The sequence below is a fragment of the Cuculus canorus genome, chromosome 15 (assembly GCF_017976375.1).
Source record: "Cuculus canorus isolate bCucCan1 chromosome 15, bCucCan1.pri, whole genome shotgun sequence".
Classification (NCBI taxonomy): Eukaryota; Metazoa; Chordata; class Aves; order Cuculiformes; family Cuculidae; genus Cuculus; species Cuculus canorus.
The window spans coordinates 10,658,515-10,791,240 of NC_071415.1; the positions used below are offsets into that span (position 1 = coordinate 10,658,515).

Here is a 132,726-nt window from a genome sequence, read left to right on the forward strand (position 1 = left end):
TGAAGCCTGCTAATGCCCCTGGTGCTTTTACCCCTGGCTGTGTCCATCCGTGGGCTCTCTCCAGCTTCCTAACTCGGGCAGGCTCCTGGGAGCTGCTTGGGATGAGGAAGGGTCTCTATTTTGCCTTTGGCCAACAACCGAATTTGGGGGCTAACCTGCAACAGAGGAGACTGGGATCCGAAACTTCCCAAGTGGTGTGAGCTGAGGGCTGGCAGAGGTCTCCAGGCTTAGCGTAATGCCTCCATCACAGAAGGTAGTTAAGGTCCAGCTGTGGCTGGGCTGGAAGGACTGACCTTGCTAGGAAGGGGTGCTGGGGTCTCCAGCTGCATACCCAACTTCCAGCTCATCTCCTGGAGGACAAATAGTTTTGAGGCAGAAGCGACTTGCCATTTTGGTCCTTTTTTCTGTCCTTTTTTTTTTTTCTACCATTGCAGATAGGTGGCTCTTCTCCATACACCAGGGTTTCTCCTGGAGCATGCCCTGGCAAAGCTGTGGAGAGGGGTCACCAAGGGATTCTACAGCCGTACAACAGGTACATGCTGAGGAAGGGTCCTTCTGTCCCCTTGGGCCACCTCTTGTACCTCTAGTCAGGATGACATTGCTGTTCATCAAGGCTGAACTGGATCCGACCCGGAGCCAGAGGTGCTTATGTAAGATATTTACTGTGTGCCCCAAGATCGCCTTGGGAAGAAGCCAATGTGCTGATTAGGTGACGTCTGCTCAGGACAGGGTGGATTTTGCCTCGGAGCATCTGCTGCCTGGTCTGGTGGTCTCAGAGGCGCTGCCCTGATGTCATTTATGTAAGAAGCCAGTTGGGCTCTTTGGCTGCAGGGAGCCCTTTGGGAAAAGCTCTGGTTATGTGGGGCACCCATCTGACCCCTGGGATGTCCAGACTGACTGTGTGAGCAGCCATTGGTCGGCTGGACACTGCTGCTCTTTCTTCCTCCCTATCCTAAAATAATCTGCCATGGGAGTGACGGAAAGGGGAGCCGAGTTCTGGTGGTGGAATGAGAAGAGCAGAAAGGGATTGATGGTTTCTCATGTCTGCTGTGGGCACTGCAGGAAGCCCAGGGAAGCTGCCCTTTGCCATTCCTTTTGGAGCATCCCATGGTAAAACGGTAAAGGCATGCTCATCCCCCCTGGCCCGGGATGTGGAGCTAGCACTAGGCTTACGCACGAGGTCTAGGAAATCCCATCTGCTGCCCCAAATCCTCCCCCCCAAACACTGCAGGTCACGACAGCAGCAGATAAGCTTCTTGCCTCCTGCTTTGTCCTATATTTTCCAGGCAAGGTCCCAGCATGGCATAGTCTCTGGCCTGACCTTGGGGAGGTGGTATGCTGAGGGCAATTGGTTTTCCCAAACTGGTTCTTTTCACGCTCTTCAGCTGTGGATAAGGAGCAGACCCCCACCTCTGGCCGTGGTGGGATGTTCTGGCCAAGGTCTCCTCAAGCATTTGTTTTACAGACGTAGCCTGGGCCTCTCTGCATGAGGTGAGGCAGAGTCAGCACCTCCGAAATCCTAAGAAGAATATCGTGACCTCTTGGAAAACGTACACACCATCAACTGAGGTGGTGTAGGTTTATATTTTATGAGCGATATGACAGTTTGGACCAGCACTGCTCATGATGGAGCAAGGATCAGCCTCCCCGAGGAGAGCAGCCTGTGTATAGAGAAGTGGAGGAACAGTCAGAGGAGGATGCTGGGGAGTGATATCCCCTCGGGACCCTGCTGAAACAAGATCTAATGGGTGAAATTAAGCTGAATAGAAAGGGAAAATTTCCTGAGGCTTGTTAAAGCCTCCCAAGGGACACGGTGCAATCCCAGCAGCGTGGTCCCCATGTCAAACACAGGGATGTGAAGGGTAGGAGCAAACCTCAGCTTGGGAGCTGCATCCTCACCGTGGGGCAGTGCTTGAGTTTGCAGTGAGCCTGAGCCTGCGGTGTGGCACAAGGCTGGCTTGGGAACGCCACTGTGGGATGCTATGGCTGATGCTGCCAGTGCCCGTGTTGTGGCTGGGGCTGGAATCCAGCTGGAAGCTGGATGGAGCAATCATTATTAGCAAAATCTGCAGAGTTTCACTGGCTACAAGTGGCATCTCATTTAGTCAGCTGGCAGAAATACAAATGTCTTTTTTCTTTTTTTTTCCCCCCCTGTGCTAGCCTTTTTGGGGGAGAAATGGCTCACCTGCTGCACGGCTTTTCATGGGACAGACTGTTGCTCCTGGCTGTTGGTTCCTCAGGTCCAATCCTGCCTTTCCCTTTGTTTCCTGAGTGAGGGGATGCAAAGATGCTTGGGCCAGGGAGCCAGAGCTGCTGGGCACGATGCCGCTTGCACCCAGCCTGTGCAGAGTCGCTCTTCACCCATGCATGACGGTGGCCAATTCTTGCCCCATCAGCACTTTCTGGTCCCTCCAACCTTGCCCATGGTCTCATAAAACTACCATAAGCGCTGACCTCGGCCATCGTGCTCCTCCTGCCGGCAGTCTGGCTCCTTCTCTGCCCTTCCTTCCTCCTGGCTGCACTAACGCACAGCCAGGTACCAGAGGCACACAGGGATGCGTCTGCTCTCAGTTTTCCAGATAAATCTCTGGCAGTGCCACAGTTCGTCGCTCCTCATGACCTCAGTTCAGCTTCTCTGAGCTGCTTCAGTCATGGTCCCTGCAAACTGGCTGCTGGTATAACCCTCAGGATGCTCTGTACCTGGAGACTAGGTCTGAGAACCCATCTCTCCATTATCCAACTGTTCCTTGATGACTGCGGCCACTCTTCCAGGATGACATCCCCAGGTAACTCATCATCCCTATTGCACAAGGATCTGTTCTTCTGCTTCAGGCCAGCACCCCTATTTTCTCCCTTGCTGGGTGACCGTGCAGCCCCTATGAGTGCTCTGGGAGTGAGAGCGATGCCCACAAACCCACGCCATCCTCTCATCCGTCTGCTGCATTCCCTGGCCCATTGTCTTCCTGAAGCCTGCCGGGACTTGGACCACCGCACCACTGTGCTGGCCAACAGTGCGGCCTGGCAGAGCCGGCATCCCGCCCTGACAGCGATGCCCGGAGCAGATGGTGTCAGTTGTCCGGTCCCTTCCTCATGGCTGATTTTTCAGCCGGGGGTTCAATGGCCTTTGGGCACAGGTGGGTGGAAAAATGGGAGCCAGCTCGGCTGGAGAATCCGGGGCAAGGAGGGTTAACAGCACAGACAACAGCTATTTTTAAGTTTGATAGATAAGATCTTATTTCCTGACTCAGTTTGTGCATCTCCCACTGCCCGCGCCCAGTGGAAGGGGATGGGGGGACACGGCTCTTCTGGGTCAGCAGACAGCAACTCAGAGCCCGAAAATAGCATTTTTAGGAGTAGAGGTGGGAAGTGAGTCACATGCTGAGAGAGCCAGACTGACATCCCACGGGGATGTCCCACGGCCCCGCAGCAGACTGGCTTGGCTGGAGTTGGGAGTATCTTTGCTGTGCTCTGGGATGGGTGATGCATCCATCAGCCCTGGGTGTTTCTCAGCTTGTACTTTCAAGTCCCAGTGACTGCGCCGTGATCTGTTGAGGGGCTTAAAACCTGTTTTCCCCAGCACGCTGTCTCCTTCTTGCTGTAAAACCCCTTGGAGCAAGCATGGGAGATTCCCATGGGAGCAAAACCCCTCCTTGGTGTGTGGGATCTGTAAACAACCCGGCACCTTCTGGAGCTTAGCAAAACAGGTTGCTCAAACTCCCACCGTCTCTAGCTTTCAGGATTTTGGAGGGGCTGGAGGATGGTGGGCCATGTCCCTGTGGCCGAGCTGCTCGCCATGGGATGGAGAGTGCTCCTGGGTGGTGGCATCTAATCTGAGCAACCCGGTGCTGTTGGAAAGATCGGTGACTTAGCATGATTCCCTGGCCTTGCTCCCTCCTCACCTCCCCCTCAGCCTCTTCCTCCAGGAGCCCTGACACTAACGCAGCGTGAGCGCGGGATTTATGGGCAGCAGCCCTCCAATTGGGCCATCCGTCTTGATTAAATTAGCCCTAATGGCTCTGCGCTGACTTGCTCACGGCCCCGCGCAGCCGCGATGCAGGCGTCGGGAAGGGGCTTGGTGGAGACCCCGCTGGGCTGCACCCCCTCGCTTCACCCTCTCACCCTCCTTCCCTTGTTTTGATGACTCCTAAGTAAATAGCTGAAGCTGCCCTGGCTGTAGGGTGAGGCCGTATCCTGACCTGAGCTTTTCCCCAGCTGAGAGCCATGGGGCTGTGGTCCTGCACCCCGGAGGTGATGGTCTTCCCAAAGCTCCCCCAAACCCTGGGGCAGTGGTACCCAGAGCAATGGCAAAACCATGGGGAGCCTCTCTGCTCCCTGGTGGGTTGGGTGAACCCCAGAGCTTGTCGAGAAGGAAATCCCAAGCTATTTCTTTCCATTTCCACAGCAAACCAGGGAGTGAGGGGTAAGCCACCAGCATGGCAGGGTGATGGGAACACCAGCCTCACCAGTTGTGGGTGCCCAGCTTGCTTCTGCCATCTCAGCCAGCCCAAAGAGATGCAGAACCCATGGTATCCCTCTGCGTACAACCCCCAAACATCTCCCACTCGCTGCTTTGCTGGAGGAACACCCTGCTCATGCAGCTTGAGATTGCTGCTGGCAGCCCTAGCAGAACGCCGTGCCGGGGAGCAGCCGAGACGGTGGACCCCACAGCCATTCCCCCTACTCCGGGTGGTGCCTCCCTGCCCAGCGCTGGCCCATGGCCAGCTGTCCATCCTAGCCCTGCAGCCAATTTCCGGCCTGCCCGGAGCGTTAATTATATTTATTGCTGGAGGGAGCCGGGGGGCCGTGTGCGGAGAGCCTGGGGCTGGCACTGCCGGCTGGGATGCAGGGCTGGGGGGATTCGGAAAGCTTTCCATGAGCGATGAGCATGGTGGGGTGGCAGGAGAAGAGGTGGCAGAAATGAACAAACTAGGGTGTGAGGGGCTGCCCAACAAGCAGAGGGAGCAGTGTTTTGGGGTCAGCATGCTGCTGCTCCCCTCTTTGTTCCCTTCGTGTTCATGACCACCGTGCCCAGCGTGCAGGCTGGCGTCCTGATCTGCGAAAGCCAAACCCCCGCGTGTTAGCCGAGCACCCATGGGAGTTTAGGTGTTCCCTGCCAGAACCTGGTCCTGCAGTGCTTCTCATCCAGTGATTTCCAAGTGTTGCCTAAAACTCTGTATTTGTGGAGTGGGTGCAATGAGATGAGACGGGGCAAGTTAGTGTGGAGAGGAGGCGGCGCTGCAGGCATCTCCCTGAGGTGCTTTGGGGTGCCGGAGGCGGTGAGAGGAAGGATGATATTCCATCACTGTGCCGGGGAGGGTCTGGGGACAGGGAGTCACCACTCTGGGATGTTAATGGGGAAGAAGAGAAAGAGGAGGGATTCCTGGCCTCAAACTCATAGTGGGGGATGAAGAAGACTGAAGAGAGGACTGGGGAAGGAGTGGGAGGCAAACCTCTTCACGTGCTGGGTGGGGGGAGGTTGTGTTTTTTATGTGACGTGCTGGTTGTGTGACAGCCGAGCTGAGCCCTGTTGAGCATCACTGCCAAGACTGGAGGTCTCTTGGCTGTGAGATTTTTTTTTTAATTTATTTATTTTTTTTAAACGAAGCCTGCAAATCCCCAAAAAGGAACAGGCAGCAGCCCTGGGATCTCGCGGGTGAGCGAACGTGGAGGAAGTCTAGCAAAAATTGCAGATGGTGGCTGGTTTGCATCTCCCTCTGGCTGGAAGCCAGCTGGGGTTGTGAGCCCACTGCACCATCCCTCTGCCACCCGCTCCCCTCCGCAGCCGGGGAAAGGCTGCCGGAGCAGAGTTTTGCTTTGACCCTCTCCAAAAAGGCCTTGCTGTTGTAAGGACAGGGTGACCCGGAGGCACCCAAAGCCTCCCAAACAGCTTAAAATAATGCTCACCACTAAGAAATAAACTTGGACTACAATCAATCTTGAAAAAAAAAAAAGACTTAAAAAAAGAACCCTTGCCTGCAATAAAAAGAAGTGGCTTCAGTTCCCAACCCTCCCTCTGCCCCTGGCACATGCAGACCCTGCCCCTTCAAACAGCCGAAAGCGAAGTGAAGCCTCCAGGGCCACAGTACCCATTGATTTTTCATGGAAGGAGCCCAGAAAGGATGGTGATGGACTGCGGGGCCACAACCCCCCGACCGCAGCAGCTGGTGCGGGGGAGCTGAGATGGATCCATCGGAAAAGGCTTGTTGCTTCGTGGCGGCTGTGGCTGTCGGAGCTGGGGCCGGGCTAGAAAAAGCAAGCGGAAGCCATCAAGGTGGAGGAAAGGAAGCGAGGAAGAAGAAGGGCCGAAGGACTCTGGTGAAGCAGCCATTAGGAAAGTGCTGATGCAGAGGTTCACTTGTGTCTACGGGCAGAGTTGGAGTAGTTGCTGTTCACGGACAAAGGCGGTAGGAGGGAGTGGAGCTTTGTAGAAGCCGGAGCTTGTCTCACTGGGTGTCTGTGTTTCATTCCCTGTCAAAAGGCTGGGAGCTGGGGGGGGAAAAAAAGCAGGGAAGCAGCGAGCTGCAGCGCTCGCTCAGGATCAGATAGCAAGAAAACCAATAGCAGCGAGAAAAAAAAAAAAGAAAACCAACCCACACCAACCAACCAACCCACCCACCCTCCACGCTGAGGCTGAAACAGGCAGGTCCCTGCCAACTCCACAGCACGCAGCAAGCAGGGAAGAAGTCCACCCTCCCGGGGCAGGAGCGGAGTTGAACCCGAAGGATATTTGATGACACTTTGGCGACGATGGGTCCCTCAGCATCTTCCAGAGCCCATTTGAGGGTGAAGGCTCTGAAAGCGCAGGGGGAGTTTGAAGCTAAATTCACCTGAGTCTGGATCTTTTGGTCGCTGGGATTTATCTATTTCGTTTTTTTTCTCCAGGGGGTGGCAGGGGGAAACCGAACCAAGAAAAAAAAAGTGGGTTTTTTTTTTTTTCAAAATCTCCCTTTTTTTTTTTTTGTCTTGGAATAAGATATTTTTTCTTCCCTCTGGTTGGAATGGAGGGGTTGGGTCTGTGCTTAAGAAGCAGCAGCCGAACATCGGTCCTGGGAGAAAACCGAGTGGATGTGGGGTCCCCCGCCAGCTAACTCTCCAGGACCCGCAGCCCCACGGCCGGGGGGGCTGGATGCAGTGAGAGGTAAGTGACGGCTCCGGCGCCTGCCTGCCTGCCAGAGAGCCAGTGCACCGGCTCCTCCAGCTCCGTCTTAATCCCAAGTCAGTGGCAAAAACAGCAGTCTCATAGTGAGTCAATCACTTCCACCTATTGCAGCCCTAATGGAGAAATAAGACGGGGAAGTTTCGCAGCAGCAGCCTCATGGGGTAAAGTTGCCCCCCTCGCCCCTGTGCCTGAAATGCCAGGTTTGCGGGGGGAGGAAATTTGCAAAACTGAGCCCTGTCGCTGTGCCAATGCCACGGCCCCCCCTCTCCTCGGCCAGCGGTGAGGGTTTGCCGCTGCCTTTCGGGGAGCGCTGATGCCTCACTGGGCTCCTGTTCCCCTCCGCTTGCTTCTTCTCGCTTCCCCCCGGGCCAGCTCGCTTTCTTGGCCAAAACTTTTGCACGCTGGCTATTTTTGGAAATGCCCATGTGGGGTTATGTCCCCGATTCGTGTCCACACTTATCTATACACACGCGTGTGTGCTTCAGGTGTGGGTGACCCTCCGATTGCCACCGCCTGCCCGTGCCGGGGCCACGCTTGGGCTGGGAGATGGGGCTGGGAGGGAGCGCTTGGAAGGCAAACTGCAAAGCGCAGGGGGGAAAAAGCAAAGCAAAACGACAGCAGCAGCAGCAGCATAATTGCATCACTGTAATAGTATCGGCGCTGAGCATGAGCCAGGCTAGTAAAATTGTCCAGAAAATGAGCTGTACTAAAGTGCCTCCAGTTAGCAGCACCTGCACGCTTTCGCTGGGTGCTTGAGGCTATTTGTATTTTTAGAAGTCTGTCTTAATTATAGAGCAAAGAGTGTTAGAGGGAAAATGGTGTGTATTTAGCAGCATTCGTTCCCGGACAGTTTTGCAGTGAATATGAGCACAAAATCACCAAATAGGGTTTTTTCTCCCCCGCCCCCCTGCACTTGTGATTTTGAACCACCTGTTTTGCAGTGGTGTCAGCAAAGGAGGGCTGGATTTTTTTCCTTCTTGTTCTTAGAAAGCGAGGTGATGACTTTGCTTGTGCGTGAAAAGGGTGAGAAGCAATCCCATTGCCTTCCCACGGTCTCCTCTGAACCCCAAATTGACCCCAATCTCATAAAGGGCTGAGACACCCCTGCTCCCAACCTGTGGGTGATACTGGGGGGAACAGGGGACTTGTGTGCCGATGCGGAATCTCCTGCAGCCAGGGATGCGTTACAGCTCGCTGTGAAAATAAACCCGAACCCTAAACCAACTCATTTTCCTTCTATAAAGCTCATTCCCTTCACCCTCTTCTCCACACTCACAAAACTTTCCAGGGCCTTTTGTTCTGAACAGAGGTGAAATTCCCTTTGTGTGAGCACAAAGCAGTGAAGCCACCAGAAAATAATGAAAACAAGACTTAAAAAAAAATAAAAGAAGTATTAAAAAAATCCTCGCCTGCTCTTTTCAGGCCTGGAATAACAGTGAGCATTTCCTATTCGTGCCTTACAGGCTTAATAAAACACCAGCTTTGCTGGGGAAGGCACCTTAAAGGCCACTTTTTTTATTGCCTCTGATCTATGACACACTTTGAAATCCTGTATTGCCTCTGCTGCTCTTTAACCGAAAGAGTTGCTTTACCTGTGAAGTTGAGGTGGATTTTTTTCTGAGCCCTGAAGTGACCCCGGAGAATATGGTGAGTCCCCTGGGACCAGTTGGGGTGGGATGGCATCGTTCCCTCTGCCACACGGCACGATGCCACGGTGCTCCGTGGTGCTCCGGGCACAGCCGTGGTCACCGTGTGTTCTCACCGTCTGGCCGAGGCTTTGCCGGCAGCGACGTGGGAATTGTTCCCCGCTGCAGATAAACTTTGGAGGAGCTGTCAGGAGAACAGCACAGCGGGCTTAAACTCGGCATTTTCTCCACGGTTGGCATCATGGTTTAGGGTGTAAATGTGTTTGAGCAAAGCAGGAGCCTCACCCAGCGTCTGTGCTGGTAGGAAAAAGGATAAGTTGGCAGTTTTGAGGATGCTGTCTCTAGAAGGAGCGGAAGCGCCGTTATGAAAAGGAATTGCTGGAGGGACAGATCTGTCCCCCTCTCCTGTCACCACTCGGGCACATGGCATGGGGAATGGGCACCTTATGTAAGCGGCGATGGCAGCATCGTGCCCTGCCACGCCGTGCCATCCTGCTCCGCCACTGCCAGGCCCCACGCAGCCCCAGCCACCTCCCTTAGCCCCTGGTTTGGGGTGTCCCCTCCGGGTGCAGGCGTTGTTGTATCACTGCAGAGGGAGCATAATCCATAATTACCCCATAAAGGGGGGCTGGGATGATGCATGGCTCCAAGCCCAGGGGTTTGTCCGTGGTTTCTGTGAAGTTCAGGACGGCATCTTTCCTGGTGTTGGCTCCAGGGTCCCTAGACCGGGAGAGGTGGCACCTGGGCTCAAGACCCTTTCTAGGCTCTTCTGTGCCTCTTGGCTAAGGTCCAGCCTGGTTTGAGTTTGACAGTGCAGGGCAAGGGCTGGATCTCTTGGATGTGAAGGGAGAAACCAGCCCAGCTTGCACCGTTCCTCATGCTGCAGGAGCGAGGGGACGCTGGCTGGCAAAGGACCCGTGTCTGTGTCCCAGGTCATGAGCCTGTCCCTCCAATCTTCCTCCCAGTGCCCACCCGTCTGTCCTGCAGCCAAAGTGCTTGAAATGGAGGAAAGGAGAGGAAAATAAGAGCATTAAGGTGCTTAGAGAGCTCCTGAGCCTCGGGGAGGGGAGCACGGCAGGCGCTTTGCCACCCCAGCCCCACTCCAGCTTCTGAATTAAGATGGGAAGGAGAAAGGTGGGAGTGGGGTTGCGGGAGGTCCTGGTGCTGCCTCCGCAGTCCTGGGTGACTGCAGGCCTGTCACCTCACTGGGACATGTCTGTCTTTCACCTGCTTTGTTCCTTCCTTCTTGCCTTTTTCTGGATCGGTCCTTTGGTCCCAGCTCACTCTTGGTTCCCAGCTCATTCCCTCGTTCCCAGCTTGCAGCGAGGCAGGACTGCCGGTGGGCGACGTTTTTTTTGCAAAGCTCTTTCAGATTCCCCCGTTGGACTTTTGAAGCATCTGGTATCACTATCTCAGCGTCATTATGAATTAATTAACATTAATTCCCCGTTCCAGTATCTCCTATTGCTAGCAGCCTTAGCCCTGGGCTTTTCCCCCCCCTCTTCCGCCAAAACAGCAATGGCCAGATCCAGACCACACCAACGGAAAGCCAGAGAGAAGCCACCTGGCTGGGGGGTCAGGGGATCCCCAGCCGTGTCCTCACCCTGCGCTGTGACAGGGGATGCTGCCAGACCCCTGCCAGTCCATTAGCCAGGATGGGGCTTGGTTTTGGGGGAGCCCTGGTCCTGCCTGCGCTGTCTGCCCGCTCCCCGTGTCAGCAGCACAGGGCACAGGTGCTTCACAGACGGTGACACTCATCTGTGTTCATGTCTCACCTCTCCTCTGAGGCAGGAGATGCTGGGGCTGTCCTGTGGGGGAAGGACATCCCTTTGAGTTCCGGGAAGCCTTGATTCTGGCTCCCCAGCCTGTGTTTGAAGGCACCAGGGATGCTCTCCTCAGGGATGCTGACCCAGGGATGCTAATGCCGAGGCTGATATTCCCAGGAATGCTTATCCCAGGGAAGCTGACCAGACGGATGCTGTCCCAGGGATACTAATGCCAAGGATGCTGTCCCTAGGGATGCTGACCCTGCAGAGATGTGGGGATGGGGATATAGCAGGTGGGTGCAGGCTGGAAGAGACTCTGGGATCCTTTGCCCCAGCAGCATTGATCCTGCTCTGTGAATCATCTTGAGGGAGGCACAACCCAGGGGTCCCAACCTGGTCACCCAGCTCCATCCCCGCACTCTCGCTTGCACAGGTGAGCCTCGGTAAAGTAGTGGCTGAGGGCTGCAGAAGACCTCAGAGGGAGGTGGGTACAGTACGGGCAGCCGCTCAGCCCAGTCCCACCCCATTGTTTGCCCCACTCCACGCCCCATAGCAACACAACCCTCTTGCACACTCTGTCCCCCCACTCTGTCCCCTTGCCACCCCCATGTGCCCCGTGGCGGGGCCGCAGCAACCCCCAGGGCCACCCCACAGCCCCCTGCTCCCCTTGCAGTGTGGGTTGAGTCGGTGAGGGTCCCCCTCATGCTCCAGGAGCCCCAGGGCTGAGGCAGGGTGGGGGTGGCAGCCCTTAGGTGGGCTGGGGGATAACCCCGGTGTCCTACCTCCCCAGAGCCCAGCTCGGGCTTACATAACGGCCGTGCTGCAGTCTGCTCTGCTCAGCTGCCAGTGCCACCGGCAGAACTGCAGCGTGAGCCCATCTCCCCTGATATTTGCTTTTTGAGGAGAGGGGGGAAGGATTCTTGGGGAGCAGGTGAGCCCAAGGAGGTGGCCAGGACCTCAAGGGGGTGGTTGGCAGGGCTAGCTGGGCACCAGGGCTGGGGCATCTGACCCCAGCCCCATCTGTCCAGCGACCTTGGGAGCTGAAATCCCCCCTGAGTGGCAGCACCCTGTGTAAGGAGGTGCTGGGGATGGGGAGAGGGGAGAGAGCCTTGTCCCAGTCCGAAATGAGGGGTCAGTTTAGAGACCCTCCTGGCACCCTCTGCCAAATATACTCCCATCCCTACCTTTCCTGGAGAGCATAGCCCCATTGTGCAGGTGGGGAAACTGAGGCAGGGGTTGTAAGTCCCCACAGGAAGCAGGTACCAGGGTCTCTCCAGATGGGGAGGAGGAGATGGGACATCACCAGCCCCTCAGATATCTCCAGGCTGGAGATGCCTTGGTTCAGGCTGAGCTCTGCCCCCAGATCTAGTATCCCGACTTGAGTCTGTCCCACAGGTGCAGGGAACCGCTGGCACTCGATGCAGCATCCTTGCAGGGAGGTGCAGCTCTGGTGCTCTGTGTGCTGTGACCTGGTGACATGGTGACATGGGGCAAGGGGCTGAGCACACTGGACTTGGGGTGGTACTTGCTGAGTGTCCCCTCTCCAGCTAAAACGTCCTCTCGTTGCAGCTCTGCTCCAGCACAGCTCTGCAGAAGGAGAGTTTGTGCCTGGGGGCATGCAGGGTCCTGACTCTGTCCCAGTGGTCACCTGGCAGTGGGGACCCGCTGGGTCTCTGTCCCTCCCCAGGAGTGTGGGCTGCGCTTCTGTGGTGCCTCATGGCCAGCACGGAGGTGGCCTCAATGAGGGCAGATGCCACCCCCCCTGGGTGCCACCCACCCACAGGGACACCTGGCAGGGCAGTGCGGGCATCACCGCTGCGCTGTAGGAAACCCCAGTATGAGCCTGGTGTGAAACATGGTGACACCCACCAGTGAGAGGCAGGAGTCCCGGGAGAGATTGAGTCCCGGGAGAGATTGAGTCCCGGAGATGCCTCCTCTCTGGCTTTGTCTCTTGTTCCCAGGCTCAGCTGGTGTTTCTTCTGGGGCTCGGTGGGATGGAGCCCAACCACCCCACAGCAAACCACCGAGCCGCTGCCCTCCCTGCACACCCAGTCCAGCCCCGGCGCCCGCAGCATCCTGCGCCCTGGAGCTGGGGGGATCCAAGGACACCAGTGAGCTCATCCCTCCTGCCCGGGCCGGGAAAATCATTGCATTGTGCTCACTGCAAGAGGCTCAAAGGACTTTGGTTCCCTTTTAGGACATGGCTGGAAAGGAGCCACTGAAACAAATGCCAGGAAAAATAAGCCTTCAGTAGCGGCTATTTTCTTTGTGGATTTGGAGGGATCTGAATGTAGACCCTTTGCCTTGGGGAGCCCTTGGGGGACCCCCTCAGTGCTCAGGCTGCGTGGGTGAACGTCCCCAGTGCTGGGCAGTTGGTGCTGGATCAGACTCATCTCTTTGGAAATGCCCAATCTGGCCTTGCCGGATGATTTGGGCATTTGGGAAAGCGAGCTCGGCTGCTGCCCTGGATCCTGCTGCCCTTTGTCTCCACAGCAGTGCAGGGGAGCCCTGGCACTGCGAGTCCCCCCAGGGGGCTGAGACACCCAGCACAGTGGGGTCCTGCCCCCCAGCCTTGGCCCCAGAGCCAGAGCTGGTGGTGTGGTTCTCAGCTGGGCTGAGAACACCCTCCAACTCATTACACGCGGGGCCAGCTAATCTGCATCTGACAGCGAGTCATCCTTCCTACCGCGCTGAGGACTGTAATGACAACGTACTTAAAGGGGCTGATGAATTAAGTGCGTCTTATAAATGCATCAGATATTAAAATTCCTGTATAATTACAGTGCAATGGATTATGTGTGGCACTGAAGGGGAAGCAAAGCAAAGGAATTACAGTTGGAAAGCCAGGGAAGCGTAATTACACACAGCTCTGCTCTAATGGTGGTGTAAAGCAAGGGGCTGGTTTGGAGCTGCAGTGGGAGCAATGCGGAGCAGCACCAAGGGCTTGTCCAGGCTGCCGCAAGGGTTAAGGGAAGCCAGAGGGACCAGAAGGGCTACATGGATGGGACAGAGGCTTTCTCCCTTTTCCCATTCCTTCTCTTCTCTTCTCTTCTCTTCTCTTCTCTTCTCTTCTCTTCTCTTCTCTTCTCTTCTCTTCTCTTCTCTTCTCTTCTCTTCTCTTCTCTTCTCTTCTCTTCTCTTCTCTTCTCTCTCCAGCTCACTCTTCCCAGGTCCCAGGTGGCTGTAGGTGTGTGAGCTCCAGGCAGAAGTTGCTATGTCACTCTACACTCAAAGTGACACACAAAGTGTCACCAAACAGGTCACCCACATCCTTGCTCCTCCATATTTTCCAGTGTTGGTGACACAGCCAGGTCTCCCTGGCGCTTTCAGCCCCCTCCCCACCCTGGTGATGGAGTTGCCACCCGCAAGTGGCCTTGGGGTAAGAATGTCCCCAGCACGATTTGTCTGTGGTTCTATTGGAGCAAAGGCTTTTCTCTAATGAGCTGGTGAAGGTTTTCCCGTTAATTATATGGAGCAGTGCCATCATCAAACAATTAAGTAGTGTTGACCTAGGCTCTAATAAGGGTGTGGAGAAAGCAGGGCGTGGGATGCCATGTGATGGCACGTGTGTGGACATGGAGTAAGGATGCATTGAGGCACCCACACATGGCCACCAGCTGGAACCCTGTGAGAACCATTGACCTGTCCCACCACCAACCGTGGTGCTGCTGCCTCCTTCTCCTCTTCCTCCCCAAAAGGGTCAAGAGTCCCACGGGACCACTGGCCCCATCAGGTCCGTGGCCACAACCCACCCTTGGTGGGGAGAGTGGGCTGCATGATGCCTGACTACACTTTTGCATTGGTGTTTGTTCACTAATTAACAAAATCTGGCAATCTGCGCCGTTCTCCCAGTCATTAATTATTATTAATTATTTGTTATGCAAATAAAGTTGAAGAGTACAGCACTGTAAGCAACACAAACAAAAGCAGTCCTGGCTCCAGGCAGTTTATGTAACAGCGAGTTAGTGGGCATCGCAGGCGTCGCTGGGGCTGTACAGCGTCCACGCTCTGTCCCCCGCGCAGGGGCCACCGCACAGAGGCATCTCCTGGGACCCGGGGAGGCATTGATGGTGTCAATGGCAACGGGCACTGCAGGGCTGGTGCTGGAGGGACTGCAGGGACACAAGACTGAGGGTGTAATGGGGAAAATCGTGCTTTTTAGGGTCCTGGGGGATGAGAGCGATGAGGAGACTCAAGGGTTGAGGAGGGAGAACATGTCAGTGACTGGTGGCCAAGGTGGATGTTGCTGGCAGAGGCAGAAAGGGCAGTCACTGAGTGGGTTTTGAGAGTGCTGAGGGGGTCCTGCCCAGCCGCTTTCCCTGTGATCTGTTCCTGATGGTGGTATCTGAGAGAAGCTGAGGTGTTTCACCAGATGATGCCATTTCAATAAGTGCAGTTCCCTGTCTCCATCCTCCCAGCTGGAGGGTGGATGTGGCCAGGACCTGGCCGTGCATCCCCTCTGTCCTGCTGCCTGGCTATTGAAAGCCCTGAGGTGTTATTCCGGTGCTCGCCACCCTCCCTTTCCCCTCTGCCTGGGCTCTCTGCTCCATCCAGGACTCCTTTCTCTTCATGCGCCTCTGAGCTCACCATCGACCCCATATGCAGCCACCCGCCACATCCCTGTGTGCTGGAGCAATAATCCTGGTAGCACCACGCTGCAGGGACACAGCCTGGCAGTGATGGGGCTCCCACCCAACCCCTACCTGAGCACTTGGAAAGGGAACAGAGAAAAGATGGAAACTAAAGAGAGGAAAGAATTAATAAGGATCCTGCCTCGACCACAATGGCTTTGTTTCAGGAGAGCTGATACCACACACTTGCTAATGCCGTTCCTCAGAGGCTTTTGGAAAGCAGTGGGGTTTTGGCGATGCTCAGGTGCATTTTTGGTGTGCTGTGGGTGACAGTGTGTGTTAGAGCTGTGCTTGGTTCCTGCCTAGCTGGTAACGTCCCCCGTCATCGGGCTGCTGTCCCTCGCTGGGCTCTGCAGCGCTAGACAGTTGTCATAAAGCAATGACCTGGCAGAAAGGAGATTTGGGGTGAGAAATGTGTTCTCACAAAACGATAACTTTCCTGAGGGGCGCTGCTGTGGGGCTGTGCCCTGGAATGCCGGGCTGCCTCTGATTACAGAGTCATCCTATAGTGGTTGCATAGGGCACTCTGGACACGCTGAGCACAAGGCAACCCGTATGCTGGTGACAATCCTCTGCCGCATACCCAGCTCCATGCGGGTTGCCCGCGTGTCCCTCCCCAGCCCTGGTGTTATTTGCCTTTGGCACTTACTATTTCCCCCTGTTATCACCCCATAAGCATTGTTCAGAGAAACCATGTATTCCCTCCACCCCAGGGTCCTTGCCCTTTAGGGGAACATTTCTTTGCGGGGCATTCAAAGTAGAGATGGGAAAGGAGTGGAGCTTTGCACAAGCTGCGGCTGATGTCCCAGCAAAACTCTCACATTATTCCTTTGCCTGATGTCTGTGGGGACCTCAGCCTCTTTTCATCCTTCTCTGCTGCAGGAATGAGCTCTGTTTGCTGCCAGGGTTATCTCCATCCTCCAGCTTGCTGCACGCTTTGCTAGTTCACCATCCCTCCGAGGGCCGGGGCTCGACCCTGGCTGGGCAGCACGTGCCTCCATCAAGGAGGACGATGTCTTTATTTTTCTACCACCGATGATGGATTTGGAGATAAAATCCAGAGAAATACTGGGGATTTGTGGAGGTTCCCCGCCTGCTGCTGCAGCTGCCTGGGCACTCGTGTGTGCTCGCTGCCCCATCCCGAGCCCAAGCCCGGGCCAGTGGCCGCGGGGAAGGCTGGAACCAGATGCCTGTTTCTAATAAAGCTCGGCTCCTGCCGTGAGCTCCTCACTCGCTCCAGATGATAACGGCAGGGATGCCGCTGCCGGACGGACCTTGTGGTAGACACAAAAAGTGGCTGAACGTGAAAGGACCAGCCTCTAGCTCTGCATCTGTGCACCAGCCTTGATTTGCTGAAATAAGGATGCTCTAAGGAACCAAAAAAATCTCTTGCCTGAGACCTGTCCCCGTGTTGGGGGCTGTGGGGGCTGCCAGGGGCCGCAGGCGGAGGGCCGGAGCGCTGCGTGAAACGCAGCAGGAAGGAAGCACTCTGCGAGGACACAGCCAGCACTGCGTGCACGTCCTTACATATGTGCTATTTTCAGCTTGATGGAGAGCAGGCCAAGTTCTCCAACAGATTGAGTTTGGAGCTGAAATCCTCTTCTCCGCCTCCCTCTTGCCCAGCACCCACTGCCTGCAGGCACGGGCAGTCCGAGTGCTCCCAGGGCATCTCGCTCTGCCCCATTTGGTCCGTATTCCCACCAGGGAGCTGCACGCATGCTGAGCACGTGCTCCCAGCACTGTTGCTGCCCAAACTCACCCTTGTAGCAAGGCCACAGGATCTGACCCTGACTCTAGCTTCTCCCCTTCCCACTCCACGCTGGTCCAGGCATCAGCATCAACATCCTCCCAAATCTATCCCCTTTCCAGCAGGGACTTGCAGCATCTCCTGCCTTTGGCTTCGTGCACTTGTGCACACTCCCACTTGCTCTCTCCTTGCTTTTTACCTGAGCAAAAAATATCCATCCTTCATTCTCTCCCAAATCCCCCCTCCTGTCACCTCCCCTTTCTCCCACCACTGTGACCCTCGCAGAAGTGCAGCTGCTTTTGCAGCCATGTCTTTGCCCTGCTTGGAATGCAGGAAAGAAACTCATGTGCAACTTAGTGTCTCGGCACCCTATAATAATTTTGTCAGCTGAAAAGCACTTTTGTCAAACCCCCACAGGCAAGCCAGGAGCGGATGGATTGGGGAGAGGCACTGACACCACTCTCCTCTTTCCCCCCACTGCTTTTTTCACCCTGGGTTTAACTTTACAGGTATGATGAGCGTTGGGTTTGTCTCTTCTTCCCCTCTCTGGGTGCTTTGGAGACTGTCCGGAGTGAATGAAAGGAATAAGGAAAACATCATGGGACGGTAGCGTGGCTGGGTAAAATGAATTGCCGGTGGCTGGGTTTGTTCAACAAAGTGCAATTACACAACAGGAGGAGAAAGCCATTCAGCTGGAGAGGGGTTTCCAGCAGGGACTAATGGAACCTCAGGCTCAGTCACCTGGGATGGCCCCGAAAGCAGTCCCAACCCCTTTTGGGTGCTGAGGGCAATAATTGGCTCCTTCTGTCCCACGCATGGGTTGCTCTGGGGGGTCTTTGCAGTGAAGATTAATGTCATTGGTTTGCTCCATCATGAAAGTAAACAAACCTGGCAGCAGTGGCAGTCCTGCCCAAACCTGGGAGCAGGTCCTTTCCCCAGGGCCAGGCTGAAGATCCCTGAATGGGATGTAGTTGTGGCTGACGGCAGCTCCAGCTCCAGGAGGTGGTCTGGTCCTTCCCTCAGCCCCTTCATCATCCCCAATGAGTGTCTAGGGTCACAGCAGTGGGTGACACCAGTCCTTGTCCTACTGGAAAAGGGTTGAGGGTATCTCATAGAGCAGGGAGTTCATATGGCCTCAAGGACAGACTCTGCTTTACTCCAGTGTGATGTTCCCAGGGTCAGGTGGACGGGATAGTGGGAACCAAACTCTTACTCCACGTGTAGGGACTTCTGATTTAAGTACCCCTGCACTGCAAGCTGGGACCATGGCTCTCCCTTTCTTGCTTTTTTTTCGGCTGGCACTTGCCCGAGCGTTGGGCGAGCTGCCTTTGCCACCCTGCGTCATGCGAGCACCACAAGGCGTTTGCGCGGAGCTGATCCGTTCTCCCTAACCTTTCTGCTAATGAGGAGGCGAATGCCTGGGATGGCTGCGGTCCTGGAAGGTCAGAGCGGTCACAGCCCGGTGGCCCTGCAGCTCTGCCTGTGGTCCCATTCTCCTCGTGTCTTTCCTGTGTCCTTAGTGATGTTTCGGGGTGCAAAGAGGGACTGCGGTGCTCTGTGGGAATCCTATTGTGCAAGCTGGTACTGTTGGCTGGAAAAATGATGAGCCATAAAGCAAAGCACTCTTTGAGCCTTGCCTAACGAACAGGCAGTCATTAACTCTGTACGAAGTGTTCACTGGTCTCGAACAGAGAAAAACACTCAATACCCCACTTGCAAATGCTGCTCATCTAATTAGGATACTGGGAAAGACTCATCCATCCTTACGTGTCCAGTGTGTCCTCATCTGTGCACGTGAAATTCAGGCCATCAAACACTTGCAGCCACCGTCGCAGCAAGGCGCTCCCGTCCGGAGACAGGTCTTTAAATCATCCCCGAGCACTGGGAAAATTGCAGACAGCTTGAGAGTGGAAAATGAAAAGGCGAAACATTGTTCTTGGAGCTTTTACCCTGAATTATTTGCTCAGCAGCTTTAATAATAAGTTACACGCGAGGAAAATTGAAGTGGCTCAGGTAATTTTCTAGGGAAAACTAATCCAGTGGATGCTGCGGAGCAGCTCCCGGTTCCTGGCTCCTCCTTTGGGGATGGGACCAATGTCCTCTGGGAATATGGGCTGGGACAAGAGGGGAAAAAAATAAATCCTCTTTTATGTATTGCAATTCAGTATCCGGATGCGGGAGATGGGATTGAAGCTTTTCATTCATTTTTCTGGAGGCGGTGGGGAAAGCAGTGGTGGGGATGATCCTGCTCTGTCTCCTTTCTGCTGGCTCCATCACTTCCGTGGGCTAATACCTGGCAGGCATCAGCAGAGCAAACTCCGGGCTGCTTTTCCTGCCTCATTCTAGGCTAGTTTGACTAAATCTAGCTTGTTTAGGATGAATCACTCCGGCACTGCTGGTTGTGACCTGCTGGCCACTGTTCTTGCTGAGCTTCTGCAATTCCCCTTTTATTGAAGAAAATGAGAAGTTGCTTTTTCTGCCTTTTCTTCCAGGATCACAGATTGCAAATAGTGATTGCTTTAAACACAGGCGATTTCACAGCTTGCTGGTGCCTTCAGGGATGGGATCGCTGGGTGTTCAGTGCTGGTGACACCAGGAGCCAGCCCAGTCCTGCGTTGGCATGGTCCAATGGGCACCGTAATTTAACTCTCCTTAATTTAACTCTTCTTAATTTAACTCTCTCATTTATCACCTTTATCTTTTTTAATGAAGCAAAGCTGATAAGGTCTTGCCGTGGACTATGCATTGCATATTGCACACCCTGCCCAGGGTTCTGAGTCAGTTTGCCTGGCTGCCTGGAGAAAGGCAATGACCAGGCTGGATCCTGCTCCGTTGAGCTGGGATGGATCCCATTTTCCCTGTGCCTGACTCTATGAGGTCACATGGAGCATGAGGAGCTGTTTGCACTCAGCATCCATGGCCAAACCCACCTCCTTGGACTTATTGCTTTCTATTCTTTGCTGCTTTTTGTCCTGTTTCTTTTCCACGGGGATATTTATAGCAGGGCCAACCCTGCTCCCCATCCTCCTCTCTTTCCTACCTCCCCAGGTGCTGCCTGGAGGAGGCAGGTAGCTTGTTCCCAGCGAAAGATGCTGTCAGGTCCTTGCCCAAGGTCACAGGTATAAAACTTCCCGCAGGAACAATTTGCTGCAGAAATTATGCTGAACCAGCCAAATTGGGCTGTTTCAGGGCAGCAACTGGGAGTGCATTAAAATGATCTCTCCAGCTTGATCCTGTTGCTTGTGCAACCCAAAAATGTTTTGTGAGGAAAATCTAAACAGGCAATTCTTCACCGACTGGACTGGGACCCAGCTTTGGTGATTTTTGCAGCAAAGGATCACTTTTTCCCCCAGCTCCTTCCCTATGAGAATCCCATAGGAGCCTCAAGGAGTTTGTGGATGCCAAGCCACATCCCCTGAGACCATGGAGGGGCTGGGAGCACAGCGCAGGAAGGTCTCCAGGAGCCCAGAGCGTGGCTCCACATCTGCCTGACTGTTGGTAGAACCCAGCAACCTTTCCTCCAAATGGAAAATGTTCTTTTAGGAGAGGAAAAAAAAAAACCTAAAAAAACAACACACAACAAAAAAAAAAGTCAGTAGCTGTGATACCATCTGTGTCTGCAGCATTACACAGCGAGGACAAGCCGCCCGAGCAGCCTGCTGTGCGCAGAGTCTCCTGAGCACCTACGATGGGTAGCTGAAAGAGGTGGTACCAGCCATCCTCCTCCCTTCCTCCCCCTCAGAGAGGAATGTCCTGTTTCTTTGGGGAACAACTTATCTCTTTGGCATCTCTCTCTTTGGAAGCTTTGATTTCTTTTCCAACTGCAGTTCTCCCATCTCAACAGCATGTCTTGGATATTTTTTTCTCCCTGTGGTCCCCCTCCCGTCGGTCCCAGGGGAAAGGCTGGTGGGAAACCTCTCCGGCAGCCCTGGCCTGAAGAGATGGAAGGCTGAAGGCAGTGGGTTGTCAGTTCATTTGTTTTCCTCGATGGGGCTTTAAAAAACGATGGGCTGATAGAATTCTCAGGGGGGCAATTTCCCTGGCAGCATCCAAGTTGTGTCACCTCTCTGCTTGGCTCTGTGACGACAGTGTTGATTTGAATTCTTCCAACTTAAGACTGATTTAAAAGATGGTGAAGTTGGGGGGTGGCGTGTGGGAGTAGAGCACTGAGCGCTATTCTTTTTCGGTTGTCATATGCCTCCATAAAGACTTCTGCCTTAAGGATTTGCATAGATCTGTGGTCCAGATTGCACTACAAAACCCACCGGTGGTCTGCAAAGCTATGGCAGTGGCTTCTGCGCTGGCTCTTGAATCAGATAAAGATGGGAAGTTCAGGTGTGTTTGCAAGTTTTTGTGGTACAGCCGTTCCTCCTTGGTTTGGGGGCTTTTTTGGGCCCTGTCTCTGCTCCTGACTCACATCATTCCCCCTCCTCTGCAGTCCCATCCCCTGGGAGACGCCTGGCCGCATCCCATCCTCTCCTATCCTTCACCCGCACATGCTGCTTTGTGGAGCACTCCCAGCCTCGTGCTGAAGACCACTCTAAATCAATGGAAAGGTGGTGAGATCAGGGAAAAACACCCGTTTTCACCGTTTTTGTGAAAAATAGGTGTTTGGGTAGTGACTTCATGGGGTGGGAGGCTGGGTGGTGAACCCTTCTCCCACCAGCACAACCACAGGAGGTGAAGGGGAGGGCGGTTGTGCGAATGTCCCAGCCACGTGGAAAGCTTAATGCGTTGGTTGTACTTGCTGAGGACGCACACATCTGTAGGAAAGCACGCTCCATTCCTCACACCGCTCCCAGAAGGGCTTGTTTGTTTAATTTTATCTCACAGAGAAAATTATAAAAGGAAAAAAAAAACATAAAACCCAAACCAACCACGCTGTGATTTCGCTCAGCTGCAGCGCAAACCCACCCCGGTGGAGCCCGGGGAGCACCAGGGACTGAAACCCATGCCTGAGCCCAGGTATTTCCATAGGGAAAAGGGGCAGCGAAGGGGCTGTGTGGCAGCTTGAACCCCGGAGCTGTGCTGGGACCCCACCGCCTGCCTGTGTGGGGCTGGGCAGGATGGAACCAGCCGGGGGGAATCACCAGATCTGGAGAAATACCGACATTGCCCTTGTCACTCTGCTTCTCCCCACTTCCACTCCATGCTGATGGAAACCCCGTTGCCTAGAGCAGCTCCCTCCATAAAGGAGGGATATGTTTACCATCTGGGAGGCTGCAGGAGGCTGAGGGTCTTTCTGGGGACCCCGGCACGGCAGCCTGGCTTGCCGAGCAAGGCAGCGGTTTGAGGCAAAACATCGAGATCTTCGGGATGGTTGATGCTTTGTGAGCTGCCATTGAAACCCTGCCATGGTCATGACTGGTAAGGGGTGATGTGGCTGGAAAACGTGGGAGTGCTTGTGCTCTGGTTTCAGCTCGTTTTCTTCACCGTCATTAGTTTAAATTTCCAAGGGAGCCTGGGCTTGGCATCAGACACTGACATCCTTTAATTTAGCAAATGTAAAAGTGGGAAATTGTCCAGCTGTAGCGATTAGAAATGTCCTGCTCCGTTCCCCAGCCGCGGTGTCGGGCGCTGGCCGGGCTGTCTCCCCATGCTGTCAGCCACCCCGCTCCTCCCTGCAAGCGTGACTGTGGCTGAGACCTCCCACACTCGTCACACGGGTGTGACAGCCTGTCATCACCGTCCCTGCCCGCTGCTCAGCGCTGCCGCGAGCTACCAATGATCCTGGCTGGCAAAGAGCAACAAGGGGGGGCTGGATGCAGGAGGGGAGCTTGCTGGAGGGAGGGATGGAGCTGTGCCCCTGGTGACACCCCTGCAGCACCCACTGAAATCCCATCCCCAGCAATAACACCCCTTTGCCCTGACAAGGGCCTTCTCCACCTCCGGGTTTGCGTATAACAGCGTGTGTCTCCCCTAAGCTGCTTAATGAGGGTTAAGAGGCTAACGGGCTTATTACCAGCAATTATTTCCACAGCCCTGCAGGTGTCCCTGAAAAAGTCAGTGCCCCACACCTGCCCGGGAACATCCTGCTGGTATCACTGCCAGCCTGGGGTGCCATGAGCTAGTCGGTGCTCAGCCCGCTGCCCGAGTCACATCGGTGTCCGTTTTCAGGGTCCTTTTACACTGCTACATTGATCCAAGCTGTGGGTCTGGTGGGATAATGTGTGGGGGTTGTGGCATCCCTATGGACACCCCATCTCCAGCCCTGGTCCCTCTTGCTCTGCCTCCGGAGCGGCTCTGCAATATCCCTGGGCGGTCTCCTGGAGACGGCCACGGCGGGTTGCCACAGCGACAGAGCCTTTGCTCAGCATCCCTCCAACTCTGCCACCTTGGTCAAAGTTGAGCGAGAGAGAAATATCCCAGGGAGGGGATACCGTTCTCTCCAGGCAGCAAGCGCATGGCTAGGGAAACTGAGGCACAGCTGGTGGAGTTGAAGGCAGCTGTGAGGTGATGGAGGAGGTTTTGGAAGCGGCCTTTGGGTGCAATGGCACAAAAAGTGGTGGAAATGAGGCTGGTGGGGGACAGGGGGTACTTGAGGGGTGTTGCCTGCTTTGTGGGTGCAGGTGGTGGTGCACATGAGTCCTCCCAGCAGCAGTGTTTGAGTCACCATGGCAATGTCAGCAGCGCTCGGGCTGTCATCTGCTTTGACATCCAGCGCGTGCCAGGATGGGTTGGAGGGGTGTGCGCACCCCGAGGGGTTTGGCCACCCAGAGCCCAGCCGAAAACCTGGGCTTCCCACACAGTGGGGGGACCAATTGTGATACCACCAGGGTCCCCAGGGATGGGGTGCCGGGTGCCTGGTGATGGCACGGGCTGGTGCCTGGCTCTGGGGACCCCTCGCAGTTAGGGAGAGGAGGGTGAAGCCCTTTCGGGGGACACTGGCAGCAGTGGCTTCCTGCCAGTCCCACCATGGAGCGCTTGCCTCGCTGCAAGCCTATAATTACAGATGATGTCCGTGGAGGGCGAGGAGAGGTTACGTAACTTTGGCGTTTGGAAAATTCTTTCTGCTCCCTTATCGGCTTTATAAATACCTCGAACTCAGGCCAGGCCACGCTGGGGGGAAGGTGATGACAGGGGCTGCAGCCAGTCCCCACACTTGGGCCCATCCAGCTGCTCTGCCTCAGTTTCCCCTTTTCTTTGAGTGAAAGCATCCCCGCTGCATCCTACTTCTGCGGTAAGGGGAGGGCTCCTTGCTGCTGGCAAGAGCACTGGTGGGATCAGCAAGTGTTTTTTACCTCCAGCGGAAAAAGAGAGTGATTTTTCTTCCTCCTTTGGGAAAGGCTTGAAGGTGCTTTTTGGGTCATGGCCGTTGTTAAGTGACGAGTGCAAAGAATTGAGGTTCTGCCCGTGTCCACTGACTGCTTTCCCCTGTAATCTGGTGTCTCATCCCCCAGGTTCTAATCCTTCTGGCTGGTCCTTCATGTCCTAAAAACCTCTGTGTTGGGATTTGGTGATGGGTGTTTACCCTGTTCCCTCCACTCCTCACAGCACCATCCCAACCCTCCTGACCCCCCTGCCATCGGCACGGCTGAGCCAGGGTACAGCGGGACTCTGGCGAGTCCCAGGCGTCGCTGATGCCCGCTGTGGGAGGGTGCAGGGGGGGCTGGAGCAGGTCCCCCCCACTCACGTGCGCTTACGTTTATGCCACTTGCAAAGTTATCTCCCTGTGGGGATGTTGGAGGGCGGCCGGGGCCGTGTCGATAGGAGCGTGCACAGCGCGCACAGCCAAGGGCGACCGGGGCAGCGTTGTGTAACTCTCCATGTGGCTCTTCACCGAAGGCATGTCACCATGTCCCACCCTCCCCAAAGTCACCAGACCTGACCACCTCTCCAGCCACAGGCACCTTTGCTCTATGCCTGCCTGATGCCACCGCGGCCACCTGGCCATGCCGGGATGCTGCGCGGTGCCCGGCTTTACATCTCCAAGGGATGATGGCGAGCAGGACAAGGACCATGGATGTTAGGTTGGCTGTTGTGGCTGGCAGCAATGTGCCACCACCTTTGCCCTCCAAAATCTTCCTTTGATGGTATTTTGGTTTTCTTGCTGGAGAAACAGTGCCCTGCTCCTTGTCAGGCTGCGTGCGCGAGCGTAGCAGTGCCTGGGCTTGCCAACATCGGGCTTTGCGCTCACCTTGTTTATTGCAGGGTTGCCCAGGAACACATGTAGGTGTTGGCTTTTAGGGCTGGCTAAAAAAAAAAGTTGTTCCTGGCTTCTACTTTATTGCTTTTGTGATCCAGCAGTGCATCCCTGAGCGAGCCACCCATCAGTGGAGGAGGGAACACAGCTGGGTGAGCGCTGAACCTTGTTGGTTTAAAACCAACCCTTTAAATGCCCGGGTCTTTGCCCACAGGGTCTGCAGCTGATGGGCCCTTTAATGAAGCAATACACAACAGCATCCAGTGCTGGGGCACAGAAATAATGAGGAGGGAGTTATTTTAGGGACTTCCACATCTGCCCGGTGGGTACCTTCATGGCCACCCCTGTTTGAGTCGGGCTTCCCAAGGATGCTCACTCCAGGTAGAGATTTGACTTCTTGCTGCTGGGACCCAGCTGAGAGGGTGCCCAGGGCTCGTACCCACGGGCAGGGAATGAGGGAGGATTAATTGAGCTGCTGATCCTTGATGGCGGGAGGGGATGGGGCGCAGCGAGTCCCCCCCGCCCCAGACATTACACAACACTTGTGCTAAATCTTTGCTGCAGCAGATAAAGACGGTCCCCAAAATACCCCGCCCTGCCTTTGCGTCCCTTGCAGCTACTTGGGTTTGGGATCATATCTGCAATATGGGGGTGTCCAGTTCCCCTGTGAAACTGGGTCAGGGTGCAAAAGGCAGATAACAAGGGCCAGAATCCCAGTATTCTCCGGGAAGGAGGTCTCCCACCATGCTCAGCTCGAGGAATGAGACCATTCAAAGGGAGCCCTTGCAGGATTTAAAAGACACAGAAACTCTTGAACTGGTACGCACAGAGCAATGAGGTGGAAGAAAACTGGTAGCAACAAAGCAGTGCGAAGTGTCTCGAGGATGTCAGACCGCATCACACCTGGGCCAGGGGGATCACCACCTGCAATAGAAAAGGAGGGGGATTTTTCTTCCTCCCCTAGGAAATGCTTGAAGGTGGGATCATGACTGTCATTAAATGGCAAGACAACCAAGATCTTGTCTTGAACCAACAACTGCCTGGCCCTGGTGTCTGATCCCCTAGGTTTGAAAGTGTCACATCCTTCTGGCTGGTTCTTCACACTCCAAAAAGTCCTTAAAATTCTGTTTGAGCTACTTCTATCCCAGTCCCCTGAGACCAACAAAGCTACTGGTCTTCTTACCACTCTCGCTCGTGATTTCGCCCCCTACCCCTTAGAAATACCACTGAAGGTGGATGTCCCCCTCGCTGGTGGTGGTTCCCCACAGCTGCAGCCGAGGTGCCAGCGCCTGTACATGTAGGGAAGAAGAGAGGCTGTAATCTGAGCTCTCGAGCAATTAGCCAGGACAGCAGCATGCTGCCCAGCAAAGTCCCTGCCGCCCGCCCGTTCGCTCAGCTGCCGGCATCGGGCTCAGCACCTGCGGCTCTTGCTGCCATCGCAGGGTAAGTAGAGCCAGGAAGGTGGCTCTGCCCGAGCATGGCGTGTCCTTCCTCCCCATTTCCTTCCTCCTTGGGTTAGAAGTCAAGTTTAGAGCTCTGTTGACACCTTAACCCATGGTGATGCCAAAGGGCACTGGAAATGCAGTTCACTTCTGGGGTGGAAATAGCAACTTTGTGCCAGAAAAGCCGTGGAGACAGGAAAATTTCCTGGGATAGCGGGACACGCGCTGTATGTCTCACCAAGAGTTGAGCAATTGCTAATGCTTGGATGGAGCAGGAATAATTTTGGGTTCAAAGCCCAAAAATAAGTGGAGGATGCTGAAGAATAGTTGATGGCTCAGCCTTCCTTGCATCCCATCTCCGCGTTGTGGAAGGGATTTGTACATCCTGAGATGGCTCAATGCTCACCCCGCTCCTCTCTGTGCCATTCCCAACTGAAACACCACTGCGGAGACAGCAACGCCAAGCAGTGTCTAAGCATTTGGCGTCACTCTCCCCGCCGCTCACTGCTCCATCGGCTGGCAGCCCCATCGTTCCCAACCTGCCGCACATCGCTCCTTCAGGATAAACATTCCCTGGGCGCGGGCTCTGCCCACACGCGCGATTTCGCTTAAGCAGGAGACACGGCTTCTGGAGGGAGTTTGCACTGGGTGAGAGCGGAGCTCTGTGGGAAAACCCACCTTGGGGGTGATGCGATTTGGGAAAGGGATATCACTGGTGGGAGCTGGGCAAGCAAGAGATGCAGAAGTAGTCCTGCCATGGGCAAGCTGTGGCTGAATGTGGTCCGGGTCACCTTCTGCCTTTATCCGTACGGTGTAGGCAGCAATTGCTCTGTGAGAGGGGTCTTAAAATAATTCATGCCTGTGATGCCGCAGGGATGCTGCCGAGCAGTGCCCTGGTGCTACCAGTAGCATGGGAGCCCCTCGGCACTGCAGCCCTTCCACTCATCACCGTTTGATTGGTGATAAAGTCCACTCGAAGACATTTGCTCTTTCAGTCCCATTTTCCATTTCTTCCCACAGTGCTTTTTAGCAGCCGAGTGATCCCCTTGGGCTGGGGCAGGGTTGCTGCCTTCCCCCTGAGCTTCTTGGCATGAGCTGGATGGGAACCTACCATCAATGATGGGAACCGGAGTCCCTGCAGATGGCCCAGCAATGGCACAACCAGGGCACAGGGCAGGCAGGAGCGCGGCTGGCTGATTTCAGCTCTGCCGTCATCTCCTTGCAGCCCCATCACTAGCATTTGTCCCCTAGGAGGGTTTGGGGCTGTGGCTGGAGCCCAGCTCATATCCAGATTTGGGATCACGCGGGAGGCACCAGGGCCATGTGATGGCGAAGAGTGCAGGGGCAGGCGCAGGGACATCCGAAGGTCACTCATCCGAAAACACCCTCTGACCCAGGCGGTCCAGGAATGGGGCTTTTTGGGAAGGAGGTACCCACTGCAGCCCAGGCGGGGAAGGGGACTTACTTGGCAACTTGCACAACGCCGCAGCACCTCGGGCACAGGTGATATTTCAATTCAAAACTCCAGGCACCTCCCAGCCATGAGTCCCACACAGGAAAGGCTCATCTTCACCTTCCAAACATCCCACTGACTCAGCTCCCTTTCTCCACCCAACACCTCCATCGCCTGTGTCCCAGCCCCGCTGGCCCTAGGAGTCTCCCAGGATCCTCCGGTCACCATAGAAGGTTTTGAGTTGAAAGGAATCTTAAAGATCAAGGGGTAGGATGTAGGGAGAGGGGCTACAGAACCTGAATTCCTGGGGCTGCAGGGGTGTTGGTAGCAGATCTCTGATGTCCTGAGGGACAAATCCTGTGGGATGCAGGGTGCTGGGCATCAGCAGGCTGGGAAAGCTCCCCTCCCCCTTGCTAAATCCCTTCCTCAGCGCAGGACAGTAGGTTAGGGGACTCGACCAGAGGTTGGATTTAAGGAGATTACAACTTCTCCCCCGGGATAATCTAGAAATTCAATTAAAACTCTCTGTCTCTCGCCTGGGCTGCAGCAGGGCCACTGGGCACCCCATGCCCCGCAGCCATGGACGGGGAGTGCTGGGGAGACCCCCCCGGGCACACGCCAGGTAAGGGCTGACCCCCTCCTCCCCGGTGCCCAAAGCCCCCCCTGCCTGGGGGTATTAATCCTGCTGGGGTATTAACACCCATCCTCTGAGCTGCGGGGGGGCTGCAGGGGAGGGGAAGGGGCTTGGGGGTACCCTGAAGATAGGGGTGTTGCAGGGGGAGGGCAGTCTGGCTGCATCCCCTGGGATTTTGGGGCATCCTTCGGCAGCCTCCAGTGTGGATTGCCCCTCTCAAGGCCTTCGTGCCCCTCATCCCCATCCCCATCCCCAGCCGTGTCCCACTGTCTGGCTGTACGGATGCGAGCAGACAGACAAACAGCCAGCTTTTTCTAGGCAGGTGAGACGGGATTTCAGGACGCAGCGGGTGGCAGGGCTGGCTGCGGCTGTGGGGACCGTCACTGCTGTGGCATTTCCTGACCAGCAGCCCATGCAGGGGGGGCAGTGGGATGGATGTACGGCTCTGGGGTTCTGCCACCCCAGCTACGGGTATGGGAGCGGGGCTGGGTACCACTGCTGCCGGGGCTGGAATGTGCACAGAGGCAGTCAGACAGGGATCCTTGATCCCCTCCATTATGCCATGCAGCCTCTGAAGGGATATTTTCCAGGATCTCCACTGATCCAGGACACTTTCAGCAGGACTTTTGGGGTGCTGAAGCACAAGCCACCTGGCCCCAGTGAAGCCGAGTGCTGCACGTGGCTCCGTTTCTCCTCCCATGCCTGCGGTGGCATCCGCACGTGGCTCAGTGGGATGTAGATGAGCCAGCACCTCTCCAGGCATCCAGTTGCCTCCAGTTTCCTTGCCAAGGGCCTTCCTTGTCCCTCATGCCTCAGTTTCCCTCCTGTACACACCAGTGAGGCTTGCAGAGAGCGATTGCTTGGCTGCTTGCTGGCATTAGAGGGGTGCATGGGGGTCCAGTGGAGCAGTGCTTCGCCATGGCTCTTTTCTACCTGCGTCTCTGCCAAAACAAGAGCAGTTTTTTCCCATTAGGAATGCACTGTGTTGGGAGCTTCCTCCCTGGTAGTGGAGGGAGAGCAGGATTTCATTTATCCGCTGGATTTGTCAGGGCCTGCCCTGCCCTGTCTCGGCCCTTAATTTATCAGAAGTGCCCAAAAGACAGGGTGTCAGAGGAGGGAATTATTCAGGCAGCAGCACTGCGCCAGCACAGAGGGGATGCTCTTGGCCGGGACCCGGCTGCAGGGTCCCTGCTTTGCATCCCACCTGGAGGAGCCCCCAGCTCTGCCGCACCCCCATGTTCTGGGTCACTCTTTCGGGATGGGGTTTGGACACCCTCGGCTGTGAGGGCACAGAGCTCCCTCCTCTCCGCTGACATTGCTGTCGGCTGCTGGGGCATGAAGGGCATCGCTGCGGGAGATAGCAGTGTTATCTCTCAGCGCAGGGCAGGCAGCAGCACTCAGTGTGACCTCCTTGCACCATCCCCTCCTGGATGGTCACCTCTCCTACCAGGGTACCCGCAGGTCCCAGCTTGGCTCCCTCAAGTGCCCCCCTGGGTTGATCCCATCAAATCACAGTGCAGTTCCTTACACGCCTCTGTAAGGTGGGAGAAAATCCACACTGGGAAGTTGCAGGGGAAAGAGAACAGCTCGGTCACTGCATCCCTCACCCCAAAATGCATCCCTTCAGGAGGTACAGGGAAAGGTGTGATGATATATAAGATCGACATAGTCAGCTGGTTTGAACTAATGACCTCCCCGGCACTCGCCTCATTTTCCCGGCGTGCTGCCTGTTCAGAATATTGTTGTAACATTTAGCTCTCTTTTTTAAAAAGAAAGAAAGAAATAATATGAGCTGTGCAAGTTGGCAGATTGCTGGAGATTCTTGGATTCTCTGTGGGAAACCGCTCTGTGGTGGGAGTTTGGTTGCTTCGGTTTAGTGGCAGGAGCTGTTGCCTCTGGTGTCAGCTCGTTAGGTGGGGTAGTCCACGGCATCGCTGCGTTCAGAGCCTGCCGGGAGCTGGGGGCCGTTCCTTCCCGCTATTAATATTACAGGTCTGTTTTATTTCCTACATGTTAACACTATTAGTGCTGCAGAAGACGTGTGGTGTGAGCAGCAGGGGATGGTCCCGGTCCTGCCCGACAGCCAGGATGGGTTTGTCTGCACCAAAGCTGGGGATTAAGGGGCAGTGGTTATTAAGGGAAGTTTTGAGTTTGCTCTCAGGCAGTAAAATTGTGATGGTCAGGGGTGCGAAACTCCTGGGAAGGAGGCAAGGAGGGGGATGTAACCTCCTGGAATAGCTCCACCAGTGCTCTGGGACAGCTCTGGTTGTGGGGAGATGCCAGGGTGATGCTGGAGGATGGCACTGGTGGCCCAAGGAGATGCAGGGTGACCACAGGGCAGCGGTGCCTGTGGCAGAGCCCATCCAGCCACAGGTTTCTAAACATTCGCATGAGCGCTCTCTCAGCCAGAACCTCCTGCAGCGGCAGCGTGAGGCTCCAGCCTTAAAAATCAAAACCAAACCAAGAAATTCAGCTTTCAGTGAACTCGAGAAAGCGTATTTTTCAAACAAAAATGTGCTAAATAAAGTACGAGCCGCAGGCGGCCGCCTGCTCCGACAGATCCACTTTGCTCGCCTTTATTTAGCTGCCGTCTCCCCACGCTGCCACTGCCAGCCCAGGGCTGGAGGGGTTGTCCCCCCCAAGAGCTTTGGTGTTCCAAGGAGTTGCAGTGCTGGTGAATGTGGGGTCCCCTGTGGGACACAAGCTGTGTCATGAAGGAATGTCAGCCTCTCAGGTCTGTGGTGCACCGCTTTGCAGCAGAGTTTCCCCAACATCCAGGTGCTTGGGCAGGGAGAAACCCTCCGTGACATGGGAGGAGAAGGAGGAAAGGGAAAGAAGGGAGGGGAGAAAAAAATAAGGGAGAAAGAGAAGAGAGAAAGAGTAGAAGAAAGTGCAAGAGAGGAGGAGAAGAAGAAGGAGGAGGAGAAGAAGAAGAAGAAGAAAAAGAAGAAGAAGAAAAAGAAGAAGAGAAAAAGAAAAAGAAAAAGAAAAAGAAAAAGAAAAAGAAAAAGAAAAAGAAAAAGAAAAAGAAAAAGAAAAAGAAAAAGAAAAAGAAAAAGAAGGAAGGAAGGAAGGAAGGAAGGAAGGAAGGAAGGAAGGAAGGAAGGAAGGAAGGAAGGAAGGAAGGAAGGAAAGAAGGAAGGAAGGAAGGAAGAAATAGAGAAGAAGGAAAGAGGAAAGAGATGGAGAGCAGGAAGGAAGGAGAGAGAAAGGAAGAAACAGAGAAAGCAAGAAAGGACGGAAGGAAAGAGGGAAGGGGGAAAGAAGAAGGTGGAGGGAAGCAGTGGTGGTGACTGGGGAGCCCGAGGGTCCCCGGGAGCGTCAGCCTGGGTGAGGGCAGCGCTGCTGCCTCCGCAGTCACCCGGGCACAGCTCCCCTCCCAGCACAGTTAATCCAGACCCCAGCTAATCCTCTTGCAGGTCACTGGGAGCTCATTGCATTTTGTTCACTTCTCAAATGCATCTAGAATTAATTAAAAAAAAAACCCAACAGCAAATTCATCCTGTGGCCAAAGCGTTCGGCATATTCCCTTGGGGCGAGACGAAGGGGTGATGTCGAAGCAGCCTTTTTTGTCTCCAAAAGTTCAACAGTCATTAAAAAATAGAGGCGAGAAAGCCTTCAAAAATCTAGCCAGTGTGGTCAGGAGGAAGCCTTGGGGTGGGAGACCGGGCTGGAGTTTGGCAGTGTGAGACTGCAGCCAGCCTGGTGTGTCAGCTCTGCGAGGCCACTTTGGTCCCATTTGACTTCCAGTGATTGGAGGTTGTAAATATTCACCGTTAATATCAGCTGTTCGTGCTTGTTTTCTCTGTGGCTGTAGGGAAGGAGAGGATCTCGTGACGACTGCCCCAGCCGGGTGCGTGCGACCGCTTGGTTTGCCAACGCACTGACAAATATCTGTGGTGCAGGGAAAATCAGCTTTGGGGATAAAAAAAAAATGGTTATGCCTGAATTACAGCAGGTGGAAATGCTGTTGTTTGGTGTATAGGACGGTGGCACACGTGGATCTGTGTCCAGAACTTGGAGGTTTGGGCAGGTTGTGAGTGCTCCTGCTTGCGGTGCTGGGCTTCTGCAGGGATTCCCAAGTCCCAGGCTGGATTTGAGGAGAATTTCAGCAAAAGGCCAGGGTAGAAGTAAAATCTGGGATATCGTTGCTAGCTGGGCTGACGCAGCCCCAGGCAGGCTGTGCCTGGCAGTGCTCCCTGGCACTGGGCTGGCCCTGGCCACCATGTAATGGAAAGGGTGTGCTTGTCCCACTGTGTCCCCAGGGACTCGAGCTGATTGCAGGAATCGACCCCATCGATCAGGCCGGCAGATCCGACACAGCACGTACAGCCCGGCGGTTCTGCCTGTGCCTCTAGGCATGAGCTGGGCTCCTCTGTGCTAGGGAGACAGGGTATGGCGGGGGCTCTGTACCTGCTCCCCTCCCATGCCGCTGTTCCAAGCGGGTCTCATTGCCAGCAGGATGGTTTCATCACCAGCGACACGTCCCATATCACTAGATGAAAGGATGGGCTGCAGCAAGGGATGGTTTGGAGAATGTTCCTGCAGTGCGATCTCTTTTGGGCATTTGGGATGTGCCATGTGGCTTTTTCACAAGCCTGTCTGCTTCCTGATGCAGCTCCATGTGCCTTTGCAGAGGGGCTGGGGGGGTTCTGGCTGCCTGGCAGGGTTCCACTGGGTTCTCCCACCGTGGGCTCACCTGCACAGGACGGCCCACTCAACTTGGGCTGCCTCTCCCATGTCCATGCTACATCTCTTCCAGGCAAAGCTGAGCATAGGTTTCTGACCCTGCAGCTGAGCCCTCCAGAAGAGATCAAAACAACTCCCTGTTCCCCAGTGACAGTTGTCCCTTCATAAGTCTTGGCCAGCAAAACCCATCTGTGACCGTAGATAGCAACATGTCCCAAAGGATGCGTTGGGAATATTGCTCCTCAGGACATCTGCCCTCAGCAAGTGCCTTCCTGGGGCCTTCTCCAACTGGCTGCACGTTGGTCTTGTCCTCTCCCAACCCTGGGCTGGGGGACAGAGGTTAAATCCACATCTCCCTGTGGTTTCTCTAGACCCCAGAAGAGCTGGTGGTTGGGAGGTGGGGTGAGAGCTGCTGAAATGTGCTGGGCAGTGGTCCATCTGGCACAGGCAATGTGAACTGATGGAGCCGCTTTCAGGCATACCTTTATTAATATCTCCGTGCTAAGGAGAGCAGCTTGGCCTCTCTGCTTTCCTCTTCAGCAGCCTGACCCTGCTCCAACAGCATTGCTCATGAGAAAAGCGAAGGGGAGAGACTCCAGTGCTACTCAAAGTTTTTCATCCACTGGTGTCTTTGAGCGTCCCACAAATGCCACAACTCCCCAACAACATTTCCTCACTCGCTTTGTAGAATGAAAGAACAAACTCTAAGACCTTCGTCCTTCCTTATGTGTAGTTTTTAGGAACTGCCTAGCCCTAGGAGGAATTTGGAGAGGTCCTCGTTCAACGTGCAGCCACCCACCCCATCAGACCCATGGCCAAACACCCCCTTGGATTCCTTTGCCGTGAGAGGTAATGGCTGTGTCTTTGTTTTCTCCTTGCAGAGCCTCTTACAAGATCCACGTGGTGACGTGGCAGCCAAGACGTAGAAGCTCGGGACTTCTCTTCCACTGCAACAGAATTTGGGGGGTGGGCAGGGGTGGGCCAGGGGGACGCTGGGAGTCACAAGACCCCTCACCTTCACTGTGGGCTTGGCTCAGGGATGACTGCAGGCAGAGTCAACCCTTACAGCATCGTGTCCTCTGAGGAAGACGGGCTGAGGTTGACCACCATGCCAGGTATCAACGGCTTTGGCAATGGGAAAATCCACACCAGGAGAAAATGCAGGAACAGGTTTGTAAAGAAGAATGGTCAGTGCAACGTGGAGTTCACCAACATGGATGACAAGCCACAGAGGTACATTGCAGACATGTTCACCACGTGCGTTGACATCCGCTGGAGGTATATGCTCTTGCTCTTTTCCCTGGCATTTCTGGTGTCCTGGTTATTGTTTGGGCTGATTTTCTGGCTAATTGCACTCATTCACGGAGATCTAGAAAACCCAGGTGGAGACGATACCTTCAAGCCTTGCGTTCTGCAGGTCAATGGCTTTGTGGCTGCTTTTCTGTTCTCCATAGAGACCCAAACGACTATTGGTTATGGCTTCCGCTGTGTAACAGAGGAGTGCCCACTTGCTGTCTTCATGGTGGTGGTTCAGTCCATTGTGGGGTGTATAATTGACTCTTTCATGATTGGTGCAATAATGGCAAAGATGGCGAGGCCCAAAAAACGGGCTCAGACGTTACTTTTCAGCCATAACGCAGTAGTGGCAATGAGAGATGGAAAACTCTGCCTGATGTGGAGAGTTGGGAACCTCCGGAAAAGCCACATAGTAGAAGCCCACGTAAGAGCTCAGCTAATTAAGCCCAGGATCACAGAAGAAGGGGAGTACATACCACTCGACCAAATAGACATTGATGTGGGGTTTGATAAAGGCTTGGACCGTATCTTCTTGGTGTCCCCAATCACAATTCTCCATGAGATCAACGAAGACAGCCCCTTGTTTGGGATCAGCCGCCAAGACTTGGAGACAGATGACTTTGAGATTGTGGTCATCCTGGAAGGCATGGTAGAAGCCACTGCTATGACTACGCAAGCTCGGAGCTCCTACTTGGCCAGTGAAATCCTCTGGGGCCACCGCTTCGAGCCTGTCTTGTTTGAGGAGAAAAACCAGTACAAAGTAGACTATTCCCACTTCCACAAAACCTACGAGGTCCCGTCCACCCCCCGTTGCAGCGCCAAAGACTTGGTGGAGAACAAATTCTTGCTGCCCAGCACCAACTCCTTCTGCTATGAGAACGAGCTGGCCTTCATGAGCCGTGACGAGGAAGAAGAAGATGACGACAGCCGGGGTTTGGAGGACCTGAGCCCAGACAACAGGCACGAGTTTGATAGGCTTCAAGCCACAATAGCTCTGGATCAGCGGTCGTACAGGAGGGAGTCGGAAATATGACTCTTGGTCCTTCCATTGACTTTTCCGAGGGTATTTTTTTTCCTCCTCTAATCTCTTCCCCTACCACCCGCTCAAATTATGCAGAACAATGCAAGTGCCATAGGAATGCTTGAGAAATTAGTATCGTTCATAGTTTTCAGTTTCATCGCAATAACCACTGAGCGGTCTGCAGGAGGGGATGGCGGCAGGCCCACAGCGTCCCCCGCGCCCGGTGCCCACCGTGGGGCCGACGGCTCAAGGGGGACAGACGGATGGATGGATGGATGGATGGGTGGAGAGAGGAGTGTCCGTGGGGTGTGGGCAGGCGCTCGCCCCACACGGCCCTGCAGGGCTTTGCTCTCCCTGCGGGGAAAATGCCAGCGTTTTCTTGGAGCCAAGCACTGCGAGATCCAAAAAAAGAGGAAATATCAGGAAACAAATCTTTCTCTCTTTTTTTTTTTTCCTTTTATTTTTTAACTGAGCAGCAACAACAAAAAAATCGCTCCTTCCGGCAGGTGGTCTGATTCAGTTGCACAAGAACAACACTTGAAATAACATGCAACATTAACGTACTTCTTTTTAATTTGGGGAAAAAAAGTGGGGGAGGGAGGTGAGAGGGTTTTTAATTTTTTCACCGTACCGTTTGGGAGACTGTTTACCAAAATAATAACAATAATAATAACAATAATAATATTAAATCTGAAAGAAGTGATTCAGTATTTTGTAAAAATGAACAAGGGAATGAATGAGCCACTGGGGTCCTTTGAGGAGGTGACTCGCTCGGTAGATGCAAGGCTAGAAGTCAAGACTGCATCTGATTTTGAGGTGGTTTTTATTTCCACTGGCACAGCTTGGTAGGCAGAAAACAGCTGTAAGTGGCTGGAGGTCCGTGGCAGAGGAAGCGAGCAGTGTAATTACTGGCAAAGTAGCTAATAAGGAAAAGGCAAGGCTGTGATAGAAAGAATCATTGTAAAGGCAGTAATTAGCCAATTTCTGCAAAAATTGATCTTCAGGGTAAAAATTGTGTGTGGGGCATCGGCTGCTGAAGTGCTGGATCTCCTTCAACATCTCCGATGGGGAGTTCATATGGTTCACTGTAAATGGGACAAAATAGTGAAAAGCACAAAAAGGAGAGCCTAAAGGTCTCAAATTTGGGAGTTTTCCCACTTTGCCAACAAATTGGGTATTTCCTCCCTTGAAAAATCATTTCAAACACGGAAATCAGTGTGAAGGTCGTGTTGTTCTTCTAGCACAGGAGCTGTCTCCATGCCAGGTTGGGATTATGAATTCCCTGTTCACCGGAGAGTCCTCTTCAGAGGCAGATGCTTTCCCCAAAACAACAGATGCCAGTCGAGAAAACCACCCCGGCTTGTGCTTCAACCCGTCCCCGCGTCCCAGCCTCAAGGTGGATTGTGCCTTAGAGATGTAAACTCATCCCATGTCCCAGCCCTCCTCCCTGGCACCCTGCTTGCAGCCTCACCCCTGGGGTGACCTGCCCTTTGCTCTGCCCCCACGGCAGCACCTGCACCCCACTCTCTGCTGTGTCTTAGGCTGGCCTTGGTGGCACGCTGCTTTAGCTTTTGCTACAGCGCAAGACAAACCACCCTGTGCACGGGGAGCCTTTGGTCCTGCCCTACTCCCTGCTTTGCGCAGAGGGAAGGAGCCAGAGGAGGCAGATTGCAGGTCCCTTCATCCCAGCCGTGCTGCTTATTGGTGCTCTGGGAGCCAAAACCTGGTTTCCTGCTCCCTGTGGCTGTGGGAAATGCTGAAGTACCCACAGGCACGCAGCACCTAAACCCTGGATGAGGAGCCCTGGTAACACACGTCCTTGGGGAGAAGGGATCAGGAGTGGGGTCCATGGCAGTGTTTTGGCTGTGACAGGACCCCAGTGCTTTTCTACCCTCAGGGAAGCCACGTCCCAGCTGATAACTTGCCATGCAACCTCCGAACATCAGTGGAAGAGACAGGATTTCTCCTGTGTTCCCATCCCCATCTTCTCCTTGCAAAGGAGAGTGGCTGCCTCTGTCCCCATCCCTACCGCCCTGTGCCCCCGAGCGTCCCGTCTCCCTGGCCGGCCACGGGACGAGGACCAGGACTTCATCCCGACAGACCTTTTTCCCACCCTGTTCCCACCATCATCCATCACTGCCAACCCATGCCGCCCACCAAAGGGCTGCTCTGGTTTTGTCTTCCCCTAAAAACCAGCCACTGGGAGAAAATATCCCTGGGGGCAGCTCTGGGAGGGAACCAGTCATTTTGGCACTGAGTGGCCCCAAACGGGCTGTCCCCAAAAGCGGGGACACGTCGGGATGTGCCACTGAGCTCCGGCCGTGACGTTTGTGTTTCTAAGGCAGTGAACGCAGACGCCAACCCAACACTGGGCCCTTCGCTCCCAGGAGGGGATGGTTTTACCACCCCCTTTTTTGCCTCATAGCATCTGGGGGGGTGGGAAGGATGGGGGGGGACACAGAGAGATTTTGTGTGCGCACTACTTATTTTTTTTTTAAAAAAAAATTGCTTTTAAGTGGTTTTAGGTTCTTTTGAATAAATAATAATTATTACAAAAAGGTGCACATCTTGCTGCTGTAGGATTCTCAGAGGGTTAATTTCTTTATAAATGTATATGTATCTCACAGTAAATATTTGTATAAAAATGAAAGAGAAATAGAGATGTCTTTAAGTAAATTATTGCTTTTAAAGAAACTTCTACGATTGTACAGTGTTACCTGGGAGAATAGAATAATATATACAGATGTATTTTTAAACTGCTGCGTGGGAGGACGTGAACTGGGCTGGGGAGTGCCCGTGGCCGGCACGGCAAGGTGGGGTTCGGACCCTCCGTGGCCCCCGTTCATGCACCCCCTTCCCTGAACCCCGCTAGTGAGACTCTAGCTCTGGCGAGCGGTCGTATATATACTGTATAGTCCTCGTCCTGGCATTGGACCACACCCGTATATAGTGTATAAATATTATTTTTGCCTACCTGTGCGTGCTCTGAGCTAAAGGTCTTTTTTCCTACCATCAGGGGCAGATTAATCACGTGAATTGTCAAAGAAGGGGAGGGGAGGGGAGGGAGAAAAAAGGTGAAAAAAGCCAAAAAGTGGGGGTTGTTTGGCTCTTGGGTTCCTCAGAAGGGCTGGAAATGCATAGGGATGCTTTTAGGGTGGGGGGTTTGGTGTCGGTCATGGCAAGGATGGAGCAGGATCCCGGTGAGAAGAGGCTTGGAGCTGAGCGAGGGGGCACGGTCCCCCCCAAAACAGCCCCCGGCCATTTCCTCTGAGCCAAAGCCGCTCCATCCACGGGGTTAACACTTGATCCTTGGAGGATGGTCAGAGTCCAAGAAAGGAAAGAGTCGCTAATCCTCTTGGCCAGCCTCCCGCAGAGGTTGCCCTCGACTTGGGGCAGCAGCTGCTGCCCTGGCTGAGGACGGGGGACGGGCTCGCTGCTGCTCCCACTTGGCTTCACCCCTCAAAATGCACCAGGGAGAGCAGAAAGCGGCTGCATCCCTGCACCCCGAACCCACCAGCTGCAAAGAGCATCCTTGGTCCCTGCCAGACACGAGGTGTCCCTGCTTAGCCGGGCAGTGGGTCCTTGGAGCCATCGGGAAGAGCCTTAGCTTCTCATAACCGAGTTTAGTGCACTTAGTCTTTTAGGGCTGGGACAATCACTTAGCGCTTAACCTTTCACGATTCGGTGCCTGCTTGACCTTCAAACCTTTTGTAGGAGATGAATTCAGAGCCACCTTTTCTATCTTTAATAAGGCAGAACAAATACCTTTATTTTTAAACCCTTTCCTCTTGCGCTGACAACCAAAAGAGTCCCCTGTGTCCTCTTCCATTTCTTGCATGCCGAACTGAGCGTGTGGCAGCCGGGGCTGGAGCTGCGGCCGGATCCTGCTCACCCACCCCCCAATTCAGTGATGCTGTCACGGCTGAGGGGGTGGTGCAAGGCAGGATTTGTCTGCGTTATGAGCAAGGAGGGGACGTGGGATGGTGCCTGACCTGATGCCACCCGTCACCTCGCTGAGCCCTGGTGCCCGCCAGCTGTGCACATCTGTCCCAATGCCCCTTCCCAGGGGCAACATCTGTCCTCCATCCCCCCAGACACACCCCAGTGCTCCCTCAGGCTTGGCCTCAGGTGGTTTGGGGACCGAGACGTGGGCAGGTTGGCAACTGGGAGCACTGGTTTCCCAGAGGTAAAACGCCAAGTCCGTTCACTGGGGCGACGGTGACGTGCAGCGATAGAGGAGCTGATGGATGCAATGAAAGTATCTGTACCTTTTCCACCTCTGGTGTTTCTCTGTCTCATTGCACATATATTTGAGATATATGTGACAATGTATATATATATTTGTAAAATGTATTTCAGATGACAAAACTGGCCAATTTTATGTTATTTTAAATATATTATATATATTATATATAAGAGTCTCCAAAAGATATAAATAGACTAGAGAAAATAATATAAATATGTAATAAATGTATTTTGATCTATTTAAAATATCTCGCGTCATGCTGTATATTTTAAAGATTGTAGGGAAGTGTCTGCCTGTAGCAAACTTCAAATGTGGCTTCAAGGCTGTCAGTTGTCGCATATAATACATACATGCAGCAAACTTTGAGCAGGACTAGGGGCCAGCAGGACAAACAGAGGTGTTTTTTAGGAGCCCTTTAATAAACCTCCATCCTGCTGCCTCTAGGTAGGAGCAAATAAAAACCACTCTGAATATTCCGTGTTATCCTGCTGGAGATGATAATTTTCCTCTCCATGGGGAAGGGGGTGCAGGGGTGCTTGGCAGGACCGGGTGGGCTGTAGGACCCCACGCTCCTCACGTGGGTACCGTTTGCTTTGCTGCACTGCCTTGATGGGCTTGAGCCAAGGGACCGGAGAGCAGCGACTCAGCCATGCGGGGAGCCCGGAGATGGGAAAACGTGTCTGGAGCCCAAGCAGAAAGAGCCCAGTCATCTGAGACTGACCCAACAAATCTTCCCAGAGTGACCTTGGTCGCCCTTGGGCTCCAAAAGGATCTATTTCCTATGAGCATCACCTCCTCCGGGGACCTCAGGGGACACCGTGCCACAGCCAAGTGACAGTTTAAATGTCTTTAATGGTACGTCACGGCCGAATGAAAGCAGAGCAAGTCCGTGGGACACTATTTATGGAGAGGTTAATGGGCTGGTGGACACGGAGCCCCTGGATTTACCATCCTGGATTTTCCTCCTGGCTTTTGCACCTCGCTGCTGCAGGGAACAGGGCTCACGTACCAAGAGAACCTGGAGAAATTACTCATCATCATTTCCCAGGCTGGTCAGGTCTGAATTTGGGTCGAGCAGATAGTTTCCACTCACCAGTGGTGGTCAATTGAGTCCCTTCAACTCCATTCCTTCCCCTATAAAGGAGTTTTTTACTCATTAAAAAAAATCATTGCCAGCCACTCATTCTAACCATCAAAGATAAGGCTGGGGCTAAGCATGATTTCAGAGTGCAGCCTGTTTAATTTATGAGAGGAGGAGCCTGAGAGGTGGCTTGATTACACCATTTGTCACGGGCAGAATACACTGGTACAAAGAGGTATCTTAATCTACCAAGGAAAGGCATAATAACCACCTCTTCCTGGAAGCTGAAGCCAGACAAATCTGTCTTGGAAATAAGGAGCGTTCTTTTAATAATGATTAGCTATTAGAACAGGCTACCAGTCCCTGTCTCCTAATGCCTTTAAATCTGGACCAGATGCTTTTCTGGAAGCTTTTCTCTTGCTGAGGAGAGGATGAGGGGTTGTTGGGGGAGGTAATGGCCTGTTAGAGGCAGGCAGGAAGTGAGATGGGGAAAACCTCCCTGCTCTTCTCCAAAATGAGGGCTGGATTTCAGAAAGGAAAATGCCAGGGAGGGCGTGGGGGATGTTTCTGCAGGCCCTTGCCAGCATCTCCCCTGGGGACAAGCAGCAGCCCATGCAGCAGCTTCCCAAAGCTCTTGTGCCTCCACTCTCAGGGTTTGCTGTGCCGTGCAGCGGGGACTCCTCGCGCAGCAGTTTGCACTACAGAACCCATCGCTTCATTTGTGGAAGCATTTAATGATTCAGGAGCCGGCAGCTCCCCAGGGGCGCTTTTCGCTGCCTCCAGAATTCCTCCCTCGGTAGCTGCTTGTAGCAGAAATCCCCGGGGAGCTGAGCTGATGCTGGGACCGCAGGAAATGTGCTACCAGGACATTTGGTCCTTGCTTTACTTCCACTCCAACCATCCTCATGTTCAGGGGCTAGAGCGAAATTAAAGGGTGGTGGCAGGGCTGCCTCTGTGGGGAAGGACTTTGCTTGTGCCTTGCAAGTACTATCAGGGTGGTTTTGGCAGGGATGCTGCCAGTGGGCTGATTTGGGGGCTGTTTCCTAGCTGGCAAACTACACTTTTAATATATAAGGTATCCATAAATGCTAAAACCTTCTCTAAATTCACCGTTACACCAGCCCTTGATGACTGCCTTTGTGTCTCTTTCCCTTTGGCTTCAGGGTACCAGGGCCTCTCTCCACGCCCTGCAGAGGTTTCTGGCCTCCCCAAAGCAGGGTGTCTTTCTGTTGCCTTAGGAGGATTTGGCTCAAACACACCAGCACCAAAATCTGGGTGCAGCAACTCTTCCCGAGCAGGCAGTAAGAGGGCAGAGTGGCTGCGAGCCTCTGTTAGCACTGGATTCCCACCAGGATGGAGCCTGCATGGGTTTCCACACCGTGCTGCCTGTCCTGGTTGCATGTGCTGACACAGGGATTGCTGTCTTGCTGGCCAAAACCACAGTGGCACGCAGGCAAGGTCTGGCTCCTTAGGAATCCTCCCCAGTCAAGCTAAGATGTTGCATCACATCTCAGAAGGGTGGAGGCAGAAACTTTCCCCATGCCCCACTGGAGATGATGCTCCCCACCAGCTTGGATGCATCCTCCCTCCTGGCTGCTTTGAGAAGCTCAGACTCTACAAATACATCCAAAATTGCCCACCTGAATCTCCCCAGTGCCATCCCAGGCAGCTGGGAGCAGCTCAGGTACCGCAGGGCGATACCCAAGGATGCTTGGTTGTCTCTGGGGGTAACCATAGTAACGAAGCAGCATCTCTGCTCTCCTGACAGCAATTTGCTTTTTCAGCCTGCATTAAGGTGGACCCTCTCTGACTCCTTTCTCTCCTTCCACCTGCCCTGAATGGCAATGCCAGGAGCTCTCCCAATAAGGGGTTGGCTCTCCAACCCTTTTGTGCCACATCCCACGCTATGTTTCATCCCGCTGTATAATGGGATACTGCCAGGGACACGTCCCCCAGCATCCTGCAGGGAGACAGGGAAAGCAATGGCTGGAGTTTCTCCTTAACACAGATTTCTAAGTATGAGTGGGACAAAATTAGGGGTTTCCTTACACTTGTTGTTAAAAGGTCACTGTCAAGGTTAAAAACCTTCAATATTATTTTTTTTAAGTTATAAAAATCCTCTATCACTAATAACATACCAGCTTATTAATATGGATTGCGGTTTTTAGCACTGAATGTAATTATCACCTGTTAAGTACTCTGTTCACCTTTCACATTTCTCCCCAAGCAGGGGAGACACATGAGTCAGCGTCCCTTTTTTTCTGTTGGTTTTAGGCAGTTTTGGTGACAAGCTGTCGTGAATCAGCACAATGCTGCAAAGTTCAGGTCGCTCACCACGATGCTGTTCTTGGAGAAAAACGGTCATATAGCGGAGGCAAAGGATACCTTCCCCCCTATCCTGATCCCAGTTTTTGGACAAAAATACAACCAGACAAACAGATTTGGAGTCAAATTGGGCATGGTGGTGCTCCTCTAAGTGCAGAAGGGTTTCTGATGGGGTGTCAGGGTTGTGGATAGAGCTGGCAGCCTAACACCCTTTTCCCAGCCAGTTGATGCTTCCCCTCCTCTTCCCCTGCAGCTGGCGCATTTATTTTGGCAAGACCTTATCAGTGTGTAATTAAGTTTTCACCTCCACCAGGGCTGCCTGATGACCCCAGGCATCACGCCTGTGCCCCAGACTGGGGCGTTCTCCCTGTCCCCTTCCAGGGTCGCTGCTTGGGGGGCTGCAGCACCCATGCAGGGTCTGGGGTGGGAACGCCGGGCTCTCAAGAGGGGAGGTGACCCCAAAAGCCTGTTATCTGGGGGCTGGCATCCCTGCCTCGTGGGCTTGCTGTCCGTTTGGGTTGGTGGCTGACTCAGCCCCAGATGGTTGCTGCGAGCGCTTATGTAACAGTGTGTTTTGGTGGGGGCCGGGGACGCGGTGCGCGGCGAGGAGGTGGGCGCGGGGGCGAGGGAGGGAACAGAGCTAAAGATAAGCCTGGCAGCTCTGGCAGTGCTTTGCCAGGCCCCACGGGAGCTGAAGGGGTAAAGATGCTGGGGATCGGGCACTGAGCTCACAGCCATCACCGCCGCAGGGGCACAGCTCTGTTCCCCATCCTGGCTGCCCAGTGTGGGGCCAAGGAGAAACAGCTTTGCACCCCCCTGCCAGCAGCTGTTTTCTCCTTCCCAGTACCCACAGCTCACCCTTCGCAGGGCCACCTTCCTGCAGCCTCTGCGCTGCTGCTTACAAACAGCCCTCAAGCCACCCCTGTTCCTTACTCCAGACTTTTTTTTCCCCCCTGGTATTTCATGACCTGGGAACAGCAGGGAAATGATTTTGTCTGGTTGCAGCACTGAATCAAAGGGCACAAAGCCCTCCCGACAACCTTCACCCCAGTCATTCACTGCCTCCCTCCCATGCCCTCTGCGTCACCAGCAATAGTCAGCCACTATAGAGGCTTGTGAGTGGCTCAGAAAAGTGATGTCTGTCTCTTAAAGGGATGTTTTGGGTGACCTTTGACCTCTGTGGAAGTCTTCCTTTTTTGCCCAGTTTACCAATTCAATGCAAACACAAAGACGACCCTTGTTTTATGAGAGTTTTATTTTAACGCTCTGGAGATTTGCTAAATAAAAACAATTCTCATACGAAGGACGTGCTGGGTGTGATGGTTTTTCTCTGGTGGGGCAGCTGCTAATTAGTAACTTAATAATTAGGTGGGAAACTCTGCTTTTTTCCTCGCTGGGTGCTACACGTCCGGAGGTTAACCATGACCCACCAGGGATGGCTTTTATTTGGCTGGAGCTGCCCTCTGGAGGAGTCTTCCCCAACCCCAATGGGGCTGAACCTGGATTTCATTCCCAAATGCTTTCTTTGCCTTGGATTAAGCCAAACACAGGGAAGGGAACAATCCCGCGAAGACTGGATGCTGCTGGCAAGCCCTGGAGGAAGACAGCCCCCGCTGCCCTGGGGACGGTCTCATATGAGTGAGGGTCACTGCTGCAGGAGAGGTGGAGAAGGTGTCTGACTGTGCAACAGTGGGCAAGACATGGTCTGCTGAGCATTCCATACGGCAGCACCATAATGCCACCGGCTGTGGGGGCGACAGCAAGAACAGGCGCTCGGTGTCGTCAGGAGGAGTGTTGCGGGCTGGTAACAGCGCTCAGATGGTAGAGGGAAGTCCGCAGCTCCTGATAATTAGAAGAAAGACTAAATAAATCCCTTTGAAAAAGACAATGTCGAGGGAGAGAAGCTCAGGCCTGGGCTCCTGCCAGCGATGGATTTGCAGAGCGCTGCCGCCCACGCTGGATGGGAGCAGAGAAGGGTCTCGTCCCAGCAAGGTTGAGGTGGCAAGGTCGCAGTGGCAGTGGTAACACCCAGCATGTGGAGAGCTGGTGGTGGCCATGGTGGTGGCAGAGGGGTTGGGTGGTTACCAGCACGGGTGGTGGGGATCTGGGTACCCCCTCCCATGCAGGTGTCTCCGTGCCCCCCACCCTGCCCTGGGTGGGTCAGCATCCCACAGTCCCCAGTGCACAGACGACTGGATTTATGGGGAGCGGGAAGCCTGGGATTACGCTGCCGGAGTCTGACCAGCCAAAAATTGTTAAAAATCAGAATATCCTTAGCTCAAATCCAGCTTAAAAGTCAAACCAATCATCCAAACCATCTGCCTCACCATTGAAGATAATACTACTTTTATTGTTTCCATAAGCTGCTAAGCAGCTTTTCAGCAAGAAAAACCCTTTCTGCTGGGACATTTGCTGTGGTGGGATGGCACCGTGGCCTGCCCTGTGGCTGTGAGGTCCTTCCTGGGAAGGGGAAGCGGAGCATGAGGCAGTGAAGTGGAGAAGGCAGCGCAGGGACTGGTGCTGGGCTTTATTGCGTTGCCCCGTGCCGCAGTGGGGAGAACTGCTCACGGCCAGCTGCCTTTGCCTTCTCTGGAAACCTGCTGATGGAGGGGGCATTGCAGTCCCAGCTCTCCTCCAAGACATTCCAAGACTTCTCTGGAGGCTCTGGCAGACAAGGGTGATATGTGACAGCCTGTAACAGGAGCTGCCCTCGCTGCTGCCCCCCTGACCTTCTCCCAGGGGTAGTATTACCCAGCCCTAGCCACAAGCTTTCCATCTGCAAGTCCTCCCCAGCTGCAGGCCTGGTAGAGGAGCTGTGGGTGATCCCCCTCCCATGGTACTGCGCTGATGGTTGGACTTGATCTTAGAGATCTTTTCCAACCTTAATGATCCTGTTATTTCCCCAGGAAAAGGTGCCATGCTGAAGGCTTCAAGCCACTCTCCAGAGTTTGTTCTCCAATACCTGGAAGATGTCCATGCCCAGCAGAGAGATCAACCCGTCCTGCCTCTTCCAGACCCTCCCTGAAGCGTACCATTGAAGTAGTTGCCATGCAAGTCACCCTCTCCCAAATCACCACCCTTCTCCTGAGACCTCAGTTTAACAGCCTTTAAAGAGATACAAGCTGGTGTCTCAATTCCCATCTCCAGCCTCTCTATGTGACAAAAGCATCATCTATCACACCCTTAACTGACATCCTCCCTGACCTATCATTAACACCCCCTTGACGCATTGATTTCAAACATGTACGGGTATGAAAAGGTCTAAGTTACATTATTTGTGTCAGCCTGAGAGAGCAGGACACGTGCTTGGGTTGAAGATGTGTCTGGGGCAAAAATTTACTGTTGTCTGTGAGTTTGAACTGATGCAGCAAGAGCTCAAGCACTTCTTAATGAAATCACCCCGGAGTCACTTACATTATACATTCGTGCTGGCATCTGGCAGCTGCTCCTGGCTTCGTTCAGGGTGAGTTTGCTCAGAGAGGTTATTAGCCCATGGGAAGACGTACCTGAACCAAAACTGAGTGGTCCTCACACGGAAATAAGAAAGGAGAAGAAGCTGTTAGATCAGCAATCAACAAGCCAACAGGAAACTGCACTCCTTAAGATCAACCATCTCTTCCTTTGTATTATTTTAAGCGCATGGCAGCGAGCTGGCCCTTCTCTTTTCCTGGGAGAGGCAGAGTGTTGCCAGCTCCCATGAATCTGTCCTGGGATTTGCTACCTTTGCCGCAGAGCCCCAGCTCCCAGAGCTATGTGGTTAGCAGAGAGTAACAATTGCCACCTGGAAAACAATTTTGCAGTGAGCACAGAGCATTTCACTCTACTTCAGCACAATGGCTCGAGGGCCGGGGCACCCCTCGCCACCCCATGCCTCTGGAAAAGTTGGCTCTGATTTCATTCCCACTTTTGAGGGCTCTCCTGGATGTCTGGCCCCTCTGTGGTACCTGACTGCCACTCAGCAGGGAGTGTGCTGGGCTCCAGGGATGACCCTGTCCTTCTCCAATGCCCAGCCTCTGCCCGGCGCTTGCCTGGGGGACTTGGCTTGCAGCTGCCAAAGCCACATAATTGACTTTTAATTAGAAAGACCTGCAATTATTGGCACATATAATGTGCAGAGTGAGAGAAGCCTTGGCCTGTCAGTCTTGGCTGCTTTACCGTGTTAGGCTGCAAGGTCCCCAACACCTTCCCTAATCAGCCCAGAAAGACACATTGCCTTGACTGTGGTGGTGCAGCGACTGGGGTGCACATCGGATCCGGGTACAAATCCTACCTGGACACATCTTGCACGCAGTGCAGCCAGCTCCTGTGGGTCAGGTCAGCATGAAGTGTATGCAGCTTTTCATCTAGCAGAGCAATCCGGCGGGAACACTCATGGGTGATATCCCCAGTTTTACTTTTCTGTGTGTGCCCTTTCTCCACACAGCGATGTAAGGGTTATGCTGAGAGCATAGAACAATGTTCTTTGTGCCTGCATCCCTTCCACTAGGTGTTTCCACTCCTGTGGAAAAACTCAGGCCCTTTGATCTCAACATCAGAGATATCCAAACACGGTGATCCAGGGAAACAGAGCTGGGAGGCACCGGCAGGGTCAGTTCCTTGGAGCAGTGCTAGACTCTGCGACTGTTGCCAGAGGGTTCCATAGACTCCTATATGCTACAAGCCATAAAGCATTCCCTGAACGGCCACTGTCAACAGAAATCATCTGTTGTACACAGGACAACAAACCACTGAAACCACAGGGAGCAGCGGGCGAGGCCAGGATTGTCACCACGTCCCTGCTGCACCTAAGAACTCAGTCATGAGTTCCCGACATGGGAATGGGCACTGCTGCCTCCTGCTTGGCAAAGACGGAGCCAGGCTGGCAGAGGGAGCTGCTCCCACTCTGTCCATCTTCATCCTCCTGCTTTGTGAGGTATTTGCCGCTCCGAGCTGCAGAGAGCAGGTTCTGGACTGACAGTGCTGTGCCTGCGCTGCAGATCGCACTGGTGCCATTTCCGAGATGCTGGCAAGCATCCCCTCAAGAGGAAAGAAGATCAGCCAAGCCTGAAATGACCTGCTGGGGCAGGGCAGGCTCCTTCCACTCTCGCATCATGTGCTGAAATTTATATTAAAGGGGATTCTTTGCAGGGTAGCCTGACCTACAGAGGATAATGTTCACAGTGTGCCGCTTGCAGACTGCAACTTGAATACCCCCAGGATGAGAGTGATCCCCAGCCTCTGCCCCAGAACACTTGGCTCCTTTTGGCGTCAAACTGGACTGGGGCACCAAGTCACACAACAGAGCTCTGGGCCATTCATGGGCACTGAGTGATGTTACACATGCCTCTAGCACTGCCTGGACCCTCAGCTGTGGCTTTGCACCCTGGGCCATCTCCTTATCTCACACCTGAAAAATTAAGGGCTTGTTCTTCATGTTCTCACAGTGCTGCTCACCGAACAAATCCACAGCCCTCCACACACTCCATTTCCCCTGACTCCAGCATAGCTCTGCCCTTTCTCCAGCATGAAAGCCTGTGAGCTTCCTCCAGCCATGGCCACTCCTGTGCACTCCCCAGACTTTGATTAACTCCAGGCTTCTCTCTCTTCACAGTCTCCTGGGAAATAAAAACCTCCAGTGATGCAGATTGTTTCCAGGTGATGGAGAAAGCAGGAGGAGAACTTGCTGGTTGTGCCCACACTTGCCTTCAAGAAGGTCTGCTGAGGTTGGGGATGGAGTCAGGATTGTTTCTTGTGTGGAAGGTGTCCCTGTGTGGCCAAGGATGTTGGTACCTTCACATCATTTCTGGAGGGCAAAGTCCAAGCTGTGTGGCTGGAGGACATTTTCACTTAGAGCATCAGAGATGCCACAGCCTGATGTTGGCTCCTTGCTGTAGCCAGCTTCACCAGATCTTTTTGGAAGAGGATATTTGGGGGTCAGGGTAAGGAGACCCCAAAAATCGCTGCTCATGGCCATGTCAAGTCTGGGATTGGTTCATCCTTGTAGATGGCTCTGATCCAGGCACTGAGCATGTCACATTCCAGGGCTGGTGTGATCTAGATTTTGGGTTTGTTTATAGCAGAGTTTGGAAAGTTCAGCTCTGAGCACTGGTTGCCAGTTTGATCCATGTGGCACAGCTGACCACTGCGTACTGGGAATGAGACATGTCCTCGTGGCACCATGGCCATGGGGGCACTGGGAGTGAACCAAGTTCTCAGTCACTGCTTAAACACAACCTGGTATGAAACAGTATGGAAAAGAGGTAAGCTTAGAGATGAAAACATTGCAGGGGTCCTCTGGGAAGCTGGGCTTCCCCAGCTCTAACACAGTTCTTTGTGTGTCACCTTGATCACCTCCCTCAATGCCCACGACTCAATTTCCATCAGAAACTGGTTTCCAGGTCCTCATTCCAGTGCCAAGGCACAGTCAGTTTTGATCCCCCCAGACTACTCCATAAAGCTATAAGGCCATTCATAGGCACCAGTGGTGCCTATGCAGTGAGAGAACTTTCCCTGTCCCATGAGCCGGTCACCAGAGTGGGCTCAGCCAAAAGAAAAGGATCCAGTAATAAGACTGCTGCCACCTCGCCCGCCAAGACCCGCTCTATCATCCCTGTCTGCTCATTACTCCTATGGACATGTTGCACACATGGTAGCAGCACAGGGGATGCCAAGCGCTCCTTGGGCACCGTCACCTGATCTCCGCATCCTGCTCCAAGCCCGGACAGAAATAAATCTGGCTGCTCTGGCAATGCAGGCCTGGGCTGAGCCCATTGCTCCAGCAATAGTGCTGGTTCCAGTGACCGATCGGGGAGAAATGCAGCTATTCCCCTCACACCTCTCCAGCCTCCTGCTGCAGAAGAGCCAGGGCTCAGTGTCCAGGAGCACATGGAGGCATTTGCTGCCCCGCAGCCCTCACCTGAGCAGAAAAGGATATGGGTGTTTCTTCCTGCATGTAAATTTTCTTGTTGATAGAAGGTTCCTTCCTTGTGGGCAAAGCTAAAGTTTCCATGGGGATTAATTTTTCCTCAGAAGTTTTTATTTGTTTAAGTAGAAGGGCAAAACCCGCCTCACTTTGTATCCTGAAAACTAAAAGTCTGAAGCTCCCCTCATTCTGTCAGGGAACGATGCCCTTGCTGAGTAGCATCCTTTTGCTACGTAAAATTGGCATCTCCTGGTAGCTTCCAAGCATGTAAAGAAATGTGTTCAAGCAGCCAGGCTGAGGCCTGCTGAACTCATTCCAGTCATGACCTATGTTAGTGCTTGGTTGCAAGGGTACAAAGCTGATGCAGTAGCTGTGGCTTTAGCAGGAGCAGAACTAGAGGTGCGTGGTGACTGAGGGGACACCACGGACTCCGGTTGCAACGAGGGCTAGGGAGGAGCAGCAGTTTGAGGTCTTCTTCAGCACTCAGTCAGGACACACCTGACACAAGGCAGCCCTACAGGGGGCATTCACTCTTTCCCTGGTATGTGCTGGGCTTTCACATTCCCCTGGGGAGCTGTAAAGTTGCCCTCACATCCACTATTTTTCCTGTGATGCAGAAACACTGCAGAGACTCTGCCCCAGAGGATCCTCACCTGCAGCCAACCCAGCAGAGCTTAGCGTGAGCCCCACGAAGGTTTTGCCACAGGAGCCTCTCACCAGCAGAACTGAGATATGGGCATCAGCTGCATCTCCTGGAGCTCCGTGTGGCCAACTGTCTTCCAAGGCCCCTCTGCCCTGAGCAGGTGACATCAAAGTCCCACACATGCACCTTTCTTCCAAACAGCCCAGCGTGCTCATGGCCTGGCACAGCACTAAAACAGGAGAAAAAGCCAGATCTGAGCAGAAAACTAAGAGAGGAGGCTGCAGCAATATGGACCTGGAGAAAGCAGGAGCACAATCCCTTGGCTTCCCATCCCTGCTGCTACCCTTGCTTTTGAGCGTGCCTCAAGCTCCGAATGTCTCGGCTTTGTAAAGAGCTGATCTCCTGGTGTTTGCTGGGCCACAGTCCCATGCACATCATGCAAACAACAGCTTGAACTCTGATGCATCCACTGAAGAGCCTTTTGCCTCTCCCAGCAACGCGCTGGGGAAATCACATGGCACCGGGGTAAGCAGCTCTCCTTGTCCCACCACGGTCATGGTACACAAAAACTGCCTGTCCCCATCACACTGGCTTTGTTTCCCTCTCCCCTAGACCTGACTTCACTCACCCTCTCTCCCCAGGCCATACCTGGTTCTTCTTCTGAAGGCGTCATGACTTCACTGTCTATTTTTATCCAGCCCACTGTGAAGAAAAAGCAGAGTTGACACTGGCTTTTGTGAAAAAAAAAGGAAAAAAAAAAAAAAGAAAAGGCATTTTTCTTATTGTGTGGGAAAAGATCCATGGGTTGGGTTTTCTTTTTCTTCCCCCTTAACTTGGAGATCTCCCAAAGCAAACAAGTGCGGTTAACTGGAAAACAGGATGATTCACCAGTCCCCTGGGCAGATGGTACCCGGGTCCTCTATTCTCCAGCTCCTGGCAAGGGAAAATGCCCCCCATAAAACTTAAAATAAATAGATGATCCCATATCCATCATCGGATCTGTTTTGCAAAGCCAGAGTGTCTTTAGTGACATCCTGCATGTGCCCAGACCACTTCGTTCATTCCATCTTGGTGTTCTGCACCACAGGGGCAGTTTGGGTTGTGCAGGGACAGATCAGGGGCACAGACGGTTTCCAAAGGTTTCAGCCTGCCCATGGATGCTGGAAGTCAAGCAATGCACTGGGCCACAACCCCAAGCAAAGGGATGGAGCAGCCTTGAGCCATCCAGGAGCTGGAGCAGAGCTGTTGCTGCGTGATGAGGCATGTCCTCCTCTGTGGAGCATCTGCCACACGATGTCCTTGCTCTGGGGTGGTGAGAAGATGCTGACGCATGGAAAAGCCAGCCAGAAGATCCCTGTGCGTGAATGAACAGTGGGGCTAGAGCAATGAAGCAACATTTGTCTTCCCTGCAGCCTCCGACATGTGCCACAGGGAGACCGTTTTCTTCACAGTGTGACTCAAATCCCATCTGGATAATGCAGGAATCGGCTGTCCTTTCCAGAGAAAGGGAACTGCCCCCAATTCCTCCCTCCTGTTGGTAATGGGACTGATAAAGCTTATTCACCCTTATTACATTCCCCTTAAAGACACTCAGATTCTGACCTCACTGACTGCAAGGTGGCCTCATCTCCAGGGCATCCTGAGCCAGCAGTGCAGCAAAGAGGTGGGCTCTGGAGGGATGCTGGGGCACCACAACCCCTGAAGAACATCACACAGGGGACATGCTGTTCATCACCAGTGATCTTGTAAGGCAAGAGCTGTGAGAGTGGTGGTGGTGGTGATGGTGCTGGAAAAGACTGAGGGAACACAGGAGCTGAGCGGGTCTTGGGGTGACCTAGGAGCAAACTGTTTCCTCTCGAGATGCTGATTTCTGGGCACCAGAGGCAGGGCTGTGTTAAGTGTCTGTGTTTCGCTGCTTGGGACATTATGACAGCAGAAGAGCCCAAAGCACAGGCTGAGAGGCCAATTTCCCAGCACTTCAAAATTCCTCCTTGGAAGCTTTTTGGCTGCTGGAGGCCTGGGTTATTTCTGGCTGTGCTCGGCAGGAGTGTTTTTCTCTTGCTTCGTAGCAGGGCAGGGATGAACAAAGAGCTCAGCTCTCTGCCATAGGAGCAGCCCCACTGCCTTGGCAGCACCAACATGAGCCGTGTGCCCCCTTCCTGCTCGCCAGGCCAGGGATGATCTCCCCAGTGTGGGGGCCAGCTCATGATCTGCTCTTTGTGTGAGCCAGAAACACATGAAAGTTTCTTCCTTCCTCTCACCTTTAAATCAGGGCTTTTCAGCCCAAAGACGCCAGCAGCTCCCACTCCTCACAACAAGTCCTGTCCTGCTCCCGGAACCTTCTGCATTGCTGCTGGAGCCAGATCAGAGACATTTGGGTTGCAGAAATGCTTCAGCTCCTAAGAGGGCTCTTGGGACAGAAAGAAAAAGGTTTCTGAAGTAAGCCAGAGATGATAAGCCTCAAAATAAGTGATAGCCGACTGCGGTGTCACCTCATTGCCCACACTGCCACAGATGCTCCGGGCATTTTTATCAGCTTTGCCCTCCTCCTGTTGCTTTAGAATTTTACTCAGATGCACCCACTCACCCTCCTTTCATGCCTTGGGGTGGGCAGCAACTTGCTGTCTTGGTACCCACTCATCCACCTCTGCCCAAAGATGAGGCTGTGACAGCCACCAGGTCACCTCTGGGCATGCCTGGAAAGGGTTTAAGAGGAGGAATCCCATTTTTTATGCCAAACATCTCAAATAAATTGTGCTGTTACAGGTTTAGAAAGAAAATACAGTCCACACCCAGGAGTTCTGGTTTGGCAGTGATGTGGGCACCCGGAGGGAAGGAGTGGTTTGGTTCTAGGGGGTGAGGAATGGTTTTAGGGCTACAATTGCTCCCTTGAATTCCCCTCCTCCTCCCAGTGAGGGAGCAAAGTGCTGGCTCTGCAGAAGGCTCTGATTTTGCGCAGAGATGTTCAACAGAGCCAGGCTTGTCCTGGAAGGGTTAAATCCACCCAGTCCACCCACCCAACTGGTCCCATTCCCCTCTTAGCACTCAGGAGTTCAGTGTTCAGCTGCCCCAGCAGGAAGGGGATCATAGCTCTTGACCACCCACCCAGCCCCCTTGCCTGCTCCTCCCAGCCAGCTGAACAAGCCCCCAGCACTGGGGGAGTGGCAAGGGGTGTGGGGGTGAGAGATGCAGCAGTGACCTTAGCCCCAGCATCTGGAACGGGGTGAGTGGCTTGGTCGAGGTGGGTGGTCTTTGGTCCATACCACTATCCCTGGAAAGGGCAGAGATGTCCACTCTGAGTCTCCTTGCATGGGGAACTGGCAGATGCACAAAATCCCATGGCTGGGATTTGGGACTGCCAGGGTTTGCTCTGTCCATGAGCTTTATCTTTCCTGGGGGCAGCTCAGAGCACAGTGATTGGGCACCTGGGGTCTCAAACCACCCCACAACTCTCCCAAAGTTCAGTCCCAGGGACCCCTCACTTGGATCCAGTTCCCAGCTGAGCCACCGAAAACCAGCAAACACCAGTTAAGGTCTTTCCAGAGGGCTCAAGACAGCTGCAGGGCCCCTTTGGTCACAGCCCAGCCAGTGCATGGTGGCAGTGCAGGGGGACAGTGAGCCTCTGCGATGGTGGCTGCTGGGGTGGGAAGGCTGTGTCTCCTGTGCAGAGGGGTCAGGAATGGCATCAGGCAGCTCTATATACCTGTGCACCACTGTGATCACCCTATGGGAGCTGCTGCTTTGACCCTTCCTCTCCTAGACCTTGATCAAGGGAGAGCAGAATAGGGGAAAAGGACACAACAGCCCATTTTAACCCGAGCTTCCAGTGCAGACGCAACTGGAGGAGATCATTGCTGCCATGGGCTTTTCACAGGCAAGGATCCTCCCTCTGTAACAGCCCTGCGATTCTAACGTGGGGTCCAGCACCAAGCCCCGCAAGGCACCAAGAGACATGGGCACTCTCCTGGTGTCCCCACTCCACCACACCTCCTACCCCTCCCCGTTGGCTGCTGCTCTCCATGGAAACTTGCTACACAAACAACAAACCCTGCCCAGTGCTGGGTCTAACTGGATCTCCCCTGCAGCACTTCAGCCTCCCAGCATCAATCCATCTCCCAGACTTAGTGTCACAAGTGCATCATGGAAAATAGTATTGATCCAGCAAGGTGGTGACTTAATTTGAGGGCTCTAATGAGGCAGTGATTTAACCTTATTACAACAAGGTAAGTAGAGCTGCTGGATGCCCTGCGCAGAGAGGGACCTGGTTGTGCTATTGCCCAAATCCTCATGTGTGAAGGTGCCTCCAAGGACAGTGTTAAGAAAAGGCTGGGGTTGTGGTGTCCAGAGCTGAGTCAGCACCTGGTACCCCATGGCTGCAGTGTCCAGGCTCTTCATCATGCCCAAAGAGACAGGGGAGTTCAGATTCAGCGTGACACCGTGCAAGCAGCATCTCACAGCATTGTGCTCTCTAGTGCTTCCTTCCATCTCCTGGTTTCTCCCTTCCCACTCACCTCTAGGAGCCTCCTAGTGTCGAGTTAACAGACAGCCTGAAAAGAACACATCCTGGCTTCAAAACAGGGTAGAAAACCCAGGGGAGAGCACCCAGTAGAAGACTTGCAGCCTCCCACCAGCTTGCTCTACATTCCTCATAGTCCTTTAACTCAATTTCCCCATTAATGCACCACACTAACATGATCACGCCTTAACTCAAGAGTATTTGCCCTCCCTTCCCTCAAGCCATGCAGCTGAGGTGTCTGCATGTCTCCTTTGGGTCTCCACGGCTTTGGGGACACAACCAGGGTAGATATAGGAGTCCCAAGGACTAAAGCACTGCTGCAGGATGGAGCCAAAAGCCCTGGCTGTGCCCCAAAGCCAGGCAGCAGGTAGTGCAAGGATGGAAGCTACAGCCTTCACTGACCCATGGGCTGGGGAACATGTCCTCTGTGGCCTGGGGCAGATCACACTCACACCAGCAGCTCAGTTCTACAAATTAGCAGGGTGATGACTTTAATTCTGAATCCTCTCCTACTGACAGCAATGATTTTTCCAACCACCCTGACACAAGCTTGCAATATCATCTGTACCATGCCAAGCCCAGTAGAGCCCTGATCTTTCCTGGACTCCTGAGACACCACCACCATCCTCTGCCCCTTACAAAAGAGCTTCCTCTCCTCAGCTGGAAGCAGGTGCAGGCTCCTGATAACTCTTCTTTCTGTCCATCAAGGAAATGGGGCGTGAGAACAACCCCGCACAAGGGCAGGGTAGCAGCCCTGCTCCCACTGATCTGAACCCAGCCCTGCAGATGACTGTTCCCTGCTCTCTTCCAGGCTTGGGAAAGTAAGACACAGTGAAAACAAACGTTTAAATCTCCCTAAGCCAATGATCCCATCAATGTCTCAGCACAACCTAACAACAAGGATTTCCTCCTCCTCATAGCTGGTGGAGACAGGACACAAACACGTGTTGGTATGACTGTCCCTGCCTCCAGGACTGTTGCTGTCAGCTAAAAGCATGTCTCAGCACATGGAGAGCAGGTTGTTGCTTCCTCTGGTCATGGCAGGTGTTGGTATATCTGGGACATTACAGCATTACGTTGTCCTACATTGTCCTTAGTGTAACCAACCTCAGCATCATATGAACATACTGTCTTAACAGTCTCAAGAACAGGTGGCTGGAAGCAATGTCTTGACCTTCAAATACTTTTCCCAGTTGTGTATGAGCATCTTCCTGTTCTCCTGCTCTAGGAGACCTGGCCAGGGAACATGCATCCCCACAGAGGAGTGGAGAACAGACCTGGTGGCCACATGTGGGAACACCCTCTCCAAAAAAAAGTCAAAACAAAAAACTCAATGACAAATCAGAATGACTCCTGGAAATGGGGAAAGAATTGCAGAGTGAAGGGAAGAAGGGAAAAAGCTCTCTGCCTTCTAGTCCTTCTGGCAGTCATCACCTATAACGCATCTGGATCTCCTACAAAACCTGGGCAACTTCAGCCCTTCTCATATGTGTACACAGAAAAAAGTGGACCACCAAGAAGAGAGTCAGGGAGGGATTACCTCCTCCCACCCACCACCAGCTGTGTCTGGCAAGGACAAGGAGCAGGGTTAGTGGGGTTTGTCTAAAAGGAGGGGCTGGAGACACCATGCTCTCGCCTGGCTAACCATCAAATCCAATCCACTCGTCTCTGCGCATTCACCAAACAGTCACTGCTTCAGAGACGTGTTCTCCCAAACACCCTCCCCTCACCACCTCCTGCGTGCAGGCTCGTACGTCACCGCCTGTGGAGGAGAACTGGTGGGCTGGGGACCGAACTTTGGTCTGTGTGGGAAGCTCCCCTCACGCAGCAGTAAGGGTGAAGTTTAACAAAGATATTCAACAGGATCCAACAGTTGAAGAAACCCCAAGATCTCTCCCATGACGACTGGATGCCTTAACATAGCAATAACTCATTAGCAGCATAGGAATGCCGAAAAGAAAGCTGGCAGGATGTGGGGAGGGGGACAAAGAGGATAAAGAGGCTGGAAAACTGCTGACTCTGTCCTTTCTCACGCTTTGACATGCAAATTCATGGCAAGGGGAGTAAAGACTAACAAGAAGGGCTTTTACAGGTATGTCAATCAAAAAAGGAGGGTCAAAGAGAACATATCCCCACAGATGGCTGGAAATGGGGATCATGTATCAACAGATGAGGAGAAGGCTGAGGTACTTAACAACTTTTTTTGCCTCGGTCTTCACCAATAACCACTGTCCTCACACCTCTTGGGTCATGGGACAGCAAGATGGTGACCAAGGGAGTAAACCCCCTCCCATGGTAGAGGAGGATCCTGGTTGTGACCACCTGAGGAACCTGAACATATATGTCTATGGGACCTGATGAGATGCATCCCAGAGTCCTGAGGGAATTGGCAGATGTGGTTGCCAAGCCACTGTCCATGATATTTGAAAAGTCATGGCAGTCAGGAGAAGTCCCTGGTGACTGGAAGAAGGGGAATGTTGTGCCTATTTTTAAAAAGGGTAGAAAAGACGACCCTGAGAACTACCACCTGTCAGCCTCACCTCTGTGCCTGGGAAGATCATGGAACAGATTCTCCTCGAAGCTATGCTAAAGCACATGGAGGACATAGAGGTGATTAATGGCAGCCAGCATGGCTTCACCAGGGACAAATCCTGTATGACCATCTTAGTGGCTTTCTATAATGGGGTAACCGCAGCAGTGCACATGGGTAAACCGACGGATGTGATCTATCTGGACTTCTGTAAAGCCTTTGACATGATCCCCCACAACATTCTTCTCTCTAAACTGGAGAAATATAGATTTAATGGGTGGACGGTAGGGTGGATAAGAAAGTGGTTGGGTGGTTGTGTTCAAAGAGTAGTGGTCAATGGCTCAAAGTCCATATGGAGATCCATGACGAGTGGTGTCCCTCAGGGGTCCATACTGGGACCGGTGCTGTTTAATATCTTTATCAATGATATTGACAGTGAGATTGAGTGCACCCTCAGCAAGTTTGCCCATGACCTCAAGCTGAGTGGTGTAGTTGCCACATCGGAAGGACAAGATGTCATCCAGAGGGACCTGGACAGACTGGAGAAGTAGGGCTGTGAGAACCTCATGAGGTTCAACAAGGCCAAGTGTAAGGTCCTAGACCTGGGTGAGGGCAATCCCTATTTTCAGTACACGATGGGAGATGATGTAATTGAAAGCAGCCCTGCAGAGAAGGACTTGGGGTGCTGGTCGATGAGAAGCTCGACATGAGCCAGCAATGTGCACTTGCAGCACAGAAGGCCAACCGTATCCTGGGCTGCATCCAAAGAAGCACGGCCAGCAGGGCGAGGGAAGGGATTCTGACCCTCTATTCATCTTTTGTGAAACCTCATCTGGAATACTGTATCCAGTTCTGTAATCCTGAACACAAGAAGGATACAGAGCTGTTGGAACGGGTTCAGAGGAGGGCTACACAGATGATCAGAAGGCTGGACCTCCTTCCCTATGAGGACAGGCTGAGAGAGTTGGAGTTGTTCAGCCTGGAGAAGGCTCAGAGGAGATCTTATAGTGACCTTCCAGTACCTGAAGGGGGCCAACAGGAAAGCTGGAGAGGGCATGGAATTTACATGGAAATTACATTTCCATTTCAAGAAGTGATGAAAAATCTCTACATCTTGGTGAGGCTTGGAGAGACCAGAGTGAGTCAGATCCATGGAGTAACTGCCCACTGCAGCCAGGCTGAAATTGTACCCCACAGCTATCACAGACTCCTGCCTACATCCCCAGCAACCCCCACTGCAGACCCAGTCAGCACTGGGATTTCTTTGCAACCATATGAGTTGCAAATAGGTTACCGGGCGAGATACATGCCAAAGAAGAAAGGTTAAGCAGACATTGCACTCTGAGGAAGAGGAAAAGAAGGATCCAATTCAGCTTTGCCATGTCTAAATCAGACTTGTTAGACCCTGAATGAGGTGTGTTTGCGCAAGCAGTTTTGCCAAGGAGAAACAAAAGACCTGAGAGGAGCAAGAAAATGGATGAATGAACAAAAGACAGGAAGGCTGCACACGTTTTCAATCCCTGAAGTTCACTTGTCTCTCTTTTAATTCCCAAGTACTTTTCCCCATGAGGCACCTTTAGGAAAGCTAGGAAATAAGGTGTTGGAGATTTACTACTACCGGTTTTCTTTCTAGATGCTATTAAATAAAAAGAATGGGAGCAAGGAGAAATTCCCAAGGCGAGAAAAAAACCATCATTAATTAACAGGCCCTCATGGGGCTGAAGCGGAGATGTTGAGCTGAATTCAATTACAGACCAGGTCAGAATCAGGCAGGAAGATGTGGCTTCTTTCATTGTGTCAATTAAAGAAACGACCGGGAATGATAGACTTCTCTGCACAGCCTCTGACCCACGAGTCAAAACGTGCTTCCATCTGGCATTGCCTGATGGCTCCGTGGCTCCCACTGGGAACATATGGGCTCATGGACAGTGTGGGGATGCCAGAAGGCATCTTTACAGGCTGGGCACTCGATAAAACCAAGCCTTGTGCCCTCTGCAGAAACTACTGTGCTCTGCAGGAAGGTGGCATCATTAACAGTAATTAATTTGCAGCCACTATCCTTTTGCTTTGTGTTACCTGAGCAGAACCAAGTGCACTGTCTCACTGCGTGACTGAGCTGAGTGCAGCGGAATACTCACAGCTTATTCACAGGATTTGGCTATATAGTTTCTTGGATCCCTGCTTAGTACTTCTCTTCAGGAACTAGGCAATAGCTGGCCACGCTCTCCTGTGGCTCTGTGAAAAGAGACAAGGCAAAGAAGCTTTCAAAAGGTATCTGGGCACTAAAAGTGTAGCTTCAAATCACACCCTCCCCTTCCTGGCTGATCAAAGCAGGTGCAGCTTCACTCATATCAGCTGGGTGCTGTCCTGCTTCTATCAGGAACTGAAAGCTGGAGGGTGCAAGAGCAAAAAGCAAATGCCAGGGAATATCACACCCTTTCCTCTTCACAGTCCTCCACCCTCGGCTTGGTTTTGGTATCCTCAGTTTTCAGTCTTCAACCATTTCCCTTACAAGGCCATACAAGCACAGACTCATAGAATCATTGAGGTTGGAGAAGACCTCTGAGCTCATCCAGTCCAACTGTCAGCCCAACACCATTTTGTCTACTAAACCACCTTCCAAAGTGCCACGTCTACAAGCTTTTCTAACTCCTCCAGGAATGGAGACTCCACCACTTCCCTGGGCAGCCTGTTCAGACAGTTTAAGAGCCCCTGGACAAGCAGAGCTCTCCTGGCTGATCCGCTGACCGTCTCTCTTCCTCCTGTGCCCTGATCTTGTCCCTGTGGCTCATCTTAAGTATTAGAACAGGCGTTACCAGAAGATAACAAACCAGCAGCAATGTGCACCTCAAACAATGCAAAACCATAGCACCTGGGAATGGGCTGAGAGAAATTGCTATGTGATGACTTATGTGCAAAGCAGTGTACGTGGGTCAGGGGCAATAAAGAGGAGAAACCATGGAAAACAGAGAAAAGCAGCAAGGAAATACCAGGAGCAGCCATGCAGGGCTCTGAGAGCATAACCTAGAGAACAGATGAGGCCAGATACATGTGCTGAACACCGACAAAACAGGGCAGAGCTGTGAGCGTGGCTGCATTCCCTGCTTCTGATTCCTGCTAGGACCAGGTGAGCAGGAGTGTGTCCCTTCTTTGTAGGACCAGAGCACTTCAAAGGAACCTCCGCATCATTGCCACTTTCTCATTCTACCTGGGATAACCTGCAAGTCCTCCCACTTTCAGCTAACTGCTCTCATCAAAGGAGGAATCAGACTATGTTCCTACTGACACCATTTTACGCTTTAGAAAGGATCTCTCTTTCTCTGGATTCCCCTTCAAGGGCTGAAAACATTCTTTCTTCTACTAGTTCCAGCTACTTTCCTTCTCCTTTGAAAACACTTATTTTATTGAACAGTCTCCATTGCCATACACACAGCTTATTTCTTACCATTCTGGATCCAAGCAGGACTTGTGGCAATAAGAAGGATGTGAGCCGATCCTGAGCTCTTTCTGACTAGCTGAAATCACAAGCACCCTAAAGTTAGCAAGAACAAAGAGGTCCTATACAAGCACGCATCTATCTATATGTAAATATATGTATAGCTCTTGAGTGCTACTTTCTTGTTGATGACAAGGTAGCATTGCTAGCATCTGTGGAAAGAGAGCCTCAAGAGATGGGCTAATGGATGGGATTATTGATGGCTAGTTAATGGATAACTGCTAATTGGTGGAAGAGGTTCAGTAGGGTGGTGTGTTGTTGGAAGAGCTCCTCTGAGGGCTTGGGAAGGAGGAAGAAGCCAAGAACAAAGGATCTGTGCAGTGTCAGACAGGGCCCGGAAGGGGAGGAATTTCTGTTTCTCATGTTCTTGGCTTATTTACAAAGATTCCCAAAACTCCTGTAGTGAATGGATGAAGAGGATGAGCAATGCTTCATTCCCAGCCCCAGAGCAGGACTCCACTCAGCAGCTGAGGAAGACCTTTGTTACGGTCAACAAAACCCAGCAGTGTGTGGGAAAAGGAGCTTTTTTGCTGCAGCTCCAAATGTTGCCTCCAGCTCTACCTTTGAGTGACCCAAGCCAGACCCTCAGCCTAGGGGTGGCTGATGCCATGGGGACCACAGCTCAAGGTCTGTGAATTCTCTGCTTCTAACTACTGAGAAGAGGGAGGATCTGGCTGTGGCTGTATGTTAGAGCTCCAGAAAAGAGCATGGAGAGCAAATGCCATGCCCCTTCTACCTGGAAGCTCTTGGGCTCATGCCTTAATCACTTCTCCATCCAACAGTGCATGTCCATGCTTCAAGACACTTCTAGCATCTCTCCCCTTCCTTCCCTACCTTTCTCAGCTTCCTTCAGGCTCAGGGGGTATCAAGAGGTCCTGAAGATGAAAGAGAAAGTGTCTCCCATTTGAGCTGGTAAGAAATGCTCTCCTGCCCAAATCATTCCTGATGAGAGGCTCCGGAGCTGAGCAGACACCACATGTTCTGGAGAGCTCTCAGACGGAATGAAAGGAGAAGAGAGAAGGAAGAGGCACATGCTGTACCCGCTGGTGCTGACTAAACCCTGAGGCTTTGTTTGCTTGGTCTCTTCAGCACTCATAAAAGTCAAATGAGTTTCTTAGAGCTGTAGGGGAATGGAGAAGGCTGAGATAAATGTGGCAGCATGGGCCATAACCTCCTGTCTCTCCCCATTTGGGATGTCCAAGGGAATCATTTCAGTCCTTTGGTCTTACAGGAATACCTTGGCCTCAGACTTCTCCTCCTCTAAGCTTCTCCCTCTAGGAGCAGTTCAGTAGGACGTACAAAAGGTGGGCCAAAAACCGAGATGTCCCAAGAGATTGTGGAGAGTGATGAACTTCTGTAGGGCTCAGCTTGAAGCTGAGCAGGGACTGAAGACTGACAGAGAGAGGATGGCAGGCTCACCGACTCCTTCATTTTCCCAGGACCAAAGGGCTGGCCAAGACAAGGAACAGTTTGGAGAGATGAGGCAGAGAGCACAAACACTCCAAACCCATTCCTCCAGCCTGGGAACTACATGGTAGCAGCTGAAGCAGCAATTTCACCTGTCAGGAGGAAGCAAAGGAGCGAGGAGTGCTTAGCAGGGAAGTGTAAAGGGAAATCCTATTCTACAAAGGCCCAGTCAGTCCCACTTGTACCAAGTGACAGACTTGACAGGAGCATTTAGTGACAAAATACCAACAGTGTCTAGTGGGTACAAAACAATAGCGAGGACTCGGCGATCTCTGCCCCAGCGGGTATTTGGATGCTGAGAGACAGTTCCCAGGTAACACATGGGGCTTTTTATTTGAAAACTGCTCCTTTTATGATTATCTTTCCTCCCACTGCAAAAGGCAAAGAGAAAAGAGACAAGGAGAGGGAGAGTCGTTTGACAAGCTGAAAACTTTTATGGGGGAAAAAATGAATAAGCGGGGAATAATGAATAAATGGGGGGGGGTAAGAATTAAAAGTACAAGTCACTTTGTAAAGAAGGGAAAACAAAGTCAAAATGCTCGGGGCTGAGTCAGTGTGTTGCAGGGTTCGTGAGGGAGATTTCTCTTTTGGAAATCAGTAATCCAAAGGGCTCTGCGTGTGTGCATAAAGTTATTGACTGACTGCATTATATCCACTTATCCCCCATTAAGCAGCAGGCTTCGGTTTGATCCCAAACAGCAAGGAATTAGAGTAACTCTACCCTGCGTTTCTAGAAAGGTTTCCATCTCTGAGGAATCCAAAGTGCTTCAGCAGCCCTCCGGGGAATGCAGGACTGACATCCAGACGCTTCTGGGGCGGAGGTTGGCAGTGGGACAGGCTGCTGTGTACAGCAGCGATAGGAGGGAAACCCTGGTGCTTCTGTAAAAAGCTATAGGATCGCTATTATGCAAACAGAGTAGAAAAGGGTTGGCTTCCAAGGACATGGAATATAATTAGCCTATCTCAGAACAAGTAGTGATTACTCCTCTGCTAAGCTTCTCCCAGTTCAGCTTCAAACAAATCATCTCGCCTCTCTTTCTGCTGCCTGTGTCTCCGCACACAAGAGCCAGACAGCTCTCCGAGTCTGGAAGGGGCAAGCAGCTATAGGTCTCCATATAGCTACAGAAGCAGTGCAGTGGTACAGCTGACTTAGAAAGTTTCTGTTCCTTTCTGCCCCCACTTCAGTTTTCCACCCCCTCAGCTGCACTGATGCAACTGCTTGTGGATCTGTGGGGAAATCAGATCACAGAACTGATCTATTTTTTGAAAAACAAATCCTCCTTTGTTTTTTTAAGACACACTCCCTTGCATCATCTCAGCAAAACAGGTTCCATGCAGGCCCCAGCCTCAAAGCAGCACAAAGTTTGGTGAAGAGGTGGGAAGAAGCTCAGAGGATTGAAGAGGAAAGGGAAGAGGGCCTTAAGGTCCCTCCTCCAGCTCCCACTACCCAGAGGTGCTCCAGTATAAAGTCACCCGTGATGCATTACCCTGGTGACCTCTGCCAAGCCAGCTCCATCCAGATGACCCTGCAGCTGGCACAGGGGGACACTTACATTCTCTTATTTCAAGGATGCTTTGCTTTTTGTCTCTGGCTTTGCTGCCACGTCCCAGCTGACTTCTAGCACGGCAAAGCCTCTTTGTGACAGATGCCACTGAAACTGCCGCTTCTCATGGAGCTAAAGAAGAACTGGGCAGCTCTAAAGGAAGGGAAACTGCAGCCTCCTGAAGGGGAAACTGAGTCAACTGAAAGCAGGGGGTTTCCAGGTCATCCCAGTCCTCTAGAGAAGAAGTGAGGAAAAACCTTGAAAGAATGGATGAAAACAGAGCATTTAAGCCCTGCTGGGACAGCAGCTGTGGAGGCCCGAGCACCTGCACACTCATATTGAGCTCGATGATCTTAAAGGTCTTTCCCACCCTGAATGATTCTATGATTCTATGCCTTAGCTGCCTTCTGTCACAATATAGCTGGGAGACTTCAATTTTGCTACCACATATAGCAGTGGCCCTTGATTACATTCCTTTTGTGCTGCAGCACTCCCCAAACCCTCCAGATGGGAGCTGGGGATGATTCTGTCTGTTGTCTTGAAAATAGCTGGTGTCCCAATGCCAGCTAGTCAGAGGGAGCTGTCAAACTTTCCTGCACAGCCCCTGCACCCTCCAGACAGCTGAGAGGCACTTTGTTTGTGGGCTTGACAGTGGGTATGACTTAACGAGCTTTGACAGGGGTGAGCCTATTTATAGGAGGAACTCCTAATGTCTCTCATGCAATGTCATGTTTGGGAAAAAGTGGAAAATTAAACAGAAATGACCCCTGAGTTTCTACCTTCAGTAACAGAAATCTCAGCTGCTGAACTGACCAGGATGGGCAGCATCGAGCCAGTTTCCCCAAGGTCACCCAAAAGTTCACATCACAGTCCAACTTCCCCTCTTTGAATGTCCTTTACATCTTGACTGGTGCTCCTGATGCATTTCAATTCTGGACTCTCTGCATTTCAGAGCCTCCCAGAAATTCAGCTCTGGGTTAGGCCACTCCATAAGGATGAGCATCTGAGGAGCTGAAGGAGAAGTGATACTGTCACAGGTTACCATTCAGGAGTCGCACAAATGCTTTGCTGAACACCCTTGAACACAGATCAAGCAGAGGAACATCCAATCAACTACCTTTATTCCCCTCCACCCAAAGATTTCAGTAGAGTCATGCAAACAAGTCTTTTTTTTTTCCTGTAGGTTTTCCTAGCATCTCAAAAGTTGTTTAGTTACCCAGCTGGCCAACAGCATGAGCCTTTTCAAAGGTCTCTGGTCAACTCCTGCCTTACAGGGCAGCATCCAGAACCCACCAAAGGTGTATTGCTCTGTGCTGAGCCATGCCAGGAGACAAGCACACGTGCAAGGCATCTTGAGCTCCAGGCGGCTACGATGAGTCAGAGCCAGTCGCCTTTTTCCCTGCGGTGCAATTGTACCAAGCCCTGACAGCATCATCTGGCTTTTATCACTGCTCCACATCAGAGCTGTCAGTCCTGAAGACAATGGAAGGTGTGTGGAGGGGGAGGAATTGAGCATCTCCCCTCTCCATTGGCTTCCCAGAATGATGCCAAAGTAGCAAGCAAAGAGTTTTTGATTAGCAGCGTGCTGCTGCAAGAGGATTAGTGAGGACGTCAGTGACTGTGGCAGAACTGAAATTAAAAAAGCAATACTTCTTGAGCTTCCTCTGCTACTGTTTTGTGGGAAAGAGCTCGACTGATGGTGATGAGAGCTCTGGAGGGCACATAGCCAGTTCACCCGTGCTCATGGTCACATGGTTGAAGAACACTTCTCTTCAGATCTGCTGGCTCCAGCTCCAAAGGATTGAAGTCACGCCCTCAGTGCAAACTACTCTTCCCCCATGGGTAACTTCTGAAATCCACGTGTTGCTGTAGCAGCGACAGCAAAAGAGAAGGAAAAAGCTTCAGAAAGCAAGATCCAGGGGCATTTAGGGAACAAACGGAAAACCTCAAGTGAATGAAAAGATCAAATCTTGTCAGCTGAGTTCTCTGCCAAGGAGGGGGCTGTTTGTGCCTCCTTCAGGCATATCACGGAGTCTCTTGTCCCCTAGGCTTGCTGGGAAGCTCACCCACATGGATTCTCAAACCGCCCCCCATGTGCGTTGTCCTATGCCTCTCCCTCGCACTTGGGGGTAGCTTCCTCTGAACGCCCACAGAGTGATTTGTTCTCTCCCTGTACCTCCCTGCTGAGACGCAGAGAAAGGCTGACAGCTGGTGGGCAATGTCCAGGGTCTATTTGCCTGTTAGCTTTGTCGTGTTTCTTTGCTTCTCAGCAGACTTGTACCTGCCTGTTGTCCCCATCTTGCACTTATGCACTGACGTCCCTCCAGCACAGAAATCAGCTTTTCATTCTGCTTGTACAGAATACAAGGACGTTGTGACATCTAGATACTACATTTATCCTCCTAAACCCAGAGGCAGGGAAAGTGGTTTTATGTTGATTATTTTCCAGATACAGGAATTCAGTTCAAGGCAGGGTAAGCGATTTTATAGAGGTCTCTGGAATCTATGAACACGTAACACTGTCAGAACAGAGTCTGTTTCTCCGGGATCTCAAACTAATACCTGAAGCACAAGTCCATCCTTCCCTTCAGAAAGGACTTAGAACAAATCTGTTTCCCTAAAGTGTTGAGGCATTATGTAAAATAAATTGGCTCGGTCTGTACAGGGCCAAGTACAATGGGTTTCTAAATTAAACCCTTCTAAATGGAAATGGTAAGACAGGTGTGAGCAGAAGATACCTACAGGCTGGAAGGCTTAATCAGAAATGAAAGTTGCTGAATGGGCCAGACACGGTCATTTTAACAAGAATCGCATGGTGTTGCTGCAAAACAGCAACAAAATCGCTATTGTTTTAATGATCATAGAATCATAGAAAGGTTTGGATTGGAAGGAACCTTAAAGATCACACAGTTCCAAAGCCCCTGCCATGGGCAGGGATGCCTCCCACTGGATCAGGGGCTCCAAGCCCCATTCAGCCTGGCCTTGAGCACCTCCAGGGATGGGGCAGCCACAACTTCTCTGGGCAGCCTGGGCCAGGGCCTCCCCAACCTCACAGCAAAACATTTCTTCCTAAGATCTGATCTCAATCTGCCCTCTTTCAGGTGAAAACCATTCCCCCTTGTCCTCTCCCTGCACTCCGTGATCAAAAGCCCTCCTCAGCTTTCTTGTAGCCCCTTCAGTGCTGGAAGCTGCTCTAAGGTCAACCCGCAGCCTTCTCTTCTCCAGGCTGCACAAGCCCAACTCTCTCAGCCTTTCCTTGAATGGCAGGGGCTCCAGACCTCGGATCATGTTCATGACCCTCCTTGCATGATCCCATCCAACCTGCTCTATCCATGTTACAGACATACTCACACATTGCGTCACTGAGTTCCTGTGAGCTGCTGCAGTGATTGAAGTGCTCAGCTGTCCTAGGGCCCTCTTATGGTCCCAGCCTGTGACTTTCCTCCAGCTCCCACAGGTAACATGCCCTGTGATGGCTGTGTGGCACTTCATCTCCACAGTATTCCTCTGCAAGTGACACATGGGTGAAAGAACACATTCAGCACCAGGTCAAAAGCTACAAAATAAGCAGAAAGGGAGGAAGTTTAAAAATTAATCAGAGCTTGAAGTGCTGTCAAGTTTCTCCTCCCTCCATATGTGGATACACAGCCGTCACCAAAGATTAATACTGATCGACTGACCAGGTCAGGGCAGAGAAGATGTGATAATAATGCTGTTTTCCAGGCCCTGGCCCAGGCTGCCCAGGGCAGTGGTGGCTGCCCCATCCCCGGGGGTCTTCAAAGCCAGGTTGAATGCGGCTTTGAGCATCTTGATCCAATGGGAGGTATCCCTGCTGATGGCAAGGGAGTGGAACTGGATGGGCTTTAAGGTCTCTTCCAACCCAAACAGTTCCATGATTCTATGATTCTGTGTTCATCATATACCATGCTGGGACCAGGCTGCTGAACATAAGCTCTCAGCACAGGACAGTCAGAATACACATTTGACACCCTTTGACAGGGCCATGCAAAGCCAAACTTGGCCAGCTTTCAGAGCTTGGTGTTAGACTCTCCTAGAAGACAATTTACAGTTCTCTTCCTCCACTCCCTCTCTTCTGTTGCTTGCTCCCATTCCTCTGCTATGAAAAGTTTGGTTGTCTTCTCCTTTTTCTGGCTAAATCTTTCCACAGCAGTTAGCTGCCATGGTGATAGAAGTTACAGAAATTAGTAAGAAGAAGAGTCATAATTAACAATTGACTGACAGTCCCATCTGACCTGAAACAGTAGCTGAAAGCTGCCTCCCACTTCAATCTGCTTGCCACAAAACAGCCAGGAACATGCAGATTTGCTAGCCAAGGTGGTTTGGCTATTTGACTACATTCCTACAGTGGCTGTCCTCAGCTGATTTGGTGCTCAGAGCATCGGTGAGGATGTGTCACCATTGCCCTCTTCTGGATTGTCAACCAGGTTTGCTCCAAAACTTGGGAGATGTCACTGTCTAGTGACGGCGACATGTGGTGACTCCAAAGGGACCTTTTAGTAGATGGCCACTGGTAAATCATGCAGGTGGAGGTGCACCATTTCATTCGAAGAGTCCTAAGTTCTTCTGAATTTTACCTTCCAGCATGGTAACTACACTGCTCTGCGGATTTACAGCAGATTCAGATGGTGAGGGTGGGGAGGCCCTGGCCCAGGCTGCCCAGTGAAATCATGGCTGTCCCATCCCTGGAGGTGCTCAAGGCCAGGTTGGATGGGGCTTTGAGCAACCTGATTCAGTGGGAGGTGTCCCTACCCATGGCAGGGGTGCTGGAACTGGATGATCTTTAAGACTCCTTCTGACCCAAACCATTCTATGACTCTATTCTATGATTCAAATGAATGGAGAAAGTAGACAAAATTTACTACTAAATATATGGTTCGATTCAGGATCTTTGTGAATGTGTACCACTCCCAGTTAAAAGGTTAGTGGTCAAAAACCTCCTGGGAAGAGTAGGACCTCAGGCTCAAATGAAAGGCAATGTGAGGGTAAGCTGAGGAACTCCTTGCCAAAGGATGAAGAGAGTAAAAATGTATGTGAGCTTCAGGGGAGTCTGGAAAACTTTGTAGAAGACAAATCCACTGAGGGTTGCTAATTACACAGAACTTCTAATCATTTATATAAGTTATAATTCCAAATGGAACACACATTTATGGAAGAAAAGTCTTCCTAGGGACCCTCTTTGGGGCCATATATAAGACAAGATACTGAATCAGCCCTTTGCTGACCCAGTATAAGCACACTCCTGTTGTTATGAATATGCAAAAGCACACAGATCTAACCAGGGGTCAGGTCCTCAGCTTCTGCCTCAAGGTTTTATTCAGGTTGAGGCCGACAGAGACTCAGTAATTGCTCAGCGACACACCTGAGGCCTGGCCCACCATCAAGCTCTTGAGACCTGGTGTTTTTGTAATGCACGCAATTATGCAGAAACTGCACTGTTTTATATGGAGGAGAAAATTAGCTAGAGTTAACGAAGTACAGTACTTGCAGGCTGAGCGAGGAGATTTTTCACACTCAGCTGGAAAATATTTCTCCACTCGTCTCCCCGCTGGAGTACGTGCAATGTGATAACACAGAGCAGCAAACCTAACTGACTCTGGAAATTACAGGGCTGTTGTCAGCATCCAAGGACTGAAAATAGGCAGAAAATGGGAAACTGGTCAGGAGTTTCAGCAACTTGACCCAGCTCTGTAACGGTCTTTAAAGTCAAGAGGAGGTTGATGACAGCTGTTAAGCCCTTCTAGCACAACCCAGCCTTCCTCTCAGCTCTGCCTGTGTTCCTACTGTTTGAATAATGAATCTCCTGAACAGGGAAAAAATGGGAGTGGGCATTTTCCCTTCCACCCAGTGTGGGGAAAAGGAAAGATAGGGGGAATTGAGAGCCCCTGGTAGCATGAGAGAAGTAGAGAGAGTGATATGTGAGGTGGGCAGGGGATGTATGGAGTGTCTGGCACATGGAAGGAGAATGGTGGATGCTGGAGGAACAGGGACTGGTGGGGATGCAGTAAGAGGGTGCATATATACCTGAGCCAAGGATATAGGGGAAAGGATGGCACACAGATCTTTTGGTCCAAGGATTGGATCAGAGGGATGTAGGGTGCCTCCAACAATGACCTGTCAGACTGGGCCTGTCCAGAAAAGTAAGAACAGAAAGCAAAGTACCTCTAGTCCAATGTGGTCAGTCCCAGAACTGGGGTACATCAACATAATCTCCTACAGGTGTCTGTCAAATGAAGACCCAAACACTGTATTGCAGAGGTCTAGAGAAGAACCTGAGAGATGGAGCTGTTCTCTGTCATTTTTCAAGGGTGATAAACGGGATACAGTACAAGTAGCACACAACACACAGAAAAGCTCCTCTTTAGGATGTGGATGATCGAGTGCCTGGCAGACAGATCAGAGACTAAAAGTCAGGATTCCCAATCCCCGTGTAAACTCTGGCACTCGAAAATTTACTTTGGACAAAAGGTGCGCTCTGTTCCAGTTCCCTGCTTTCCAGTGAGTGTAACAGACATTGCCTGCCCCAGCAAAACAGCTTTCTCCATTCATGTTTGGGGAGCTGCTGCATGGCAGAAACCATGCAAGTGCAAAGCATTATCTCTTCCACATCCTGCAAGAGCATAGAAGCAATATTTAAAGTCCCCTCAAATCTAGTGGCAGGTCACAGCGATTGGCGGGTCTCGCATGTGTGTGACTGTGAGTCACCCTGTATTACTGATCTTCCTATTAATCTATTGTTGTAAATGACTTGGAGCTGCCTACAGACAATCCTTCAGCATACGGAACAATGGAGAACCTGCACATCTGAAGAAAACCTCCTCTGCATGGCAACTTATTGCCATCGTAACCGGCATAAACAAGAGCAATTAAGACAATTTCAGAGCATCACCTCCTCCCTCTGGGGTCTTAATGAGAGCACGCTCAGAGGGGGGCTGGCGCAGAAGCAAGCAAGGGCTGGGAGTTAACTTGTGTGGGAAAAGAAGGGTGGGAGAGTTTTAGATTCAGCAGATCACTTCCTCTCCACCCCATAACGTAATGCAGAGGATGAGTTGGGGGAGAGATTCAACCAGCTCTGTGGTAGATAGAAAAGGCTCAGAGAAGCAGAGCTTTTCTGCTGCCTAACCCTTACACCAGCTGTTATGACCCTGCAGAAGTCTTTGCTGACATACCCAGGTAACTGGAAGCAGCTAGAATAGGTGAGGGCACGGGCATCACTCAGAGGTGTAAGAGGGTTCAGGGCCATAGCTCTTTGTAGAAATAAAGGGTTAGATTGGATCAACGGCCTTTTAGAACCAAGAGGTTAAGGAGGAAACTCTTCTAAAACCGATGATTAGCTGTCCCACCAAGTAAAGACAAGCCTCCACACAGGGCTGTCGGATTAGGATATAGGTTGTTTGCACATGCTCCTTAAAGCTTTGCTATACACTAATGATCTACGAGCATTCAGATGACTGAAAAGCTGTTTGTGGGTGGTTATGCAGTGAAGAGAGAAGGGAAATCAGGGAACTCTCCTATGAGGAAACTGCCAGGAGGAAAGAGCTTACGCATTAGGGGGACTGACCTGTACAAAGACTCCAAGGAAGGAAGGGAGACAGCTCCTATCAGCTTGGTGACGACACCTCTTTTCTGGGCAATGTTGCCCCTTGCAAAGGAGAAGGAATGGATAGAGCTAGAGAGCAGAGTTTCTGTTAGGGTTTTCATAGGATCTAATACTGCAAGAACTGTTTGATTTTCAATTGACTGTTCTCAGATTTAAAGCAGAAGTCAGAAACTAGGTTCCAGCATTGTCACAGTGTATAAATAGCTAATGGAAGCAAAATAGGAGCTCAGTTAGGTTTTACGTAGTACAGCAAATGATGTATCATGGGCCTAAATATTTTTATTAAAATGCCACAGGATTTTATCCAGCTAATTTTGCAACAAGCTTCAGCTTAATGTGTGTGTAACGACAACTACCCATGCTCCAGGTGGATCACAAAACTCACCCTAGAGCCAAAATTGTTCTTCCCATTCTCTGCAGAGACAACCTTTTCCAGGTAACTTGAAATTTGCTATCACAGATTTGATTGTATGCTTAAAAAAAATAAAGGAAGAAAAGTGGCACATTAAGTTGCAGAGAGAAGAGAGGAGCTAAATCTGAGACCTCTTATCTGAATCTTCTCTATGCCTAAGTGCTGGATAATTGGAATCTCTGTCTGAGCCATAAACTCTGTTGTGTTCAGGTGTTGCTAATCTCGTATAGTCTTCTCCTTTCTGCTTTTCTAGCACAGAAGAACCCTGTTTCTAGAATCTCAGAAGATACATGGAATCTTACCTCCAACGGAGAGAGATCCTACAGAAGCTTCCTACAAGCCAGCAGGAGGTAAGTCCTTTGCAAAACAAGAACCCCACTATCTCAGGAGTCAGGAGCTGTTCAGAAGCAAAGCATCACTCAGCCAAACCACACGGACCGACTTTCCCTTAGCTAAGACTTTTGACACCCCTAGTTCAAGCCCTCCCAGATAAAGGACTTTGCATCATTAGGTGGGTCTTTAGGAGGGATATGTGACATAGTCATGTTGTTAACAGCAGTTCAGGAAACTGGGGCTCTCTGCTGTGGTCCTCCTTGTGCTGGTTCTCTGTGAATCAGATTGGATTTGTGTGCCAGGCTGGAGTCCGCCTGCAAAAATGTATATAGGCGTGTAAAGAGGAATAACCACTAGCACTTGCAGATATTCAAAACAAAACAGCTCTCCGCATGGATCCCTTGTTTAGGTACTGCCTAGAGGGGAACTAGCGAGGACTCAGCAATTCTGAACATCAGCTTACATATTTAGGAACCTCATGTCAAATGCCTTCTAAAAAATAGCAAAAAGGCCATTTGTAGAGAAAAATGGGGAGAAGTGAACAGCTGAATCTGTTCTCAGCCACTGAGTCACCAAGGCATTTGGAGCGAATCACCATATTTCTCCATGATTCAAATATTCCCTTGTAAAATGAGGCCAACAGAAGAGCAGGTACAGCATTTTCTGCAGTGCCCTGGTTTGTACCTGCTGATGAGCGTGCCTGGCTGGAATGGGCTGTACAGGAGTTTTCAGTTCAGAAAAAAGGCCTGTAGAGAGATATCAATGTGCGTTAATCCACGCTTTACAATGTTCTGACATCTGGAAGGGCAGAGTAGAATCATCACTGTTTGGATGATGACCACTCTTTCCCTTAATAAGAAGAAATTAAAAATAGAAAGTGGTTATAATTATCACTTTGGACACCATTCTGGTGGCATCATTCTCAACAGGCTGTTGGGATTATAAAGTAATAGCAAAGTGGATGACATCCCACAATTCCTTTATTCACTGCAGCACAAGTGTGAGCCAACAAGTTCCGTGCTATCTCCTTCCCCGACATCCAGCCGTGCATTTCCCAATATGGCCAGCTCCCTCTTTCCAAGGTCCATTGTAACACGAACAAAGGCAGCCAAGAGGCATTGTTAGCATCCAAATGATGGCAGGGGACACAGAAAAAAAAACCCCAGCATCTCTAGAGGTGTACACAGTCATCTTGTACTATTCCAGAGGGTAAAAGAAGAATTTCTCAGATAAAGGTTTATCACCGACCCCGTCACCTGCTCTCAGAAGTGCTGCTGCCCATTCCAAGCTCACCAGTTTTGCTTGCTGCTGCACAGAATGAAGACAGAAGCCGCCTTTAGAAACTGCTAACTTTTTTTCTCCATGGAAAACCAAATGAACACACTTGGTTTGGAAAAGGCTTGAGCTGGGATTCATAATAAGCCATTGTTGACGTGACAGACCTTGTTATTGACTTGGAGCCAAATCTTGAGGTCCTTGCCTAAAGAATCAGAAGGATTTGACCCGAGGACTGTTATTAGCCTTGACATCACCAGCTCCTGACATGGGATAGTTTTCCAGTGAACTTGCTTGAGAATGTTTAGAAATGTCAAGTGGCCGAGCCACGAGGACGCAAAAACGAGAAGGTGTCAAATTCGCCCAATTGAACGGGCGAATTTCAGTCCTCCCCCTTGCTCTCGTTGGCGATGGCAGTGCTGCTGACAATGTATGTCAGGGTCACACTGTGTTATCAGAACTTCTCTCAGCCCAGACATCCTTTGTCAGCACAGTCCACGTGTGGGACCCCTGCTAAGCAAGAGCAATGGGATCCCTACATAGGCTCAGAGACCTGCAAGAGCAATTTTTCAGCACTGAATGTGTTGTGATGGATGGAGCTCATACCAAACCTATTTAAGCAGATGTTGGTATAAGCCGGAAAGACGCCTACAAGTTCTGGTTGTGGTGTGGTAGCTATTTGTCAAAAGAAACCTGGTGTCATGCCACAGTAACAGCTTTGAAGGTGAAGAAGAAGGAGGGCAGAGAAGACTAGAGAAGCCATATAGCTGCAGGTGCTGATGTATTGCTCTTGAGGTGCAGTGAGCCCCGTACATTTACTCTTACTTCATAGAAGCAAGACTTCCGTGTTTGAATTCTAGTGGAGGAAAGGCTGTGTGTTAGTTAAAACCTTTGGCCAAACTCTTTCTGCATGCTGGGAACAGCTACTGCACTCTCTCTAACACTTGCAGAACAACTCAGCTCACCATGGTTTAAACCAAACTTCCCAACTATCTTTCCCATTCTCTATTGTCTTCACTGTTTTCAGTGCTGCCAACTCTCCTTGGGTACAACCACCGCCTGAATTATACCGTAAATCTTACTCATGTGCTCATGGACTCAGGCCACCATTCTGGTTGTTGACATTAGTCAAGGTCCAACAAGATCTCCATTCAAGCCTCCAAAAAACTTATACCATCAAGATGCCATTATCGAGCAATACTCATATTGTTCCATGCAGCTAAATCAGTTCCGCTAATAAGAATGATAATGGGTCAGAATCCGTACCGATCATATATCCACCCATTTATCTTGCCATCTCTCCACAATTTCCGTAATCTTTGAGAGCGCCACTTGTTAGTGTGCTACATCCAAAATGCTTTAAGATCCCTAAATTAATCATGGAGGATTCACCTTGCTTTCCATCAGGAAAAACAGAAGCTTGAAATTCAAGGGGAGGGCTGGAATCTACTCGGCTGATTGGCTGGAGGACGCCTTCTCGCCCACACGTCCTGCTCAGTAACATTTCCAAATATTTTTGAGCAAGCTGAAAACAATTGTGTTGGAGGGGCAGAGAGGGCCTGCTAATACCCTATCGGTTTCACATTCTTAGGAGAGTTCCCAGCCCACCAATCTGCCGTCCTATATCAGGCAATGAGCCTTCAGCTGGAAACTTTACCCTGGCTCTACCTATTGTCTGATGTTTTCCTTCCTGCCAGATGATTGGAATCGCACCAGTTGTTAATTTTACACCTGCTGTTTGTGAATATCCCTGGGTGACCTTTCCAATAACAGCTAGCACAGGGGATTTCTTGGTGGAGAGATGCACATACATGCATGTGGGAGCAGATAGAAAGGGAACAGGAAGGGGCCTCCTGATGAATGATGAGGGATTAAAATAGCTTTTGCTGGGCTATAGTGGGATATTGGAGAGCAGGAATGATGAAGCGGATGTTTAAAACAGAGTGAAGTGTCGATCCAAGCACACAGGGCAAAAGAGTGTCACCAGATCCCTTCCTCTCTCCAGTTCTCTCGTTGTGCCCAGTTGGCTGAGCAATGCCACTCCCAGAGCTTCTTACAAAAGGAGAATGTCTCCCTGAGATGCTGAATCCAAGGTCTAGGAAGTCTGAAAACTTTGTCATTAAGGAACCTGAAAGGAATATCTGCCCTACAGTCCCATTCATCTCTTCCTTACCTTGGCGCAACTGACCTTAATGCCATCTCTGGAAGATATTAATCACCCAAAGAGGGATGTGTCAGTACAGCATGAACAGGAAAAGCCTTTGGCTTCACAGTCCTGAATTCTAGCTGGTCTGAGGAAGTCACAGGTGCTCAGATATCACTGTGACCAGCTTTAATACTCAGATTAGGTTAAACAGATCTAGCCCACATTAGAACTGCCGCATTAAGTGCACTCTGGTTATTAAAAATGATTTATGGGGCCAGATATGGATCAGAGGAGAAACTTGCCATGGGCTGCAGACAGGTCACCTCGACATTTCCTACAGTAAACTGGTACCTGTCTGCAGAAAGTGGATTTAGTATACGTGTAGGAGCAGAAGATAGCACATTTCACTTTGAGGGAATACTGAATATTGGATAAATATCTTAACACAGTGGTGGATGTCTGCTGAGCAGTAGCAGATGTTTGGGGACAGGCAAGCGTGACCTTTGCGTAGGAGAAATCACTGATGTGGGCATCAATACCATTCTGTGTGTATCAATACCATTCTGTGTGTACACTGCTCAGTCACAAACCTCCATCTTTCCTGGTACAGCAGTAACCAGCGTGCCAAGAAATCCTTCTCCCAGCGATCTCAACTCAGAGTAAGACATCCTTTTACCAGAGAATGACTCTGGCTCAAGAACCGATTCTGTTCAGAGGTGGTGCAAATCTTGCTGTTCACACAGCTCCTCTGCCCTCTAACCTGCCCAAGCACAACTCACATGGAGAAAAGCCTCCTCAGTTCTGAACCCCGGGTCCAAAGCAAGCTGGAAGAGCCTGGGGCAGCAGCCCCCAACTCCTATAAGTTGTCACAGTAATAGGATGAGGGGACCCCATGCTGTTCTAGATACCATCTTGCAAGTGAAGCTCTAACCACATCTAAGCTAATGATCAGTCCCACCATACCTTGTGCAAAATGGGAACTCTGAGAGTTGGCCACTTCCCAGAGTGAAGAACAATATTCTGACAATCTCAACTCCAGCTGTAGTTTTAATCCCAGGAAACATTGCTCACATCTTCTCCTGACCAAGCGTGTAAGATGGGACTGTTTCTGTGGAAAGCCTGTCTGTAAGCTCCAGGTGAATAATGTTAGCAGGCATGTGACAGGCCCCTCAGAAGAAAGGATGTCTCTGACTAATGGTTTTGCTATGGATTTCTTGTGATTCCTTCTTCTAAGACTTTGAGGCCAGCAAGCCACCGCTTTCTAACTATTCTTGGCCAGATACTCACTCAAACCCATGGACAGCTGCAAGCAGTACAATGCACCATGGGCAGCGTTGGAAGGGGTCTCTGTGTAACATGTCTCCAAACCCTCGGAAACCAGTGGAACAACAGATGTTTTGCCCCCAAAACAATACCTTAGCTAAGTGAAACGCATCTTTGAAGAGCAAGGCTAACAGATGAACTTCTCTATGCAGCCTCGTAACAGCCATCTGCATCTCTGGATTCAGTTCTGTCCTTGGCCAACCCAGTTTAGAAAGGTTTTGTTTTTCTTGGGCTGGTTTTGTTTACAGCCGCTTGACCGAGGCAGGGAGTTCACCAGCAGATGAATGCAACCCTAAGTGCAAGTTCTCCAGTGAAACATCTGGTTACAAGGCAAGGTCAAACAGGCCTGAAATGGGAGAGGGCCACAGGCTCCCTCCGCAGAGATGCAGCCAGCTGGGAAAAGAACAGGCTTTTCTGGGTACATTTGAGCATTTGGCTGGGAAATGGAAAAAAAAAAAAAAATAAGAGAGAGAGAGAGAGAAAAACCTGATACTGCAAAAAGAAAAACAACCCAAGGATCAAAAGGCTGGTTCTTTTAGTGGTCAAAAATCAAGACCACCCTAGTTGCCACATGAATTGCTAAGTCTTATTTAGCAGGAATTCTAGTTATTCCCAAATAGAGAGAAGGTCTCTTCAAGTCCCCCATTTATACATGTTTACCGGTGTGTATATACAAATTTCTCTATCTCCACCATCTTGGAATTACCTCAGATACACATCTCAGGTAGAAGACCTTCTTCTCACTCTGCTCTTTCTATTATTTACCTCTCACAACTGCATTAGAGCTGGAAGGATAAAGACAGATCTGACCTGCAGCAACCCTTGATCTCCCAAGTTCCTGAGGACAAGGACCACCCAGCTGCTCTGTGGCTGTACAGCACCTGGCACCGCTGGTGCCTCAGTCAACGTCTGGTTGCAATAACGACACAAATAACAGCATTGTTCATGAACAGTGCGAGAGCTGCTGAGAACCAAAGAAACCATTCAGGAAGCCTGAAGAATGAGCCTTTCCACGCAGCCCCAGGGACTATTAACAGCAATCTAACATTTAGGATCTTTTTTGTTTTTTAAAAAAGCCTCATTCTGCTGAACATGAATCAGGAAAATCCCCATGTGAACTGAATGATCAACCAAGCACACAGAACACCTACCAAGAGAGAAAGCTTATCATGCAGACACAGCGGGAACTGTTTGGTGAACCAGGATTGATACATGGACTACCAAAAAATTGTAGAAAAGACTGAATTCACATTATGGTGTTTCAATGGCATAAGCTGACCAGCTGTCACAACATTAATCCTTACTATATGATATTCAGAAAAAAATAAGTGCAGAATAATTGTCTGAGCATGGGACCAAGCACTATTTCTGGGCTCTGATGCTTCCTCGTTTAGGGACCTTCATTAAATAGCTCAACCTTTTTGTGCTTGAGCATCCTTCTCTAAAAGGATAAGGACAATAGCAGTCACTCACTTACTTCACTGGGTAATGAATGATTCAGATAGCTCTCATCGACCTCTTCAAGCCCTATACACAATATCCAATGTGTCATGCAGCAGTTCCCATCAGCCATAAAGCTATTGTCTTTTAATGGGACTGAGTTTCAAGGGTGATGGACAGGGCAAAGCCTGTGGAAGGACCTGGCCTCCGAAACTTTTTCCTCTGGCATCCCTGTCCAAGCTGGGACTTGTTTGCAGAAGGACCCACTTTCCTGTGGAGGGAAGTACGGAAGGAGCGGGGACAGCTTGCACTGAGCGTGCGACTGTCATTACACTGGTTTGAGCTGGAATCTGGACATCAGAGGCAGAAGCATCTTTTGAGGCACAGCACATCAGCTCTCCTTCATGCACTAGAAATAAAAGGATTTCAAATCCAAATTTGGAAGCCAACCAAAATACCAGAAGACCGTCATGGTTCGCATGTGCATAATCTGATGCCTAATTTGCATGCACTGCTTGTGTATTTTAATCCCAGCTTTCCAGAGGAAGCTGTCCCATCCCTGATCCCATCAGCAGATGGACTACATCTGCCCAAACGAAAGCCACAGTTTCACTCTGCTCAGGTATTTCCCACAACACTGCTGGATGCAGCTGTTTCCCGGGCCCCTGTCTTTGGTCTGAATGCAGAGATTTCCTTTCACAAGTTCATTATCATTTCGGTCACCCTTCAGGCTGCCTGGATATGAACAAGCTTAGACCTAGAGTCACTGTGCTCCAATGAACATGATCAGCACTTCTGAGCACATTGTACTGGTTAGTGTTTGCCTGGCTTGGTGCACAGATCCTGTGCAAAAACCCACACAGCCTAGCCAGTTATCCATAACAGTCTATAGTTCCCCTCTCCCACTATTTATTTACCTGCTCCAGGTGGATACAGGTCATTCCCATCCCCTCCTAGGCAAAAGAACTTCTTTGCTTCCTGAAGTTGTACCAAAGTAGCTAGCAAGATTTGGTGAGGTGTCCCCTCTCTCTGTTGCCCGGAGTGAGTGAACTGCACTGACCAAGAAACTAGCTGGGATTGGGCATTGTTCTTCCTCGTCCTTTACACAGAAGTGGTTTGATTTAATTACTAACACCGGTCATTATGTCTGGCACTCCTTAATTTTATTCTTGTTACTTGAAGCACCCTTCCCTACAGAACTTTCAACACACCTGTCTCAGAACCTGCTGCCTCCCTGTACCCTGTGCAGTCGGATCCGGTATTGGCTGGGGAGCAGCTATGAACCCATTCATCCCCACTTCTGTGCAAAGAGCTCCTGCTGCCCTCTGGTCCTGGGAGGTGACATCCTCCAACTCTGCATCCCAGCTGGGAAAGGTCTTTGCCCCACTTCTTGCAGCTCCCATGTAGGAAGCACCGTTCGTGAGCCTCTGAGCTGAGAACAGGGAGTCCTATGGGACACCTCAACCACCTTCCCATACCAATGGTGTAAGGGTGCTGACTGAAAGCATCCGCTGCGGCTGGGCAGCTGTCCAAGCACATTGAACGCAAGCTCAGCTGCACTTCCATGAGCTAGGATCACACTCCTGTATCACCAGCTCTTGGATTGTACTGGGCAAAATCCTGTACCAGGGAAACGGTCCTTACAGCTTGTTCCCTCTCTAGTTATTCACAGCAGGGATAAGTAAGGCCTCATCTATAATCACCTAAAAACATCACATGATTCATGCTCGCACAGTACAACAGCTGAGCACGCTGCAGGATACACAGCAAAATACATTGGTGATGCACCATTACACACTTTCCCATTGCAAGCCCTGTTGAAATGCTGCCATCAAATTATTTCAACTGATCAAAGTAGGAAAAAAATAGAATATTAAAGCCCCAGATAACAAATTAATAAGAATAAAAGCATGTAGGTGAGAATTAAGAAGGCATTAACATTCTGATGGCATCTGCTGCCTAAATTAAACTACAGGGAAAAAAAATGAGTTCAGCTGACGCTCAGGATCAGGACAAATAGTTCTCAAATGGAAATTACAGTTTTGAAAATTATGCACCAAAAAAGGATCCAATTTAGGACATTTCTGATTTGTGAAGTTCTTTCTCCAGGTGGGGATCTCTGGCTTGACTGGAGGGCTGGCAAATGATTGGCAAGATGCTGGAGTTGCTCAGTTCCTGCATCCCACAGCAGGACCAAACTGGCCCATAGCCCAGCTGGGCCAGCATCTTGCCACCTCTCTGGTCCCTCTGGGGCTCTGTTGTCTTTTGGAATTTGACCATACAGATATGGTGTGTAAAGTGTGTATCATCCACACAGACACCAACACGGAAAAGGAGGAGGAATTAGCTTTGGATTTTCAAAGGAGCTCAGTGTTAAATTATGTGGATAACTGCATCCGTAATTTACATGAGCAGTTACTGTGACAACTAATAGTGAACATCATAAGTTGCCAGTTGAGCATGTAATGACCTGAGTTATATGCACCATCATGTCTCTTTGGCACACCAAATTAGGTGTGCATACACATTTTTCACGCCCCAAAGGGCTTCTACTTCAGCGAAGAGCCTTAATTTCACAACAGAAGCCTGATCTCAGCAACCTAGCGCAGCACAGACAGTTTATGCAATGCAAAGAGCTGGCACAAACTCCATGGCCCAGGTCGGAACGGATCCTCAGACAGCTAATTAATTTTTACTGCTCCTTTGTGAACGGTAAATTACCCTTCATTTCCTAGATTTCTGTCCCATTTTTTGCCTGCCTTTCTCTAGTGAAGCAGCAAAAAGGGAAAAATGCCAATAATGGGCTCTCATTGTGACAGAAGCAGCCACAACTCACTCGCACTTTGAACAATGCTCTGCTTATGACTAGAATACAAAGGCAATTGAGTTTCAAGAAACTGTCCAGAGATAATGACTTTTCCTGGAGATGGGAGGATACAAGGAATATTTTAAAACAAGAGGGGCAGGAAGGAGTGTCTGGTTTTGCAAGACAAACACAAGCAAGTTCCTCTCTCGCAGAGAGTTAAAACCAAGATAAATAATCTTCACTTAGAGATGAAGTTCATCAGTATTGCCTGCACAAGAGCAGAGGGAAACTGCTTACGATGCTGAACTGCTAACAGCCTCCCCTTCCCAGTCTGACAGGAAAGAAGAGCCTCTCTCAGAGAAAAAGTGACCTTCAGACCACACATACCCCCCCTAGACTCTTTAGCGAGCAGCCCCTGAGCAAACGGTGCTGCAGCAAGGATGGGCGGCTTCTTTTCACTACGGCGTGACCCTGTTCAAAGCTCAAAGTTGCTGATTCTGTTGAATCCAAAGAGCAACACCCCACCAAGGAAAGACCTACTAGTATATAGAAACGTGCCAAGACATGGTTCCTTGTTGACGCCACAGTCACCCAAACCCGTTACCCTGAGCCACACACCTGTGAGATGCAGAAGGAGCTGTAGGGAAGAGATAAAACACACCTGAGATGAACCTTGCACGGGCTCTGCTGAAATTCAGGACAGCTTTGTCGTGGTGAGAATCACTTCAACCTTGTGTCAGGACACCAGTATTTGCATTATATCTGTGAATAACAGAAAGATATTACTGGAATTTTCATGCGGTTGCATCTACCAAATGCCCTGTGAAAGGCCATAGCCACTAGAAGATCCAGAAGATCTCTGAGTCCATGCTGACGGGATGCTGTAGGAATGAGAACACAGCATTGCTGGGTTGCCTTTATGGGGCCTTCAGCGTATTAGATACTTATATTGCAAAACACCACATTCCTCAGGTCTGACAGAGCCTCTTTTATCTCAGCTGCAGATTCCCGAGTCGAAGTCACTGCCAGATGACCGTGCACAGCGAATTAATGCCACAAAACCTGAGCTTCTCTTGCCTCAAGTCATTTACCCACAGCATCAACGACGTTATCATGTTCAGCCCATATTTACTACAGCTACAAACTGATTCAGAGAAACCTGGAGTACAGGATTAATCATTACTCTTGGGATGTTGAAAATGGATACCAGAACGGACTTCCAAATTAGGTATCTAAAAGTCCTGCATCTCCCAGGAGAGCCCCATTACATCTCCCTACTCGTTCTAATGGAATCTATAGTATGTGAGCACAGCTTCGCCTCCCACAAGCCTTCCCTGCATAATTAGCCCCAGCTCAGATTGCTGCTTTCTCTAATGGCTGGAGAACCACTTTCATCAGGCTACTGAGATGTAAAGAGGAAATGTCTATTGCAAAATGCAAGTCAACCACAGCCAGTGAGTCTGGGCCATGGTGGAGGGATATAGAAATGGCTTCTTCTTCTTCTTCTTCTTTTTTCTGCCTCAGAAATAGAGCTCACTAAAAATAGCAGTTCCTCAGGAACAAGACTGCCTGAAAATAGCTGTTTCTCAGGAGCAGGGCTGGCTGCTTCTGAAAGAAGTAGCTATTAATGTATAATTGTCCCTGAGGCTGGTTTCTGAGAAAATGCTGTACATAGAGAGGGATGTAGAGCGATATGTTCACAGGCAAGAATCATAGGCACCCCTCTCCTGTCAGAGGTCCTGTAGACTCCAATAGCTCACGTAAGTACACTTGGTTCACCAATCTCAAGCACAGTTGGATTCATCACAGCACAGGGAGGTGTTTTCCTCTGTACTGGTTAAAGCAGCACTTTGGGATGCTTTTATTATCTACACCAATAAATAACAAAGCTTCCATAAGCCCTAACCAAACCTACGTTGGTTCATCTCTGAGGACTGAGAAAGCCTTACGAGCTAGAGACAGTTCTGAAACTCCAACTCTCTTTCCACAGAAGATCCAAGAACTTTGTTGAATTGCAGGTTGTGCAATCTACTTCCAATTTCCTGCTCTACTCAGCACATAGAGTTTTCTCACACAGATGCTACAGGGCAATAAATCTTCTGAAGAATGGCCGTCCATTTCTCCCACTATGGTGCTGGCTTATAATGAAGAAAGACAAATTGCTTGTTAGATTGGTTGATTGGTCGGTTATTCCCTCAAATGTCTCACTCATTCCTCTCATATCACCGCAGTTTCAATGGTTCATTTCTTGTGTCTTCTTTTTCCTTCCCAGCACAGCCAGCCAATATCTGCACAGAAGCCATTATTCTCCTCTTCTTCTCTCCTTAAGGGAAAATCCAGCTGGCCGAAAGAAGCAGAGGTTATAAAAGGTCCACAAAAGGCAAATGTTGCACAGCAGCATCTTTAAGGAAATGGTAATGCAGATGAAAGAGAGAAGGCTCTGACTGATTGCTGCCACCATTTCAATCCCACACCACCAGTACTAGGAACCATAGTAGCCTCTGCTGAGAGCATCCTTGGATCCCAAAGGCTGGGTAGGACTGGGCTGCGTCACCACTGGATGGCAATCTATAGACTGTTTCTTCCAGGCTCTGCTTTAAGTGCTGCTTCAAGTTGTATCTATCCTCTGTTCACCGGTGATCTGATGCTTCAGCATTCTGATAACAGCAGAAGCAGACTTCTGGAGGAAGTGTAAGGCTGAAGTTCCAGCCACTGCGTAGCCCAAGGCAGTTATTTTAGCTCAAGAAATTACTCTCTTTTTTCTCTTGACTGAATCCCAGCAAAAGAAATGGCACTCTGCTTGCAATTATAGCAGGCTGCAATTTTCATTATGGAGACTACCTTTACTTCTGTGGGGAGGCTTATGTTGCAGCATACAACAAAGACAGATATCCCCAGATTTCCTTTTAACCTTGTTTGCTCGGGAGGGAGTTCCAGCGAAGCTGCAGCCAGGCTGATTTCACAGACCTACAGCTGCAGGAAACTTGTAAAACACAAAATACATGGTGCCAGAACTCTGGTGCCTGACATGGCCAGGCAAAACTAGAGCAGGCATACACAGCCCTACCACAGCCGTGACATCCAGCCACACTGCAAACTGATCTTTCCCTTCCTCTCTCCTAAGTGGGATCGTTATATAACATAAACTGCATAGATACAGGGAAAGATCTATAAAATGCAGATAAGTACATATTCTCCTAGCCTTTTTATTTTGTTAAAGTTTTGAAAAATGCCTTGGGACCCTCAAATCAAACAGCCTGTGAAAGACAGAGCGCCTGGCAACATTTCTGTTTGATAGCAGCAGGGTGAGGATTTTTGCAGCTCAGATCGATTTGATTAAACAAGCATTTTGTTCCAGCCGTCATACAGTGCTCATTAAAAAGTACTCTACATTTGTGTAGCATTTATCATCCAAGAATCTCATCGTGTTTTACAAAATGTAATTAATTAAATTTCATAACTCCCCTCAGAGAGGGATAAGGAAAAATGGGGAGCTGCCTTAATCCATCACCAAAATGCAGCAGCCACTGGGTTAGAGGAAAGCAGCTGTTCAGCAGCATGCGGCAGCTCTAGGACAAGAAGAGAAGATCTTCAGGCAAAGTCACCCAGGGAATGTACTACACACCTTGCGTTTGCCTGAACTGTGCACTTCCACTATGGGTTAAATGCCAACTCTTGCAGATAAGAAGGTGATTTCTCTCCCTCCTCCTCACATCCCAGCTTTATATCTGACACACCTGGCTGTACAGAATTCCATCTATTAAATCCCCATCACTTCTAAAGACCAGGGGCACCCGCAACCCTGACCAGAACTGAGGGAGGCAGAAAATACAAAGCCATACAGCCACAAATTGCATCTCGCAGTACTGGAATGCTGTGCAAGCTGGTGCTTAAAGTAGAGGGAGGGTAAAGTCCCCTTAATCCTTCACTGACTTCCCTCTCCCCTCCCCGTCAGTAAATCCACACCTGTTAAAGGTCACCCTGAAATGAAATACATTTGAACACATCCTGCTTCAGCTTGGCTCCCCTATCCATGCCAAGTCCACACTGCAGAGCGGGAGAGGGAAGGGGGTGCCCATGTGCCCTGCTGGAATGTCAGAGTCGCATGTCTGAAATCCCACCTGACTCTTAGCTGATCTTTAGAGAGGAATCTCTTTCTCACCCTGGCTTTAAGCTCCTTTCTTGCTGACCATATAGGATAACATGGGCACTGGGCAAGCCTGATTAGACAGATCTGTTATACTTTCACTACCTTGCATGTAGCTAGAATTTGATCTGGTGCAAGTTGAGGCAGGGATGCAAATCACTGCTCATTTGTGTGTAAAGTATGACATTAAAACCACAAAGGTAGGTTCAGGGAGAGAATGATGCAAACCAATGTGTGCATCCAGGCTACACCGCAGAGGAGCGCTGAGAAAAGGGAGAACAAATGGAGGAGCAGGTATCTTACCAATTCACTCACCAACTAATCAAACACAGCCGTGAATCCTGCAATGGTGACTGCATCTATTGGTTGGAGACAGAGGCATGGATGTGCAAGCACCCAGCTGGAAGGCCTGGGTTACGTAGTGAGAGACAATTTGTGGGCGGGAGCTGTGTCTCTCCAATTGCAACCCTACAAACCTCCCTTTGTGTCTGCTAAGAAGATGCTTAGCTCATCCACCAGTAAAACAAATAAGAATAAGGTCTAAATGGAACACTAGTGCTTCTTGGCTGCTAAGCACTTATTTCAGTCTGATATCTTCTTGCTGTAACAGGATAAGTGACTGCAGCCATCAGGAAGAGAGATCTTGGGATACAAGCTTTTCCAGAAGTGCTCAGTGAGGACATGCACTGGGTTGCTGAAGACTGGCTGTGGTCTGAGACCTGTCAGCAGCAACATAAACAGGCACCATAGGGCTGTGGAAGTGATAACATCCCAAACTCACCAGTGCCTTCAGTATGAATTAGACCCATGTCGGCAACTGAGCTTCTTCCAAGACAAGCCAGCACAGGGAGAATGGCCTTCTTCAGCAGGGGAGGTCAGACAGATGATTTCCATTCAAGGCTATGCAGGTGCTGACTATTTCCATCAGATGTAGATGAGGGAAGAGAGGAAAAGCACAAGGATTGTGCTGAAGGAACTGACAGTGGATTCAAAGATGGTAACAAGGTGATATTTCTAAGCCTCTGTCACACTATTTAATTAGTCTCCAAATCCTCTCCCAATAATTTGAGGCCCATTTGTACAACCCTCCCGCTGGGCCACTCACACTTTGCCAGACAGCCAGGATTCATCACACAAATCCTCCCCCATGCTCAAGACTGCAGACCTGCCTGCACAGATGGAAATGTGCTCAGCTCTGCCCTTCGGGATTGATACCTCCATGGCTTTCCAGCGGATACTTGCCTTTCCACATTTCAGCATGAAGGTGTTTTTTACTGGTCTCTGGTTTTATTTTCATGTTTGTCCCTGGGAAGTAAGCAGCCTCAGATACAGCTGTCTCTGCAGCAGATTTATTCTTGTGAAAATTCCTGCTTTGGTTTTGCAAGTGTTTTAATTAACGTAAATTATTTTACTACACTTTACTACTGATAGCATGTAATTACCTCCCCACAGGTATATATTTAGCTAACCAGCAGGCTGATCAAAGACCTACAAAATAAGGTACTCTACAACTGATTCTAGATACAAGGAAAGACCAACAGGATGGAATCAAAGGAGGAGGGAGGAATTCCCCCTTCCCAGTGCTAAACACAGGGCTCAAATTTCTCTACTTGAAAAGATAATCATAACATTAACTTACACATTTTATCAGAGGAGCATGAAGATGCATGGATACTCAAGTGCTGTGAAGAAGAAAAGAACTGTGTACACGCTAAACTATTAATCATCGGTAAGCTATTTCCTTTGTGAAGTGTTTTGAGGTTGACTAAGGAAAATGGCTCTGTAATAACACAGTGCAAGCAATCCGTTTACAATCATAGGTTAATTCTCTCAGCTGGTTTTGCTGGGTCAATCTCTAGGTATTATTATCTGTGCAAGGCAATTCACCATTTTCCTGAGGAAGTCTGGCTATGGAAGAGATTCCAAACTCCACACCCCTTTCTCACCCTGTTCAACTCAGGACCCTGATTTCCACTGCAAGCACATTTGCAGATGCCAGAGGCTGAGATCCATGCTCAGCAGCTACACTGCTCTCACCACATCAAACTATTCATACAATTAAAAAGTAACAGACAGGATCAAGCTAACTGGGAGCACAACTTGTCTCCAAATTACTGGCTGATAAAACAGGCGTTTCTCCACTGAGTTTTTCGAAGTGCTGGTAGCCCATGATTTCTCTTTCTCCCTGATGGCTGCAATTTCTTAACCTGTGCTGATGGGAAGACATCAGATTGAAAAGAGTGTTTAGGAGCCAAGACGCATCCTATGCCAAACCACATGTTTCAGAACCGTTATCTGTCCACTTGTGTAGGTTTGATCCTTTATTAAAAGCACTGGGTGCTTTGTCATCAGTTTCAGTGGGCGCAGGATCAGTTCAGTAAATCCTCATCTCTTGACCTTCCTGAAGGCCGCTCTGTGCTACTTTCCACACCCGTGGACACTGAGACTGAATATTAATGTAGCATCACTGACCTCCAGGCTGGGACACACCCTGAGTTTTCAAAGAGTGGCACACACATAACAGAAAAAAATGATCCCAGCCTCTAAAGATCATACAGTCAGAGGGAGGTTGTGCTGTGCTTTTTACTTCTCCTTTTCAGCCACTTTAATGAAGAGTGTTATTTAACTTTTCAGTCCACAACTGAATCTTCAGTCCAAAAGCTGCAATATTATGTGTTATAGTTGCTACTCGAAAAGGAAACCTCTTACGTATCTGTTGACGTCCTTTGCAAAACACTCTAGGTTTTTTGAATGATGTACTCTCTATTATCTCCATGCCATTACTCATAAACTTCATAGTGTTTTCTAGAGGGGTCTTCAGGAAGAGGAAAACCTCAGGGCAGCACTCCATTAGGCTTTTCTTTTTATAGGTTGGGTTAAACCTTCTTCAAACTGGTAGGTTTAACTGTGTTCCTTTATTTAGGGTAGCTGAAGGAGGCATTAAGTCTATTTGCACCCAGAATGCAAGATTGCTCCAGCACCTGAAGGCTCTGGAGGACAGCTTTGGGTAGGATATTAAAAGGAAAGAAGGTTATGTGTGGATGGACAATTCAGTTCAAGTGGAGGAGGAGAAGACAGAAAGACAGCATAAACTGAAACAGGCAGGGAACGGAAACTTCCAACAGCCTGAACAACCACTGATATAAAACCTGGATGGGATGCAAGAAACAGAGGGATATGGGGTCACGTTGCTGCCTGGAGCAGGTCTGGAATGATAAGCAAGGAAACTGGCTCTCAGTGATTTCTTCTGTATTCGGAAAAGAAGGGTGGTGAGCATTCTTGTAAGCAAACAGAAATACTTGTCTTCATCACTCCTCCTCCAATCTAGATCAACCAACAACACTTGAATTTTGGCCAGAACCACGGGTCAAAGGAAGGAAACGTGTGGTACAAAATCTCTGGCACATCTGTACCATTTAACAAATCCTGCTTGCTTCAGAATGAAGAAAGCATAAAGACAACAGCACTATTCTTCTATTACTCCACCAGAGCCGGCAGTTCAGGTCACTGCTGTCCCTAATTGCATTGGAGAAATATCCGTGTTACAGACTTTCATTCTTACCCTAACAAACCAGATTTCCCCAGGCTTTGCTATAAGCAGTTTGAGCAACTCTATCTGCTCTTCTGCTCTGCAGGGAACTCCTCAAAATGAGGCACCCTGTAGGTGCTTCATTTTTATACAGTAGGTGAATTAATCTGCCTTGCATGAGTAATCCTACTTAAAACAATAGGTTGCCTTGCAAGAATGAGGGAAGCAAGTTGGAAGCATGCTTTTATGCAAGTACTGTAAAAGGGCCATATAGCAGTTCATCAGGGGACACTTCAGCAATAAAATGACAGCTACCGGTAAAGTCCAATAATAAAATAAGGGATAATTTAATAAGGAGATTTTAAACCCATTTAACAGGGACTACATTTGGAATCCTTTCTGCAAGCAATCAGGCACACTATACTGCCCTAATCCTACTTTCTGTCAACAAGTAAAGGAAAAAAAACAGGCAGTAATCTATTCTTTCTGCTTTTGTTTTATGGGAGAGCACGATTCAATGTGAATAAATTAATTTCAGTAAAACAGTGGCTGAAGCAAGACTGTACACCAGCTTCTGCATAATATGTGTTACAGAGTACCATATCTCTTGAGACAGCAAAGGTCCCGCACCTTGACTCATTTAACGTCACATAACAAAAACCCTACAGCTATAACGCAAGAGCCCTGCAGTGGCAGGAAGAAGGCTCTGTGACCTAAGAGAAGTATAAGCTGCAGACTTCAGTGTTTATGTAGGAGCCTTGTGGTCCCCCTTTAGTATCCTTAATTTACTCTTTACCATCTTTGACCTGTTCTAACGATCCTCTGTAGGATGAGATTTAATATCCAGGAAATGGGAGGTCCCAGCAGCAGCGGTGGACGGCTGCTCCCTGTTTACCATTGCATCACTTTGCTTTTCAGATTCAGCACGATAAACAACAACAAAAACCTAACAGTTTTATGAACCTGGATGATACGATTGCAAACCTCTAGAGGTCAGGCTGATGGAGAGCATCTTCCCAGCAGATGCATTCCACTAACTGCGAGTGACACCTGCTGGGTCCCCTCCCTGTGTCCCACCCGTGTCCCACCACCACTGCCTGGGTGGCCCCTCTGGGGGCTGCATGCACCAGGCTCCCCACTTGGGAATGTGAAATATAAATCCGTGTGGCTCGTTCCTATCACAGGAAAGCAAAAGCAGCCCTCTTCTGCCCATCCTGTTTGTCCTCTCTGCCACCACTCTGCTGATGCAGGTTTTCTTCAACCACATACCCCCTCATTTTGCCTTGGACATACTTGCAGAGGAGCTGTAGTGAAATACAGCATATTCTTACATGGAAAAATCCTGTGCAGGCATTGATATGGTTCCACGTGATACATTATTAATCTGTCACCTAATCCCTGTGAAAAATAGTCTCCTCTTGTCTTGGAGCCACCTAAGAAGCTGCAGGAGAGGGCAGGTGATCCCTGGAAGAGGGCTGAGAAGCCCTCATTTCTTAAAATATATGAGCTCCAACATAAAAAAAACCCAAAACTGTGCCTGTAACTCTTTTCATTTAACAAATTAGGATAATCAACTATGATCACCTTCACAGCAGTTCCCTCCTCAGCTGACACATGGCTGCAAACACTGCTGCCGATGCTCAAAGCAATTCCACAGATTGTTTTCTCAAGATTGTTAAGGATCTCCTGTCAGTTTTGGTTTCACATCTACCGACAAAAAATGGTTTCAAGTACCAACTGGATCTTCGGGATCACAGGCTCAGGACGGACCTTACGGCAGACTTTGAGTATGGAAAGGGGCTCCAGGAAAGCTGTAGAGGGGCTTTTGATCACGGAGTGCTGGGGTAGGATGAGGGGGAACAGTTTTAAGCTGCAAGAGGGGAGACTGAGATGAGATCTTAGGGAGAAATGTTTTGCTGTGAGGGCAGGGAGGCCCTGACCCAGGTTGCCCAGAGCAGTGGCAGCTGCCCCATCCCAGGAGGTGTTCCAGGCCAGGTTGGATGGGGCTTGGAGCCCCTGATCCAGTGGGAGGTGTCCCTGCCCATGGCAGGGGGTGGAATTGGGTGGGCTTTGAGGTCCCTTCCAACCAAAACCATTGAAGTCTTATGAGGAGCATCTTAGGGACCTGGGGCTGTTTAGCCTGGAGGAGGCTGAGGGGAGACCTCATAGCTCTCTACAGCCGCCTGAAAGGAGCGTGCAGAGGTGGGTGCTGTTCTCTTCTCCCAAATGACAGGTGATAGGACAAGAAGGAATGCCCTGAAGTTGCATCAGGGGAGGTTTAGAGTGGACATCAGGAAAGATTTCTTCGCAGAAAGGGTTCTCAAGCGCTGGAACAGCTGGAACCTGTGGAACCGCTGCCCAGGGAGTCAGGGGAGTCCCTATCCCTGGAGGGGTTTAAAAGGTGGGGGGATGAGGTGATTGGGGACATAATTTAGTACAGCACAGGGACGGCCGGAATTGATGATTTCTAAGGTATTTTCCAACCTAACTACTCTACCACCTGTGGAGGACCCCAGGCAGGGGCGCACCGCTCGCCCGCACCACCCCGGCCGCGCCCAACATGGCGGCGTCCCCGCCCACATACGGGTCCTCCCTCTCCGCGCCCTCCCTCCCATCGGCCCCCGCGCCCCTTCCCGTCAGGCCCCGCGGCGCCCCCGGAGGGAAGATGGCGCAGCCGCCGGGTGAGTGTTTGGCCGCCAAGGTGACCGCTGCTCCCGGCCTTCCCCTCCCCTCTCCCTGACCGAGCTGTGTCTCTTTCTCTCTCTTTCTGTGCCGCAGTTCCCCTGAAGGACATGAAGCTGCTGGACGTGAAGCTGGGCCAGCTGCCCAGCTGGTTCGCCATGAGGGACTTCACCCCCGGCGGCATCACGGGCGCCGTGCGCAGAGGTGAGGGGCGAAGGGGGGCGGAAGGGCCCGGTGGGAGCAGCTCCGGCGGCAGCGGGGCCGCTGCAGGGCGAGAGTGGCTTTCCCCGAACACGGCCTCCCGTAGCGCCCTCTTCTTCCCTCTGTAAACTTGTTTCTGGCGTGGGCTGCAGCCGCCAGAGGTTTGTTCTCAGTATTTCTCTTTGTATAAAGAGAAAATAGGGTGACCTGGCTCCTGAGCCTCTTTGCTGAAAATCCTCGTGTATCCCAGCATCACACATAGAATCATGGAATAGTTTGGGTTGGAAGGGGCCTTAAAGTTCATCTATTTCCAACGCCATGCCCTGGGCAGGGACACTTTCCACTAGATCAGGCTGCCCAAGGCCCCATCCAACCGGGCCTTGAACACTTCCAGAGATGGGGTAGCCACAACTTCTCTGGGCAGCCTGTTCCAGTGCCTCACCACTCTCATGCTGAAGGAATTCTTCCTTATGTCTAGTCTAAATATGCTCCTCTCCAGTTTATACCCATTGCTCCTCGTCCTGTCACTACAAGCCTTTGTAAACAGTTCCTCCCCTGCTTTCTTGTAGACCCTTTCAGGTACTGGAAGGTCACTATAAGGTCTCCTCGGAGCCTTCTCTTCTCCAGGCTGAACAACCCCAACGCTCTCAGCCTGTCCTGAATAAATATCACAAATTGGTCCCTAAAGATAGTAAGAGAGGATATGGGGCATTTGTAGATCACCTGGCAAAGGTTCTGACCAGCACTCTTTGCTGTAGATGCAGATACAGCACTTGGGTAGATTTAAACACAAAAGACTGAATACAAACGCGCTAATTCCAAACCAGCTTGAATCACAGAATCATCAAGGGTGGAAAAGATCTCTAAGATCATCCAGTCCAACCCTCAGCCCAGCCCCATCGTGCTGACTAAACCATGTCCCGAAGCACCACACTACACTTTTTGAACCCCTCCGTGGAGGGTGACTCCACCACTGCCCTGGGCAGCCTCTGCCAGGGCTTCACCACTCTGTCAGTAAAGAATTATTCCTTTCATAATATCCAATCTAAACCTCCTACGGCACAACTTGAGGCCATTTTCTCTTGTCCTATTGCTTCTTGCTTGGGAGAAAAGACCAGAAACCCCTTGCTACACCTTCCTTTCAGGTAGTTATAGAGAACAATGAGGTCTCCCTTCAGTCTCCTTTTCGCCAAGCTAAACAGTCCTAGTTCCTTCAGCCACTCCTCATTACCCCTGTGCTCCAGACCCTTCACCAGCTCCACTGTATTTCTCTGGATGTGCTTTCATGGGATCATTAAAGTCAAAGTAATGTTTAGGGAAAATGGTAATTGGTGCCTTTTTCCCCCTTTTGTTTTTTTTAAGGCTTAGCAATATCGCCTTGAGCTCCCTCCCCTTCTTAACTGACAGACAGGTTTCCTCTCTCAGGCTTGTTTCCAAGACCCTCAGATGTTTCATTAGAAACAATTTCCTGAGGTTTTATGGAAGCAGGCTTCTTTTTTCTGACACATAAAACCAATGCAACTCACCTGGCTGTTACAAAAACTTCTCTCCTGCGCAGGTTATGACAGATACTACAATAAATACATCAATGTCAGGAAAGGAGGCCTTGGTGGTATCTCCATGGTGCTCGCAGGTTATGTTCTCATCAGCTACATCTGGAGCTACAGTCACATCAGTAAGTAACAACAACACAGCTCTGTGTCTGTAGTGCAGCCTCAAAGGTTGCTTGGGGCAATTAAATCAATTTGCTGCTGCTGCTTTTAGAAATTGAATGAAAGACTGTGCTATTTCTCTTCGACTCTGAGGCTGGGTGCAAGCAGACTTTTTAACCACAGGGAACTTGAATGCTTTTAGTAAGTTGTCAGACAGCCAATATTTTCTAGGTGATGAAGAAAGCTCAGATCTTGTTGCCTCTCTGACCTGGTACTACTTAAGACACTATACGCTCAGATTTTTTTTTTTAAGAGTGCTTTCTTTCCTGTAATTTCAAGTGTGTTTTACTTGTGACTTCAATAAAATTAACTTGCTTTACTTTGAATGATACAGAGCATGACCGCCACAGGAAGTACCACTGAAGTGTGAATTTCAGAAAGGGAAGGGGCAGCTCTCTATCAGACTCAGCTACTGGAACAGTTATGCTGACAGAAGACATCAAAACTATTCACAGTAACATCTGTACTGTTGTGACCAATAATAAAGTGCATACACTTTACGCTTACTGAGGCGACACGTTCACTGACTTGTTAATTGTGCTGTTTGGGCGAGTTTGTCCTCTTACAGTTTCACCCCTCAAGGAGTTCATAAATGGGGTTGGGAAGATGCCCGCTGCTTGGGTTGTGTTACAAATGGGGGAAACTGTTAAACTGATTCCCATTTGATAAAAGTAAAACAGCACTGGATTGCTTCTTAACGCTCTAAAGGGCTGTTATGTACAGGTTGGACATAGCTGGAAGGAGATATTCTTGATCTGAGAGAAACCCTTGAGCTCTAAGTGGCCTGGCGTGGCCTTGTGTTCCCAGTTCTCAGCCAGGCTGTCCCCTGGGGCGTTTGGGCAGTTTTCCATCACAGCAGAACACTGCGTTGGGTGAGGTGGGTTTAGCTTGAAGGAGGTCTGCAACACATCCCATCACTGGGATCCTAAAGTTTCTTACCTCTGACAACTCTTTCTGTCAAAACGCCACCTGCTTGTGTTACTAACAGAAGCTGGAAGGTTATTCTGAACGGGCATAAGCTTAAAAGAACTCTAAACAAAGGTCCATGAAGCTAAATCGAAGGCAAGCTTTACTCCCTGGCTTGAATGCAGTAGTGTGAAGTTCAACAGGGGACACTGCAGTGTAAAGGAACACTGGTGAGCTTGGTCCTCCAGGCACCACCTGGACAAAACTCGACCTGCTGACCTTTCCAGCAACAGGTAGAGCCTATTTTTGATAGGAGGGAAAACATAAACCACTTCAAAGGGATTTAAAGAAGCTCTTCAGAGCTTCAATGGGAAAGCTTTCACTTTTGGAAAACATCTGGTCGGGGGGGAAGCCCATAAACTCCTGAACTTTACAGAGAAGGCAGCTGCACACCAGAGTGCTTTAGTTCCCTTTCCACGTGCCCACTTACACGCAGAGAGCACGCAGTGTAGTGCTTGGTCACTGGAGCACAACGTGCTAAAAAAAGTGTGTGTAATGGCCATACCACAGCCACTTAGACTTGAATCTTGTGTTTTGACCAACTCCGATTATCCACAGTCCAATGACCAGGCATCCAAACCAACAGAGGTTCCGGGCACTTCTCTTAATCCAGTCATTACTTTGTTCTTAACAAAAATAAATTCATAGCCAGCTTTTTCCATCAGCACATTTCAATAAAAACAAAATATAAGGGCAGCCAGCAAATGAGAGATGGGTTGGAAACAATAAGGCTCATACTATAGGTGCAATTGTTTTTTAATTCACATTTTGTCATTGGCCCTCTTGAAAGTCTTCTTAGAAATGAATGGGGTTTGGCTCATAAAAATTGCTCTAAGAGGAACGCTCTACCACTTTTAAAAGCAGCGTTCCATGAGAATATACATCTCCACTGCTCGGTCTTCTCTAGGCTATGGAAAAACCCACTCGGTGTGAGCTGGACAATGGAGGGCAGGGGCAGAGACAGGGCTCCTCTATTCCTACGTTTCAAGCTGCCTTCATTTCCCTCCTCACTTTTTGCAAACTGAAAATGAGCACGGATTTCCTACAATCCTCATTGTTCAGCTAAGCACAGGGATGCTAATTTATTCTCCCCTTGATCGGTTCTCACCCAGAAGATGAATTTCTAACCTTCAGTATAGTAAGAAACACAGAAACAAAGCAAACAGATGAGAGATTTGCAGCCTGGTGTATGTGATGCGTTACATCAGCCACCAGGACAAGCTTACCGACTACAACAGGCTGCACCCAGGAACACGATTTTGCTTTTCAAGAGCTACAGGACAGCAGAATCCCTGCTTCCTCACTGAAGGGAAGGCATTTCAAGTTATTAGTTTTCCCAGTCAGTCTTCCTGCTTCCACAGGGAGGGCTGAAACGCTGCAGGTTCTCCAAAGAGAAGTGGCAGAAGGAAAACACCTTAAAGAAACACTGGAGTAAGATGTGTTTACGTAGAATGCTGCACTGGTGAGGGGTTTGCATATCTATTGGCTTTTAGATCTACCTTTCAGCAGGGCTCAATGAAAACAGGACGAGGCCGAAATCTATTTTAAAAAGGTTAAAACATAAAAAAAAGTTGTGGACAATTACAAAAACGTTGCTTAGCAGCAGCCAGCCTCTGACCAGTTCTTTCAGTAATGGCATTAAAAAACAACCTGATTAATAGTTCCAGACATAGTGCTAGGCAGAAACCTTTCCTCAGTGTTAACGGCTCCCTTGCGCTCTTCCTTCTGCTCTTTCACTGCCCACTGAGAAAGGCCAGATGTCCTTTGGTGCATCTGTTGGCATAATGACCTTTTTCACCACACTAAAAGAGAAAGAGAGACAGGAATTATTATACAGTTACAGCTTTTTTTCCTCTTGCTGCCTGAACAGCTGGCAACTGTTCCTGTTGGGAAGCTTTTCCGCGTATGGAAGATGCAGCATTTAGCAGGTGACGTGAAACATAGGTGTCACAAGGGACATGATTTATGGGCTACTTCTGCTCCTTGGAGCAAAAGCTGCTTCTGTGCTGGAAGCAACCTGATGTCATATTATTATAACGCAATACAAAGGAGAGAACTCTCAGCGCACCACTACAAACAGCAAAGGGCTATAACAAACAGAGAATTTCAATGTTGGAGGCTCCCAAGACTCCTCCATCTGATACGGGGACTCCCCTCATCAGCTGTCCTGACTTAGACAAGGAAAAGCGTATCTGAACAAGAGTCTCAAGACTTCACACCTTGAAGCTCTTCAAACTTGGACAGAAACATCAGTATCTGACACCGCAGCATTCTTTAGGGATGTAATTCATTTGCAGCTAAAATAACAAGCAGCTCTTCAAGGTTTTCAGTGAAATGGATTTAGCTACTTGATATCCCTGCCCAGTCGGAACAATTTTTACCCAGACAGGCACCATGGTTGGCAGGTACCATGACGTAACTGTTCAGGCTGACGGGACAGGAAGATTCTTTGCCCTATTCTAGTGGCAAACGCTGGGTACATTCGTGGAAACACAGAGATGGGAACTCAATTGTATCAAAGTTGTACTGGTGCTTCTCAATGAGCGACCAGGATGAACAGCTCAAGCCTTGGTTTTAGAGCAGTGGGGGAAGTGGGTTGACTTCCCACTACTGCATTCAAACCCCATTTCATTTACAGCTGAAATAACGAACAGTCTCTGCACATTCAATTCCTGTTACTTGCAAGGACCTTTTATTCTAACAAAGAAGAAAATCCTTCCATAATCATCAAATATAAATGAATTAACTCGAGACAAAACAAACATTAACACTTATTTTGAAATGTACAGTTCGGCAGCCTCTTCCACCTGCCACTGTGGTAGGCTCTCCTGTTTTATTAGCAGGAGCAAAGTCTGTCCTAGAGCAGCCTTAATTGTCACAGCAAGTCTGTGGGCAGGCAAACCATCGACCTAGAGGCCCCAGAACTCCATGCCAAGTCCCACAGCTGCATCCACACACAAAACACAGTTAAGTAGAGTGTGCGTTTTGTGAACCTGTTTACCCTGTGAAGAACCCTTTAGCAGAACCAACACCCCACATCCCAACGGTCTGTTCCTCTGCCCGTGACAAGCAACCAGCAGCACAGCAGTGTGAGGCAGCCGAGGGGACTCTGTACTTCTCAAATCTGACATCCTCTGCTTTCCCTCCTCATCCCCCTCCTCCAAATTACCTTGTAGCAGGTGACCTGCTCCAACGGCCGGGGCCCTCTGTTCCCAGTGTTGTTATTTTGAGACTGCATGACTCCAATGACTTGAGGTGTCCTCTGTTGGTTAGGAGAAGAGTTCTGACTCATTAAGTGCACCAAGGATAAAGAACTTTATGGCTGTTATTTTATTAAGAAAGGAAAAGAGCACCCTATACATCAAATGATCAATTTTCCTCCAAATCCATGTGTGGATGCTCTGCCAGCTGGAGCACCAGAAAGAAGAAATCGAGCACCAAGGCTCACAAAGCCCAGCGATTCTGTTTTTTCTCTAGAGAGCATATTTAAAGAGTAGCTTTAGGCTGCTAAAATATCATTGCCATCACCAAGAGATGTCACGCAGATTACAAACACTGGTGCAGATTGCTGCACCACCACATATGATGTGCTTCTAAGTAACGTGGGCGTGTTCTGTGACTACATCTCCATGTAAAGCTGGAGCAATTGTGAGGCTTTCATCACTCTAATGGCACACAGGGCTGCTCACTGCTTAATTCTTGCACTGTGCCCTGCATTCCAGGCAGTGCCCCAAGCAACAGAACTGCCACTGCTGGTCTCTGAGCTGAGAAGGTTAACCAAGGCGAGGGGAGAAACAGAACAAAGGAAAACACCACGGTCCCAAGACGAAGGCAGCAGCAGCGCACTGTGATCAGATGGTGGACATTAGAGGGCTGGGAGGAGGAGAGAGAAGGGATAGTGTTTTGCCATTTATTAGAATTTGTCACTAAGTTCCTAATTACAAAAGAGTAACACACACTGATGTAAAATAGGGAAGGTTTTCCCTCATTCAGTGAGTATGTCCCCAAGGCTTTTCAGGAAGCCAGATCCAAGAGCCCTGCTGTCCCATTCTGACCACTAGACAACACACCCTCTTCTAAAGTGCTGCGGGAAATGCTTTGAAAGTGGACGTGTAGGGGAGGCAGGGGAGCTGTGTACCTTTTGCTGTGTTTGTGTCGGTTGAGGCAGTGGTGGTTGCTCTGTGGTTCCCATTGGCAGTTCAAACCGAGGACTGGTTTAAATGGAAACAAGAAAATTGATTCTCAAATCATATGCCAACATTTTACCATCAGCTCAGTCAAGTAAGTTCAAACAGCAAAACAAACGTTCAGCCAAATAAATTAATCTGATGGGAATTAGACCTCCTCCTCCTCCTCCCCACTCCTCTTTGCATCCTGATGCTCAGCAATTACGTATAGAAAAATTACAAGCCAGTAGGTATTTTATCCCGCTACCTGTGAAGTCTTCTAGACTATAAATTCACGCAATCCCACTGCACTGATGGCAACTGATCGCCACTCCAGAGTCTGACTGGTAACTTCCCCGAGGAGGCCCTGCCCCACACCCTCAAATCAGTACAAAAAATTAAATGTTGGCCAGATCTCCAAAGCCATTGGGAAGCACTGGAGCACCCTCATTGAGTACAAGGGAAACACATGATTACAGGACAAGCCTGGAAGCATACTCACTGCATGAATTTACAGGTAGGCCCCTCTGGACAGAATCCTACCAGGTAATTCACACAAATGACTCTTCGAGTGTGCCGGTGTCTGCAGAGAGGACCTGCAACACAAAGCTCAGTAGTTCACGTTCCACATCTACGTAACCCCAGCACTCAGTAGCAACAAGTACACAAGCAGATCATGCGCTGAAAGGATAGCAACACCCTACCCTTGATTTATAGCCAGAGAAGCTGCCGCTGTGCGACATACATACCATGTTTACAGAAGCCTCTGTCATACCAGGGACAGTCTTTGATCTTAGACTCCGGGTCAATGTGCAAGAATGGACATTCTTTGTTACTGCATTCCCCTGTACCAAAGGCAAACACACTTCTAAGTCAATCGTGCAGGTTCGAAATCAAACGACTCTCAGAACATTACCTGGATGACGTAGCTCCCACAAAGCTGCTACCATCATTTATACGTTCAGGCACAACAGTCTTACTGCCTGCCTTAACCTAGATGAACAACACCAAGGACTCACTCGTGGTGAGTAAAGCTCTACCAGATTGGATTATTTATGTGTGCTTTTAAAAACAATGGGGAAACTGAATTGGAGAGAGCAGTCATGATAACAAAAACCAAACATTTAGTGCACCAGAAGAGTGGAGAAACTACAAATTGCGCACTAACCTCAATCCAAGGAAACCTACAAGACTGTAAGTTTCTGACAGCAAGTTGCCTCATTATGTCCAGATCTCCAGAGCTGGAAAGCAAGTGCATAAAAGTTTTGCACTCCCATGCCCTCTGCTGCTCGTTAACTCCCCAAAATAAGAGTCATGCAAAGACCAACTGCTCAGCCTACTCATCTCACACCCAAAACAGAAAATAAGGCATAAAACCCAGTAAAAACCTGAACTTCCTCCCTCGTCCCCCAGGGAATAAGCTCCTGAGAGAGAAAACATCTACAACATGTCACTAATTTAAGGGGACAATAAGGTGAAGGACTAAGCAGATCTGGAAATTTACACTCTAATGATATCATCAGACACAGAAGAACCGAAAAGCTCTGAAGACGGATGGGAGGGATGTACCAGGATCATCTTCACCACACTCCCACGCTAGTAAGAAACACTAAGCAGGAGTGATGAGGTCCCTTACCAAATTTGGAGTAGAAGTAACACTCAGGCATCTTGGTCATGTCGTACTCGTGAAGAAACTCGCACTGGTCTCCCTTTTTGCACAGTCCTCGTAGCCAGTGTTTGCAAACAACTGTCTTTTCCCCACTGATGTGTCGGAATGGGCACATGCCCCCTGTGGAAGCATGGGGCGAGGAGAAGGGAAAAAAGAACAATTAAAATACATGGGAAAAATGAATAATTAAAATACACGGCACAAGGTGGCATAGGGCAATGGAAATGCTTTGCTTCCCTCTGCAAATGGGGTTCAGAATCCCTTTTTCTTATGAATTTAGCCTTTAGTGGCAACAGCAAATTGGGGAGTTCCACACAATCCGACGTTACTCTCTAGTGGGCTGAGCAACGTTGTCTCCAGCTGCTAATTCTGGCAACCATGAACCACAGCAACGGCACATCCACAGCCAGGTGTGTGCGGCAAGTTCAAGCCTTCCTTTACCGATAGCTTTGCTTATTCACCTCTCAGTTTCTTACACAAATATCATTATGTCACGATTGCTGCAATTATTCCAACATCCTTCAGTTTTACCCTCTGTCTAGGTTATCCCTTCATCTTTATGAAAAGAAAGAGTACTGTAGACAGTGCTAGCAAACCTGCTTCCCGCCCCCTGCCCTGCGAGGGGAGCCGCGTTGGCAATATCGCTCACCTTTCCCGCAAGCCGCTTTTAAAAAAAATTCACAGACAGCTGCGCCCGATTCTGGGGAGAGAACAAAGATACAGAATTCATTTTAACAAAGGTCCATGGCAACTTTTAAAACATTTCCTTCTCCAGAAAGAGAGCCTGAGCCTCAGCAGCAGAAGAAAAGCAGTGTTTTGCTTTGGGGAATTTACTTTCCCGCCGAAGTTCCTCATTCAAGTCTGGCCCACACAAATATCTGTGTTCTTCTCAGGGGACACCAAAGGGAATTGCAGAGATTTGGTGGTGCTTGTTTTGCTTTTCAGATATTTAAGTTTTGTTGACTGGTTTTTCCTCTCCTGTTAAGTCACTCATGTCAGTCAGCCCTGTATTTACAGTCCAGGCAATGGCAGCCTTATATTTTTTAAACAAAACAGCCTGAAACAACCATTAGCATCACATTTCTTGCTAATTCTGACCAACAGGAACCCCAACATTTGAGGGTTAAAACACAGATTTAGTAGCTTGGCCAGAAAATCTCAGCAAACTATGACTCTCCTGGGACTGCCTGTGTTGGATTATCAGAATGGAGGAAAAGGTTAGAGACCAGGCCACAAGTACACCTAAGGACTCCATCTTCCTGCCCTCAAAATGCCTCATCAACCAAATCAAAAAATAAAGTACTGTGCAGGACAGTGACATTTATTCCCAATAATGCCTCAGCTTTTGTCTTCCATGCTGGCTGGGCACTGACTGCAGCTTGCATTAAGTAGAAAAGAAAAACACCTGGATTGAGACAGAAATCTTCCAGGGAAAGCAAAAGTTGGGTGGATTTAAGGATGAGGCCTGAGCAAAGCACTCAGACCCCTGGAAACCAACCAACCCTCCCAACCAACTAACCAGCCCCCTTCAAAGCCAGGCTGGATGGAGCTTTGAGCAACCTGATCCAGTGGGAGGTGTCCCTGCCCATGGCAGAGGGTTGGAACTGGATGATCTTTAAGGTCCCTTCCAACCCAAACTATCCTATGATTCTAACCAAATCCCTAATCTACTCTGCTACCAGCCAACCACCTCACCACCAACTAAACAATTCCGTAAAGCAACCAAGTAAATTCCCTATCAACCAATTAACTCCCTAATCAACTCCCCTACCATTAATCCAATCCCTAACTGACGAACCAAACCTCCTATCAGCCCCCTACCAGCCCCTGCTCCAGCTATCCAATCCCGTATCACCCCCCTACCAGCTAACCAGCCCCCTACCTGCCCCCCTACCAGCTAACGGGCCCCCTAAACGACCCTCTACCAGCTAACCAGCTCCCTAAACAACCCCCTACCAGCTAACTAGCCCCTTAAACAACCCCTTACCAGCTAACCAGCCCCCTAAACAACACCTTACCAGCTAACCAGGCCCCTAAACAATCCCTTATCAGCTAACCAGCCCCCTAAACAACCCCTTACCAGCTAACCAGGCCCCTAAACAACCCCTTACCAGCTAACCAGCCCTCTAAACAACCCCTTACCAGCTAACCAGCCCCTAAACAACCCCTTACCAGCTAACCAGGCCCCTAAACAATCCCTTATCAGCTAACCGGGCCCCTATACAATCCCTTACCAGCTAACCAGCCCCCTAAACAACCCCTTACCAGCTAACCAGCCCCCCAACCGATCCCCCTCCATCTACCCACATCCCTAACTGGTGCCCCTGCCAACTACCCGCCCTCCTACCAGCTAACCAGCCCCCCCCACCCCCGGCCCCGCACGCACTGTCCATGCCGGGGAAGGGCAGCGGCTGCGCCCCCAGCTGCTGCTCCACCGCCAGCTCCAGGTCGAAGGTGATGTGATCCACGCTGGCGATCAGCTCCTGCATGGTGGCGGCCGGGGGGCGGCGGCAGCGGGCGGCCAGGGGGGCGATGGCCGCAGCGGTAGAGGCCGGGGGGGGCACCGCTGCGGCCGGGCGGGCTCGGGCTGCCCCTGCCCGGCCCGCCCCGCTCCGCGCCGGCAGCGCCTGAGGTGACGGGAGGCGGCGGCGGCGGCAGCTCCCCGCCGCCCCGCGCCGCCCGCCCGCGGAATGCCGGGAGCCGGGCCCTCCGCCGCGCGCCGCCGCCGCCGCCCCTTCCGCCCGCGCAGGCGCCGCGCCCCGCGCCATGCGTTCCGCCGCGGCCCTCCTGGCTCCGAGCCTGCTGCGGCTCCTCCGCCGCGGTTCTTCCGCCGCCGCCGACCCGCCGCTACGCGATCCGCCGCCACGCGCCCGCCCCGCGCCCCAGCGGCGAGTCCGTGCTGACGCCGCCCGGGAGGAGGAGGAGGAGGAGGAGGAAGAGGAAGAGGAGGAGGAGGAAGGCGTGGAGTTGGGGACGCTGTCTCATAAATACTCCGGCAGGAAATATTATCGCAAAACTACGTCGCGCTTTCTGGATTTGAAGCTGGGAGAGGACGAGGCGGAGAGCAGCCCGCGGCGCGGCCCTCCCAACACCCCGTTCTGGTTCTTCCTGCGCTGTAAGGCGCTTCTCGCCCGGGGAAAGGTGCGAGAGCCCCAGCGCGGAGCTCGGACCCTCCGTGTCCCCTCCCAGGGCTGCCCCGGCCCTGGCCGAGGAGAGGCTGGAGGAGACCTTAGAGCGACCTTCCAGGCCCTGAAGGGGCTATGAGAGAGCTGGGAAGGGGCTGTTTGCAAGGGCCTGTAGTGACAGGATGAGGGGGAACGGGTATAAACTGGAGAGGAGCAGATTTAGACAAGAAATAAGGAGGAAATCCTTCACCTTGGAGTGGTGAGGCACTGGAACAGGTTTGCCCAGGGAAACTGTGGCTGTCCCATCCCTGGAGGTGTTCAGGGCCGGGTTGGATGGGGCTTTGAGCAGCCTGAGCCAGTGGGAGGTGTCCCTGCCCATCAGGGTTGGAATTAAATGCTCTTTAAGGTCCCTTCCAACCCAAACTATTGTATGATTTTCTAACCAAGCTACACTGGTTTGTGCCCTGAATGCACCAGGAGGATTCTCGAGTTGGGAGGTTGGGAATGAAGCTTGGAATGGAGTAGAAGTGGCAGCAAGCTGTGAAGGGATGTGTTTCTTGAGTCCAGACTGGGGTTTGGGTGCTAGAAACACATTTTCCCCTTTCCCTGTAACATAGGGTGAAGTGGTTGTTTTGTACAACTACCATGTAATAGCCTGTGTAATTCCCCAATATTGAACTGTTGTATCGGGTCCAGAGGAGGCTGCAAAGATGATCTGAGGGCTGGAGCTCCTTCCATCCGAGGACAGGCTGAGAGAGTTGGGGTTGTTTAGCCTGGAGAAGAGAAGACTCCGAGGAGACCTTGTAGCGACCTTACAGTCCCTAAAGGGGCTACGAGAGAGCCGGGGAGGGACTGTTTACAAAGGCTTGTGGTGATAGGACGAGGAGCAATGGTTATAAACTGGAGAGGGGCAGATTTAGACTGGACATAAGGAGGAATTTCTTCACCATGAGAGTGGTGAGGCACTGGAACAGGTTGTTCGAGGAAGCTGTTGAGTCACCAGAGAAGAGAGGTGAAGTGTAGCAAAGCTAAGAGAGCTGGGGGTGTTCAGCTTGGAGAAGGCTCCAAAGAGGCCCTCTGGAGCTCATCCAGTGCAGCCCCCTGCCAGGCAGGGTCACCTTGGGAAGGTTGTAGAGGAAAGCGTTCAGGCAGGTTTGGGTATCTTGAGGTGGAGACTCCACAGCTTCCCTGGGCAGCCTGTTCCAATTGTCCATCACCCTTGCAGGAAAGTTTTTCCTCTGGTTTCTAGGCTCCAGTTTGTGCCCGTTGCCCCTTGTCCTGTCGCTGGGCACCACTGAAGAGTCTGGCCCCCTCCTCCTGACCTCTGCCCTTTAGATATTGATGAGCATTGCTGAGATTCCCTCTCAGTCTGCTCTTCTCCAGGCTGAACAGACCAAAGTCTCTCAAGCTTTCCTCATAAGAGATGCTCCAGTCCACTCATGACCTCCGTGGCCTCCCCAGTAGCTCCTTGTCTCTCCTAGTAGCTTTATAGAAAGAAAGAAAATAAGAATTTGTGAGGAATCCTGTGCTCTGTGGAACTCCCACCAGGACCTGCCCACAGTTGTGTGTATTAACATCCATTGTAATTTATTCTGTTGCTGCCTTATCATGGATTTTCCTCTTTCTTGTAGTTGGCAGAGGCTCTGGAGCTGTTTGAGGTGCAGATGCTGAAGGAAGAGCGTGTGCGGCCGGAAGAAAGCAATTACACCGTTCTGATTGGTGGCTGTGGCAGGGCTGGCTATGTGAAAAAGGCATTCAAGCTCTACAATGATGTAGGTTTACGTTCTCTCTCAAACCTTCATTGAGTTTTCTAAGCTGAAACTGTCCCAAGTATTCAGTCACGCTACTGTCTCCAAAGTGCCTTTGAGTTAGTGTTTGCATCTTCTTAGCCTGAAACTCTTAAACCAAACTATGAAATTCTAGAAGTCCTTTTATAAAAAGCCAGTTCTAATTCTTCTCTTCCCTCAGATGAAAAAACGAGGCTTAACTCCCACCGATGCCACTTACACGGCTCTGTTCAACGCCTGCGCCGAATCGCCATGGAAAGACTCGGGCCTGCAGAGCGCTCTCAAATTACGGCAGCAGCTGAAGAGCAAAAACATCGAGCTGAACCTGATCACCTACCACGCGCTGCTGAAGGTCTCTGCCCTGTGCTCGGATCTCAGGATGTGCTTTGACGTACTGAAGGTAAAGATGTGACTTTTCTCCTATTCAGTTGGTCAGAGCGCCTGAAAGTTGCCCTGTAGCGTAGAGTTTTTGTTTTCATTTCCAGCAGAGGTGATTACAGATCATGGGTTCATATTTCATTGATCCTTGGCCTCGTACAATTAAGTTGTCTCGGCACCTACCAAACACTAAACTTAAGAACATAAAATGAGGAGGCTGCAGAGGTTGGCTTTAAAACTCTGGACAGGAGTGTTAAAGACTTAACGAACAAAGCTTTTGTGGGGTTCACAGCTGCTGTGTCTATCTTGTTTTGTTTTGTAAACCCACATATTGATACCTGGTTCCTTTGAGAGCTCTTACAGCAGCTCTCTGCAGAAGGGCCAGTCTGCGAGTAGCTAAAAGGATTGTTGTTCCTGCTTTCAGATCCTTTGTAGCTCCTATCAAGGAGAAGCCAGGATCTATGCAGGCATTTGGGCGCTCTTTTCTCCTGAAGTGACCGTTCTGCTCGCATCACTTGGAGTTCACCCTGTTCTACGTTGCCGCTGTGTCCCTACAAGACAACAGCCGTATTTGAGCTTCACAGCCAGCTAGGACAGATGCTTGGGTAACTGAGAAGTTTAATGCTCTCTCTGCTTTTCTAGGAAATGGTGCACAAGGGCCATGTTCCCACAGTTGAGACGTTCAGCTTCCTCCTCATGAGCTGCATAAAGGACAGCGAAAATGGCTTCCTATACGCTTTACAGGTTTGTGAGTTCATTTACTATGAGGGGAGGAAAAAGTGGTTCTGTGTTGTAACTCATCTCTTGAACACATAGAAGGCAGCAGGTTGGTCAGAACTGATGAAATAGGACACTAGGACATATTTGGTGAACTAGAGTTCCATCAGGATGTGTTTTATACTGATAATGATCTCACAGGACTGTTTTAGCTCAAGGTGGCTGTCAATGCCCAGTGGCATCTCACCTCCTTGTGCCATAAACTCATTTTTTTCTGCATGGATACTGTAACGTTGGGATGGTAGATACGCTTAGCGTGTGCTAGAAATGCTCCTGTTATTCAATATCGCCTACATCTAGTGTTCATCTTTCTCTTTTCAGATCTGGAAGCAAATGACTAAACTTGGAATAAAGGCCAACAGCCACACTTACAATCTGATGCTGCGTGCTGCGAGAGACTGTGGAATAGGTGATCCAGTCCTGGCTTCTGAGCTCCTGCTCAGAGCAGCCCATGAGAGCTCACCTCAGCTAAGGCTTGCAGCTGGGCGGCAGAAGGGAAAGGTGAAAAAACATCAGAAGGAGTCAGAGAGTGCAGCTGCTGTCCGACTGGATGTGGAAGCTATGGAAAAGCAGTTATTTCAGGAGAGTTTGGTGCAGCCTGAAGAAATCATCCAGCATGAAAATAAAGGTGTGAATCGTGCTGAAACAGAACCAGCTGGGCCCGACAGCCCTAGCATGGCTTGCAGCAGGACCAGGGCATTGATGAGGAGAGGTTCGAATGAGATGGAACAGGCAGAGACACGCCTACACCAGAAGGAGCTTTCCTGCAACCTGCCCAACTTGCTGGATTCCAGGATGCCTGATGCAGCTGTGGTTTCCTTGGGGACAGTGGCCACACCATCTGACAGACTGGCTTTGATGGGGGACGTGGAGGGCTTCTTGAGGAAAATGAAAGAGGACAGTGCAGAACCCAACATTAAAACATTTACATTACTGGCTGAGCTGGTGGAACCCCAGAGCCCCTCAGAGTCCTCTTTGCTGGCACTCCTGGATGAGCATAAAGTGAAAGTAGATGTGACCTTCTTTAACACTCTAATGAGGAAGAAAAGTAAACAGGGAGACCTAGAAGGAGCAAAGGTAAGGGAAAACTCAGAACGACTGTCACCATCTTGTCTTCTAGTGTTACCCCTGTTTCACTGTGAGAGTGGTTCCTCTATCCACAGTAGAAACTGGGACTCTCACGCTGTTCTCTACAACCCAGTTAATTTCTAAGTATTTCTGGATTCTGTTCCAGTATCTTCAGCCCTCTGAAGAGCTACATTGAGGCTCTTTGGAAGCCCACGTCACCCCTCATGTCTTGCAGAGCGTGCTGCCAGCTCTGGTGAGGAGGGGACTGTCGCCGAACCTCCAGACATTCTGTAGCTTGGCAATCGCTTGCCACCAAGAGAAGGATGGGCTGCAGCTCCTCTCAGATTTGAAGGTAATAACAAAACCTCTGCTGCATGGGGCTCACGCTGCAGAAAGAGGCAAACTGAAACGTTAACACTTCCGTGAAGACCTGCTGAGGTTTCTGTGGTGAGCAGTTGTGTTCTCACTCCAAAAACACAGAGCTCTTGAACAGGCATCAGCTCAAGGGGTCTGTCTAGCAGCTGCGCTGGGACACGAGAGGGATCACAGGGTGTCCTGGCACTGTAGGAGTGGCTGCCTTGCTCCTTGGGTAGGAAATGCCTGTGTGCCTTTTCCTTCTAGAAGTCCTGCAGTACTCAGCAGAGAAACTAAATTTAACTGTGGCATTTGTTGTTTCCAGAGGTCTGGAGTTACTCCCAACAAGTTTATCTACAGCAGCCTTATTTCTGCTGCCGTGAAGCAGCTGGACTACAGTTACCTCACAGAGATCCTGCGAGATATGAGGAATAACCAGGTGCCTCCCAATGAAGTTATCATACGGCAGCTGGAGTTTGCAGCGCAGTACCCTCCGAAATTCGACAGGGTAAGCAGCCACGACTGCTCACACTATGAAGGGAGCAGGGAGGGCCCTAAAAAGGGGTGGGGAAATGCAGGTTCCTCAGTCCTTACTCAAGAGCTGTTTGTTTAGTAGCAGCTTGTGCCTATTGCATGCTGGCAGAAGTGAGCTCCCCTCTGATAGAAGCTTGTTCTGTTGGGTTTCTGTTTGCAGTATAAGTCAAAGAACCCTTATCTGGAGAAAATTGATGGTTTCCGCGGCTACTACTATCGGTGGTTAAAAGTGATGGCAGGAGAGGAGACCCCGCACCCCTGGGCACAGTACAGAACAGTGCAGCGTACAGCCGGTAGCAGTGAGGAAGAGGCTGAGCAGGAGCAGCCAGAGCAGAAGTAGCCGTGAGCAGAACACCGGAATCCAGCATCTTCCTCGTACTGGAAGAAAGAGGAACTTCCTCCCTTAAAATTGTCTTGTAGTAAAGCTGCTTTGCGTTTCCATGAATCCAGCTTCTTGCAATAACTACACAATAAAATACTTGTCCTTTGTTTTAAAGACAAACAAATACATTTTCAGGGCATTTCCTTTACTGTGGAGGAGGTGACAGGCTGTGGTTTAACAAACTGTGTGCTAAACGGGAGAAGCACTTCACGTGTGACCAGCCAGTCTCTATACTGCTGGCACTAACTGCATCTATGCACTAATTCCAGGTTATAAACTGTAGCAGAGTTCTGGGGAAATTTAGCTTCCTTCTACACAAAAACAGGGGAGATTAACTCTGACAGGAGTTTGAGAAAGGTACCCTTTCCTTTACGCACAGCCTCTTAAATTCAGTTTGTTGAGAGGGATGAGAGCTGGTTAAAAAGCCACCCACATGTAGAGCGCCCTACAAACAAACCGAAACACATCCAACAGGAGGAGAGGGGCAGAGAAGCGTTTTGCCAGAAGATTCCACCATTCTTTTGGGAAGGCAGACTTTATTTTAAAATAAATGGCTACACAAAAACTTACTCCAAACCAACCACCATTGGATGTACGATCCAGGTGAATAAGTTGCTGTTGTAATTGCTATACAGAAATAATCAGGCAGAAGGTGGCTGGAACGGCCCCACCAGTCCATTGTGCAGGATGATATCCCTCAGTTCAACAAGCAGTCTTGCGGCTAAAGGCTTCACCCAGAGCAGCCTCTGCATCCACAGTGAGTGCATTCAATGATTCTCCCCTGGAAAAGAAAGAGGAAGAGGGTGTATCAACCAGGCTATGGCAAGAAGACAGACCAGCAGGGCCTCAAAGCAGAGAACAAGGCTGCCTGAGGAGGGTTTCTATCATCCAGTTTTCTGTTGTTTCCCATTCTCCAACCAACCACATCACAAAGCAGACAGTAAGTTTAGGACCAAACAGATACCAATGCTACCAGCAAAGACAGAAAATGTTAGAACTAAAGAAAATTACCCAAAACAACAGCACCACCTCCTCTGCTGTTCCTGACACGGGAGGAGTTAGACTGGGTACTGCCTGCATCCAGGGAAGCAGAGGAACAAGCTAAAAAATCTTACCACTTCCAGCTTGCTTTTGGGGACCCTGCAGATGCAGTTGGTTCCGAAGTTGGTGTCTCGTGTCTGGATACACCGCAGGCAGCAGAGGTTCTCATAACCCTGTTTCTTCCACTTCGCAATCAGGTTTTTGTCAGCATATCCTTCCTTGATGCAGTACTCATAGAGCTCTGCAGAGAAGCAAACACCGTCACAAGTAGCTCCCGAGAAGTGTTGGAAGACTCAGTATCAGGAATTACTCACTGTAGTAACGCAGGTAAAGCCAAGCAGCTGCCAGCCTTCCCTCCATCTTCCCTTCCCAGAAACCAGGCCCTTCCCACCAACACCCAGTTCAGGCACATCCACAGTCAGACACCTTACTCTGTTCTATCTTCCCCTGCCCAGGGTAAAGCATTTGCGTTCCTCACCTCTGCTGATAGCTTTTCTTTTATAGAAGAGATCAAAGATGTAACGTGTTTTCTGGTGATGAATTCTGAAGATAGGCCAAAGGGATTCCACTTTCCTCTTCCCTTCGTGAGGCTCAGTCTCCGCTGGGAGGGAACACAAAACAGCAGGTTTCAGCTGACCATTTCAAGTGGCTATTTCCTTAGTCATAGAATTGTGGAATTTGTCGGGTTGGAAGTGACCTCAAAGCCCATCCAGTTCCAAACCTCTGCCATGGGCGAGCGACCTCCCACTGCATCAGGTCACTCAAAGCCTCATCCAACCTGGCCTTAAGCACCTCCAGGGATGGGGCAGCCACCACTTCCCTGGGCAATCTGGGCCAGGGCCTCACTGCCCTCACAGGAAAACATTTCTTCCTAAGAGCTCATCTCAATCTCCCCTCTTTCAGCCTAAAACCTCCCCCCTTGTCCTATCCCTGCACTGCCTGATCAAGAGCCCCTCCCCAGCTTTCCTGTAGCCCCTTTAAGTACTAGAAAGTTGCTGTAAGGCCTCCTAGGAGCTTTCTCTTCTCCAGGCCCAACTCTCTCAGCCTTTCCTCATATGGGAGGTGGTCCAGCCCTCCGATCATCTGCATGGCCTCCTCTGGAATTGCTCGTTGTGACTTGGTCACTTAGCAATAACCTGTTCCAAGAACACTGACAACTTTAATATATTACAGAGACAAGACTGAGCTTAATGGGAGAAGATTCAAATGAAAGGGACCTGACATGGAACAATTCCTTCAGGAAACAAAACCAGAATGACTGCAGGGATGATGTGACCTACACTAAATGGCAGGTGACTTCATGGCTGCCCTGGTTCCTCAGACCAGAGCAACAGCACGGACAAGAACTCCCAGTCCCTCCACGCATGCCAGCATGCTTCAGCTGGGGCTGTACCCTAGAACAATTGAACCCCAAACCTCTGTGCTCTGCAACCTGGCTACACCCACAGAAAAGCAACCAGTACTGGGCAAATCCCAGTCTGCAGCATCGCAGCAAGGCAGAGATACAAAATGATCAATCGTTATTTGTGGGGAAAGCTGTGCTTCCTGAAGCAGTCAAGAATGAGCTTGTTTCAAGGGTCACTTCCTTGAGAGCAACAAGCCCTGCCTCTTACCTTCTCTCATCTTCTGATCCAGCTCATCCAGCGTTGGCTCGATCAGCTCCCACCCATCTGGGGGAGGCTTCCTGCTCCGCTTCACTTTGGGCATCGCCTCAGAGAAGACGAACAGTGACAAAACAAAGGATGGGGTTTGCTTGCCCTCAACCACACAGGCGCTTCAAATTACTGAAAGCCCCTGGAAAAAAAAAAACAAAAGGAAATAAAGAGACATTTCTCCTCAGATTTTTGTGTGTTTTTGCTTTTTGATGATAAAATTAAGCTTTTTCAAGCTCGTGAAAGAGGTAAATGTTGCCTAATGCAGCCTTGGGTATACCAGCAGGCCCTGGGGATGTTGTCTGAAATGCAGCTCTGTTGTCTGTGTACAGCAAGCCAAACTCTACATCACCAAGAGAGACATTGTTTATTCAGTTTGCACCAATTATGAACACTTATGGGGGGGGACAGACTCTCCAAACTCAAGTATAAAGCCCCCAATATAGACCCTACAATTTTATACGCTATCAATAGATAAATATTCATAGAATTCCAAGAAAAGTCATACTTATTCATAACTAATCGCACTACTCTAATCTTTTACCACACGTTTGCCCCAAAATCCAAAACGCATCGTTCTACAATCTTCATGCAACCTCCCGCAGCTGTTCCACACCCCTTCACTGATCAACTTTCACTCGTTATCTTGCTAGTATTAAAGTTAAGTCATCAACCCTTGTGTTTCTCAGTTTTCACATCCTTGTTTGGCTCACTCTGTTTATCAGACTATTTTTGATCTTAAATTTGCCCCATGATGCCCAATTCAGAGTTAGCTTTACTAAAAATCAGTACATTTAATCAAGCACATCTTTTTTTCCATAGCAAATGGGAGAAGGGCCTCCTCTTCCCATGGCAAACTGGGGAAAGCAGCCCCCTCCTTTCATAGCAAACTGGGGAAAAGCGTCTCCTTTTCCATAACAAATTGAGAAGGGTCTCCTCTTCCATAACAAATTGGGGAAAATGCCTCCTTTTTCGCAGTTTTATCACTTCATGATTCTACAATCATTCCTTCCAACAGGGATACCAGGAGGCTCTGGGGGTGAGCGCTGCACCCCCCTCACCACAATAAACCCTATTTTCACCTCAGCAAAGTGAGGTAACACCCGCCCCTCCCCCACTACCGAGAAGTAACAACTTCCCTCAGCTCCTACCGGGAGAACCCACCCACCCACTCGCCCGGCCAGCCCCGCCGCGGCCTAGTGAGGAAAGCCTTGTCCCACCACCTCACTGACCCCGTGGGCAGCCACCTCGCCACCACCTTCGTCGCCGTCACGACCACCGCCTCTGCGTCCTCACCCCTCAAGCCACCCTTTGGTCCCGCCCTCTTGTGGTGCCTGCCGCGATGCCTGATTGACATTCCCCACGCTGTGGGCGGATGCGGCAGAACAGGCGGCAGGGAGGACAGCCCCGCGGTTGGGTCCTTGTTGGCGTGGCGCGCAGGGGGCGGTTTCCGGTTCCGGGTCGCAGCTCGGGGCCGGACCGGGGGGGCCTTGCTGCAGCAGCCGCCATCGCGATGCCGAAAGGAGGTGGGGGCCTGGCTGGGGAAGGTTTGACCCATCAAGGGGAGGGGTATGAGCGCCTCAGGAGGTGCGAGGAGAGTGAGGGGCGCGGGAGGAGCCTTGGCTGTGGAAGCTCGAGGGAGGGCGAGCGCTGCTTTTCCCTTCCCTGCGGGTGTGGAGGGGCTGGGGGGCGGGGCAGGCCTCCTTTCCCGCCTCCGGGTGTGAGGGGAGGTCTCTTTCCCCCTCTCCCCAGTGCACGGTGCTTGGTGAGGGGGTCTCTTTTCCTCCTTCTTAGCCGTGGTCCCTTGCCGCCCCTCCTTCTTTGCGGCTATGGAGGTGCTGGGGGCGGGAGGGGGTAGGCCTCGTTTCACGCCCTCGGATCTGAGGGGAGGTCTCTTTTCTGCTCTCCCCAGGGTAGGACACTCAGTGGGGAGACTTCCTTTCCCGTTTCTCGGCCGTGGAGGAGTTGGGAGGGGTCCTTCACCGCCCCCTCCTTCCCGCCTGTGGAGGTCCTGGGGGCGCAGGGCTCGTTTCCCACCCTCTTCCCCTTTCCCCGTTGCAGGGTGCTTGGGAGTGAGATTAGAGTTCGTTTCTCGCCCTCTGGTGTGAGAACAGGTCTCTTTCCCCCTCTTCCCGGTGCAAGGTACTTGCTGCGGGGGTCTCCTTTCCTCCTTATTGGCCGTGGATGGGTGGGGGTGCCCCCCGCCGCCCCCTTCTCTGCTGCTGGGGGAGGTGGTGGTTTCTTTCTCCAGCTGAGGGTTTTGGGGTGAACCTCCCCAGGTGATGGTGGCTTCTCACTTCTCTGGGAGCTGCAGTTCCTACATTGCCCCCCAACAAGTGCTGTGGGGTGGCAACAGCCCCCGGTGCTCCCCGACAAGCTGAAACCAGCAGCTGGTCCCTCAGGCAGGGCTGAAGGCTCAGAGGTAGCCAGGGAGGGGCTTTTACAGCTTCCAGGGACCCTGAGGCAGGGCTGAACGCCTTCTCCTCCCCATGGCTCGGCAGGGGGAACCTGGGTGGTGGGTCCAGCCCTGAGGGGCACAGGGGGGATGCGAAGGTGGCTTCGCTTCAGGGGCTCCTTTCCTGCGGCTCCGCATCTGGGTGTTACAGAGCGGGTACCGACTTGCTTGTATGATTAAGGAGATGTAATGAGGGACTGACGGGCTGTCAGGGCTGAGCTGGATCCACCCAGAACCTTCGCCAGATGCACCATCTGCATAATTGGCTCTTGTGTGAGCGTTAGTGAAACCTCAGTCAGAGACGTTAATGTAAACCAGCCCTTCTCATGCATCTTCTCTGTAGTTTGCTCTAATTTATGTCGTCAGCACTTCCCAAGCATTACTACCAAATCTGCCTCCCTATTTGGATTTTCTTTGAGCACTTGATTTTCTGTCCGTTTGTATCGTGTTAGTAGGCAGGGCTGAAGCTTTTCCCTGTTTTTTGTGAAAGCAAAGAGCTGCGGTGGGTTATAGCCCATATTTAAACACCCCATAACTTGGAATTTCCTGCTCGGTATTTCATTGTACAATTTGAAAGGTTGGTTTCAAACCTTTTGTTGCCTGGGAAAACAGGGATTTTTGCTGCCTCCACCCTGGTCAATACAAGTTACAGTATTGGTAGCAGAATAGTGGATTTTTGCACTCACTGCTTAATGTGAAATGGAGGGGTTTAACCATCCATTGTGGGGCAAGTGTAATGAACTTGGATACAGGATTATTTTTTATTATTTTGGGGGGAGGGGGTTTAATACCTTAATTTTTTAAAAAAAAAGTGATTCCTTCAATATTCTTCCATTCGCTGTGATTTATGTTCCTTAATTATGCTGTTAAAAGCTGAATACAAATGTGTTTGAAATCCACTGCTGATTATATTTTCAAAGTGCTTCACAGATGAGAATAAGAACCATTATCCCTGTGTAACAGGTGAGGAAACTGAGGCGCAGAGCTGAAGGGAGCTGTGCAGTGGGATGCGGTAGGGCAGTGGCAGGTGTAGGACTGGCACTTCGCTCACCTGAGTTGCAGTTTGATCTCCCTGGTAAAAGCAGAGCCGTGTCCCTGCTCCATGCTGAGCTCCCCGCAGCCCCTCCAGCCCCCAATCCAGCAGCACTGCTGGTCCCACTCCACAGGGCCTTCTCTGTGTGCAGACTGAAATGTAAATGAGATTGTGTCTGTCTTCCGTTTGCCTCTCTTTAGGCATTTAAAGTAAGATAATTCCTCTAGAGGTGCTTTCCTCCCCTTGTTGCTGCTGTTTAGTTGCAGTAATAAGGTATCTGTGTTCCTCAGTTCTGAGCCCTTCTGGGTGCGAAGGCTGCCTGGTGTCAGCTGAACGTGGCTTTGGGTTGTATAGGTTTCCCTGGTGTGAGGCAGCGTGTCAGGGATGTCACAGCAGGGATGTCACTGCTGTGCCATCTCGCGTGATGTCAGTTGCTGGGCAATGTGGCAATGTCTCTTGGGTTAGAGTGCTCTGCGGTAGATGTCATTCCCAGAGAGAGTCTGTATTGCCATGCGGGATAGCTGGAAGCAGAAAGACAGAAAGCGGCATCTTTGGGTGCAGCAAAGCTTTCAGTTGTGCTTGCGGTTTGAGTGACCATGAGCTTCCACAGCTGAGTTCAGAATGAAGGCTGTGATCTCTCTGCGTCCTCACTTCACATGAGAAAACATATTGGGTGTCTCTGTAAGGTTTTTGGTGGGCATTTTAAGGTCATTTATTCCATGACTCTGCTTTTCCTGAGCTAAAACATGAGAGTTGGCCTCTGCTGAGCCAGGAGGACTGGATTTCAGAAGCGCGTGGCCCACAGGGGCTGCCTGCACTGCTGCTCCCCGTCCCTGCAAGTCCAGCAGCACAGCCAGGCATGGTGTGGTACAGGAGTTACTGATCTCTCCTATGCATCCTGCGCCATCCTGAGGAAGGAGAGACGATCCCCTCGCCCCTCCCTGCCCTATAAGGTGTAAGTTGACCTCCGCAGGTGAAGTGGGGAGGCTGAGAGAGAGCGGGAGTTTCCTGCTCCTTCTGTTGGGCAGCTGAGAGCTCCCTGACCCAAGTTGTTTGCTTTTTGCCAGTCACGTGCACCACTTATGCCTCGAGCTCCCCCGCTCAGGGCTAGAGTCTGGCTCTGTTCAACTTGCTTTCCAGCAGTTCTTTAAGCTGTGAGAACATAAACAGAACAGTCACCTGCAGGAAGCATTACTGGCCTCAGCAATTTGTTAATCAATGGAATTTTGAACTTGATAACATTTCTTAGCCAGGCAGTCCAGCCAGCCAGGCTGGCTCTCTCCTCTTCCTGATTCCTAGAGCTTGTTATTGTTTTTCCTTATAAAGCAGCAAAATGTTTTCCTTATAAAGCAGCAAAAAGTAAAAAAACTACTTTTAGTAGTTCTTCAGCTGTCGTTGAATTCCCAAAGCTTTTGTCCAATTAGCTTCCTATTTTCTGTTGGCACAGCCTTGTGGAGGGGAGCGGTTAAGGAGGCGAGCTTCTTGGAGAGCTGTGTGTAAGTGCGGCTGCTGCAGGAACACACTGTAATTCCTTCTGCACAGGAAACACAGAGAGCGCTGTGGTTCTGAGCATCCTTTGCCAGCTCAGGAACTGCATCAGAGAGGCCACAAGCGTAGGCATAGGGAAAGGATGGTGTCACTGAGAGGCACTTAGAAGCTTGTAGCCTGATAAACAGTGTAATGGCTCTGCCATTTCAAGGCATGGAGGTACCCCCTTTAGGGATACATTCCTGGCTCACTGTCTGCAGGACAAGCCCGTGCTTGGTTTGGGAAATTCTGTACAGCTGATAGGCTGCTCTGCGTTCCGATCTCTTCAAAACCAGCCCAAGGGGAAAGAAGGAGCTGATTCTCCTAGTATCCTTCTATGGATCAATAATCCTAATTCTCTATGCAGTCTGTAACTTACCCAAAATGCTTGGAGTATTTCACAGTGGCTGGTGAGTTCAGTGTGTCCTTTCCTTGTCGTTGTTTAGATTGTATCAGAGAAGCTATTCTTGTTTGTCCTGTCTGCACTGAAAATCCGGAGTGGGCTGCAGGAGGAGCAGACCTTTCTGAAAGTTCATCACTAACCCATTGATTAATGTTATTTTTTTGTACAGGTAGAAAAGGAGGCCACAAAGGCCGAGCAAGGCAGTACACGAGTCCTGAAGAGATTGATGCCCAGCTCCAAGCAGAAAAGCAAAAGGCAAGGGTATGTGTTTGCAGACATAATTTGCTTGCTGCTCTAAGCTCTGGCTTTTTCAGCACACTTAACATGCAGTTCGGAGTGGCACCACAGTCAGGTGTTGCAGCTCGTCCTGTCAGCAAACACAGCATCAGTTCTGAATGTCTCTGGCTGGGGAGACTGCCAGGTGTGATCCAGTCTGGATCCTCACAGAAGTGAGGCCAGGTAGACCAGCCAATTTGAAGGTTAAAGGATAAGGAATTTGAAGGTTAAAGGATAAGGAATTTGAAGGTTAAAGGATAAGGAAGGTGATTGCACAGCCAGACATCTTTTTTCCCCGCCCTGGTGTAGTCTCTGCTGTCAGCTAGTTCTTTGATCCATGCTCTACAGGTTGCCTGTGGAAGGAAAGGGCTCACCTCTTATAGGATATTGAAATTATTATATTTGCCCTCTTTCTCCTCTAGATGTGAAAGACCCAACTTCCATTGAATTCTTCCTGTACGCAGTTTCCTTGTTTGGCTCTAACCTGCAGGGAAAGATAACAATTTTCTGTCATGAATCCTTTTTCAGGTGTGCTTCTATGCCTCAACATTGGATCATAACAGCTCCCCCCCAGCTACTTGGCAGGTGTTGGAAAGGCCTGGCTGCTTTCCGCAGTCCTTGGTCTCCTATATTCCCACATTATCGCAGCTACAGTGCTGCCTTGCTGCTGTTTTCCTGTGACTTTCTGAAAGTGCTGCCCAAAATCACTGCAGTAGGACAATTATACCCCATGTAGGAAACACTGATGAATACCCCCAAGAAGAATAATACTCTTACAATCAGTTGTGAGCCATATTGTTGACTCCTTTTTAATGTTTTGACCAGGTGTGACTCAAGATGATTGTGTTGTTGGCTGCTTAGCCATGTATTCTGACTTTGTATTGGATTTCTTCTTTTGAAGTGGAACTCCTCTTGGTTTGCTTTCTGATTCCACCTTCTTGGTTTCATGCCATCTTTCCAAATTTTGAAACCAATTTTGGGTCTGATCCCACGTCCCAAAATGTTTCCAACTCCCACCAGTGCGATGTCATTCACAAACTTTATGGGTTCTCTACACCCAAATTGTTAATAAAAACACCAGCTGGTAGTGGAACAGGACAAGCAAGCTCCCACTTGAAATGTCTGTCTTCCTTCAAAACAGGCCAGAGAACTCCTTGCTGAGAAGGATTTCTTCTTTTACTTTTGCAGTAGTCTATACCACACAGTGATGGCTGCACCAAATGCTGTTTTGTTAGGGAAAGCTTTAGAAAAGCCAATTAACAAAATTACTCCTCCTGCTGCCCGTAGCTTATCCACTTTGCCAGTTGTGCTGGTGAGTGATGTTTGGTGATGGTAAAGTCAGCTGTTCACACCCGCCTTGGTTCTTCTAATCTTATCTTATGATTTCAAGTCAATTCCTAAACCTCTGACTGGTAAAAGCTGTGCTAAAAAGGCTATAATTTCTTGGATAATAAAGTGAAAAATACATCAATTTGCTCTTCTCCATTTTTTTTTCACCTCTCTTTAGGGTTTGGATCCAGGTCTACACTATATCCGTGTAGTTTCCAGACCCTGAGATATTGTGCACTGTAAAACCAGGGCAAAATGTCTCCTGGAGATCTTTCATTTGGGAAGAGTAAAATGCCCGTTCTGTCTTTGACAGTAATTTTCTTGGCCTGTTATACAGAGTGAACTGCAAAATTATTTAGTGGTGATTGCTGGGGCAGGTGACACACACTTAGGTGTTGAGGATGAGCTCTTGTTTTTTGATAACTAAGCACCTTTGGTGTTGTAAAGGCCACATCAGGAGCTCTGGTACTCTCAGAGTTCTCTCGCAATCCTCCAGAATGATCTCATGTAAGAGTCATTGTTGGATTTGGGATTTTTATCGACACTCATTTTCTTTAATTTCCCATGGCTTTGTAGGAAGAAGAGGAGCAAGAAGAAGGAGGTGAAGGGGCAACAGGGGACCCCAAAAAAGAGAAGAAGTCTTTAGATTCAGATGAGAGTGATGAAGATGACGAGGATTATCAGGTACTGTCATTCTCAGGGCACTTAATGCATTTGCACCACCTAGATTCTTGGGACAGGAAAGCGATGCACACTCTTGACTCATTTGCTCTTTAAGAGCTCTCTATAGTAAATTTTTTCACTGAAGGACTATTTTTAGAAGCCAAAACCCCCTGACTTAATTGCATTTTGTCCTCAGAATGAAAACTTTTGTATTTTTATAAGGGAAATACAAAGGCAAGAGTATTTCAAAAAAGACTGAAGATGCGTGGTACGTAAATCTTTGTTCCCAAGTGGTTTTGCTGTCTGGTGAAAACATCTTGAGTTCCACTTTTGGGGTGTGTTGTAGTGTGTTTGATGAGCTGTGATGCAACACAGATTTGGGCACGAGACACCTTCTTAAAGTTCCTCTTGTTCTTGAACCTTAGCAAAAGCGCAAAGGAGTGGAAGGGTTGATAGACATAGAGAATCCCAATCGCATAATTCAGACAACCAAAAAAGTAACTCAGCTGGACCTGGATGGACCTAAGGAACTGTCGCGACGAGAGCGGTGAGTCTTTCCTGCTGCCTCAGCAGAGGCTGGTGCCTTCCTGGAATTTCATCCTTGCTGGTGGCAGCAGCTTAACATGGGGAGATGTTTCCCTTCTGTGTATGTATTGGTGTTTCAGGGAAGCCCTATAAGTGTGCTGTTTTCTGGAGCAGACACTGAACAGCAGCAAATTTCAGTCAGGACTTACTGTGGATCAGAATCTCTCTTCTTACAAACTTTGCGAAGTTTTCTGCTCTCTGGAAATAACTGTGGCCATCCTGGAGCCAGGCAGCTTGGCCAGGTGCACTGAGAGAGTGAAGTTTGTTGCTGTGAAGTGGATGGAGGCCATTCCTCTTGGGAATTTTTATGCCGAAAATGAGACATAACTGAAATCCATTAACCAGAGGGCACCTTGGAGTCCGCTTTCATCTCGCTGCAGAAGGTGCCGTGGTGACAGGTAGCAGCTTCCCAGAAGTCACGGTGAATTTTTTTGCCTGAGCAGATGAATATGATGAGAACCAAAGTTTAATCTTCTAGTTTAATTTAGCGATGGAGAGTTCTGGAGTGAAAGATTCAAGCTTGCTTGTTTGGGATAGATTGCTTCAGCACAAGTACACCGTTGAGAGTAGGGCTGGGGAAAACATGTCGTGGTGCTGTACAGTCAGGGGCTAATTCGCTCGGCCTCATGATGTGTCAGTGTCCTTATTTAGCTGAATGCAGGTAGAAGTAATCTCTCTCATCATCCCTGTTCAGACCCTACAATAGATAAAACCAGTACTTGAAAACTGGTGACAGGGCCTCCCTGTCTGTCCTCACCATCCCTTCCTGTCAGAAAGCCTCTCTTCCCTGTCTGTGCCCGTGTTCTTACATGGGTACCCTGGTGACTGCTGTTTTTCCCTCAAACAGGGAGGAAATAGAGAAGCAAAAGGCAAAAGAAAGATACATGAAAATGCACCTAGCTGGTAAAACGGAACAAGCGAAGGCAGATCTTGCCCGACTAGCCATCATTCGGAAGCAAAGGGAAGAAGCTGCCAGGAAGAAAGAAGAAGAGAGAAAAGGTTAGAGAGTAATTAGTCATATTTTCTGCTCTTTGCAATGGCTGTACCATCAGGAGGTGTGATTTTTTCATAGTGTGCATGGTCACCCCTAATATTCTGAGACTGCGTGGTGTTGCTGAGTGTCGTTACAACTCCTCTCATTAAAACCAGGTTGAGCTGTTTCATTCCTATAGAGTTCTAGGACATCCGGATGGGGAGCAGGGAAAGAGAGAAGGGAACTGCCCTTAATAATTGTATTGTCTTTTGCCTTCCAGTCAGTGCTTGCTTCAATTTGGGGGGTTTAATGGGTTGATTTCTCCACTTTGAATGCTCGGGATCCAGACTGCCAGGGGAATTTGCAGCACTCCTGCCTGCACGTTCTCTCCAGCTCTGATAGCTGTGAACCACAAGTCTGATGGACGTGTGTTCTCAGTGCCTTCCACAGAGAAACTTTTGCATCGGCACCAGGGTAATTTGTGAGTGCCTGAAGAGGGGCCCCAAGGACGGAAGGGAGAGTGCAGGGAGTTCGCTCCTCTTAATTGTAGGGTTGGTGGTGAGGGGCAGATTTTTTCCCATTACCTCACTGGATATGACTGACAGGGTTTCAGTCCCTGGGGCCGTCAAGCCACCACCAGCCCCTGACACACACCGTGAAATGACAAAACCTCTCTTTCCTCCCCCAGCAAAAGACGAAGCGGCTATGGCAGGTAAAAGACTGCAGCCACTATCCCTTAACAAGTAAGCCCAGGACATGCAAGAGGAGGAAACGCCAGGGAACTGTGCCTGGTGCCTGCCGGGAACTCTGCCATGTTGCGTTCCATAGCTGCCACGTAGGGTGTGCTGCGGCATCGAAGTCACCTTCACCTCCAAGAGACACTGCCGATGTGTTTGTCCTCATCCTGGCGCAGATTTCCATTTGGGGTTAGGGGCAGCTGCTATCTTCGGTGCAGAACTGTGCTGAACAGCGATTCTCTGTAACAGTTTGGAAACCTGAATGTTTTTGCTGGTTTTAGGATTAAGAACTCATAGACGGGGCGGGGGGGGCGGGGTGGGAGGGAGCTGTGCGGGAGGGGAGATGCTTCAAATGTTAGATTGCAAGACAATAGATTGTGGGGTCATTGTGGGGTGGAGCATGGGGTGGGGAACTTTGACTTGCTAGTGAAAGCCCAAAGGGTAATGGATCCAAGGAATCCTTTGGGCCCATCAAAGTTTGCTGCAGGGTGGTGCAGTGTAATCTGGGAGCCTGACTTCATGGACATCAGAGTGCCGTTCCTTCCCGGCTTCATCCCTCCTTTCTTGCACCCAATCTCCCCTTTTCCCTCCTCTTCAATTTTTTTTTTTCCTCCTTCTTAGGGATAGTGCCAGTTTTTAACCACATCATCCTTTGTTTAAAGGAAAGAAAACCACATTAATTGGGTCTGACAAAGATGGAAAAAGAACTTGATAAAGTTTAAAAAAAAATTACAACAGAACTTGTATATTTGGCTGATTAAAATGTAAGTTATCAGAACTGCTCTGTCCTCCTCTTGTGCGTGTGTGAACAAATAGGAGTATACAGGGTGCACTACTGGGCTGGGCACGTGGCAACTTCTGCACCGGCTGCTTTGCTGCTTCTCTGTGTTGTTTGTGGTGTGGAATTTGACTCCAGGATCAGGAGCTCCGTCCGCAGATGCAGCCTGAAGGCAAAAAGCTTTTCTGGCCGTCTCTGATGGGTGTCTCTCACTTGGGTTACTGGAGTGGAGGAAGCAGTTCCCCTCAAGCTGCTGCCTGACCCCATCGCTGTGCCCGTGAGATGGGACTGCTTGGCTCCCAAGGCAGAGGTGAAGGTCAGAGGTGCTCCATTCAGGATTGCCTGGCAGCCTGTGCTTAATGGACTGGAAGGGTGGAGGATTGGTTCGGCAGCCCAGGGACTCCGAGCTGGCTCCCAGCGTTTGGGGTTGCACGCCTGACAGGACTGGGCTGGTGTCCAGGAGGAGCTTGGTGCTGGGAGCAGTATGGGACACCTGCACTGCCACACCACCTCCATCCTCTCCCCAATCTTTTCTCCAATACCGATCCTGCTTTGTGCTAAAGCAGAGAACCGGGAGGTGATGTTCCCCTTATACCCATGGCCCTACTTCACCCTCAAAGCTGATGGCACAGCAGACGTGACCACCCATGGTGAGATGCAGCACGGTGGCCGTGATGCGCTCTGATCCCACACACGTTTGCACTGAACTATTTAAAACAAAAATCAGTGGATTTATACAGGAAAATCCTTTATTGTCATTTAAGCGATGTATGACCAGCATCGGGTAGGATGGTGACAAACATAGTAAAAAAAAATGGTTTTCTTTGTTTGAGAGCAGCCTCCGGGGCTGGCTGGTAGCCGAGGAAGCACGCTGGTGGCCTTGCGGCCGGCTCGTGTGGCACTGGGCTCGCGGGGGAAAGCAGGCGGGCGCAGCAGAGCAGGGGCAAGCTGGCAGCTGGGATGCCCTTCCCGGCTGGCTCCTTCATTTGATCTTGAGATCCTTCAGCGCTGACTCCAGGCTCTAAAACAAAACAGGAGGTCATTCGTGGTGGGCTGTGAAAGGGCCACCCAGGGGTGTTCCTCACCCAGCCCTGGGTTAAAGGAGATCCCACAGAGGACTATGGGACCCCCCTGGGGGGAGGATGGAGCCCACCACCCCGGCCAAGAGCTGTGCAGCAGTACGATAAGGGGATTGCAATTAGAGCTGTGGGTAATGAAGCTTCAACGCTGGGGGCACCGAGGCACCACAAGGATACCTCACCTTGACGTCCCAGATGCTCATGCCGCCGTCCATCCCTGTAGTGCAGAACTGCGAGCAATTGGCCTTCCCGCCCACCAGCACGGAGATCTGGCTGCGGGGCACAAAGAGGTGGGGGGGAATCAGCCCCAGGCTCCCAACAAGCCCTCAGGGCTGCCGGGGAGTGGGGTGTGGCGGTAGCAGGTCCAGAACCCTCCATCTTCCCACCAACGTGCACGGATGCTCAGGGCTGTCCCAGCTCAACGGGCTCCACGCCTCCATCTCCCCTGGCTACGTGCAGGGATATCCAGAGATACCCTGGAATGCTTCAGGGATGCCCAGGGCTGTCCCAGTTGTCAGGTATAGACTCCTCCATCTCCCCTACCCACACACAGGGATGCTCCAGGGTTGTCCCAGCTCCCAGATAGCAACACAGCCAAGGAATGCTCTGGGGCAGCACCCAAAGCAGTCCCTGGGGTGACCCAACCGAGCCCGTCCCTCTGCCGTTCCCCCGCCCGGTTCGTGCCTGATGCTGTTCTTGTGCACGGTGTCCAGCGTGGCATTGGCAGTGTCCGAACTCGCTTTCTTGTCCAGGTTCTGGAAGCGCTCACGGGCAGTGAGGCCGCGCTGGGAGCTCTGCTTGGGGACATCCAGCTTCCCCCCAAAGGTCAGCACACCCTGGCTCTCCTCGTAGGTGAACAGCATCGGATAGCAGTCGTGGCCCTGGAGAACCACAGCGCTGCTCAGCACCATCCTCTGGCTCCCAGTGTGGTGCCCACCCTGTGTCCCCAGTCCAGACTCACCGCGGCCACCAGGCTGTTTTCGGTGATGAAGGTGACGGCGAGGAGGGGCAGAGTCTCCGTGCACAGGGTGGCAACGCTACGAGAGAGATCAGAGCGTTAGCGGGAAGCTGAGCTTCAGCCTCTCGGTGCTGAGACTGGCACAGCTCGTGACGCAGGTGGGAGCCACAAGACCGAAAGGAGAGGACAATTTGCCTCTTCTGACCAAGTCTCCACCTGGATGCCTCCATCCCCACATCATTTTGGAGGTCAATGCCCCCCACCACCCACAGCACAGTCACCCCCAGCTCCCCACGCCCCCTCCGTTTCCCAGCCCTGCTTACGCCATCTTCTTGTTGGCGTCGGCGAGGCAGAGGGTGCTGTCGTGGCTCACCCAGGCCACACGGGCTCCGCTGGCCGAGAAGCAGATGCTGTGCACCCACCCACAGCTGCTGCTGGACTCGAACATCAGCTCCCCGAAGGGCATCTTGGAGCCCCACGGCGTGGGGCTGGGCCGCTCCTCCACCTCCTTGATGTAGGCTGAGAATATCCTGGGTGAGGGAAGAACCCTGCCATGTGAGCACCAGAGCTGCCTCCATTCCTCCCCATTCCATGCCTCAGTTTCCCTCCCAGAGCCCACAGGGTGTCCCATCACCTCCTGCTCCCCACTGGGTGCTGTAACACTGGGATTGTCCCCAGGGCATCCCCCAACCCTCCCTGTGCCCCATCCGTGGTTCCCAGCAGCACCCGGAGGGGTGAAGCACGCCCCATGGACAAGCCAGGGTGCTGGGCTGCCCCCTGACCTCTGCAGTGCCAGAGTAGGACCCCAACCCGTTCTTGGGGGGATCCTCCCAGCTCAGGCCCCTCTGCTCATCCGCCCCCACCGCTCCTCACCGACACTTGAAGTCGCAGGAGCCGGCGGCCAGGAGGACGTTGTTGGGGTGCCAGTCGAGGCTGAGGACCGTCGAGCGGATGGGCTTCTTGATGTGCTTGCAAACCCACCTGCGGGGAGTGAAGGCGGTGTCAATGGGGGAGCATCACCACCCCCAGGAACACCCCTGGCCTTTTGGAGGGCTGGCTGAAGGTGCTCAGGGTTACCAGCACCCCAGGGACTGCCCCAGCCTGCAGCAGCGTGTCCCATCCCCTGCAGCAGGGCTTTGGAGCAACTCTCTCCATCTCCCCATCTGTCTCCTCTTCCACCTCCTTCTCCAGCTGCTATCTGTCTCCCCTGTCTCCTCTTGTCTTACCTGCAGCTTCTCTGGTTTCCTGTCTCCCAGTCTATGTCCCTTCCACCCACCTCCCCATTCCTTCTTCTCTCCCTCTTTTCTCCATCTCCCAATCCATCTCCCATCCACCTCCCCGAGGACAGACCCAGTGGGGCCACGGCAGAGCCTCACCAGTCGTTCTCTTGCTCAAAGTAGCAGATGGAGATGAGCCGGGAGCCGCTGCCCACGGCAAACTTATTCTCCTTGGGGGACCACTTGACACAGCGGGCAGCCCGGTTGATCCGCAGGATCACCAGGGTGGGTTTCCAGACGTTGCCCTTCAGGGTCCAGACGTAGGCGTTGCGGTCAGTCCCACACGTCACCAGTCGGTTGCTCTCAGGGGCCCAGTCGATGCCTGGAAAGCAAAGGGGGGTGGGGATGGGTTCCTCACTCAGGGCTGGAGGCCGTTTGAACACAGAGTTGTTGTGGATGGTCTCCGCTCTAGAGTCCCTCTTTGACCTACTTCCACATCTATCCCATGCCATCCCAACCCATCTATTCCATCTATCCATCCTTCCATCCATCTCATCGCACCTCATCCTGTTTCATGCCAACTCATCTCATCCCATCTCTTCCATCTATCCATTCCAACCCATCCATCCCACCACATCCACCTCATTCCACCTCATCCCTCCCCACTCCATCCCTCTTCATCTCTCCCATCCCATCCCTCAGTTCCTTCTGACGTGCTGGATCGAGACCAGAAGAGACACAATCTGCTCCCTTTCCTCCACCCACTGCTCAACACCCATCCAGAAGCTTCTAGTACTACCAAGTGGGGTCAGGACCTTCTCTGAGGCAGGATCACCCACCATCCGTGTCCCTGTCCCTTTCATCAGCCATGACTCACCTGTCACCTGTCCGTTGTGCTCCTTCAGCTCATGGACTTTGGTCCACTTGGCCCCATCCTTGCGGTAGATGTGGACCTCGTGGTTGTTGGGGCAGAGGGCAATCTCTGTGGGGCGAGAGCAGCCAGGGCAGAGCCCTCCCTGGGTGGTGGACTCTGCCGAGGGGGCACAGGGCCGGCCAGCATTGTCCTGCCCCTTCCTGCGCTCCAGGTTTGGTGGGACCTCGCTCCACAGTGGGGTTCCACCACGCCCCACACCCCGTGCTGCCCTGAAGCTGAGATGGCTCCTACAAACTGTCCCCACAGGGAAGCTCCCCCAGACCCGAGAGCCCAGCAGCCCCTCTTCCCCAGCATGTGGTCCTGAGGGGTTGGGTGGATGGGATGGGATAAAATGGGATAGGATGGGACAGGATGCATGGCTGCGAGTTCTCGGCTCCCATCTGGGCCCATCCTGCCCTGCCAGCCCCAGCAGATAAAGCTCTTTTTGTTCTCTCCCACATCCCCTGCGCGGAGGCCGGGAAATGCCATCGGCCGTGCATCACTCATCTCCGCTCTCCTCTCCTCTCAGTGCTTTGCCCGTCCCTCCCCACGCGGGCTGCCTCGGGGCTGGGTGCTGTGCTGGCACCCCCAGCACGGGGACCAGGGGGTGCAGGAGGACAGTCCCCAGCCCCAGAGTCTCTCTGTGGCACCACTCGCTTCCCCACATTCAGCCCCAACCCAGCTCTGCCCCACGCTGCGAGGCATCGCCCGCCACAGGGATATTCAGACAGGACAGATGGTGCTTCAGGCCACCCCTGAGGACTTCAGGATGGGGTGTTCTGGCCGTACTTACGGGTCCGGTCCTTGTTCCAGGCGTGGCAGCTGATGGGCTCCAGCAGGAAGCTGTGGTAAGCCATGGCTCGCGGGCTGGGGATGGGGCGAGACCCCACGGCCATCAGGACAAACAGCAGGACCCCCACTTCCAGCCACATTAAACACTCCCTCCCACCACATTCAACCCTTCTGCAATTTCCCCAAGGATTTCCAAGCTCAGAGGTTGCCCAACAAGGCAGAAGAGTGGCAGGCCCAGTGGGGCAGGGTGGAGCTGGAGATGTTCTTCACAGTGCTGCCCCATGGCTGAGCACCCTACACTGAGTGTCCTGGGTGCCACATGGGTGCCCACGGCCAGAAGATGCCCATGGCTGAGTATCCCATAGCCAGATGGGAAGCAGGGACCGCTTCCAGACCATGTTGTCATCCTACTCCGACTGGCTGGAGCCTGGTGGGCAGGAGTCAACCGGGCACGCAAGAACCCGGTGTCAGCACCGCCAGCCCCACAGGCATCCCGTGGGTCCCACCATGGGCAGCATCTCCTTGCTCCGGCTGCTCCCACCAGCCCTGCAGGGCCGGATTCGCTTGCTCCTTCCCTGTCTCTCATTTAGGAAGAGCCAAAGCCCCATGAAGACACTCCCATCCCATCCCATCCCATCCCCAGTGAGCCGGTGACTAATCCCTTCCCCTGGCTGAGCTCCCTGTGCTCCCGCCAGAGCCTGCCAACCGCTCCGGTGCCGCAGGACGGAGCAGCTTCCTGCGAGGCCCCTCTGGGTGCCACGGGAAGGGCTCGCAGCCCCTTGGCTCCGCAGCTGAGGTAACACATGGATGTAGGGAAACACCTCACCAGGGCGTGACGGACAGGGATTACTCATAGTTTGCCTCTCAGCTATTTTGGGAACTCGCTGAACGCTGCCCATTTTCTTTGGCAGCTGAAAACGGTACAAAGGAAGGGGGAAAAAAAAGGTCCCTCCTAGCAAACTTCAGTCCCTGGGCTGGTGAAAAGAAAATCCACGGAGTTCCATCACCTACTTTCGCAGATGGAGAAAGCCCAACGCTGATGCACAGCACAACCCCAGCGCAAACCCCCAGCCAAGGACACGGGCATCCAGTCCGCGTTGCACCCATCCCGCTGGGGTTCAGCCCTTGGGTGACCCACAGGAAGGTCCAAAGCGGCTGTTGCCGTGTGCCTCTGCCCGAGCCCTGCAGCACAGCTGCTCTCTGGATGCCGAATAAAATCAGCAGCAAGCAGGGATGCTGCTGGTGCTGTTGCAAAAGAGGAGAGGCAGAAAAACACGTGAAACCCGGCTGAAATGGGGACCTGGCTAAAACGGCTGGTGGGGAAGAGGGATGGGAGGCAGCGCCCTCCGTGACACTTGCCACCTTCAAGTGTTTTCTAAGAAAACAGCGATACTTTCTTTTTTCGCTTTGGTTCGGATGCTCAGAGGCCTGGAGCCTCCTCCCGGGGGGTCTCACTGCTCACCCATTCAACACCAGCCCCAAAGGGATGGGCTCAGCCGCCGCGCTGGGGAGCGGAAGCCGTCCTCTGCCTGCCACGGGACGCTGGGTAAGAAGCAAAGGCTGAGCTCCAATCACTCCCTGCAGCGGTTTAGGTCTCATTTCCCCAGCAGCTGGGTCAGGGCAGTTCCCTGCTGACGCCCTGTGGGCTGAGCCGTGCCCGGCGTGGGGAGCCGAGGGTGAACCCCAGGGAGCTGAGCAGCCCCGTCACTACCAGTGAAGAGCATTGGAGAGGCTGTGGTGTCGCCCCGCTCGACACAGAGGCTCTCAAGGGAGGCAAACAGGCATTTTTGAACAGCCAGACAGGGCAGGATTGGGACCTGAGGCAGCTCCGTTATCTCCTGAGCCAGCCCTGAGGCGCCAAGCAGTTCGGAAATATCCTTGGAAGAGATAACCCAACCTTGGCAGGAGCCGAGCACTGGGGAATAACCAAACCTCGGCAGGAGCCAAGCGCTGGGGGCTCCTCCCGGTCCCAGGGAGGAAGCCACATGCTGAAGAACTGTATTTTTGGTTTTGCTGAGCCTGTCGGGGTGGTGGGAGGTAGGTTTGCACCCGCTGGCGCAGGGACATGGTGATGGTCCTGCCAGAAGCCACAGGACCCTATGTAGCCTCTCTCTCTCACGCTGCCGAGACCCCAGCACCGACCCCGGGGAGCCCCTCTGCTCCCCATGGGGTGTCACTGCCTGTGCTCCTGCCAGCCAGGCTTGGGACACTCATCCTCAGTCCCCAGCACTGCACCCCCAGCACCAGTCTGGCTGTGGGGGGACATCACTGCCCCGGGGCAGATAGAAGGCAGCTCTGACCCTCCTCTTCCTCACGCTGGGTAAAGCTGGAGGCAGCGGATACCCGAGGAGGAGAGGGCAGACTGCAGCCAGCCCTGGCTCTGCCAGCACCAACCCCTGCCAGGGGACCCTTTCCAACACCCTCCAGCTGCCAGGCTTTAGGCAAGAGAATGAAACTCAAAACTTGCTGCCAAAGCTGGTAAAAAAAACTGCCCGAAATGCAGCGAGAGCAAAGTCCACAAGCGAAGCACTGCTCGCACCCACCTCACACCCCAAAGCGGCCTCAGCCGGGGGGATCCTCGCCTCCCCTCGAACAAGGGCTGAGCACCCGGAGAGGTGACGGCCACAGCCCCTGCGGGACAGCCTCAGCTCCTCGCTGGGGTGGCAGAGCTACCTCCTTGCTCCTTACCTTGCTGGGCAGCGCGGGCAGGGCTAGTTCATGGACTCTGGGCAGTCGACACGAACGGCAGCCCGGAGCGAGCGGCGGGAGCTTCTGGCTGCCCCGCCGAGGCAGACCGACTTCCCTTTTCCTCTCCGAGAAATGCAACCACTTCCTTACGTGGGCGTTGGGGGAGCGCAAAGCAGCTCGGCGGCCGCCCTGCCCCTGCAAGCCAGGCCTCTCGCCATTGCCGCACGTGGATGGGCCACCAGCCCTGGGATGCTCCCAGCAGCCCCCGCTGCTCGGCGGGATGCGGGCATCTCACCCTGGGTGCAGCAGGGAAGGATGCAGCCAGCAGAGTGGAGATGAAGGAGCCCCATCCTCTCCTTCTGGCGGTGGGAGGGTTGCTTGGCTCCCAGTCCCTGGCGTGTTTCGGGGGATGATGCAGCAGGGAGGCCCTGGCTGCCAGCGCCCACCCGGGGCAAGACGTGCGTCAACATCACCTTCCGCTGCCAGGGAGATTCGCAGCTTGGCAGGACCTCACGGCGCTTGGATTTGGCTGCGCTGATCAGCAGCTGCTGCTAGTTCCTGCATCCCACTGAGCCCAGTGGGACCCAAGCCCAGGGTGGCTGCAGTCAGAGCTCTGCACCGTAACACCACCGTGAACGTTCCCCCACCCATCAGACATGTACCTCTCTATTTTGTTTCCCCTCAAGCTTCACAGCAACCTTCTCTCTTTCCAGCCAGGCAGGGAGCTCAGCGCCTGCTGAAAGCGCAGGGAAGGAGAGATGGGCTTCAGCTTCTCTCTCCCCTGCTGCGAGCTGGCTGCAGCCACACACAGGGGGATGCACTCACTCGTGGAGGGACGCACTCACCCCTTCTCTCTCTGAGGAACATGGCAGAAGCAGGTCAGCAGCACACCGGGGTCTTGTACAGGACCCCAGTGGGGCTTCTCAGCTGCAGGATGCAGACATGATAACCTCGTCTTTGTTGAGCTGCAGAATTAATCCCCAGGTGAGGGGTTGGCTGCAGATAAAGGCCTGTGGGTGGCACTGAGCAGGCAGCTCCCCTCTCCCTTGGTTCTGGAGTCCATCAGCCATATTTCCCTTCATGCATATTGCTGTGATGCCGTGTAGACACACATGGAGCTCCCAAAACTTCTCTGGAGAGTGGTAGTCCCTGCAGCTCTGGCCAGGAATGAATGCCCATGGTAGGAAAAGTCCCTCCTCAAAGCAGCAAGCTGCCCCCTTCTCTGGCAGCAGTTTGCCCATGGCAGCACCCAGCCTCAACCCCACCAGCATCAAGAGGGATGCAGCTCCCAGGCCTCCGGAAGTTGCAACTCTGAAGTTTCTCCTCCTGCCTGCATATTTTCTCTAGCCGTCCTTTCGCCATGAGCTGTTCTGCCTCTGCTCTTCACCAGGATTCAGGCTTTCCAGGTGTCTGACTGCTGCACCAGCCCTGCACCAAGACCAGCAGCTCTCATCCGTGTGCGATGGGAGGACACAGGACAGGAGACAATCCTCCTGCCCATCCCTTCGCAGCAGATCCCTTCCAGGCAGGGATGCAAATGAATAGTGGGTCAGTTTAACTTCTGCAGCAGGAATCAGGGTATGTTATGAAGAGAAGGGAGGGGAGAACATCACAGACAAGCTCACGCTAGTAAGCCTGGTGCTGCAGATAGGTGGACATCCTATTGGATTCACACCCACAGTGGACACAAAGAACAGTGTTAGAGGCAGGGGAGGTGACCAAGGAAACGTCAGAGGCAAACCCACCACCTCCCTCCACCAGGGCGCCCGGACACTGGAGGTGGGATGGCAGCAGAACGCCCTGAGCAGAGCCATGACCAGCAAATCCAGAGCCACCGTGTCCCACTGTCAGATGGCGCATAAGGGGCAGCTCTCCCCTACATTTGCACCCACGGCAGTTTTGACTTGAACAGTGCCTCCAGTGATGGCTGTTTATGTACTCTTTGCTCAGTCCTTTCCTAACAGAAATATCTCCAGTCTGTTTTTAATCCCAGACCTCCAGCATCCACATTTCTCTCACACAGTAAGCCCGGATAGCTTCATCAAACCTATTTGTTGGCTTTTTGGAGCAAATGGGCTCATTTTCCCTTCTCCAGCTCTTCAACGGAGAAACAGAATAAGGCATAAACATTTAGAGATCCATTTTCCCCATACTCTCATTAAATGATTCTTTTCCACCCTTTTATGTTACTTGGACACTATTTTAGAATCCCTTTCTTTTTAAATAGTGGAACTGGATGAGCTTTGAGGTCACTTCCAACACAAACCATTCTAGGATTCTATGAATAGTACATATGGAGATGGACAAAGCAAAAGCTGTGGAGCTGGCAGGGTCAGATCAATCCAGAAGACACCTTTAGCACCTGTGTTCTAGCTGATAAACCCAATCCCACAAGTCATCACACACATCACATCACCAGAG

The 132,726-nt window shown here is 51.1% G+C and overlaps 7 protein-coding genes and 2 long non-coding RNA genes across 13 annotated transcripts; 4 read left to right on the forward strand and 5 right to left on the reverse strand.

The window, feature by feature from the left end:
• Nucleotides 1-6,573: 6,573 nt before the first annotated feature.
• On the forward strand, nt 6,574-36,002 carry LOC104062507 (potassium inwardly rectifying channel subfamily J member 12). 3 transcript variants are annotated; one of them, XM_054080642.1, is made up of 2 exons: nt 6,574-7,138; nt 34,192-36,002. In XM_054080642.1, exon 2 carries the CDS (start codon nt 34,350-34,352, stop codon nt 35,637-35,639), a length of 1,290 nt encoding a protein of 429 aa, XP_053936617.1. In that variant the 5' UTR covers nt 6,574-7,138; nt 34,192-34,349; the 3' UTR covers nt 35,640-36,002. The 3 variants fall into 3 exon arrangements, with proteins under 3 accessions (XP_053936617.1, XP_053936619.1, XP_053936618.1); XM_054080644.1 differs by lacking the exon at nt 6,574-7,138 and adding an exon at nt 26,352-26,535; XM_054080643.1 differs by lacking the exon at nt 6,574-7,138 and adding an exon at nt 26,563-27,182.
• On the reverse strand, nt 21,162-28,605 carry LOC128853720 (uncharacterized). Its single transcript, XR_008452430.1, has 3 exons — nt 27,646-28,605; nt 26,304-26,381; nt 21,162-26,016 (listed from the first exon to the last, which is right to left on the reverse strand). It is a non-coding gene; the product is annotated as an uncharacterized LOC128853720 (long non-coding RNA).
• Nucleotides 36,003-44,595: 8,593 nt separating the features above from the next.
• On the reverse strand, nt 44,596-83,058 carry LOC128853771 (uncharacterized). 2 transcript variants are annotated; one of them, XR_008452524.1, is made up of 6 exons: nt 82,391-83,058; nt 67,728-67,932; nt 53,085-53,233; nt 51,472-51,525; nt 46,694-49,492; nt 44,596-45,121 (listed from the first exon to the last, which is right to left on the reverse strand). It is a non-coding gene; the product is annotated as an uncharacterized LOC128853771 (long non-coding RNA). The 2 variants fall into 2 exon arrangements; XR_008452525.1 differs by lacking the exon at nt 67,728-67,932.
• Nucleotides 83,059-92,026: 8,968 nt separating this feature from the next.
• On the forward strand, nt 92,027-94,506 carry ATP5MF (ATP synthase membrane subunit f). The gene is made up of 4 exons (XM_009564575.2): nt 92,027-92,086; nt 92,184-92,291; nt 93,847-93,963; nt 94,335-94,506. The coding sequence occupies exons 1-4, from the start codon at nt 92,071-92,073 to the stop codon at nt 94,361-94,363; spliced, it is 270 nt and encodes an 89-aa protein (XP_009562870.2). The 5' UTR covers nt 92,027-92,070; the 3' UTR covers nt 94,364-94,506.
• A 1,959-nt stretch (nt 94,507-96,465) lies between these two features.
• On the reverse strand, nt 96,466-103,505 carry CPSF4 (cleavage and polyadenylation specific factor 4). The gene is made up of 8 exons (XM_054080349.1): nt 103,188-103,505; nt 101,451-101,501; nt 100,769-100,921; nt 99,882-99,977; nt 99,635-99,728; nt 99,105-99,177; nt 98,136-98,228; nt 96,466-96,768 (listed from the first exon to the last, which is right to left on the reverse strand). Exons 1-8 carry the CDS (start codon nt 103,288-103,290, stop codon nt 96,700-96,702), a joined length of 732 nt encoding a protein of 243 aa, XP_053936324.1. The 5' UTR covers nt 103,291-103,505; the 3' UTR covers nt 96,466-96,699.
• Nucleotides 103,506-103,537: 32 nt separating this feature from the next.
• On the forward strand, nt 103,538-109,606 carry PTCD1 (pentatricopeptide repeat domain 1). The gene is made up of 8 exons (XM_054080348.1): nt 103,538-103,942; nt 105,558-105,698; nt 105,895-106,113; nt 106,734-106,835; nt 107,190-107,945; nt 108,172-108,288; nt 108,616-108,798; nt 108,985-109,606. Exons 1-8 carry the CDS (start codon nt 103,568-103,570, stop codon nt 109,162-109,164), a joined length of 2,073 nt encoding a protein of 690 aa, XP_053936323.1. The 5' UTR covers nt 103,538-103,567; the 3' UTR covers nt 109,165-109,606.
• A 116-nt stretch (nt 109,607-109,722) lies between these two features.
• On the reverse strand, nt 109,723-113,273 carry BUD31 (BUD31 homolog). Its single transcript, XM_054080352.1, has 5 exons — nt 113,132-113,273; nt 111,861-112,041; nt 110,726-110,848; nt 110,322-110,488; nt 109,723-109,987 (listed from the first exon to the last, which is right to left on the reverse strand). Exons 2-5 carry the CDS (start codon nt 111,952-111,954, stop codon nt 109,937-109,939), a joined length of 435 nt encoding a protein of 144 aa, XP_053936327.1. The 5' UTR covers nt 111,955-112,041; nt 113,132-113,273; the 3' UTR covers nt 109,723-109,936.
• Nucleotides 113,274-113,295: 22 nt separating this feature from the next.
• On the forward strand, nt 113,296-122,182 carry PDAP1 (PDGFA associated protein 1). Of its 2 annotated transcripts, none has more exons than XM_054080351.1 (6): nt 113,296-113,425; nt 117,487-117,578; nt 119,499-119,606; nt 120,011-120,132; nt 121,018-121,169; nt 121,832-122,182. In XM_054080351.1, exons 1-6 carry the CDS (start codon nt 113,413-113,415, stop codon nt 121,888-121,890), a joined length of 546 nt encoding a protein of 181 aa, XP_053936326.1. In that variant the 5' UTR covers nt 113,296-113,412; the 3' UTR covers nt 121,891-122,182. The 2 variants fall into 2 exon arrangements, with proteins under 2 accessions (XP_053936326.1, XP_053936325.1); XM_054080350.1 differs by lacking the exon at nt 113,296-113,425 and adding an exon at nt 117,261-117,324.
• A 1,199-nt stretch (nt 122,183-123,381) lies between these two features.
• ARPC1B (actin related protein 2/3 complex subunit 1B) lies at nt 123,382-130,503 on the reverse strand. The gene is made up of 10 exons (XM_054081045.1): nt 130,306-130,503; nt 127,619-127,692; nt 126,790-126,894; nt 126,072-126,294; nt 125,569-125,676; nt 125,019-125,225; nt 124,699-124,774; nt 124,422-124,618; nt 123,920-124,010; nt 123,382-123,679 (listed from the first exon to the last, which is right to left on the reverse strand). The coding sequence occupies exons 2-10, from the start codon at nt 127,680-127,682 to the stop codon at nt 123,641-123,643; spliced, it is 1,110 nt and encodes a 369-aa protein (XP_053937020.1). The 5' UTR covers nt 127,683-127,692; nt 130,306-130,503; the 3' UTR covers nt 123,382-123,640.
• Nucleotides 130,504-132,726: the final 2,223 nt, after the last annotated feature.

Coding starts and splice junctions, on each gene's coding strand:
- PTCD1 (XM_054080348.1), top strand. CDS start 103,568: ATGCGTTCCGCCGCGGCCCTCCTGGCTCCGAGCCTGCTGCGGCTCCTC. Junction 103,943..105,557: donor CGCTTCTCGCCCGGGGAAAG/GTGCGAGAGCCC, acceptor TCTTTCTTGTAG/TTGGCAGAGGCTCTGGAGCT. Junction 108,289..108,615: donor AGCTCCTCTCAGATTTGAAG/GTAATAACAAAA, acceptor TGTTGTTTCCAG/AGGTCTGGAGTTACTCCCAA.
- BUD31 (XM_054080352.1), bottom strand. CDS start 111,954: ATGCCCAAAGTGAAGCGGAGCAGGAAGCCTCCCCCAGATGGGTGGGAG. Junction 110,489..110,725: donor AAGAAAAGCTATCAGCAGAG/GTGAGGAACGCA, acceptor GCTTCTCTGCAG/AGCTCTATGAGTACTGCATC. Junction 109,988..110,321: donor CCAAAAGCAAGCTGGAAGTG/GTAAGATTTTTT, acceptor TTTCTTTTCCAG/GGGAGAATCATTGAATGCAC.
- ATP5MF (XM_009564575.2), top strand. Junction 92,292..93,846: donor CACGGGCGCCGTGCGCAGAG/GTGAGGGGCGAA, acceptor TCTCCTGCGCAG/GTTATGACAGATACTACAAT. Junction 93,964..94,334: donor CTGGAGCTACAGTCACATCA/GTAAGTAACAAC, acceptor TGAATGATACAG/AGCATGACCGCCACAGGAAG.
- PDAP1 (XM_054080350.1), top strand. CDS start 117,276: ATGCAGTCTGTAACTTACCCAAAATGCTTGGAGTATTTCACAGTGGCT. Junction 117,579..119,498: donor CAGAAAAGCAAAAGGCAAGG/GTATGTGTTTGC, acceptor ATGGCTTTGTAG/GAAGAAGAGGAGCAAGAAGA. Junction 119,607..120,010: donor AAGATGACGAGGATTATCAG/GTACTGTCATTC, acceptor CTTGAACCTTAG/CAAAAGCGCAAAGGAGTGGA.
- ARPC1B (XM_054081045.1), bottom strand. CDS start 127,682: ATGGCTTACCACAGCTTCCTGCTGGAGCCCATCAGCTGCCACGCCTGG. Junction 124,775..125,018: donor GACGCCAACAAGAAGATGGC/GTAAGCAGGGCT, acceptor TCTCTCTCGTAG/CGTTGCCACCCTGTGCACGG. Junction 123,680..123,919: donor TGAGCATCTGGGACGTCAAG/GTGAGGTATCCT, acceptor GTTTTGTTTTAG/AGCCTGGAGTCAGCGCTGAA.
- CPSF4 (XM_054080349.1), bottom strand. CDS start 103,290: ATGCAGGAGCTGATCGCCAGCGTGGATCACATCACCTTCGACCTGGAG. Junction 101,502..103,187: donor GCCCTTCCCCGGCATGGACA/GTGCGTGCGGGG, acceptor TTCTCTCCCCAG/AATCGGGCGCAGCTGTCTGT. Junction 99,729..99,881: donor CAGAGGCTTCTGTAAACATG/GTATGTATGTCG, acceptor TTTGTGTTGCAG/GTCCTCTCTGCAGACACCGG.
- LOC104062507 (XM_054080642.1), top strand. CDS start 34,350: ATGACTGCAGGCAGAGTCAACCCTTACAGCATCGTGTCCTCTGAGGAA.